Source organism: Taudactylus pleione, unplaced genomic scaffold (assembly GCF_031769625.1).
Source record: "Taudactylus pleione unplaced genomic scaffold, aTauple2 ptg000205l, whole genome shotgun sequence".
NCBI lineage: Eukaryota > Metazoa > Chordata > Amphibia > Anura > Myobatrachidae > Taudactylus > Taudactylus pleione.
The window spans coordinates 1853689-1994644 of record NW_028284607.1 but is presented as its reverse complement, the minus strand read 5'-3'; the positions used below and the strand labels follow the sequence as shown (position 1 = coordinate 1994644).

The window sequence follows — 140956 nt, the reverse complement described above, 5'->3', positions numbered from 1 at the left end:
ATGGGACTATCAACTCAAAAGCTATTTCATGGACAGGTGTGGGCTATTCCCTCATTATTTCATTATCAATTAAGCAGGTAAAAGGTCTGGAGTTGATTCTAGGTGTGACATTTGCATTTGAAATCAGTTGCTGTCGACTCTCAATATGAGATCCAAAGAGTTGTCACTATCAGTGAAGCAAGCCATCATTAGGCTGAAAATCAAAACAAACCCATCAGAGAGATAGCAAAAACATTAGGTGTGGCTAAATCAACTGTTTGGAACATTCTTAAAAAGAAAGAACGCACCGGAGAGCTCAGCAACACCAAAAGACCCGGAAGACCACGGAAAACAACTGTGGTGGATGACAGAAGAATTATTTCCCTGGTGAAGAAAAACCCCTTCACAACAGTTGGCTAAATCAAGAACACTCTTCAGGAGGTAGGTGTATATGTGTCAAAGTCAACATTCAAGAGAAGACTTCACAAGAGTGAATATAGAGGGTTCACCACAAGATGTAAACCATTGGTGAGCCTCAAAAACAGGAAGACCAGATTAGAGTTTGCCAAACAACATCTAAAAAAGCCATTACAGTTCTGGAACAACATCCTATGGACAGATGGAGAAGGAAAGGAACTGCTCATGATCCAAAACACACCACCTCATCAGTGAAGCATGGTGGTGGTAGTGTCATGGCGTGGGCATGTATGGCTGCCAATGGAACTGGTTCACTTGTATTTATTGATGATGAGACTGCTGACAAAAGCAGCAGAATGAATTCTGAAGTGTTTCGGGCAATATTATATGCTCATATTCAGTCAAATGCTTCAGAACTCATTGGACGGCGCTTCACAGTGCAGATGGACAATGACCCGATGCATACTGCAAAAGCAACCAAAGAGTTTTTTAAGGCTAAAAAGTGGAATGTTATGCAATGGCCAAGTCAATCCCCTGACCTGAATCCGATTGAGCATGCATTTCACTTGATGAAGACAAAACTGAAGGGAAAATGCCCCAAGAACAAGCAGGAACTGACGACATTTGCAGTAGAGGCCTGGCAGAGCATCACCAGGGATGAAACCCAGCTTCTTCAGGCTGTAATTGCCTGCACAGGATTTGCAACAAAGTATTAAAAAGTGAAAGTTAGATTTAGGATTGTTTAGTTTGTCCCATTACTTTTGGCCCCTTAAAAAGTGGGAGGCACATATAGAAACCGTTGTAATTCCTACACCGAAATTCCTACACTGAAAGTCTGCAGTTAAAGCACATCTTGTTTGTTTCATTTCAAAGCCATTGTGGTGGTGAATAGAGGCCAAAATATGAAAATTCTGTCAATGTCCCAATATTTATGCACCTGACTGTATATGCACACACACACACTATATATATATATATATATATATATATATATATATATATACAATCGTATATAAAAATATATTTTAGAGATATGTACTGGATATATAAAACACACACACACAGGATTCCCCCCAATGTGGGCTACACACAGCCTAATGCATTAATTTATATAGGTGAAGCAGGTGCCTTACCTGCAGCTGGAGACAGAGTGCAGTGGCTGACCGAGCACTCAAACAACCCATGACCCACGTAAACTGCTTGGGAGGAGATGTGTGCCGCCGCATCAGACCTCCCCTTCATTTTGCCATCTCTGTGGCTACTAGGATGAGGAGCTGCCGCTCATGCGCAGCAGCTCCCTTCACTGACAGCCTGTTAGGAACTCCAGTGACATGGAGACAAGAATCTCCGTCTCACAAAAAAAAATACACATGTTTAGCGGCGGCAATCCTGGCACTCCCCCCCTGGACCTAGATGCCAAACGATAAACATTTGGAATAACATATTTTGTCAAAATCAGTAAGAAATATCAACCCTTAGATTCACTAGTTAACAGATTCTAATCTTTAAAATATTGAGATTGAACTGAGGAGGGTCATAATGCCCTGAAAACACAAAAAGTGTCAGGATCCGGCCTGGGATTGGCCTTTACCGCTGGACTGGTGTATTTAGGCTCCGATGCATTCGGATGTCAGTGGCAGTCGTGGGTTATGGCTGAGGATTCTCCCCAGGGTCCGGTAGGACTTTAATCCGTGCCTCCTGACTCCTATGTTAGCAGGCATGGGCGCAGCCATGTTGGTTCATCTCACATGACCAGTTTCCTCCAATGGCAGTCCTGCTAGTGTCCCAGCTGATCTCAGGATCCAATGACCAGCTGCCTGAGGGTATTTAGGACCGACTCCTGCAACAGGAAGTTGCTGTTCAAAATCGCTGCATGACTGCACGTACTACAGTCATTCCCTGTGACAACCGTCCCCTGTTCCAGTGGCCGTTACTCGGTGTTCCTGGCTTCCTGTGTTCCTTCTGTGTCCTTCGTGTATCCAGTCTCTGAGTTCTGTACTAATCCATTCCTGTGTGTCTCCAGTCGCACCTTTGTGCATTTAGTCCCTGTGTTCTGTACTACCTCCAAGTTCATCCCATGGAGTCTCAAGTTGCATTTCTGTGTACCTTCCACATTATCTGCCAATGCGTCCGGAGCCGCATCTTAGTGTACAAAATACACATCCTTGTGTACAATTTCCAAGTCACCTGCCAGTGTGTCCGAAGCCGCATCTTAGTGTACAAAATACACATCCTTGTGTACAATTTCCAAGTCACCTGCCAGTGTGTCCGAAGCCGCATCTTAGTGTACAAATACTCATCCTTGTGAACCATATCCCTGTGCTTCAGTGCAAGTCCTGTCTACACCTCTGGTACATTCTACACAAGCACCCCAGTGTACTCAGGGCCTGATTCAGACCCGGACGCTAAGCTGTGTTCGCTCGCTATGGGTGATTGTCGCCCGTCTGCGCATGCGTATGCATCGCAGTGCACTTGCACGAGCCAGTAACTGCGATCGGGAATTATGCGCTCGTAGCACAAAGACTAAGCGCTACTTTGAGTAACAGATAGTGCCCTTTGTGGTTGGTAACAGGGGAAGATGCTTGTGAACGGGGGAGTGGTGCTGCGAACGCAGGTGTGTCTGGGTGTCAAAACGAAGTTTATGGGTGTGCATAATTAGCATGGAAGCGTCATTGTACACGTCACTTGGTTGAATTTCAGCCTACAGTGATCACAGTGCTTGCGGTGGGGTAGGGGCTACCTCAAGCTCTGCATGCAGCCTCGATGGCTCTCAATGCTACCCATTAATCATACACTTCCTGGAGATGACGTGTGTTAAGAAAGAAAAGTGGGCGTTCGCTCACTGCCGTCACTCTTTAAGACATAGAGAGCGTCCTTATGCCACACAGTGCGATCGCGGAATTTGCATACCCGGACCCTATTGGCCGCGAGGTCTGAATCAGGCCCTCAGTCCCTGTGTCTCAGCTCAGGCCATTCCCTTGTGCTACTCCCAGTGTTCCCTGTATAGTTCTTTTCAGTATATATTTCCTAGTCTTCCGTCTCTCTCAGGTACCTGCCCAGAGGGCCGCGACCTGCTCACTTGGTGCGGCGAAAACCATATCCCAATTGGAGGGGTAACTGGAGAAAACCACCAAATGGGTTAGACTCCGCACCTCTGGGCAGGTCTCGCCAAATCTGGGTTTGACCGCAATTGGAAGATTTAGCCTGTCACCCCCGTCATATCAATTCCACTATTCTAAAACCCCCCGGTTCTTAACCTCTTCAGAGGTAGTTCCTGTGCCGGTTGTGACAAAAACCTTCCAAAGTACCTGGCGATAACTGACTACCAATCTCCTACTATAAAACCTTCCAAGTTTCCTTAATCCCGCATCTAACTAGATGTTTAATCAAGTTCTTGATGGTGAAACCTTTCACCCATCTACTACCAAAGCCACTATCACGGTCATTCCTAAACCAAATAAGGATCCTCTCATTGCTTCTAATTATCAACCTATCTCACTTCTCCTTGAAAATTTTCGCTAAGATCCTTGCAACTAGGCTGAACCCCCTATTACCCAACCTTATTCACACTGATCAGGTCGGCTTTGTCCCATCTAGGCAGGCACTTGATAATATCAGACGTACAGTGGACGTTATACACTTTATAAATACTCACCAACTCCCTTCTCTTGTGCTTGCTCTTGATGCGGAGAAGGCCTTTGATAGGGTCTCCTGGCCATTTATGATGCAAACGCTTACTACATTTGGTTTTAGAGGTACATTTTTACAGGCCATTGAGACCCTTTACTTTAATCATGCTGCTGTTGTTGCTGGGGGATTACTCTCAGATCCCTTTCATATAACCAACAGGACGTGACAAGGATGCCCTTTATCGCCCCTTATCTTTGCACCTATTATTGAACCACTGGCTAGGAGAATATGTATCAACCCCGATATTGCTGGTGTGATTGTTGGAGACTCTCAATACACCCTTACCCTATTCGCCGAATATGTTCTTATTACCTTGACTAAACCGCTCACCTCTCTTCCTAACTTATTTTGTGAACTATCTATATATGGAGATTTTTCGGGCTATAAAATCAATCATAGCAAATCTGAAGCTCTCCCTCTTTGAATTCACTTGGAGGAAAGACTCCTTGAAATATCTTGGGGTCAATATCACCAAAACCTATGACCATCTATACAAAGCTAATTATCCTCCCTTGTTTAAGTCAATTGAACGTGATCTTATACAATGCAGAGCTTTTTTTTTTTTTTGTGGGTTGGCGTATAACTGCTATTAAGATAAACGTTCTACCTAAATTGCTGTACTTGTTTCAAACGCTCCCGATTGTGGTACCAATTTGAGTTCTTAACCTACTCCAATCCTCGTATTGTAAATTTATCTGGAAGTATAAAAAGTCCCACATACTCCGAGATATTATAGGTAGACAATCATCTGACAGAGGTCTGGAGTTACCAATGCACCTACGGTACTATAATGCTTCTCGCTTAAGTCAAATGGTTGCTTGGCGCTCTCCTAATTTTACTAAATGCTGGGTTCATCTTGAAAGTGCTATGGTAGATGTGGACCCAATCTCCCATCTGCCTTGGCTGCAAGCAAGCACAGACCCCGGGCCGCCCTCTCAACCCCAGTAGTAGCTCTGACACTCTCCGTATGGGACAATCTTAATAAGAAATTTGCTCTATCCTGCTATTGCATACGATGGCAGACTGGATAGCAACAGGAAGTCTAGCAGATTGTGAAGTATTGTAGGGTCAGGTCAACCACATCTGTGCAAAAGGTTCCGATGTTACCGATGTTTTTACTGACTTGCAGATGGGAAGTGGACGGCTTTATACAGTGATGGGTGTCTTGGTATAGTGCTGCGGTTGCCATGCGATTGCATTCATTAGCATATTTTCGCAGCTAGCGGTGCGTGCGAATGCAGCCGTGCGATCCAAGCTGAATATGGCCCTTAGTCCCCTGAGCACCTTCATCGAATGTATCTTATCACTTCTGACCTGTGTTGAAGGCAATGCAGCCAAGTTGGCTAATTTTTTCCTACCTGGTTGTCCTGCCCAAAAATTATTCCATTCTGGAACATGGGGCCTGATTCAGAGCCGCTCGTAAGCAGCCGCTCGTTCGCTCCGAGCGATGTTCGCACAACTGCGCATGCGTATGGGTCGTAATGCGCATGCACCAACCAGTCAGTGCGATCGGAAATCGAGCGCTCGCCAAATAGCGAGTGCCTGCTAATTTGAGTGACAGGATGAGGCGTTTGTGGGTGGTAACAGGGGAAGGTGCTTGAAAACGGGGAGTGGAGATCCGAACGCAGGCGTGCCAAACGGTCAAAACGGGCGTTTTAAGGGTGTGCATAATTAACAAAGCAGCGTCATCGACCACGTCACTTGGTTGTCTTTTAGCCTGAACTGTTCGCATGATTGCGGTAAGATAAACCTACCACAAGCACTGCGAGCAGTTCAGATGCCTTTCGATGTACTCGATTAATCTAATAAATAGCGGAGATTACGTAGGATGCGAGCGGCCAGGGGGCATCTTTACAAAATAGCGAGCGCATGTATCGTTCGCTCGCTCAGACATAGAGGCGTCAACAGACCGCTAAGAGCGAGCGCTCAATTTAAATAGCCGGCCCCTTTTTCTGACCGAGGGAGCGCAAATAGTGTCCGGCTCTGAATCAGGCCCATGGTCCGCTCCCTTATATCAACAGCTGTAGCTCTACCTCTCCCCCTCTCCCCTGCCAACCTTCTGCTGTGTGCCCCAGTCTTTCAATTCAACCCGGTAATTTGATGATCAACACGGATATTTCTTCTGTCTGAAAGGGTCAACCCGAGTCAGAAATCCCAGGACTTCGACCCAGGAATTTACCAGGGTCGAAGACCCAGGAATTTAGACCCAGATTGACCCTTTCAGACAGAAGAAATGCCTGTGTTGATCAGCGAATTACCAGTTATACCCCTTTTACACCAAAATCCTGAATCCGACCCTGGAATTTGAACACTGGTCAATCCCGGGTCGAACTCGGCTTCAGACCCCGTTTACACTGCAACTCGACCTGGGTTATTCCCGGGTTTGCCCCGTTTACACTGAACCCGGGTAATCCCTGCTTTTCTCTATAGAAGTCATTAAAATGGTCTGTTTTAAGTCTGGTCTGACAAAGATGGTCACAAAAGGCAACAAAAGAGAGGGGTGGGGACTGTTTACAGCATTGCTACAGGTTGCTGTTCTGGCTGTGGCAGGCTGTGTATCAGCCTGCGTTTGTGGCTGCTGGTCAGGCTGTGGTACAGGTTGCTGTTCTGGCTGTGGCAGGCTGTGTGTCTTGCCTGCTTTTGTGACTGCTGGTCAGGCTGCTGTGGTGCAGGAGGTTAGGCAGGCAAGCGATGGCTTCATGTGCGTCTCTCTCTGCAGGGCACTGACAAATTACATCATCTGCCGGTGCCCCAGAAGCTCCAATCGGCATCTTTCGGAGCTAGCCGGGTCAAGTAAGCAGGGTAGTACCCGTTTACACTGCCTCATGACCCGGGAACAACCTGTTTTCAACCCTGCTCTCAACCCGAGTAAGATTGCCCGGTAAATCGACCCGGGTTATTTTTTTGGGAGCCGTTCACACAGAGCCTCAACCCGGATCGACCTGGCAATAACCCGGGTTATTTGTTTGGTGTAAAAGGGGTATTAGATATGTATGACCCGGTAATTTGCTCTTCCGTTAAAAGGGGGGTACAGGCAGAGAATGGCAAAACAACCTGACACGCAAATGCCAGGTAAAAGTCTGTTTTTTTGCCATTTTCTGTCTGAAAGTGGTATTTCTGACACGATAAACAGATAAAAGTCGGCAAATCTTGTTAATGCCTTCTCCGGTGGTAACACTATTCTGTATTGGGTAATAAAATAACAAGCCTTTTACCTACTGATAAATATGCCCCCTAAAACGAAAAGCAGATATGTTCTCTGTCAGTAGACAGCAGGAAAACTGACCATAAAATTATATTATTGCACTTGCCAAACGGGAACTAATTATACAAAATAGGAGAAATACTAGTTCCTGTTTATAACATGATCATAGTCTGAGGTACATATACAGCAGGGACGTGCAGTCAGGAGAGGCAGAGCCTCCCCTGTCGTACTCCTTAGATTTGATAATACAATTATTAGAATAATACAAAGAAGATATTTAGAATTTATAAACGGGATGTAGTCATGTGAGGTCACAATCCCAACAGCGGAATGCCAGCTAGGGATTTATGATAAGTGTAGAAATACCAACGCCTATCATAATTCCAACGCCGGAACGCAGAGGACGACATCCCGAATGAAGGTAAGTCCGGGGCGCCCGTAGCGTTAGCCACGGGGGAGGGGGCGGGGGTTAGGATTAGGGAGTCTAGCGGAGGTTAGGTTTGGGGAGGATTAGGGGTAGGCACCCCTAGGGAGTGGTTAGGGTTAGGCACCCCCTCGTGAGGGTTAGGTTTAAGGAACGCTATGGGGGGGTTAGAGTTAGGCACCCCCGGGGGTAGGTTAGGGTTAGGCACTAGGAGGGGAGGTTAGGGTTAGGCACCACTAAGGGAGGGTTAGGGGGAGGACAGGGTAGGTTAGGGTACTTACCTGCCTCTGTCGGGATCTTGATCCTGTCGGGCATCCGCTGTCGGGATTTCAATCCCTTTCCTTATAAACATCTTCTTTGTATATTGTAATAATTTCTATAGTTACCATTCACCAGTTTTGTGGAGCTCTTTGGGATTGCAGGGAGAAGAGAGATGAGGCAGCAACAGCTCAGCCTTGCTTCTGTATAGTCAGACACTACTTGCAGAGCTGGGGGCGGGGCCACACCACGGGTAGTAAGTTGCACAGAGAGAGAGCTAATAGAGGCATGCCTCTGAGTATGAGGGGCGTGCCTTGAGCACTGATAGACACCTTGGATGTGTCTTGTGACCAAGAGGTGCACTGCAGTGTTTAGAGATCGGCGCTTAGTCAGCAGCAGCAAGAGAAAACACAGTGATGCAGGTAGGAGAATCAATGTACACTAAAGCTTAGCATTGTGAGGGGAGTTACAGTGAGTATGGGATGAGACAGGCTCCCAGCACTCGGAACCATCTCCATGTGTGCCTCCCAAGCCATCGACAGTGCACGTCACTGATATACAGCACATCCTATCTGCATTTTATGCCCATGATACCATGTGTAAATGCTCCTATTACACTGTATGTAAATGCCCATGCTACTTTATGTGTAAATATGCCAGTAAATCTGTATATATGGTTACCACTTTTCTATTTTAAGATACCCAGATGACGTAAGGCCAGGGGTGTTATTGATACCGTTTAAACAGTATCGATATTAGAGAGAGATTTGATTGCACAGACCAGATTGCCCATACCTCCCATCCCAATATAAAATAACTTTGTCACACAGAAACAGTTTGCGGTTCCAACACAAACAAAGGTATTATATTGTAAAAAGGGTATAATCAGCCTTAGTCTATACAATGCAGCTATATACAGGATAAAGACAAAGATACAATTACCAATACTTCGCCATGCGGTCTGGATCCTAGACTAATAGCTGTCCATCAGGATTGCTGCATGTTTCTTTAGGGTCAAGCAGAGAAAGAGGAAGGAAGGGGGTTGGGATCCAGACTGCATAGGAATTTATAGGTGTACAATTTCCTTTGAACATAAGCTGAATACTCAGAGGGGCTCCCTATTGGCCCTTTATTACTGAGTCACAATGGTTGTTGCTATTCATTTGTTAGTAGATGGTTGACGTCACTGGAGGTTGAACTGTGTTAGAAAATCCCTTTGTACTACCCTTGGCATGCAAATCTACAGGGGAGGTGTACAGTGATTTTTACAGTATAGAGTGTAATTCTTGGCAGGTCTTCATAACTCGATAGTGGTCCCTTCCATATTCATTCTGTTGGTTTCATATTCCTGTTGAGACAGAGGGAAATCGGTAGATACTACTCATGACCCATTTATCTTATTCCTAAGCCCAGATATCATATAACTGCTATTTAACATGTAACATTCACTGTATATCTTTAAAACACATAAACTTCTATGTTTGGAACATTTATTGTGTAAGTGGGTGAATATTTGTATTAGAGGAAAGAGGTGTTTATGTACTAAATAGCATTGTGCGTATCTCAGTCAGTTTAGGGTTAAATGGGATATAAGTTTATTGTAAGGAAAGGCTGCTGTCCGTCGGGGTAAGGTTTCCGACAATAATACTTAAAAGCTGGCTATGCGATAGAAACGCAAAACAGTATTTAAACAGTATTGCTGTACTAACTTTGTTATGTGTTTATGTAATGTAAAATGGCGCTTAACCGTTGTGAGCACAGAAGCATGGCTCGCCATTCACAATATGGCGAGTTGCGGGGGCATGGGATGCGTGTGCATGTATAGCGAGCATGTGCAATTGCGCGTGCGTGAATGCTGCGGGAGCGTGTGTTCGCATAAAATGGCCGTGGACGATCAAATCGTCCAATGGATGTCGTGTTGCGATTCGTGCGCAATTAAGCGATCACAACCAATTTATACGGTTTCGACAGTGTGTACAAAAAATGCAGTAGGGTTACAACCATTGCATTGTCAGAATTCTAACCATAATCTTACCAGAGTACTATCATGCCCCTTTAAATGTGTCAGAGAACCACCATGCAAGAAAACAAGGTAAAGTATTGCACAAAGATGTTTGACCCACATTGCCCCGCCATCTGAGCTGTTTCCATTCAACTGCAAATGCAGCTCAAACATAACAAAAATATATAATTAGTTGCTGTGAGGATTACAAGGTTTATTCACACTGCCATTCTGAGCAACATAGGGAGAACAACAGAGCCGGGTACACACTAAACGATATGTCGTCCGTTCCGGTACACTCCCGCGCGTCGTTAGCGACATCGCCTGTCGGACCTGGACGACATCGTGCTGGGTACACATTGTTAAGTGTGTACCCAGCAATAGATTGAAATAAATTCTGCATATAGCCTTAACCTTGTGTCACTGAACAGTCACTGTGTGACCCCAAATGGCTGTGTGAGTGGCCCTTGCAATCCTTTTTTTGATTAATGATAGCCTTTTACAGCAGTTTTAGCTGTACTGTACTAGGTTCTGTTTAGAGCCAAGTAGATGGGGAAAGTGAGCTGTTCTCCTATGTGCATGTGTCCTTACTCTTACAATAGTACACTTGCCCCTTTGTACTCAATCAATTCCCTCACTGTAACAAGAAATGCACTTCATGTATGCATGCACCCCAACTTATAATCCCAGAATAAAGATATTTTTATTTACAGTTTACTCTCTGTAGCAGTGGGCTAATAAAGAAAATATACTCTGTATTTTGCGTCAAAGCGCCTCATAGTTGCTGACAATCTGACTGCTCCCTCCAGGTGGAGGCATCCAGGTTTGTATAGTGGGAGGGCGTGGTGAGGGGTGTGACGTACGTTTGGGGGCATCACGTCTCCGGTTGCATTACGTATATGAGCTGCGTTGTCCAACGCAGCATCAGATACTTTGTGGGACATCTGCCGACTAAGGTGACCCATGGGATCACTCAGCCGGCTTCCGCAGTTGAGATGAAGAGCCCAGAAATCTCCGTCAGCCGACGCCCTCCCCCCCAATGGCAGTGACACGCCTCCGTTTCAGGAAATGTAAGGCATCGCCGTCCCCTCCCTGCCCACAAACGGCAGCAGACTGTCAATCACTGACAGTCTGCAAGCGGGGTCGCAGAACGGGTCATGCGCCTGCGCAGATTCCTGAACATTGGGAATCTGTGTGCACTGCTGAATGGGGCCCAATGAGCATAGAGAATTCTACCGCATCCGCAATTGGATAAAGTGGTAAGCTCCGCATTTCTTTTTCTTTTTTTACATATTTTATCTTTTCCTTCCCAATGAACTGTCTCTTTGTGATTCATGTTGCTGCCTGTTAGACACTCATTTTGATATTGCAACACTGACTGCTGCTTTTGCTGATTCATTGCTATATATGACACGGCTTACTTTGAGGCTGCTGGTGATATATAATGGTTGATAGTTGAAAGTATACAACCCGCCTTATTTCCAAATCTAAATAAATGATGGCCTCTATGCAGAGAATGTTGATTACCTATGGAAGCCAGAAGCCCGTCAAATTAGCGTTAGCCGTATTGTACACTTTTCCGGTAATAGGGTTAGGGTATTGTTTAAACTGTTGGTAAGCATTTATCAAAGCTTGTTGTGTGTGTTTAAATGTAGAGGAAAACTCTTTTTCCTATGAGCAACATATTCAATAACACAACCTTGTATCCCAGCCTTAGAGGCTTGCCAGAACACCAAGGGATCATCTTGAGCGTGCTGTATATTATCAAGTCTGAACTCCTCCCAAAATGTTTTTTGTTTACTCCGAAGGCCCAAGGAAGAACACAGAGGTGGGAAATCTCCATTGTTTAAAAGGACCCACATTCTACGTGGTGGAGAAAGAGACCCAGATTAATGAGTGATCTGATATACACATAGGTTCAATGTTCGTCTCAACAACATTAGGAAATGTACTGTCAGAGAACAATTTATAATCCATCCCAGATAGGGTGCCGTGTGCACCACACACCCTGCACCCATTAGCACACCCTGAACCCATTATAGTTATGCCCCTGCTGCTTGGTTTCACAGAATAAATATGGATATGGAAGAATTATCTCTATCCAGCCAAGACAGAAGGAGTATACCACAACATGGTTTGTCTGGCTGGAACATAAAGAATCTGCTGAGTATCGGGATCATCTGTCCAAGTATAATAGGTGAATAAGGGTACACTACTTTTTTCTTTATCTTTGTGCTGCATTTTGTGTCTAAAGGTGCCTATCCACTAGAAGACAGGCAAAAGACTGCACGATTACGACATTGTAATCATGCAGTCGTTTGTCACTCTGTGATGTGCCTAAGCACAAGTGTAAGCCTAAGTGTAAGCACAATCAATCATCTGCAAACATGCCAAACCTGACGTTGTCGTCAGGTTGACCAGCATGTTTACACGATGATAGATGTCTAAAAGACCAATTTTTGAAACAATCTGCAAATGATTTTCAAACTATTATGGAACGATTAACGATCGATCGAACGATATCGTTATTGTTCAATCACTCATTTTAATCGTCTAGTGGATAGGCACCTTAACTGTTTATGGGGTCTATTTACTAAGCAGTGTTAGGAGACAGAGTGAAAAGTGATGTTAGTGATAAGGTGCCAACCAATCAGCTCCCAACTGCCATCTCACAGGCTGTGTTTGAAAAATTACAGTTGGGAGCTGATTGGCTGGCACCTTATCACTTTCTTATCACTTTTCACTCTGTCTCCTAACACTGCATAGTAAATAGACCCCTATATCTTTTATTTGTTTTTTTTGTGATCTGTCCTTTCTCCCTTTCCTCCCCTTGACCCTCCCTCCCCTTGGTGTGTTTTCCTTACAATCCCTGGTGTGTCCCCCTTTTTTTCCCTCTTGACTTTTGTTTTATTCTTGTTTTTCTTTTTGATGTTATAGTTGAAACACACATTTATATTGTGCCCAGCGCCGTCCTGTGTTGCCACCCCTTCTCTCCTCCGCTCCCTCCCCCTGAGCTTACAGTATCAGCCTAGCATCGGGAGGGAGGGTGGGCGTTTCCTGTGCCCGCCGAATACAATGGCGCTCTGGGCGACGGACCGGCTTGCCTGTGCCTGGAGCAGCCACTGATTGTGACTGTATCTAATCAGTTTTTTATTGTAGTCATTGTTTTTCTGTACTTGCGATTGCTAATAAATATTGATTATACAAAAAAAGAACAATAACACAATGGAACATGTCCAGCTCAGTCAACTAATGCATAAGAAAGTGATTTTCTCACAATAGACACATTTGCATTAATGCGCAATACAGGTTCAATCAACAGGGAAGATATCAAGGTGGGTACACACCTGACAGATATATCTGCAGATCAAGTGACCTGCAGATGATGGTCGTTCATACACACTGAACGACCATCATCTGCTGCTGCAGCGGGTCGAGACGGACTGGGGGCGGGTAGGGGCATGGCCTAATTGCGGGAGGTGTAGTCACGCCCCCTTCGGGGAAAAAATATTTCCAACGCGGCGCTGCGCGCTGGGGAGGGGGGCTCTGTGTGCACAGCCAAAGGGGGGCGCGATCAACATCCTTTGGCATAGGAGACTGCTCGGGCTGCTGCTTTAGCAGCCTCGGACAGTCTCCCAGTGCAGCCCAGTACACAGCAGCGTGTGCTGGGCTGCTGTGGATGGGGAGCTGTGCCGGACCCAGGTAAGTAGTACCTGCTCGCAGCTCCCCCCCCTCTCTGCACCCCAGTGTACGGGCGATCGGCTGATCGCCCGTACACACTTGCCGATGGACAGATATGTCTGCAGACATATCTGTTCATTGGCTGTGAAGCATAGCCAATGCGATATGTCTGTGAATGACGTCGTTCACAGACATATCGTCTGTACACACTGGCCGACGGGGGCACGATATATTGGCTGATCAATTGATCAGCCAATATATCGGCCAGTGTGTACCCAGCATCAGAGATCAGAGTTACTGGTCGTTGGACTTCGATAGACTGCTGGAGGGGCCTGTCAGTGCTGAACTTAATAGTGTAAGAATCATTAACAGTTAAATATGCAAATGTGGGTGCCAGGTGGAGGTAGCCAATAGATAGAATTACTAGTCAGCAGGGGTGTATCTAGGGGTCCGAGTGCCCCCAAACAAAATAAGGGACTAGCGCCCCCCTCACAGACAGTTATATTACATTTTTCCTACACAATATAATGTATGAAGTGTCATATAGCCCACAGGGGAAAATAGTGCCTTCATATTGCTATTAATAAATAACACACAATCTAGAGACAGCCAGGGTTACAGAGCATTTTCTGGTATGGAGTTGTGTGGGATTACACACTGCGCAGGACTTGGGACAGGCAGCTCGGAGTCCCGGCGATGTGTGCAATTACGGTGTGCAGCACTCGCTGCTCAGTCATTTCACATTTCCCATTCTGGGATCAACATAATCATTGTTGATGTACCCAACCCCAATAAGTAAATACACCTTCCATCCCATAAAGCCCATAATTAGCATTAATATTTAATAAACAACCATCATTCCCACCTTAAATTACTAGACATTGCCAAGATGCCACTATTAAATATCCCTCATTATAGTTCCCACCCACTGTTAAATGATTTACCCCATCACACCAATAAGTCAATAGCCCAGCCCCCATTACATTAAATTATTAACCCTCACCACACTAATACATAGCCAAGTCCTCGTCCAGTTACATTGACTTACTAACCCTCAAAATAATAATAAAATTAATAGCTCAGGCTCCTCCCCTATTACATTAAATGGTTCACCCCCACTACAATAATAAATCAACAGAGAGCTGGGGGCGGAGTCACTCTGTGTGGCTCCCTATGAGGGGAGGAGCAGCAGCATGCCAGTGTCTGTCCTGTCTGTCCCAAACAATGGCCCTCATTCAGACCCACTCGCAAGCGGGCGCACGTACGTTAGGCGTACGTACAAAAATATTTAAATTCAATGGCTCGCTCGTATTTTCGTTCGCATCTAAAATTCCTCCCTAAACTCAGGCGACCCCTCCTCTAACTAACGAGCGTGCGAAATAGCGAGCGTACATCCCCGAAATGGCTTGAAGGGAACGCACGCACAAGTGAAACCGGAAGTGGCCTTGTCAGATGTCGATTACCTGCTCCTTTATTCTGCCTACCTCCCTCAATCGTATCATGCCAATCAATGTATCAATTAGCTTAATTGTTTTTTTTTTTTCAACACAATGCAAGAAACTTTACTCTTGTCCGTGTTTGTGTTTACCCGCAGAATACGTACGGATGGAACATTCGCTTTTATTGTTCAAAAAACATGTGAACCACAATTAAACAATTGTTCTATTGCTGTGGATCCCCGCATATTTTCCGGGGTTAATTTCTTTATTTAAATTTGCAAACGCATGTCACTGCATCAAGCCTATCATAACTCTCCAGAGATTTCTGGCCCTGTTGAACACATGACTCATACACTAACCAATAAAATTGCTCCTGTTAATTTCCAAAATACATTAGCCAATCAGAAATTTTGGCCACACTTTATCAAAAATGTTTTGTATGAAAAACTCAATTGCCATCATGAGAGCCTCCGCATTCACCAGGCGCGAGCTGCTGGTGCTTACGGAGGTGATGGATAGGCGGATCACCAGCCAGCCTCCACCCATCACCAACCGGCAGAAGCGCTCCGCGTATGCGGAGGCACGGTCCCGCCTGCGGTCGTTGGGTTCACGCCGCAACATCGGGCAGCTTGAGCGCAGGTGGTCAGACCTGCAACGGCGAATGCCCCGCTTGCTGGCATGCTTTCGCATGCAGATCGTTGAAAGTAAGTGTTATGTATTGTGGTTTTCATGTTTGTGTTTGTGGGGCAAACTGCGTGTGCATGTTTTCCTGTCTGTCCTATTAATTATTTGTCCTCATATCTGCGTGTGCATGTTTTCCTGTCTGTCCTATTAATTATTTGTCCTCATATCTGCGTGTGCATGTTTTCCTGTCTGTCCTATTAATTATTTGTCCTCATATCAGCGTGTGCTTGTTTTCCTGTCTGTCCTATTAATTATTTGTCCTCATATCAGCGTGTGCTTGTTTTCCCTCTATTTCTGTTTTTTTCATTCTACTCCTTTTTGCATGTTTTTTGTTGCTGGTTTTTTTTTTTTTATTTGGGCCCGGATTTGCCCAGAAACTAACCTCAATTTGTTTGACATATTTTAGGAGGACAGCCAAGACTACGCCGTCACCGTCCGGCCAGACGGCGTTCCCGGCCACTATCCCCAACCCCCAGCCAACACTCCACCCCAAATATTTCCCCTATACCCCACTCCTCCCCAGCCTTCCCAGACCCTCTCCCGGAACTGTCGGGCCTCCTTCCCCTCCGTCCCACTTCCCCCTCTCCTCCACCCACCCCTCTTCCAATTACCCCCTCCCCGGAGTCCATCATTACCCCTCCCCGTTCTTTGGGGAATGAAGGCTCCTCCGAGGAGAAACATGGAGGGACTTCCGGAGCTCCCGTTTTGGCTCCCGGTATGTTTTTCTTTCTCATTTTTTTTAACCACAAACTGTTTGTATGTAATCATGTGTCGTGCCTTTATTCGTGCTTGTTTGGTTTACTTTTGGTGATTTAGCAGTTTGCCTTTACCTCTTCCTGCTGATTTCAACATACACATATCACACCTGTGTGAATTTGTACATAGGCCTTGTATTTTTGCCAGCACCCCCTTTTTGTTTTGATTTTTCTTTTTTCGGTTTAGGAGTGATTTCGTTGTGTTTTTGTTTTTTTAATGTGGATTCCCTATTGTTTTATTAATCCACACACTTTTCTCACCCACAGAGGAACAGAGGCGTCGACAAGAGGTGGAGGATTGTGTTGGCCAGATGCGCCAACATGTCATTGGCCTTCTTGTGGCCCTTGACCGGCTGTCTGGCATCCTTCGCCAGTAGTTTTTTTTGTTTTTTTTCGTTTTGTAAATAAATTTTGTAGTTCTAATATACGTTCTGGCTCATTCTTTTTTTCAAAAACACAAATAGTTTTCCCTGACATAAGTAGACTGTTCCTGCAAGGATTTCCCTTTTTTAAAAGTTAGATTGTATTTTGTATTTGTATGTTAAACAGCCACAAGAAACACATAACAGTAACAATGTCATTTCCCTTTTTGGGTGTAGTGTCAATTAGATATTTCGCCATTTTACAGGTTCCTAGTTGGTGTGCAAGCTGCTTAGGCCAATCTTCAAAATCCAAAGGTTTGGACAGGCTTCCTTTTGGTGTGGGTTGGGAACCTGCAAACATATTTCAGTTTACATCAACTGGTGTCAGTACTGGATTACCCCTTAGTCAATTGTAAGGTGTGTTAACCTGGTTACACTTGCTGTTAACGTCCAAAAAAAGGAAGACCATTTCACTCTCCAAACATTTATTCACAAAATAAATGAGAAATCAAAGTGGTCAGTCCCAAAACAAAAAAACAGTGATAATCTCAAATACAACACATACAAATAAAATATTTAATTAAAAAAAACAATCAAGAACTGGTTGACGAAGGACCATGCCAACATGATTCCACAAACATGGCGTTGCGATATGGGTTCCAGAATATATGGACAAAATCACCAGATCCAGGTTTGGTAAGGGTAGCAGGAAGTAGTGAGCGTTGGAGTGGCAAAGATTATGTGAACAAACAGAAGATGGTGAAAAAAAAAAAAAAAATTAGATGTTCGCAAACAAACACAAACACATTAGGTATAAACACTGTAGTTTGGGTCAAACTTACCTAAAAAATCTGGCCACCACATCATCGCGTATGGCCCCCCCACATACTGACCTCCGACCAACCTCGGGGGGGCCATCCTCAGGTAAGGCATCCTCTGGCTGCATTGGGACACCACTCCTTATGGCGATGTTGTGAAATATCCCACACAGGACCACAATTTTCGACACCATATCCGGCAAATACATGAGCTCGCCACCAGAGCGGTGGAGGCATCTGAATCGGCCTTTTAAAAGGCCGATACAGTGCTCCACCACTTGCCTGGTGGCTGTAAGTGCGGAATTATACTCACTTTGTGGGCCTGGTGTGGGAGCCAAATAAGGAGTGAGCAGCCAGGACATGCAAGGGTATCCACTGTCTCCTGTGAAAAATAAGAGACAACATCAGGAACACTGTGTATCAAGCTTAACATTGTTATGTACTAAAGGTCTCCACTTACCCAGAAGCCACGCATCACCAGCTTGTAGGTTGGTTAATTTCTGCCATATCCCTGATTGCCGGATGACGAAGGAGTCATGTGCACTTCCTGGTAACTTAGCATTCAGGGACAGGATCTGGAGGGAGGCATCACATACCACCATTACATTCAGGGAGTGATAGTGTTTCCTGTTTCTAAATATTGCCTCCAGCCGTGCTGGAGGCTGAAGTGGTATGTGAGTACCATCCACAACCCCTATGATGTGTGGGAAGCCAGCTATTTGGTAAAAATTGGCCTTGGCCACACTAAGGGCACCCATATCCAAAGGCATTTGAATAAAATGATGGAGGTGCTTGAAAAGTGCCTCCATCACTGCCCTCAGGATCCGGGAAAAGGAGGATTGGGAGATGCCCGCCACTATTCCCACCATTGTTTGAAACGATCCTGAGGCACAGAAATGTAACACCGCCATAAATTGCGTCAGTGGTGGTATTGCTGTTGGACTGTCAATTTGCCGCTCAAGATCACTTTCTATTAATGAGAGAGTGTCTATGATGATTTTGGGAGGTAGACGGTAGCGTCTTAAAACCTCATCATCGGGCATTCCAAAAAGGGTGACACGTGTTTGAAATATCTGGGGCCTTGCATGCCTACGATGCCTACGCCTGGGATGAGATTGAGGTTGGTCGGCTTCCGGGAGCATGGCCAGAACAATCCTCCCCAGATCAACCTGAAATTCAAAAATTTCAAAGTAAGGCTTTTGACCCACCCCAAAACTATATTAAAACAACTTAGCTTGATGATACCATCCATTGCTGCTTACATGCCGGGGTATTGTCATGATACGTCCAAACTGAAAATAAACAACAAAATTACTTGACACATTTCACTCTGTGCATTTTTGTGGATACATTTTGTGCTAGACCAAAGTTCAAATATGCCAAACACCCATTTAGCAAAACCGCAAAGCGACATTTAACACAGTACATCAAAACGGGTCGAAATGTTGGCTCAAAAAGCGAAAGCTAAACCATCAAAAAGTTAGAATGATTATTAAGCTGTTTAAAATGCGCTAATTAGTTCGCTAATACAAGTCACAAGAGTAACTACTAAAAATGTGCTAATTAGTTCGCTAATACAAGTCACAAGAGTAACTACTAAAAATGTGCTAATTAGTTCGCTAATACAAGTCACAAGAGTAACTACTAAAAATGTGCTAATTAGTTCGCTAATACAAGTCACAAGAGTAACTACTAAAAATGTGCTAATTAGTTCGCTAATACAAGTCACAAGAGTAACTACTAAAAATGCGCTAATTAGTTCGCTAATACAAGATAAAAAATGGACTTACCAAGAGCAAATATCTAAGATGCAAAATCAAAAGGTCTTTGGGGTCGAAAATAAACAAAATCTAAAATAGAATAAATTAGGTATCCAAAAATTACAAAATATACGAAACACAATGAAACAACAATTGAACAAAAGTTAGACTTCACAAAACTTACCAAATCAACAAACGAGGTCCCAAAAATATAAACCAACAAAGATAACGGAAAAAAAAACGCAAATCTAACCAACAAACGATTCTCCAACCTCCAACTCCTTTCTACGCAATCAATAAACTCCAGCCAAGATAACCTCCAACAATCCAAAAACGCCACCTCGACTTGAGACACACCAAGCCATAAATAGTGTTTCGTTTCCCGCACAAATTAAGGAGGGATCATAGGGCCGCACAATCAATGATGCGGCCGCAAAATAAGGACGCATGTATAAATACGTCACGAAAACACATTCAAATTCTGGTGTATTTCTTGTTTGGACCTCAGACATGGCGACAGACCAGGGAAAAAATGCCCAAGAGTCAGGCGGTAAGTCTTTCATGCATTTTCTATCAACGATTAATTTGAAACATAAGATGAGGCAAGTTGTGATTTTGTGAATTCTGTAAATTTACACAAATAGGTGAGGAGGATGACATGGAAGAGGCTGCTGGGCCCAGTATTCCGGCCAAAGCGGGCAAAAAAAAAAGACAGCCACATTTCACAAGAAAGGAGATGGAGGTTTTGATCCAGAAGTGTGTGGACATCCTGCCACAGGCAGACAGGAATATGAGTCTAAGCCAGAAGTGGAGAATGTGGGAAGAGGTAGCCGTTGCTGTCAATAGAGTGGGTGATTATGTCCGTCTAGCCCGGGATGTCAAACGGCGGTAAGTAAACCCTTGCCCCCCCTAAAAACAAACCCCATTTTAAACCAAAGGATAATGGCTTCCATTTTTCCCCACAGATGGGGCGACTTCAAATATCGCCTAAAGCAAAAACTCGCGGACAGGGCTAGGCATGCAAGGGGGACAGGTGGGGGTCCCACCCCTGTGTCATTGGAGTTGACGGATTTAGAAGAGCTGGCACAGGGGTGTGTGCAGCCTGTGGAGGTGTTTGGCGTGTCCAACATGGATACGGACATGCCAGACTTTGCGGCTCCTCATGTTGGCCCAGGTAAGTATTGTGATGTCACCAACTCTGAAATGCTATTGTGCCAATATGTAGATTCTAATGTGAGTCTTTTCTCATTTTTCCAACAGAGACACAGGCGGATGAGTCTGCTCCAGAGGGAAGCCTTGGCCGCAGAATTTCTGCTGGCTCTGCAGGGGAGGAACCAGTACATCCGGCTGAGGACCCTGCAGAAGCCAGTCCAGGGCGTGCCCCCTCGCAGGCAGTGGGCCTCCTCACAGAACTCAATTTCAAATCGGATTTCCATACGGAGATTCTGCAGAGGATGGACGCCAGTCTGATACGGGTGGCTTAGGCCCTGGAGCAAAATGCTGCGGCCAACGTGACCATTGGTCAGGCCCTGGCGGAAAATACCAGGGCCAACATCCGCATCGCCGATGCCCTGGAGCAGCTCATTCGCCAGCACATGGTGGAGCCGACCTCCCTTCCTGCCGGAACATCAGGATCCTCCACCTCTGGCACAACATCAGCCAATCCTCCAAATGTGCCTAGCCCTGTGCCTAGTCCAGAGGCCACAACATCTGCCTCTGGACAGGCCAGCCCGATGGCATCCCAGACCCGGTCTGGCGCCCACCCTCCCCCATCCAAACGGGCGAAAAAACGGTGACAGCAATGGCGACTTTTCCCACACTTCTTCTGTGCTTGGCTCATATTCCTTTCTGGTCAAAACTTCCCTCTCCTTTCTTGTGAAATGTTTTTAAGTTATTTTTGTACGTTTATGTTATCAGTTATTGATTATTTATTTTGGATAAAAAGTATCTTTGGCAGAAAAACTAAAAAAAAATATTATGCCAATTGGTTTGTGTTTAAACAATAAATTTATGAAAAAAATCTGACATTGTATTGTGACATTATTGTACAAATGGGTTACATTTAATCCTGGCCCTAAAGGCAAAAAAGGACACCAAAAACCATTTCATTTGTATAAAAAAAAGGCCTCTTGAAGGAACGTTTAAAAAAACACATAACGATGCAAATTGCACATTAAAAAAAAAAGGGGAGCTAATTAAAACATGATGACATTATTGTCACAATAGGCCATAAACAACAAATTGAGGCCAAAAAAACCCCCCAAAAATGTACGCCAATTGATTGTGTAATCCTGACATTAGCAGGTATGATTTCCACCTGCGTACGGTTTTGTGCTATCCCAAAAAACTGCTTTCCAAACACATACCAAGCCGGTTTTCAATACAACACTAATTGCTTTTGTGACCACCCGCGAGTGGAGTCCCGGGACGGAGGAGAAGGCCATCGCCAATGTGGTCGAGTAATCCAGACCCTAAACTGTGCGAGCATTTTGAAGGGAAAGAGGATGTTCCAGTGACGTATGTGACGGTCCGAACACATTTGACGTTCGCATCTGCTAATGTATGTATGCCCCAAAAACGCCTCGCCACGCCTGCGTTTTTCCATCTCCACCCCCGTCAACACCCAAAAACGCCCTGTTCTGTCAATCACATTTGACATGTCACTTCCTGTACGCTATTTTAGGAACGACAGAAAAAAAGCTCGCAATCTGCCGTACGCACATGTGCAGTGTAACACCGACGCATGCGTGGTTAGTCAACATCGGAACGCAACGAGCGTACTGCTGTTTGCGAGTGGCTCTGAATGAGGGCCAATGACAGCTAAGGATGGCTGGCTGCTGGAAGGGATGACTGATTTGACTATGTTTAAACTCTGTGGCCGCCGATTGCCGCCCAAAACACCGAATGCAGGTCCGTCCCGAGGGGCATATGGCTCCTTCAACCTGATCCCTGGGGAGCCCTCACAACACCTCCCGCTGCAGCAGCTGGGTGCCGTGTCGACTCTCTGACACTGTAGCCCCTCACAGACTCACCATCCTCTCGTCATTCGCTTTTTCCTGGTCCTGTCAACCCACGCAGTCGGGCATGCACTGTGTGAGTGGGGAGCACCTCATGTGCAGTCAGGGGAGTAACTACTCCCTGGCCGTGGGTGCGGCACCCCCCTCGGCCAGAGCCCCTTCCGTTGGCCATCCTGGCCAAGGGGTAGATATGCCACTGCTAGTCAGCTTGTACTTTCATACACTGCTGTAGAGACCTATCGGGGCTGTACCTAAAGGTGCCTACACACTTGGCGATTTTTTTACACGATTTGCTCGATTCCGACGAATCGTAAGACTATTCATGAAAGATATGCCTAAATCGTGATGCCTGCTGAAGGTAATCAGGGTTTTTTTAAATAGCCGCGGTAGGTGCATAAATGCGCCTGTGAAGAAGGGGTGAAGAATAGCACTTCGATTTTTTTTGCAAAAAAAAATACTTCCATCAAATTTGGAGTACATGAAAATAGGTGCAAGCATATTTTTAAGTCCCTAAAGTGAATTTTGAAAATTCTTCAAAAATGCACCTGCCGCTACTACTCGCATTCTTGAAAACACCTACAGCATATTCAGAATAAATTTTGCTGGTTTAAAACTTTGTTCCCTTATATATTTTTTTTCACCCCAAAATAAAAGTACATTTTTTGGGATGTCCTGGGGATTCTTTTAAAACATTTTCGACATAGACGTCTTTTAGGAGATGCTCCCAGGGCTGCAGGCTATTTTTTTAAGCATGCACCCTTAAACCCCAATTCTGCACTATTTTTCGCAATGTATAACATAGTGAAAAGTTATCCCCATTTTTTAACAGACTTTTCGCACCAGCAAAAAGTCTTTGAAATTGAATACAGGGATAATTGAAACAGGCGACTTTTCGCCCCAAATTGAATATGGCCCCAAATCGTGCCACACCTCGTCGGATCGTGAGCACATCGGCAAGTGTGTAGGCACCTTTAGTGTTATATCGGTACAGTACAATGGATAGTTAATCAATTAGTTCTGCTGTTTAGTATATTCCTTATGATTTTGGAAACCCCAACATAGATTTTATGAATTGTCATATTATCATGTATAAAGTAATGTATGGGGAGAAAAAAGTCTAAATAGGAATGTATGACTAATAGTGAATGATGAAATTGTAAAGAGGTACATATATATCCAAATGTGCACATCCATATACAGTATATATATATATATATATATATATATATATATATACACACACACATGTGGGTTCTACACTTGTGCACATGTTAACTTATAAATATACAGTATGTGTGTGTGCATTTATAAGTTAACGTGCACATATGTGTAGAACCCACTTGTGTATAAATGAGCGCGCATAGGTGTTGGTGCCATTATACGGTGTAAGCAATCATATGTGCATAAGTACAATTGTAATTACAATTATAATATATAATCTAAAATGTCTATAAATAAAATTAAAGTACATATAAAAGTAGCTATAGATGGATTTTACATATCCATCTAAGGGGGTGATTCAGCATAGGATGGAATTGGCAGCTTTGCAACTCCATCCTTGCTAATATGCAAATGCAGCAGTAGATGTATGACACCCCTGCTGCAGTTCCAATCCCAGCACTGCGGCCGAGGTTGAGATCAACATCGCGATGGTAGGCGGCTCTGGGCCACCGGTCAGTACTCAGGCTGGTCGGGTTGTAATGCCAGGAAACTGCATCCGTGAACGCAGCCCCTTGCCTTGCCACTCTCCAGCACCGCCCCTTAAATGCTTCTACATGTCAATCAGGCAGAGGCATAGCAGAGGCATAGCAGGGGCTGTGTGTGATCACGCAGGACTTGTTCTGCACATTCGCAGAACAGGTTCTGTGCACGTGCATATTTCCTATTATCGGGAATCTGCAGTCGGCATTGCAAACAAAGGCAATGCTGAATCAGCCCCTATATCCATAATTTTATCGCAGATTATAAGAGCTATGTTTTAAATGTAGAGTGGTAGTGTGCCCCTATTACTAGGTTCTGTGATCTCTCTTAACATTTATACAAGGTAAATTTAACAAGGGGTGCAGCTGCTATGGGACCCAGAGCTGTTACATGTGTTATATTACATACATTTTTCACCATTGAGTGGTACATAGGGGCCTTTATAAACTTTTGCTACCCTGGGGCCTTCACATACCTAGTTACGCCCAGGGGTGGATTGGCCAAAGACTCTCCCCGGTGGGCCGGACCATGTTGGGGCCACTAAAATAATTTTTTTCAGTTTTTAAAAAATGTTTTATATTTAAAAGCATGTTTTGCCCAGCGCTGATTGAGAGGCGGCCCGGCCTCAGCTCATGTTCACTGAGCTGGAGAGAGGCCCCTCCTCCAATCAGTTCAGCAGCCTCTTTTCAGGCGGCTGCCTGAGACTGGCGGCCTGGCAGCCCACCCAACCAGGCCGCACCATGCCGCACTGCATCGCACCGCACCACGCCACTCTCAACCCGGCTTCTGGATTTCAGCTCCTGCCGCCCAGATCCCAGCTGCAGCTGTCGCTGAGGTGCTGCTCTGGAAGCTCCTGTGGCTTTGGACACTAGCACATCAACAATCCCTGTGTCTCCCTCTTCTTCAGCCCCCACCATCTCATGATGCCCTCCCCCATCCCAGTGTCTCCCCCTTCCCTCCACAACCAGCCCCCTTATCATTGCCCAACCTCTTAAAAAACCCAGCCAGTCCAGTAACAGCGCCCACCCCATTCAGCCCAGTGTTCCCCTTCCCATCCCCAATCTCACTGCATTCCCTTCCCATCCAGCCCAGTGCACTCCCATCTCACTGTACCTTCATCTAGCCCAGTGTCCCTCTCATATATCACTCTTTCCCCAGCTCCCCCCCATCCAGCCCATTGTCCTCCCTCCCTAGGAACAATGCAGCCACCACTTTTAAAATCCCGACACCGGCATCCCGACTAGATTAGGATACTGACACCTGTCGGTCGGTATCCTAACCCCCCCCCTTTCCCTACCCCTAACCCTCCATTCCTGGTACCTAAACCTTACCTCCCCTAGTGCCTAAACCAAACCCCTAACCCCACTACTTACCTTGGGATTTCGGTGCCCGGGATTCTGACAGGTGTCGGGATCCCGGCGCCGGCATTCTGACCGCCAGAATCCCTGCGGTCGATATTATGACCGCATCCCAGACGACTGGTAGAATTAGAAGAAAAGGCTGGGGGGCAGTAATCTTCAGTAAAACACCAATTCTAGAAACCATATTATTGATACAAATGGTACCAAATTAGTAAATATATGTTATTAATATAAAATTGTTAGATCAGAGAAACTCACATTTTGCCCTGCCCAAAACTTCTGTTACTATGGGCTCTATTTACTACAATCCGCATATTGAATGCGGATTGTAGTGTGATATTACCGAGTGAATTCGCATTGCGAATTCAGGCAATATCACAGGGATTTACTATAAATCCCTTGCAGGGACAGAGCTTGCGATAAAGCTCTGTCCCTGCGGATCCCATCCGCACTCTAGTCGCGGTATTTTCGGAAAAAATACTGCGACTAAGAGCCCGCGCATGCGCCGACCGACCACCGCTACTACCCCCCACTGATGCTAAGCCCCGCCCCCCGGTGCTAAGCCCCGCCCACCGCAATCGCGGACCCCCGTGAGCCCCCCTCCCCCCCCACGACCCCCCCTCCCTTCATTACACTTACCTGCATCCTCCTGGCCTCCGGTGATCTTCTCCGGGCTTCCCGATCAGGTGATCTCCCATACTGCACTGGGACCCGATTACCTGATGACCGGGCCCCAGTGCGCTGTGGGAGACCAGCTGTCCGGAGAGGAGCCATCACCGGAGGCCCGATCACCGGTCCCTGGATTCAGGTAAGTAAAAAAAAAATGTTTAATTTTTTTTTTCTTTTTTTTTACAGCAATCAGCTTGCGGTCTGCTTAGACCACATAGCTGATTACTGGTACCGGCTCCCGCCTCTGCTCTCCCCGTTAGAGCAGAGTGGGAGCCCGGTAACCGGGGGAGACCCTGGATAACGCCACCTCCAGGTGGCGTTATTATCGCAGGGCTTCCCCCGGTATTTTTTTACAATTTATTTTTAGTAACTTAGGTCGGATCACATTTCCCATTACAATTATGGGAAATGCGATCTGCTTTACTAAAAATAAGTGATACTGGGGGTTGGAGTAGAATTTTACTAATTCTACTCCAATTGCCCTATAGTAACTACAGGTGAAACTAAAATAATGTGAAAAGGGTGTGAAAACACCCTTTTTCACTTTATTTTAGTAAAAATAATGTTAATAAATAGAGCCCTATGTATTATTTGGTTCAACCTCTATTGCATTATGTTGAGGCTTTATTCCTAGGCAATCAGACGGCTTCTGGACCATGTGATCGCCTGAATGAATAGTGAATGCCGACACTGCCTGTCCAGGGAGTGCAGAGAAACCACAATAAAAAAATAGTATAGATTTTTTTTCTAGACATTTCACCTTCGGCTCTACTTGGTCTAGACCCATCCCTGCAAATAGTGACACACTTTCATGACAGGCAGCGTACTGACGTCTGTCATAATAAGCAGAGTGGCCCACAAAGGATCTCTTAACATCACAAGATTAGACCACCCTCGTCTTGTGAGACTGAGCTCCCCTTGCAGTGGGGGTGGGGGGGAAGAGGTTGGGAAGCCCCCTCTAACCCACTGAAAAGATACTGTGCACATGCGCAGGGTGTCTGTTCACTGGAGAGAGAGACTGGGGAAATGCCCAGCAGCTCCTGGAGACCTGGGCATGTCCCAAGTGTGACGAAAACAAGGGGTATGGCTTGCAGCCATGTTATTTATGACACGCCCCTTCTCATAAGGACACGCCCCTTTATTGGCTGCAAAAGTCTGTGAGTTGCTCTTTCAGTTACCCAATGTTGGACCACTTTCTGAAATTATTCCAGGGCCACTTTAAATTCCCAATCTGCCCCTGGTTATGCCCCTAAGAAGGTTGCAACTACTATTACTTATTACACTATTAACAACAATCATTGTAGTAGTTGTATTCATTTTTGCTATAAATCAAGCAATTCAGTGCAGGAGTCCATCTCTGATCTGTATGGCATATATGCATAGATACATTAGAGGACTCTGATGCATATGGGGTGCATATCAAGGAGCATGGAGGTAGGGAGGGTTATTTATTAGAGCGGTTGGTTAATGGCCTGAAATCTGACAAATAAAATGGTTGTAACCCTTACTGCGGTTTTGTCCATGCCACCTGTCCGGAAGTCTGAACTACAAAATATTAGGGGTGAGCGGGTTCAGATTTCTGAAATCCGAACCCCCCCGAGCCCCCCCGATCCGAGGCAGATCCGAGTCAGGCTCGACTTTTCCCGCCTGACTCGGATCTGAAATCGAGGCAAAACGTCATCATCCCGCCTTCCGGGTCTCGCGGGTTTTGGATCCTATATAAGGTACCCGCGTCAGCGCCATTTTCTCACTCGGCTGTGGACAGTGAAGAGGGAGGGTGGGAGTTAGGGCTGGCTGGGCTGTGTAGTGTAGTGTAGTGCAGAGTAGTGTTGTGCTGTGCTGTGCTGCGCTGTGCTGTGCTGCTGTTGTCCATAGGGGCTGTGTCCACTACTTCAAAGTCCATAGGGGCTGGCTGTGTTGTGCTGTGCTGCTGTTGTTAATAGGGGCTGTGTCCACTACTTCAAAGTCCATAGGGGCTGGCTGGACTGTGTTGTGCAGTCAGTTCTCCATAGGGGCTGTGTCCACTCCAAAGTCCTGTGCAGTGTCCCAGTCCTAAAGGGGTGCTGTAGTGTTGTCCAGGGGGTGCTCTGTCCATCAGGGGTGCTTCCCCCAAGTGCTAAAAAAATAATATTTTTTCTGTGTTTGTGAATTGTGTGCGCAGTAGCCGCACGTGCATCAACAAAGTAGTGCCAAGCGTGCGCCTGTGTCATAAGTAAAGGGCCGGCTGGCTTGACCGTTAAAGGGTGCTGTAACCCCCAAAGTACACTCCAAACCAAATAACAAAATATTTTCTGTTTGTGAATTGTGTGCGCAGTAGCCGCACGTGCATCAACAAAGTAGTGCCAAGCGTGCGCCTGTGTCATAAGTAAAGGGCCGGCTGGCTTGACCATTAAAGGGTGCTGTAACCCCCAAAGTACACTCCAGTCCAAAGCAAAAAAAAAACTATTTTCTGTGTTTGTGAATTGTGTGCGCAGTAGCCGCACGTGCATCAACAAAGTAGTGCCAAGCGTGCGCCTGTGTCATAAGTAAAGGGCTGGCTGGCTTGACCGTTAAAGGGTGCTGTAACCCCCAAAGTACACTCTAGTCCAAACCAAAAAAAAATATATTTTCTGTTTGTGAATTGTGTGCGCAGTAGCCGCAAGTGCATCAACAAAGTAGTGCCAAGCGTGCGCCTGTGTCATAAGTAAAGGGCCGGCTGGCTTGACCGTTAAAGGGTGCTGTAACCCCCAAAGTACACTCCAAACCAAAAAAAAAATATTTTCTGTGTTTGTGAATTGTGTGCGCAGTAGCCGCACGTGCATCAACAAAGTAGTGCCAAGCGTGCGCCTGTGTCATAAGTAAAGGGCCGGCTGGCTTGACCATTAAAGGGTGCTGTAACCCCCAAAGTACACTCCAGTCCAAACCAAAAAAAAAACTATTTTCTGTGTTTGTGAATTGTGTGCGCAGTAGCCGCACGTGCATCAACAAAGTAGTGCCAAGCGTGCGCCTGTGTCATAAGTAAAGGGCCGGCTGGCTTGACCGTTAAAGGGTGCTGTAACCCCCAAAGTACACTCCAGTCCAAACCAAAAAAAAAAATATTTTCTGTGTTTGTGAATTGTGTGCGCAGTAGCCGCACGTGCATCAACAAAGTAGTGCCAAGCGTGCGCCTGTGTCATAAGTAAAGGGCTGGCTGGCTTGACCGTTAAAGGGTGCTGTAACCGCCAAAGTACACTCTAGTCCAAACCAAAAAAAAAAATATTTTCTGTTTGTGAATTGTGTGCGCAGTAGCCGCACGTGCATCAACAAAGTAGTGCCAAGCGTACGCCTGTGTCATAAGTAAAGGGCCGGTTGGCTTGACCATTAAAGGGTGCTGTAACCCCCAAAGTACACTCCAAACCAAATAAAAAAATATTTTCTGTGTTTGTGAATTGTGTGCACTGTGGCTGCACGTGCATCAACAAAGGAGCAGCGCCAAGCGTGCGCCTGTGTCCCATAAGTAAAGAGCCGGCTGGCTCATTTCTTAAAGGGTGGTGTTACCCACAAAGTGCACTACTCTCCAGCAAAAATAAAAAAATATTTTCTGTGTTTGTGTGCGCTTTAGCCGCACGTATATATCAGTATAACATAAATGGAGGACCAAACTTTCTCTGATAAAAATAAAATAGGGAAAGATCAAGAACCACTTCCTCCTAGTGCTGTTGCTGCTGCTGGGAGTTGTTCATCATCCCAGAGAGGAAGTAGGAACACCACTACTTTTACTAAACAATTGACCCTCCAACAGTCCCTAGCGATGAGGATGAAGTACGACAGCAGTCATCCTGAAGCAAAACGTATAACTGAGGCCTTGACTGCTATGTTGGTGTTAGACGTGCGTCCGGTATCCGCCATTAGTGCAGTGGGATTTAGACAATTGATGGAGGTAGTGTGTCCCCGGTTCCAAATCCCGTCTAGATTCCACCTGCATCCTCAAAGCAGCAGCGACAAGCGTGCGCCTGTCTGTTAAAGGGTGGTGTAACCCTCAAAGTGCGCTCCATAAACAATAAAACAATTCCTATTTTTTTTTCTGTCTTTGTGAAATGTGTGGGCTGTAGCCGCACCTGCATCCTTAAAGCAGCAGCGACAAGCGTGCGTCTGTCTGTTAAAGGGTGGTGTAACCCTCAAAGTGCGCTCCACAAACAATAAAACAATTCCTTTTTTTTTCTGTCTTTATGAAATGTGTGGGCTGTAGCCGCACCTGCATCCTTAAACCAGCAGTGACAAGCATGCGTCTGTCTGTTAAAGGGTGGTGTAACCCTCAAAGTGCGCTCCACAAACAATAAAAAATTTCTTATTTTTTTTTCTGTCTTTGTGAAATGTGTGGGCTGTAGCCGCACCTGCATCCTTAAAGCAGCAGCGACAAGCGTGCGACTGTCTGTTAAAGGGTGGTGTAACCCTCAAAGTGCGCTCCACGAACAATAAAAAAAATCTTATTTTTTTTTCTGTGTTTGTGAAATGTGTGGGCTGTAGCCGCACTTGCATCCTCAAAGCAGCAGCGACAAGCGTGCGTCTGTCTGTTAAAGGGTGGTGTAACCCTCAAAGTGCTCCAAAAAATAAAAAACTATTTTTTTTATGTGTTTGTGACTTGTGTGCGATGTAGCCGCACGTGCATCAACACAGTAGCAGCGCCAAGCGTGCGCCTGTGTCATAAGTCAAGGGCTGATTTGGACATCTGGTCCGGACTGAAGGACGTGCCAACAATTTCTGACAAGTCTACTATCACTGCATATGATACTGTCCTCAAAGCAGCAGCGACAAGCATGCGTCTGTCTGTTAAAGGGTGGTGACACCCTCAAAGTGTGCTCCACAAACAATAAAAATATTCTTCTTTTTTTTTCTGTCTTTGTGAATTGTGTGGCCTGTAGCCGCACTTGCATCCTCAAAGCAGCAGCGACAAGCGTGCGTCTGTCTGTTAAAGGGTGGTGTAACCCCCAAAGTGCTCCAAAAAATAAAAAACTATTCTTTTTATGTGTTTGTGACTTGTGTGCGATGTAGCCGCACGTGCATCCTTAAAGCAGCAGCGACAAGCGTGCGTCTGTCTGTGAAAGGATTACATCGGTGACAGCATCCAAGTAGGCATGTCAGACAGTCCGTACCTGTACTGGCAGGAAAAAGAAGCAATTTGGAGGTCCCTGTACAAACTGGCTCTATTTTATCTGAGTTGAACCCCCTCCAGTGTGTACTCCGAAAGAGTGTTTAGTGCAGCCGGGAACCTTGTCAGCGAAAGGCGTAGGAGGTTGCTTCCACAAAATGTGGAGAAGATTATGTTCATAAAATGAATTATCAACTCTTCCAGGGAGACCAGCCTCCAGAACGTACAGAGGGACCTGTGGTTGTGGATTCCAGCAGGGACGAATTAATACTCTGTGAGGATGAGGATGTACACAACACTGAAGAGGGTGAGGAATCGGTGGATGAGGAGGATGAGGACGACATCTTGCCTCCGTAGAGCCAGTTTGTGCAGGGACAGATTAATTGCCAGCTTGTTTTGTGGGGGCCCAAACGAACCAATCATTTCAGCCACAGTTGTGTGGCAGACCCCTGGCGCTGAAATGATTGGTTTGTTAAAGTGTGCATGTCCTGTTTATACAACATAAGGGTGGGTGGGAGGGCCCAAGGACAATTCCATCTTGCACCTCTTTTTTTTCTTTGCATTATGTACAGTTTGGGGCCTAGTTTTTCAAACTGCCATCCTGTCTGCCACTGCAGTATCACGCCTAGATGGGTCACGTGTTTGTGCCGCCCACTCGTGTCGCTTAGCATAGTCATCCAGCTACCTCGGTGCAACCTTTTGGACATAAAAACACTATTGTGAGGTGTGAGGTGTTCAGAATAGACTGGAAATGAGTGGTAATTAAGGTTATTGAGGTTAATAATAGCATAGGAGCAGAAAAACCTACAAATTCTGTGATTTTAGCTGTTTTTATGCTTTTTTTTCAAAAAAATACAGATCCAAAACACAAAACCCAGAACCCAAAACATGGAAGGGTGGTTTTGGCAAAACCAATCCAGATCCAAAACACGAAGAAAGATCCAGATCCAAAACACGAAAAGTGGCCGGTGCACAGCCCTACAAAATATAAGTATGAACTATAGATTGTGAGCAGGGCCATCTTATATCTTTGTCTGTCTGTTATTGCCCATCTTGTTTTATTAACATTTGTTCCCAATTGTAAAGTGCAACAGAATATTCTGGTGCTTTATAAATATGGAGGAGATTCATCAAAACTTGAAGAAAGATAAAGTGGAGAGAGAGAGAGAGAATTCCAGCCAATCAGCTACTAATTGTAATTTTTCAAATACAACCTGTAAAATGAACCTTCCCCAATATGTTAATAATAATAATGAATCAGTGAATGACAGTTCTCCCACGTGGTCTGGCTCTTAGCCAATCAGAGCTAAGGTGCAGGAAACCTCATGTGTTCTGTCATTCTCCAGGAAGTACATACAGTGCTTGCTTGTCCATGGGATCGGGATTTCGGTTTGTTGTTTTCTCATGCTTCCTGAATAGCTGCCTTGAGAAGGGGACCGACCAGTGCCATAGAGTAGTTAAAGTATGACTGTGCGGGAGTGTGTAATAAAGGGTTAACATATTCGGTGTGTATCTTTTTAAAAAATATTTTCTGGGGCTACAGGTGTCACTAGGCCCTTACTGTCCGTGCATGGTGGCACTTATGGTTCTCCAAGTGCCGCCATGCTGGGGTAGGCTTGCTGGAACCTGTAGTCCCACTGCAGTTAAAGTTAATTGCTATTTATTACCCATTAACCCATGACCACCAGGGATGCAGGGAATAGCCCCAGGCTTCACCCAGCCCTGGGGCATTCTCAGGTGGGGGAACCCACTTTCCGAGGAATCCCAGTACTGGGATGACCAGTTTGGGGCTGTATAATGTTTTGGCAAGAGGGACCCTGTGATTTGTGTCCCCCTGTTATGGCATTACTCCACAGATGGTTGAGCCTGGTGCTGGTTACTGGAAATACAGGGGAACCCTACACACCAGTTTTCCACCAAATTTCCAGCACCAGAACGTCTCAGAGGTCTGGGGCTAGTTATGCTTTTGGGAAGGGCGATGGTCCTTACACCAATATTTTTCTATATGTTAACACTTTACACTACACACAGTGCTTCAGCAGAGTCTATTGAGAATGTGGCAAATACGACTGAACTCATGATACAACACGACCAGTATCCAAAGTAAATCATTGAATCAAAATAGACAGGCATACACAATTCTTAGTAAATCCATGATTTTGGTCGCAAAAAACTCATGCAAATCTCAGAGTTTCCCTGTGTATGTAAACACGGCCAGACACGGTTCTTAGTAAATTTACCCCTCTGAGTCAGGAAAATAAATTAAATCCCATACTCTAGCAGTATTGATAAAATTAAAAAAAAATGAAAATATGAAAAAAACACATTTAAGGGTTATAAGTAAAATGATCGCTAAGGTGACCACTTCACTTCTGCGATGGGACCCCGCGGTTCTACTGTGCATACACGGTCTGTTGACCACCAATGTGCAAGCGACCATTGTGGGGGGGGATCCTATGGATACCTCTCTTGGTAAATACCGCCGAGTGTAACCCATGGGCTACAATAGGATTAGCTATTGGGGCTACGTTCCTGAATGCTTTGCATTCCAAGTTTGTTAAATTCTGCAATTAAGCAGCCACCATACAAAGCTCTGGGTGCTGCTTTTGTGGTTCAAACCAGGGGATCACAGCAGATATTGTAGATTTGTGCTGTGGTCATCTTTACACTCGTTTGGGGGATAAAAATTAATTGATAAAAAGGCCCCTTTACAATTGCTACAATTGTTGACGTTATTGAATCTTCAGATCTTGCCTGTATTACAGAGACTTGGCAAGATGAAAATGCAGCACCTCTCTTGACTGGGGCGGTATACCTGTCAAACCGTAACGCAGGTGTCCTAAGGCGAGCCCAGGGAGGACAGAAACATCACGTGGAGCTGCCCCCCTGGAGATGGAAATATATTTCTACAAGAATTTTCAGATATTGTTGCTGTACTAGTTTTGGAGCAAAGATGGCTGATCCTTGGGGGTTTCAATGCATGGGTTGATGATGAGCTCTCACACCTTGGTCAAGACCTCCTGTGCACAATGAATGCTCTGTGCTTCACTGAAGTAATTCCTTCTGCCACACGTAAAAGTGGTCACACTCTTGATCTTGTCTTCCAGATTGGATTAGAAGTCTCTGACCTAAAAATAAACCGAGTCACATGGTAATACCCATGGAGTTGACTAGGTATCATTCAAGAAGGGATATGACTCCCCGGGCTCTTGCAGCAAACCTGAATCTCTCTGCAGTAACGGAGGGCTGTGAAGATCCTAGATCCCTAGTCCGTTACTATAACAGGGATGTGACAGCTGCAATGGGTATAATCGCCCCACATCACCATCAAGCCCCTTGGTTTGACAACAGTGTTGATGAACTGAAGAAAAGGGTTTGTAGACTTGAAAGGTGATGGAGGAAGATGAACCTGGTAGAGGATAAGTTAAAACTAATCAAACATATCGGAGAATATCAGTCAATCAACCGTTAGAAAACAGAGTTCCTTTCAAATGAGTTCATGAGAGCAAGCAATAGGCCAGCTCAGCTTTTCCGTACAGTGGAGATGCTTTGCAAACCAGCATGCCTGCAGCCTGATGAATATTTGTCCCAGGCAAGATGCAATGAGTTTGTAAAATTCTTTGCAGATAATCTATCTTCCATCCAGACTGGAATCCCTAAAGCGCCATTAAAGGGGTGCCAAATTACCAAGCCTGCCAAGGTAAGCCACCTGTCTCCATGGAACAGCTTTGACATAATGGATGTAAACCAAGCTTCTAATAGGGTGTATGGACACAATTGGCCCTGTAATTGCAAAAAATTGTTCATTGCTCTTTGCAGACAGGCATTTTTCCTGAACCAATGATAGAAGCAACTGTTAGATCACTCCTTAAAGAACCTAATTTAGACCCCGACTGCATGACCAACTAAAGACCGGTATTAAACCTTCCTTTTCTAGGAAAAGTTATTGAGAAAGTGGTGGCAAATCAACTAGAAACTCGCCTGTCAACCCATGATATTTATGATCCATTCCAGTCAGGATTCAGGAGAAGACATAGCACTGAAACAGCTCTGGTATGTGTGTTTAATGATCTTCTGATGGCAAGAGACAGAGGTGACTGTTCAAATTTAATCCTTCTGGATCTCTCTGCAGCATTTGATACCGTGGACCACAGGATACTAATTGAGCGCCTGAAAAATCTATGTGGACTCGATGGCAAAGTTGTTAGCTGGTTCAAATCATTTGTCACCGGCAGGTCACAGAGAGTTTCTACTGGAGTATACTCATCACCACCAGTGCCACTACCATGTGGTGTCCCACAGGGTTGTATTCTATCTACCATGCTTTTTATAGTATACATGCTACCAGTAGGTAAAATAATCAGACATCAAGGCCTTGTATACCACTGTTATGCAGATAATACACAACTGTATCTGACCTTTGCTCCATTAACCCATTAACAACCCTTAATGGCTAACCAAAAATATCAGTTAGGCGCTAATAAAGCTAAAAATAAATAATATAGCACAGCAGCAGCCACCTATGGGTCTGTGTAAACCCAATTAAAGATCACCTACCGATGATCACAGACAAAAACTACAATGATGGTGTTGCGCTAATTAATAATGTAATTAATCACAAGCAAATACTTAACGTGGCAGAAAATAAATTCAAGACACCAAATAAATATATCTGACATTAATTTTATAATTGATATATATACACAGCAAACAAGTCAATGAAAATAACAAATATAACGTAAAAAATAAAAATACAACCTATGTAATTAAGAAGTCTGTACAAACTAATCTACATACATGACAAAAGAACCTACTAATTCCTAATAAACCTGCAAATGCAGATTCACTAAAGATTGAACGATCATGTGTAATATGATCAAACTTAAAATTGACAGTTCTCACCAGACCAAAATCCACATGAGAGTCCTAAAACCTCCTTAATTCTGACCTCCGGGTCTTAATGTGGGATAGCGCTGAAATGATCTCCAGATGTATAAAGGGAGAAATTTAGAACAACAGTCTCTGCGCTAATTGAAGCGCACTTGTAATCCAACCTGTATTTCCAGCAGGTATAGCAATTGAAGGTGTCTCTCAACCAACAGGCTGATGGATACAGTTATCCTCAAGCAGGGAAATCTTAAGGCTATAATATAGTCAGCATGTGACCGCCTGTTACCTTCCTCCGTCTTTATTCCAACCAGCGAGCGCCGCCACAGCCTGCTTGAATAGCGCTCGTGGCTCTCCGTGTAAATAAGATAATATCCAAAGTCTATAGAGCAACTGTAAAGCTGGCCACACACTAGACCAACTTACATCCAACTTGTTGATTGGTTGGAATGAAAATCTGGTAACGATGATATGGGAGTAAATAATGATCAGCAATTTGCTCCTAAATGCCAGAAAACAGATGAAAATGGTAATTCAAACAAGTTTGTTAAATGTTTGATCTAAACTATTTGTTCAAACAACAGTTTTGGTCCATTTTCCAGTGTTTGGGAGCAAATTGCTGATTGTATTCCTTACCAGATTTTCATTCCAACCAATCAACTAGTTGGCTAGTTGGACAGATAATCTTTAGATGTGTGGCCAGCTTTACACTAGTAGTGGCCCACTAACGCGTTTCGCTTCTGCAACATGAAGCTTTATCAAAGAGTATGAATGAGGTAGAGCATAGTTTCGCCCTTTATATTCAGCTTCCTTTTTCCTGATAGGATGTATTATTATTCTCCACATGATACCCTCAATGTTCTAATTGCTATTCTTTACACATGTGAACCAATTTTAAAATTGCTTCACATGTGTAAAGAATGGCAATTAGAACATTGAGGATATCATATGGAAAATAATTAAATAATAATTAACTGTGCGGGGAAGCGAGCTTCACAGAGTCAGAGCCACAAAGCTGAAAGTTTGACCACCAAATGAATTCCAGGAGATTCTTGGTACTGTTAATAGTGTACACAATAAAACAGAAGACACTGAGCGCAAAAAGGATTAATGTGGTATGAAGTGGGAAATGTCAGACGTTGGTGTATAGACCTATTAACACTGAATCCTAACACCATTAAATAGTGTAATACTGTTCCAAATAATAGGAATCAAATGTGTCCACATCCTAGAAAAGTCCTCTTGCAGTTTTTATTCAAGGCAGAAGAGCTTCTTATAATCCCAAAATGGAACGATGGAAGAAATGATGAACGCTTCAGGCTCCCGTTAAGGAATCACATGAAAAAGAAATAATGGAACTCCCATAGTGTATTACCACCTTTTAATATATCAACATATAAAAACACAGATGAATAAAAATAAATGAATAAAATCCATTCAAATTACGTTACACACTGTCTCACACTTTGACGTGAGGTGTGTGTTATACACCGTAGGAGCCAATTGTTAACATTATTGGAGGTGCTCACATTAAATCATCCATAAGGGGTATATTTACTAAAATGCGCTTTATTTAAAGAAGTGGCGTTGTTGCCCATAGCAACCAATAAGAAGGTGCTAGATAAATGATAAGTAAAATCTGATTGGTTGCTGTGGGCAACAACCCCACTTCTTAATACCCGCACTTTAGTAAATATACCCCTAAAAAACTAAAAAAATGCTCTGCACAGACATTGCTGCAAGCAGCACAAATATTTGGGGTGCTCGGGCACCCACAGAGCCGGCTCCAATGTTTATAGTTTAATTAGCAGTTATATCAATATGATTAAAATAGTAATAGGGCTGTATAACCCCAAATGTTAACTCACTTGCCATCACCTTAGTGTCTGTTGAATGAGATATGAGAACCTTTTCCTGAGGCTGAGGAGGAAGCAACATCCACATTAAAATGATGAACTACGCTCCCAAGTATATTATATTAGCTGGATGCTGAGGGAAATCAATAAGCACAAGCAAAGATCCCACACTGCAAACTTATGCAACAGATACTAATTTATTGTTGGTAGAGTCATATAATGCTGTGAGTGGCTTACCCGCCCTTATCACAATGATATCTGGTGTGTTGGAACATGGCTTATATTAGTAAGCGGGAAGCTGGATCACTCCCCATATCAACTCCTCTACTCTCTATATGTATAGTTATGGCAAGACAAATAAAAAAAAACAGCCTATGGTATTATGCTGAAAAATGTATATGATTAAATATATGCATAACCTACATACCTAGTGCATAATAAAACGTATATGTAAAGGTGGACTGAAAAATGTGTTTATAAAATCATGATATAATGCAAAATAAGCAACTAATCAAAGAAATAAGCAATAATTTGTTAATTGTTTTCAATAAAGAAGGTGAAATGAATAACTAGTTCTGATTCATATGAAAACAAATTCATCTAAAACTAAAAATATAGTGCATACATTTTAGGTAAATCAATGTATCTAAACGAATGGAAAAGGATCACGCTGTGGTCACTGTGTAGAATACTATTATGCAAACAAACTACAGAGCAGAAACGGTGATGGCATGTAATACAAAAAGCAGAGAACATATAGTGCTCTCTGTTGTCCTCTAAATGTTGACAGGTAAAAATGTCAACATTGACACAATGTCAACATTAGGGTTAGGCTGCGGGTCTGAAGGTTTAGGCACTAAAAGGAGGGTTAGGGATAGGAGAGACATGCCTGAACGCCGGAGGATCGGAGCTCTGACCTGGATGTCACAGTCACATGAGCCCCAGGACCCGGAAGATGTCGTTGGGAGCAAGTAAGTTGCCGCCAGGGACTAACATTCTAACATGTTGAAATGTATCACTGTCTATATTATGACTGTCGACATACATTCTCTCAGGCTGTCGTTTGGTAGTGTCATTTTGTGGTGAATCTTTACTAGACCAATTACCACAGGAAGAAAACAGAGTCCATTATAAACAGAAAGTTGTATTTCCTAAGAATAAAGACGACCATAGTGTAGTATTTTATTAAGACTATAATCTAACGGGGGGTTGGGTGCGGGATCCCGACGGTCAGAATGCCGACAGTCAGAATCCTGTCAGATTTCTGTAAGTATTGTAACCTTAACCCACCCCTCCCAAATTTTAAAAAGTTTAATCTGACTTATAAGAACATTTCCAATTCCTAAAAAAAACCCTAAAGAAATAAAAAAAGCGCGTACGGAGTGTGAAAAATGCATGCACAATACCTACACATGTTAAGGACCATAGGTATCAGCAGATAACAAGGCCGACCAGAGAGGGCTATATAACGGAGACGTGACTACAATTAAAATGAAGGACGTCCTAAGGATATAGTAGTCTCTAAATTATACCAGGTGTTAGAGAGACTACACATGGAAGTGAGCCCTGCACAGGGGGGATAAGGGTATGTATACAGGGCAGCCAAACTTCAAAAAAGTGTTCTACTTTACTCTCATTATTAGTCGACATTTCTAACCAATCCATGGGAAATATGTAGGAAACCCGGGGCAATAAGAGGGTCAAAGTAAGAATATCTGATGACATATAAACAGTGGGTGTTGGAGGAGGCCCCCATGATCAAATGCAGTTTTGGTGTGAGATATGAGCGGTAAAGTAGCTTCTAATACATTTCAGCATACAGTATACAGTATGATGCTGAATAAAAAGACTTCTAATATACAGATCCAATAACCCCCACTCCTCCTCCCTCTTTAATCTAATATGCCCCACTCTGCTCATTTTTAAAGTACTTCCTAAAATACAGTATGTACTAATGTGTTTGTCTATATGGGAAAAAATTTTCTGTATTGTGGATTTTAACGATATTAAAGTCATACCTACATATTGCAGTTCACAAGGACACAAACAGATAAATTATAAAACTGGTATAACTTGGTTAACATTTTTACACATTTTATCAATGAAGTAAAGCTGGATACACAGACAATATATTGACAGATTTATCGTTTTGCGTCGAATTGAAACGACATTGTTCAAATTGTCTAGTGTGTATGCACTTTTGTGTGCTCCCATGCGTCGTTCCTCGCATCTGCTCATCTGCTGTACTTTGATGATTTTGAGTTAATCGTGAAGTGTGTATGCCCAACCAGATGACCAGGCGATATGTCATTCCGATCTGGGCTCTGAAGACGTCACCTCAACCACTCCCATATCCTCCATTATCTCTTCCTACATTCAGCAATCATTAAGATGGTTGTATGGTGTTTAAAAAGCAAACAATATATTGTTAACGATCTAACGACCAAATGATGCAAGATATATTGTTCCGTCTTATGGAGGATTGCATATTGTGGTGCATACTATGGGTCTGATTTAGCTAGGATCGCAACTGCGATTATGCATGCAATCAGCCGATTCTTGTGTTCTGCGTCTGCATTGTAGTGCGCATGCACGAACCAGACACTGCGATCGGGACTGAGATCGCAGGGACTACGCAGACCCATCTTAGAGTGATTGACAGTAAGTGTCATTTGAGGTGACGGGTGCGGGGGGGTCATCGAAACGCAGGCCAGTGTGTTCGAATGCCGTTGCAATGCCATACGCAGCTTGAGTACTCATAGCGTGCGATGAGGTTAGCAATTGCTGAATAAGGTCAGAGCTTGTGCAAGTGTGCGTGAGACTGCAATGGTACCGATGGTTTCAGAGTCTAGCTAAACATTACGGATGTGTGCAAGTAAGGTGGGCATCCTTATGTAGTGCTGCAACAGCATAGTGATCACAATGGATCAGCATATCTTTGCTGAATCAGGTCCTATATTGGTTGTTCTGGGGATGAAGGAAAATTGCAACGACCATCGTATAGTTTGCCCATCTTCTAGTGTGCACCCAGCTTAACTAAAAATATTGTCTGCTCTGCCACGTTTGCTGGCAGACAAAAAAAACAAACTTTATTATCAGTTCACACTTTGAACATTTAACTGAATTCTGTTTTGAAATTGTTGGTGCAACATAACCTGTGCTGTTGACCACTTGCCTGATACTAAAGGTGGGTACACATTAGCCAATATTTTGCCCAATCCCACGGATCAAGCCCACATATCGTCCACATCGGCAAATGTGTACCATGTCAGATCATGTGCGCTCCTGCAGGTCGTCCATCGGGGTCGTTCCGTCAGCCTGCATGTTGGGCCGATGGCACGGCCATGCTGCCGACATCAGACAGATGAATGGAGCCGGTGCCCAACCTTTCGGGCAGTTGAGCACCAGATTGTGAGATATGTACTGGCCACTTGATATTTTAGCCTGACGCATCGCTGTGTATACCCAGTTTAATGCATGAGATGCAACAGCAGCCAGGAGAGCTTTACTTGACCAGGTCGCATCTAATGCTCCCATCTAATGCACCATCCTCCTCCTCGTCGTCTTCTCCACTTGCTGTTCCTCCTTTTTTCTCTAATCAGTCTGCTTTCCAACCCTCTGCTTCTTTCCCCCACCATTCCTGTTCCTCCACTCTCAACCACCTCCCTCCCTCCATGGCCTTGCTACCCCACCACTAAGCCTCATTCCCTCCTGGTTTTGCCTGTCACCTCCAGGGCTGCCAAGAGAAATTCTGGGACTGGATACAGCAACATGTGGGACCACAGCATGTTGGGTATGGCTGCACCCGTTTGTGGGTGGGTCTAGCATGTGAGATGCACCCACTCACAGGAGCATGGCATAGCACCCAGCAGCTGGGACTAAAGTATTCACTACTGTACTAGGATGGCAGGAGCTGCGTTTTTAGAAGGATGTATTTAGATGCTAGAACACACAAAAATTAAAGAGCTACAACTTTATTTTGTACATCTCTCAAGTAAATAACACAAACTAAAGCTATTTTCTGTCATAGAGATAGATAAATGAAGGACTTAAGTTTGACATAACATCAGGTCATCTTAAACAAAGACATTTCACAGCACATATCCTAACCCACTGCTCCATGCTCCTTCCTCACTATCTACCCTATCTGTCTCACCCGTCTATCTGCCCCTCCCCTTTAGAATGTAAGCTTTCACGAGCGAGGCCCTCGTCCCTCACGTGCTTCTCCTATCCCTACTTATAGTATAATTTACTCCTAACTCCCCAATTGGCAACCAACATTTGGTTGCTGAGGCCCTGCTGCTTGGTTTATGCAGCAAAGCTATGTGTATAAACCATGTCCTTGTCCTGCATTGTTTTGTATTACTATTAACTTTTTCTTGTGTGCTCATTTATGTACTGTGTAAGATGCTGCTGAAACTTTGTGGCGCCATATAAAGGATAATAATTATAATGCGTTAATGCCACCCCTCTGCTTCCCCCATCTGTAATGGAGGAAATTCATTCTGCACATGTTCTACTGCTCCAGATTCCAGGGAGTAATGTTGCAGTTGGGAAGCCGGCGGACCTAACCCCAAGCGTCTAAAGACAGGCGTCGATACGCCGATGCCTGTCATTAGACATACGCCGGGAGACCAACGCCCGGCATGCGGATCGAAGGGACACTGAGCGTGGACAGCCGTGGGGGCTGGGGTTCCTAGGGGGGGGCTTAGGGTTAGGCACCCCCCCCGGGAGGTTAGGTTTAGGCTAGGGGAAGGGGGGGTTAGGGTTAGGCACCCCCTGAGGGGGGTGTTAGTGTTAGGCGGCGGGGAAGGGGGGGTTTAGATTTAGGCACTTAGAGGGGGGATTAGGGTTAGGCACTGGTGGGAAGGTTAGGGTTAGGCACTCCTAAGGGAGGAATAGGGGAGGGAATTAGGTAAGTCAATACTTACCTTAGGGACAATCAGGATTTTCACCAATGTCAGGCAGCCGCTATCGGCATGTCCGGGGGTAAATCATACTGATTCCGTTGCAGTCTGTGACCACCAAAATCGCACCCCAGAATGCTGTGCGAATGGCACTCTAGTGCGCTTGTACTTATACTAAATGTTTGCTGAATCAGGCCTTAAAACATTTACTATCAGACATTTTTTTTTATATGCATTTCAAGCATTAGTAAATATGTGATTTAGCTCCTGAAACAACATTAAGGTAGATCGATTTTGAATAGATTAAAATCTACCTTCAGTAAATGTACCCCTAGAAGTCACATTCCAGACCACCTATCCAACACAATTTCTTAAAATAATTAGATTTTCCACTTTCATTTATGGTTATGAATTATGGACAAAACATAAAACCTAGACATGAATAAACAGAATCAAAGACAATGGAAGCGTAGCAGAAGCCAGTTGCAGCTTTCCTTGAATTTAATTGGTGCACATGTGAAGAATCCAGGATAGAGCATTGCAGACACAAAACATTGTCGTCACTTCAACATCCAATGATATAAACAAGCTGGCAGCATACACACAGCTATACAAGGCATATTGAAGGTGTGATTCCTGGTGGGCAGTATAAAAAATGGAAGAAATATGGTGCACACTGTTAAATAAGTGAAATATATACATGAAAAGTAAAATAATATGTATAATATCCTACACTAGAGACAATGGAAGCTGTATTAGTATACATAAGGGCAACAGGAAAGCCTATGAGGACTGCCAACTAGTCAGCTCTGCAATGTTTTTGCTGTAGTACAATTATGTTATTTCCACTTGTTTCACAATTCCATAGATTCTCCTTTACACCCGCATATGTATTATTACTATGTAAGGGGTAAATCGGACAGCTGGAAGTGCAGCATTTTATAGTGGAAGCAGCAATAAAGCGCCCAACACAAGCATGCCTGGGTAATCACAGATTTCTGCTGTCTTCTTGGCTGTTTGGCACCCTTCTATGCTTCTATGTTCTTCTGTAACCACACAACAGATCTTCTGATGAACCACAGCACTCCTTGGGTATGCAGTCGCGATGCCAAAGGTCTAAATGCCAACCATTGGCATCCTGACTGTCTAATCCCAGCAAGGGTCTAATGACAGGCGTCGAAATCCCGACGTCTGTCATTTTACCTACACCGGGAGCCCGACGCCTGGCATCCCGATCGAAGGCAAGCTGGGCGCAGATAGCCGCGGTGGGGGGAGGGATAGGATAGGGGGCCGACTTAGGGTCTAGGCACCCCCCCGGGAGGGTTAGGCTAGAGGAAGGGGGGGAGGGGGGGGTTAGGCACTCCCGGGGGGAAGTTAGAGTTAGGCTCCCTCCCAGGAGATTTAGGTTTAGGCTGCGGGGAAGGGGGGGTTAGGGTTAGGCACTTACAGGGGGGAGATTAGGGTTAGGCACCCCTAAGGGAGGGTTAGGGGGGTTAGGTTAGTTAGTACTACCCTTAGCTGCTGCCGGGATCTTCCGGCGTCGGGATTTGAACGTCCGGCGGTATTTCATACAGATCCCCACTCCTTGTCTGGTTTATTATGCTTACCAAGATAGATAATTTAATAGAAAAATATACACTTTGAATCCAACAGTGCATTTTAATAAACTTGTAGAACAATCTGTTTCAGGAGTGCACAACCTTTTCTAGCCCAAGCAAGGGCACATTGGGAGATAGTACTCATTGTTTAAATATGTAAAATACGTACAATTTACAACACATTCTCTTCTACCTTCATAGGATTAATAAGAAACTAGACACTTTGATTCAGACCCAGCGCTCGCTGGGTCTGTGGGCGTTTTTGTTTTTTGTCTTCAGGCCGCTCGCAAAGCTGTGGGTGTAGGTATATAAGGTTATACATGGGAGATATAGTTGTCACAGAGTTCTGACCTATACTAAAAACAGACTTGATAAGACGTTTGGGCTTTAGTAAAAGCTGGTTAAGGGTTCCTGGGGTTATGGCTGGAGAGTGAGGATGGGCTCCATCTATTTGGCCCATTTCGGGTCTTCAGCCTAAGAACAGGCTAATTAGTACTTGCACCTGTAAGAGGCTGATAAAACAGGCAACAGGCTTGTTAAGAGACACTGTGATTTACTGACCTTGAGTACTGTGCATATGCCGATGTTTGTGGTAGGGGCATTAGGTCCTACCATGGTTGAGAGAGAAAGAACCTGCTTATTTATTTAGAGCCGCCCAGACAGGCTAGAATTTAGTTTTCTGTTTTTCTTTCACTGTACAATAAACTAGCTTCTGCAAATTACACTAAAACCCATGACTGGTGTGTTGTTTCCTGGCTGCTGTGTGTTTTGAAGTGCCCATCTCCCCCAGGAGAGAGCATCCCTACCTTCATCGCCTCACAATCAATCAATATAATACAATATATAAGAATTGGGCAACTTATTTGGTCTATTGTTTTACACCTTTCTTGCACAGTGAGCGGAAAGGGCAGAGTCTCACTAGATAATTATTGCAATATCCATTCAATAGCCCATCTATTGCACAACTAAACCAACATAAAAAGATGTATGGACTCAGGGCCTGATTCAGACCCGGTCGCAAGCGCTGAGCGCTCGCAATCGGGTCGATGGTGGCCCAGAGCGCATGCTCGAGACCCGGATAGCGACGGGCAATGTGTCGCTCCGGGTCTCGCATCAAAGGGGGCGTGCTGTCGATGTTTAGTTACAGCACGCCCCCTTTGGTGGGCGGGCCAGGGGGGGTGGCTGCCCAAACGGTCAGTGGAGAGATTCCGGCTCTGTTAGAGCCGAAATCTCTCTGGGGCTTGCGGCAACGAGACCCTACCACAAGGGTCTCGTTGCAAGCCCGATGGTCGTGATCTCGACCATCTTCTTGGCCGCTCGCTATAGCCGTGGGTGGTCACCCACAGCTATGCGAGTGGCCAGGAGGCCGTTCTTAAAAAAAAAAAAAAGACCGGCCCTGATTCAGAGGGAGTGCTCTGTCAGAGCGACCGGCTCTGAATCAGGCCCTCAATTCCATATAAGAAAGATGTGCAACACCCTAAACTTCAGCATCAATTTTATAGCAGGCTCACACCACTACACTCACCCTGTCACACCAACCTGCACTCACAACACAAAGCGGAAACAGGTCACTTTCGCTATATACAATATCAGTATACACTTTTATGATTATCATCTACAGGTTGTTCTAATACTGCCCACTATAAAGCAGCCATGAGAACCAGGCGGTATATTTACTGAGCATCAGGTTTTTAAAATGGCATGACTATTGAATGCATATATTGTATTCAACATGTTTGCAGTTTTGAAAACCGAGGCGCTGTAAACACACCCTGGTGTTGACAATTGGATACAATAAAAGGTGCTCTACACATAATCAAATGTACCTTAAAAACCAAAAGAAAAAAAAAAGGGCAAACAGAAAAAAACCCTCATACACTACCATATTGTAATGAACCTTCTTACACTGTGAAATCTACTTGTACCTGCATCAGTCATATAGTACGGCATGCATGGAACAAAAGCCCTTTTCCATGACTAAACCCTTGCTTCCAATTCTAGTAAGCTGCTGAGGCAGTCACACATACTGTACCATGTTAACCACTTAAATGGCAGCTTAGAATTCGATGCACCTACACTAAGCTAGACTTTCCCTGACATGGTCACATCTGATGCGACAGTGTCAGAAACACCAACTGGTGGCTGCTGATATTCTTCCTTTAGCTACCGGGCTCATAGTTCTGCCAGCCCCTCCGATCCCGCGGCTCAGCCCCAGTTTCGTCCCGCCCAGCTACAATAAAGGCTGATCCTAATAGAATTGCCCACACAGGGGCCTCAGGGCAGCTGCGGCTTACCACAAGTTTTTGCCAGGGCCACACAGACTGTAATCGGCAAACCTAACAGTATCATCCACCAGTCCGGGCTCACTGTCACCCCCTCTCCCACGCAGCAATACAGGGTGGTCCTCGGGAACACTCACCCTCTGCAGCTGGCCTGTCCTCTTGCTGGACTGTGAAGTCCTTGGACAAGCATAAAGTATAACCCTAAAGCAATTTTTAAATGTAAAAACTATTTTTGCCATAAATTATTTTTTTTAAATCAAATTATGTAAAGAATAGCTATATAAACCTGATGCAGTACAACTTTATTAAACACCTGCACATTACTTATTTATTATATGGAATCAGGTTTAAATAGCTATTTTGCACTATTAGAAAAAACAACAACAAAACAACCTGTATTTTAGTATCACTGTAGAGAGGTGCAATGATGTCATTCATCTTTTAACCCTTACCCCAGTGATTCCCAAACTGGGTGCCGTGGCACCCTGGGGTGCCATGGGGCACTCGCAGGGGTGCGACTGGATGGTAATCTAGGACCAAATTAAATTATTTATGGTCAACGTGTGAATTTCTCAATAATAAAATTTGGCCTAGGGGTGCCGTGAAAACAATGATGATAATCTAGGGCACCGTGATTTAAAAAAAGTTTGGTAAGTACTGCCTTACCCCATAAAATAAAGGAAAAACAAAAAGCAAACACCTTAAATAGAAATGTCAATGTCCAATAAATTAGCACTTTTTCCTCCTTCTGCTGGCCTACACTATTTTTTCAACTTTTCTTTAAACTGTTAATAAGAAATATTGCCTTCTTAGAATGCACATACATGATTTAATATTTATCATTTATTCAAATAGAGGTCAGAAAATACTGAACAATTCTCATTGTCATTTTGAATAGCCCATTTGTCGGTACATTTTTTGTGATGTTCCAGTTTTGACCATTAAATTAACAGGCAGAGTACATGTAAATCAGCAGCCATGGCATTTTGTGCACAAAATACAGCAGAGACAGCACTTCTCGGCTTAAACACTTATAATTGAATGTCTGGTTCATAATATTCATGAATAGCACAATATTCATAGCGATAACTTAGAGAGAACATTCTAAATTCATTACATACGATGCTATTAAGAGTATGATTTGATAGACATGGCACAAAGAAAACATGGAAACATTGTAATATTGCAGAAAACAAAAAACATTGAGGTGGTGTGCAACTGAGCACGTAGAAATAAGTCCCAATTTTAAAATGAGAGAGAGGTGAGGAAGCTACTGTAATTAAGACGCGTTGTCTCAAGAAGCATATCTGTACTACTTAAAACTATGGTATCCAGCACATGTCAAAACCTGACTGAGCTTCTCCAGTCTGGCTCAGAAAGACATTGTTCTAATGGTCCAACTTGCAATACAGGGATAATATGAAGGGAGCAAGTAGATTTTTGGACCCTTTCCACAAGCAATGGAGCAGTATTCCTAACCGCACTCTTGGATTCTAAACAAAGTGCATTATTCTGGAACATACTGTAACATGGAAACTTAGGGGTTACATTAAGAAAGCTACACATAGCCTGGTTTTGCTTCTCTGTTTTTCAACAAGACATTGCATAAATTGTAAACCTTTGACTATCCCTTTACCGCAGAGTGCCATGATCTGAACAAAAATAATAGTGTATTACCCGGTGTTTTTACTTCCATAAAACAAGCCATCTAAAAACAGAAAAAGTTATAGATATTACTTCCTGACACCCCCCCCCCCTCCCCCTTTTCCCCCCAAAAGACATGCACCACCCAAAACAGTACATGGAGAATATACGAGCATGTATGGCAAAGTAATAGGTGGGACTGTCTCTCCTGATGTGATCTAGTAGGCTCTTTGTGCAATACATTTAATAAAACATTTCTTTTTACACAAAAATAATAGTAAACCACAACACAAAAAACTAATTTAGGATGCATCAAGAACATGCGTTGTCTCTGACGCAGGTTTTAAACAAATGACCAACTTGAAAAGTTAACACACACATGAAAACTCTATGTACTGCTGAGGAGGAGCCGTGTTAGTAAGTGGGGAAGGTAAAACATTTCTCAGCACCCAATTCATGAGACGTAACAATTCTGGACTATTACCAGTGATTTATCAGCATTTTTACACATTGGCTCTGTGATCTGATCCTGTTGTGTCAGTGTTTGTTCACAATTTTAATATAATTGGAGTAAACATTATCCCTGAATGGCTATAATGAACTGCTGGTATGTTATTTAACCCTATAGATACTATAGGAGCCCCCAACACAGACAGGAGGGTGCAGTGAATCAATACACCGTGCAAAAAAAAGCAGCACAAAAAAAAGAAAAAATATAAATTCTTGTCGAATCTGTTTAAAAAGAATAAAAAATAGTAAGAGAAAATGAGGAATTCAGGATACTATCATGCAGTATTGCTGGAGAGAAGGAGCTAATAAGATAATATGTAAACTTTCCTCAGTAAACCAGTCTGATCAAACACACAACAAGTTCAAATTGTTTAAATAGGTTTATACATTTACTGTATTTAATATTAATATGTATTGTAGCAGGCCAAATTTGCAATACAAGCAATGCCGGTGTAACACAAGGCCAACTATACAAGCTTTAAACATACTGGAGCATGTTTGCTAAACAGTGCTTCATTTTTTCTCAAGCACCCCCTCACTAACACAACATACAACAGAGGTGGCAAATAGGAGGTGATAATGAGGAGAGTAGGGGTTTTGTGGGAAAAAGAGATGGTTACACCAGATGTGATGTCTGCTGCGTATCTGGGGGAATGAAAGAAAATAGGGATATACACCTGGCATGGCTGTCCATGTTGACATCCTAAGGTGAGTTAGATGCAGCGATTGGTAAGGGCTTGTGTGTGGGAATGGAGCTGCCATGTTGAGTTCCTCAGTATACAGTACAGGATGATGCCTTTGTAAGCAAGGGTAAGATTCATCAAATCAATAAAGACAGCAGCTCTAGGCCCTTCCTCTCCATACAAAGAAATAAAACATTGTAATGAAAATATGGTAGTGAATGGCCAAAAAGCTGCCGTTCCTAGATAAGTCTGTAAGAGAAAATGTAATAAATAAAGGTGTCCAACATGAGATACAGTCAGCTCCTGAAGTGTAGGCTAAAAGCACCCCCTCCTGGTGCATTCCAAGTGAGAAGGAAGGACACTGTAGAGTTTACATGTTGAATCCGTAACCAGGAGAAACAGAAGGAGGAGGCTGGGTGAATGTTGATGGTGGGGTGTATCCATAAGCGAAGGCTGGTTGAGGTGGCACCACTCCGCTTGGACCTGCTGTAAGCATCAGCTGTTGACCTGCAAGTAAGAATTTCATTGAAACGTCATTATTATGAGACAGACAACTCTCACTCCAATAACTTGTTCCCATTTTCTTTAAAACGCCAGGCAAACATTTTATATGTTTTTTCTAGAGGTGGTGGTGGTAGGGGTAATAAATGACAGAATGTTTGGGTTTTATATCTGGTTGCAGAGCAAGGACCCAAGATTGTACTGAAGAATCCCAACAATATGCAAATGTGTCCATATAAACCAAGCCGAAATACGCCATGTGGTGTGAGACGCCTGGTGCGAGCCTCTTTTTCGCCAATGGGATGTGACAAATCACTTTATGAGACTGCACTGATTAATTTGATATGCGACACTTGAATATCTTGGTGTGGTAGTCTGTACACAATGGAATTTGGCATGAAAAAAGGTGCTTAGCACTTCGTATACGGATTCAGACTCAGTCGCACACATGTACAAGTGTTGCATTATCAAATTAATCAGTGCAATCTCGTGAAGCGGTTTGTCACATTAGATTGCGACGAAGACACATTTTCGGATGAAAATGACGGTCGGCACAAGCTGAGCTGCTCAAGGCCCGACGCGCCGAGAACCTTTTTTGATGCGACAGCAGTAATACTGTAGGAGGACACATCGGTACTCCAGAGAGTTTGTTGTACTTCTGCTGCTATTTATCTGATGGAGCCAGGGGCATATCCAGAGGTATGGGGGCCCCATAGCAAAAATTCCATGGGGCCCCCATAGGTCTAGCTATGCCCCCCCTCCAGCCCCGCGCTACTCACCTGAGCTCGGCGTGCCACTCCATCTCTCCTCCTCACTGAAGCTGGGAGGAGGCACGGATGTGGTCAGCACAGCCACACCTCCTCCCAGCATCTCTTAGTGAGAGACGTGTCAGAGGAGGGGGGCCCGCAGCGCCGATGATCCGTGCAGCCAACTGCTCCCTAGTCACAGGCTGAAGTGTGCCTGTGACTAAAAAGCAGTTTGGAGGAGGGATCATAAGCGGCTTTTTGCCTTGTAAAGCCACTGAGGTGAGCTGGGTGCAGGGGAGGCGGGCCCCAGAGCAACCACACCCATGGTAGTTACGCGCCTGGATGGAGCCTTTACCGCCACCCTTTCTTAAGTCATCTTCAGATGACACTAACGCAGCTGATTGTATGGAACGGATAGACATTTATGTCTCTAGAAACTTTCAAATTGTTATATGATATGGTGTCATTATGATTACAGCCTGGGCCCTTAAGGCGAAGGGTCTATTTTATCTCCTTTCGCCATGTACATAATTTACTTACTTAGATCACACTCTCTTTGTATTACTAATACACAACGGCTATTGTCTGAAATACTTGTTGCTTTACTCTGGAGGGCACCAGCTGGCGTTGATCCCTTGTGTGGTTTTACCTTCCTGGGAGTGGATTATGTAATCTGATTTTCAGGTCTGCAAGCATATTAACACCTCTGTTTTGGAGGAATTAGAGGATTTGTATTTCATCTACAAGCGATACAGTAAAGGGGGGCTGCAGTTCCATAGGGAGGGTCAGCTTTACAAAGGAAAAAGACTGTTAAAGGGCCGGATGAGATTTTAAAACCATGAAATTAAGTGGTTGTAAAAAAAATCAGAGATATGGTATAACATACCTTAGATAACTCCTTTTCTTCGAGGTCTATAGGGTCCACAGAATCTACCTTGCATCAAACAGCTCTAGCTTTGTAGCTCCCAGAGTGCACTGGTCCTCCTCCCTATATACCCCGCCCCTAGCCACAGGCATTCAGTTTGTAAACAAGCCTAACGGCGAGAGACGGAAAGAGGAGAAGGAAGTACATGGCACACAAGAAACACTCAACATACAAAGAGGAATTCAGTGATACGAAAAAAGTAAAAGAACAGATCCCAACTGAGGCCAGGTGCATCAGGGAGGGTGCTCTGTGGACCCTATGAAAAGGAGTTATCTAAGGTATGTTATAGAATAACTGATTTTTTTCTTCAGGGTCCATAGGGTCCACAGAATCTACCTTGGGGACGTCCTAAAGCAGTTCCCTTAAGGGTAAGGATGCTCCTGCGCAGAGCAGGAGAATCCGCCGCCGAAAGGAAGCATCCTGGGAGGCAAAAGTAGCAAATGCATAGAATTTGATAAAACTATTGATTGAAGACCAAGTGGCTGCCTTGCAGAGCTGTTCAGCCGAGGCACCATGTCCTACAGACCAAGTAGAAGGTGCTGTCACCTTGTTTGGGACAGGGAGACCAGCCTGTGTATAGACCTGAGAAACAGTTGTACGCAGCCAGTGAGCTAAAGTCTGCTTATTTGCTGGCCAGCCTTGTTTGTGAAACCCATATAACACAAAGAGCAAATCTGATTTCCTGATTGAGCTGGTACGATCCTAGTAGATACGAAGGGCTCGAACCACATCCAGGGAAGCTTCACCTGTAGACAGGTCTGAAGACTGAAAGGCCGGAACTACATTCTCCTCATTCATATGGAAACGGGAAACCACCTTAGTACGGAAGACAGCTCTATTTTGATGGAAAATGAAATATGGAGAGCAACATGACAGAGCTGCCATAGCGATAGCGAGGAGAATAAGCGTCTTCGCTGTCAACCATCTTAAGTCCACCGTATCCAAACGTTCAAAGGTAGCCGTCTGCATTGCCCTGAGAACCAAAGTCAAATCCCATGATGCCACCGAAGGGACAAATGGAGGTTGCAGCAAGAGAACCCCCTGCAAAAATGTTCTAACATCCGGCAGAGGGGCAATTCTGTATTGGAACAAAGCTGACAATACAGAAACCTGAACTCTCAAGGAAGCCAGACGAAGACGTAAGTCTAATCCCGCTTGAAGAAAAGCAAGTATTCTTGCAACCTTGAAAATCTTAGGGACATATTTTCTGTGAGAACACTAAAGAAAAATTTAATGCCAAATTCTGTAAAAGATGCGGGCGGAAGCAGGCTTCCTTGCCCTCAGCATTGTCTTAATCAGAGAGGCCGAAAAACCTTTGGCCTTGAGGACGGCAGACTCAACAGCCATGCAGTCAAAGCCAGTCGTGGTAAATTCATATATAGGCAGGGACCCTGCACTAGCAGATCCGGCCGTAGAGACAGTGGAAGTGGACCATCTATGGATAGACAAGTCAGGTCGGAGAACCAATGCCTCCTGGGCCAGGCAGGGGCTATTAGTATTATCTGCCGCCTTCCTGCTTGAACTTTCTGACGACCCTTGGGAGGAGGGAGATTGGAGAAAACCGGTATGCCGATCTGAAATCTCATCTCACCGCCAGAGTGTCCATGAAGGTGGCTGAGGGGTCCCTTGTTCTGGACTCGTACCTGGGGACTTTGTGATTGTGACGTGACGCCATGAGGTCTACGTCCGGTACTCCCCACTTGTCCACCAGGAGTTGAAAGACATCTGGATGAAGTGTCCATTCTTCGGCATGTATGTCCTGGTGACTTAGGAAGTCCGTTTCCCAATTGAGAACACCTGGGATGAATATTGCCGAGATTGCTGGTAGATGGCATTCTGCCCACAGCAGAATTGCCGCCACTTCCTTCATGGCTGCCAGACTTAGTGTGCCTCCCTGAATGTTGAGGTAGGCCACTGCTGTCGCATTGTTGGACTGAATCTGGACAAGCCTGCCTTGTAGGAGGTCCTGCGCCAGTATAAGCGCTCTGTGCACTTAAGGCAAAGTGATCTCCAGGCTGCAACTGAAGTTGCGGAGACCCTTGAAGCCAGAATACCTGCGTCAATGACCGCTTCCCCCATATACACAGCTGCTTCTCGCATCTGCTAGAAAAAAAGACTGCTGTTCTCTGGTAGCATCAGTACCTTCCAGAGCAGTCATCCGTTCTTCCATAGCTTTCGCTACCCAGGCTACAGCCATAGCTGGTCTGGTTATAGCTCCAGATGAAAACTTTGATTTCAAATAATTGTCAAGTTTTTTTATCTGTAACCTCTTTTTAAAGGTATATTAATTGGTAGGAGACTTTCCTGAACCGTCCATGTTCCCTGGAAGATGTGGTGACCGGTCACCGCTCCCGGTCCTCGCAAACTTGCGTCGTGGTGAGGAGTACCCAATCTGGGACCAATAACGGACGACCCATGTTTAAATGAGTCATCTACAGCCACCAAGCGAGGGAGAGCCGATCCTCTGGTGAGATGCAGATCATCTGAGACTTTATCCGATGATACTGACCATCCCAATCAGCCAGAATCCAGTTCTGCAGGGACCTAGAGTGGAACTGGGCATAAGCTACCATGTCGAATGTGGATAGCATGGAGCCCAGCACCTGCAATGCCAAGTGTATGGACACACTGTGCTTGCAAAGAGACTGCGCATACGAGACTGTAGTGCCACAATCTTGTCCTCTAGTAGAAGAATCCTCTGTCCCAGAGAATCCAGCAGCGCCCCCATGTGCACCATCTGATGGGTTGGAGAAAGAGAGGACTTTTTCCAATTTATTATCCAGCCGTGCTCTTGTAGGAAGACAATGGTCATCTGGAGATGACATTGTAATATCTCCTGAGATTGTGCTACTATCAGGACTCCTTGTTGTCTGAGATGAGCAGTCATGACTGTCATTATATTGGTAAATACCCGGGGAGCTGTGGCCAGCCCGAAGGGTAGAGCCTGAAATTGGTAATGTTGCTGATCTACCACCAATCTCAAAAGTCTTTGGTGGGATCGTGCAATCGGAACATGCAGATATGCATCCTGTATGTCCAAGGAGACCATAAAATCCCCAGGCTCCATCGCCAGCATAATTGACCGTAGGGTTTCATACGTAATTTTGGCACATGGATGAACCTGTTGAGAGACTTCAGATTCGGGATAGGGCGATGTGACCCATTTGGGTTTTGAATAAAAAAAAAAATTTGAAAAATAACCCTTTCCCTGTTGCGTCACAGGAACGAGGACTATAACTCCTGCTTCCAGGAGGGCCCCAATAGACTCCCTGACAGGGTCTAGAGGAAGGTTTGTATTCACAAACCTCTGAGGGGGATGCCTCAGGAACGTGATGGCATAACCCTGAGAAACCAGCTCTCGAACCCAGGCATCCGTAGTTGTCTGATACCAGGCCTGGGAGAATTGTAAAAGTCGGCCTCCAATCCTGAGACCCCAAAGGGGGAGGCCCGGCCTATCAGACAGTAGACTTACTATCTGGTTTGGAGGCAGGACATTTGCTTGACCAAGATTTCTTGGGTTGACGTGTCCTGCGGGCATGACTGTCTAGAGGAGGACTGACCCTTCGTCTTACTCTGTGGGCGAAAGGACAAAGTTGCCGACTGCCTAAATTTAGGGGTAGTCGCGGATGGCAATACAGCCGACTTCGGTGTTGCCAGAGAAGTCATCAGTGCTGGTCCAAACAGTATCTTCCCTGCAAAAGGCAAAAATCCAAGAGCCTTCTTGGACCCTGCATCCGCCTTCCAGGTCTTAAGGCAAAGGGATCTCCGGGCTGCAACTGAAGTTGCGGAGACCCTTGAAGCCAGAATACCTGCGTCAATGACCGCTTCCCCCATATACACAACTGCTTCTTGCATCTGCTAGAAAAAAAAGACTGCTGTTCTCTGGTAGCATCAGATAGAGTACCTTCCATAGCGGTCACCCATTCTTCCATAGCTTTCGCTACCCAGGCTACAGCCATAGCTGGTCTGGTAATAGCTCCAGATGAAAACTTTGATTTCAAATGATTGTCAAGTTTTTTATCTGTAACCTCTTTTAAAGAGGATGCTGCAGGAATGGGTAACGTAGCACTCCTAATCAACCTTGTGACATGAGCGTCAATCGTTGGTGGAACTTCCCAATTGTTACAATCACCAAGTGCAAATGGTTATCGAGAGGTTATATTCCTTGTAGCACGAAAATGCTTCTCAGGAGTACTCCATGCCTCAGATATAAGATTCGTCAGTTGCGCAGACAAAGGAAAATAATCTTTAGTCACATTCTGATGCCTAAAGACCACCTTGGCTGTCTGTGGGACCTCCTCTTCCTCTATACTGAGGATAGATCTAACCGCTCTCACCAGAGAGGGGACATCCACAGAAAATGATAGTCTTCTTCCTCCGAGTAAGACCCAGAACTCTAAGTTTCAGTCTGAAGAGGAGCCCAGGTCATCATGAGGCAATTGATAGGAACCTCTCTTATGCCCCTGCTTTGCCACCACCTGTCTGTCTATCTGGCTGCTGAGGAGCTATAGACGGCATCATACTCCGACTAGAATGAGCAGTAGAATCAACCCAACAGGGATTCATGGGGGGCATATACATAGAAGAATGCCACTGCCGTGAATACCCCATAGCATGGGGAAATACCGCAGCCAGAGCCCACGCTTCTGCGACTTTGTCCACTAAGGGCGACAAAACCTGATACCACCCGGGTGGTTCTAGCGCTGGAGCTCTAGATGTACTCTAGATGTACTGTTTACAACAGAGGCTACACAATCAATCCAGGTTAACATCCTGCTCAGATAGGCTTGCCAAACAAGATACACATGATCTGAGTACTGGCATATCATTCTCACCTACACCTTTAGACATGACAAATGTATAAATGGTATAAGGTGTACCAGTATAAATGCAGTGCGACTCCCTTATCAATGAAACCCCCCACACCTTTCAGTGGGATGAGGAGAATCACAGTGATAGGTACAACTGACAGTTTGAAACAAAACAGCAGTACAATACAGAAGCTAGCATTAAAGTCACATACAATGCATAAATACGCACAATTGCTATTGCAAATGGTACTCTGAATCAACTAGCCAGACCTGGAGGGGTAATGGTAGGATATAGAGTGCTGTATACCAGGCCCAAGGGAGAGATATACAGGGAGACAGACTCTTCCTAGTCAAATATAGCAAACCAGCCGCTGAACTTCGTACCGGAAGTTGCGTCTGATTTGGGGGAGCAGCAGCCGGGGGATCGCCTTATCTCCACTAAGCTGCGATTTTGACGGCACGGGTACGTTGGCCTCATAGTAGTAGACGCTAACTAGTGTGCTCTAGTGCGCCCACTACCCATCCCCAGCGAAAGACGATAATGACCCGGCCGCCTTAGCGAGAACACATCACAAGAGGCCTTCACCCGCAGCTGCACCCGAGGCGTCTCCTACACCGGATGCTAGGACTGCCGCGCACTTACCTATCATCTCCGTGTCAGAACTGCAGTCCGGGCCTCAGCACAGGTGCTAGCTAAGCCACGCTGAGGCCTGCCGAGAACCTCAGGGCATATAGCGGTGCTGGTGTTTTCGGCCCGGGCGGAGGTAGGAGTCGCCGCAGTACCTGCGTCTTTAGCGGCGTCTGGTACTGATAAACTCGGTAGTTCAAAAAACTAAGTAAATCAAAAAATAAAAAAGCCTGGGACTGCCTAGACAGTCCCGCTGTATAACAGGTGCGTCTGGATACTTGCCGCGCATCACACAAAAAAATTGAATGCATGTGGCTGGGGGTGGGATATATAGGGAGGAGGATCGATGCATGCTGGAGCTAGAGCTGTTTGGTGCAATGGATCGTTTCCACTAATACCCAAGGTAGATTCTGTGGACCCTATGGACCCTGAAGAAGAAAATACTGTATACAGTGCATCCGGAAAGTATTCACAACACGTCACTTTTTCCACATTTTGTTATGTTACAGCCTTATTCCAAAATGGAGTAAATTAATTTTTGTCCTCAAAATTCTACACACAATACCCCATCATGACAACGTGTAAAGTTTTTTTTTTTTTTTGAGAGATTTTTTGCAAATTTAATTTAAAAAACATCAATGGTCTTCAGGGATGGGATTACGAACTGGGGGTGTATTGTCACTCTCATAAGCTTTGGCGTTTACGTTGCAAAACATTTGAAATCTATACATATGGAAGATAGCACACGGCCTTTTCCATGAAGCTCAAAATTGAGCTCAGGTGCATCTTGTTTCCACTGACCATCCTTGAGTTGTTGCTACAGCTTAATTGGAGTCCATCTGTGGTAAATTCAGCTGTTTGGACAAGATTTTGAAAGGCATACACCTGTCCGTGTAAGGTCCCACACTTGACAGTGCATGTCAGAGCACAAACCAAGCATGAAGTCCAAGGAATTGTCTGTAGACCTTCGAGACAGGATTGTCTCGAGGCACAAATCTGGGGAAAGGTACAGAAAAATATCTGCTGCTTTGAAGGTCCCAATGAGCACAGTGGCCTCCATCATCTGTAAATGGAAGAAGTTCGGAACCACCAGGACTCCTTCCTAGAGTTGGCCGGCCGTCTAAACTGAGCGATCGGGGGAGAAGGGCACTAGTCAGGGAGGTGACCAAGAACCCGATGGTCACTCTGACAGAACTACAGCATTCCTCTGTTGAGAGAGGAGAACCTCCCAGAAGGACCACCATCTCTGCAGCAATCCACCAATCAGGCCTGTATGGTAGAGTGGCCAGACGGAAGCCACTCCTTAGTAAAAAGCACAAGGGAACCCGCCTGGAGTTTGCCAAAATGCACCTAAAGGACTTTCAGACCATGAGAAACAAAATTCTCTGGTATGATGAAAGATTGAACTCTTTGGCGTGAATGCCAGACGTTATGTTTGGCGGAAACCAGGCACCGCTCATCACCAGGCCAATACCATCCCTACAGTGAAGCATGGTGGTGGCAGCATCATGCTGTGGGGATATTTTTCAGCGGCAGGAACTGGGAGACTAGTCAGGATAGAGGGAAAGATGAATGCAGCAATGTACAGAGACATCCTGGATGAAAACCTGCTCCAGAGCGCTCTTGACCTCAGACTGGGGCGACTGTTCCTCTTTCAGCAGGACAACGACCCTAAGCACACAGCCAAGATATCAAAGGTGCAGCATCAGGACAACTCTGAGAATGTCCTTGAGTGGCCCAGCCAGAGCCCAGACTTGAATCCGATTGAACATCTCTGGAGAGATCTGAATATGGCTGTGCACTAACGCTTCCCATCCAACCTGATGGAGCTTGAGAGGTGCTGCAAAGAGGAATGGGCGAAACTGCCCAAAGACAGGTGTGCGAAGCTTGTGGCATCATATTCAAAAAGACTTGAGGCTGTAATTGCTGCCAAAAGGTGCATCAACAAAGTATTGAGCAAAGGCTATGAATACTTCTTATATACATGTGATTTCTTAGATTTTTATTTTTTTTTATTAAATATGCAAAAATCTCAAAAAAACTTTTTACACGTCGTCATTATTGGGTATTGTGTGTAGAATTTTGAGGAGAAAAATTAATTTATTCCATTCTGGAATAAGGCTGTAACATAACAAAAAGTGGAAAAAGTGAAGCGCTGTGAATAATTTCCAGATGCACTGTAGTTTAGCAAGTGTAATGTACAGAATACATTATACTGTAAAAAAGTATTTCACCAAGAAAGGGAACCTGGGCTGTGCATAATAGCATACCTACACCCATAGTCCCATATAACTAGTCTTTCTACATGACATCACTTCAATAACTCTTGATTCTCACCAGGGCACTTCCCCTCCCCTCTTTTTCCTCTTCCTGTTGCCCCCCTCCATTACTAAATAACCTCGTTAACAAACTCTCCAACTCTTTTCACTCCGAGTCACACTTTTTTATATGCTTGTTGTGTAAATACTATCATAGGTTGTGCATCTATCTATCTCCTTTTAAGATTGGCGCCAACTGTGACTGCTGGCCCCCAGATTATCAGATGCTAGTGCCTGGATGACTGAGATGGGACACTGTTAATGGTACAGAGGTCCGCAATAGTGACTGTCCTCTGCTCATAATAAGACAGATGCAGGGTGAGAGACCGGGGAGTGGTCATTTATAATTGGTAAAAATAATCTTAAGGAAAAAAAAAAAAAAACTACACATCCATGCCAGTATGTTACTTACAAATTAAATGCAATAAACACACACTAGTCGACAGAAAGGAGAGCCAGGCAGCGGCTGCAAAAGGATGTGAAAGGGCCACATTACAAAGGATGATAGAAAAACTAGGTTTACTTTCAGAAGCAAAGATGTATAGAGGTGACCAATTTATTCTTCAGAAATATACTGAAGGCCATTACAAAGATTTGCTTAATAAATGTTTTGTACCATGCTTCATAAAGAGGAGAAAGGGTCATCAACTGAAAGAAGAACTGCCTCACCATCAGCACAGAGAGGTGTCCTCATACACCTATAGCATTTGGCCATATGGTGTGAGATGCCTGTGCTGTATACTCTCCCTTATTTGTACAACCTGTACCTCAATTTTGCCTCTTAGTTTGCAAATAGTGTATTATGTACTCCGCATTCGTTTTTTTTGTTGCATAGAAATTGGTGTAAAGTCAAAGATTGAGCATAACAAAGCATGGCACATGGGTCACTTATCAACCCTGTAGTTTGCCTTCACACAGACTGCATACTTTTCCTCAATTTTGCATCTTAGTTCGCATATAATGTACTATGGGCCTGATTCAGAGAAGTACGCCGATGACACTGCAGCTGCGTCTGTGTATGCAGCTAATATGCGAAAATATGCAAATGTCATAGCAGCTGAGAGTTGTGACAACCACCTGTGGCTTTGCAAATCCAGGCATCTGCATACACAGATGCAGCAACGGTCGCAGATCATTTGACTGTGACTTTCCTAAGTCTATGGTCCCGCAGAATGGCCGTAGGAAGTGAGACGCTGGGGCTGTGTTCGGGATCACAGAGACAGAGTGACACGCCTGCATTTTTGCCGCCACTCTGTTACCTCCCCCCAAACGCTGCTGGCCTGTCAATCACAGTGCGAGTAAAAAGTTGCAGTGAGCAACTACGGTAAAGTATTTTGACAAGTATTGCTCAACTGTGAAAACTCAGGCCCTACGTACTTAGGTTTAGGGTTTTTTTATCAAAGGAGATGGTATAAAGATGCAGATTAAGCATAACAATGCCTGGCGTGGGTCACTTGTAGTGCACCTGTCTCTCGCCTGTTTAACATGCATTGTGTACTTTTTCTTCAACTTTGCTACTTTTTTCCTTGATTGTGACACTTTTTCCTTAGTTGGTGGCTTAGTCTTCTTATAGTGTACTATGCACTTAGGATTAGTATTTTGGCACTGCTAAGTAGCAAAGTCTGTGGTGCGCTATTCAGCACGATTTGAGGATAGGTGTATGTGGGTACATCTGTAGTAAGTGAGTAAGCTGTGGAATTCCCTACTATATGAATTGGTCATGGCAAATTCTCAAACAAGATACAAGATATGTAGTGTTCCCGCTAGGATGTTTTAGCAGGGCGCCACACCCAGCCCGATTTTAAAAGGGCAAAATGCGCCCCTGCCCTTCTAGCTGCGCACAACTAAAACAGCATGCTCAGAGCCTTCCCAACCGGCGGGCCGCAGTGTTCTGCGGGTGGGAAAAGACGAGGTGAATGATCACCGCCGGGTGAACAGACGTCATGTGCATGCGCAGGGCATCTATTCACCGTGAAGGGAGAGGTTGGGGGAAGCCCAGCACCTCCGTAAGTGCTGGGCATGCCCCAAGTGTGACAAATTAGAGGCGTGTCACAAGGCCACAGCCCCTCGCTAGCCACACACCCTTTTCGGGATCGGGCGCACAGGCTCCCTACCTGCTACCCCAGCGCCCTGCCCAGCCTGCAGTCTAGCGGAATACCCCTTTCACACAGAGATTTGGACCTGGGATATTGCTGGGGCAAGCCGGGTCTTGTCTGTGTGAAAGGGTCTAGCTGGGTCTAAATTGCTAGGGTCTCGACCCTGGTCATTACCAGGATTATTCCTGGACTGACCCAGCTAGCCTGCGGCTGGGGAGCAGTCACCACCCTCTTCTCATTACAATAACTTTGTGTGCCCAAAAGAGTAAATTTATTATGACGCACACAGTTTTGCGGGGCTGACACAGATTGTGTGAAAGGGGTCGACCTAGGAATAACCCGGGACCAAAGTGCAGTGTGAAAGGGGTGTGTTCAATAACCGGGGAAAAAGCAGGGTGAAGTCCAGGCTTTGGTCTGAAAGTGGTATAATATGTAACTATAATAAATATAGAACTTATCGGGCTGATTGATTCATGGACTTTATCCAATTATCATTTGCTATTCATAAGGCTAAACTGGCAACTGACTGGGGGTGGTTTGTTTGGTCTTCTTTCAGAACAACACAATTAGAATTTATGAAGTGTAGATCTGGATAGATCTTTGTCCTTTTTCAACCTTAATAACTACGGCTTTTGTTTACTCACCAAATACTATAGGAGTTGGCTCTGTAACTTGCTCCTCCTCCTTTCTCAAACTCTCTGCAGCATGTAGCTTATCCACCTGTTGAAAGATCATATAACAATGAAAGACCATGTCCTCAATCAGCAGGGTATCTCACTGCTCTGTACAGAACTAACTGATGTCTGGCTGTTGGAGGCTGGCGGTCATGTAGACATCATGATGTTTTACACATATATTTGACAGCTGTATGCAGTTTTCCGAAGCCAAGAAAATACCCCACAAAAATATAGAATACTCACTTTGCTCAAGTACTCTCTCATGACCTGGATAAAATAAGGCATGGCAAACTCCATGATGTTGTGTCTCCAAGCCAACTCTAATACAATGTCTGGGTGCAGCAGGTCATAGCAAGTGAAGAGAGTTGCAGCAAAACACTCGCGTTTCTCCTCCTCTAGAAACCACTGAAGCAGCTTCTCCGCCAGCTCTGTATCTTTTGACTCTGCGGCATACAGCATTGCGTCCTGTGAAGGTGCAGGATTGTAGGAATGATGAGCCTCGGGCAGTTATGTCAGATCAGTAAGTACAGTTGAGTTTAGTATATTTTGAGAAGTAAAATAACTTGTACAGACAGTAGCAACACAGATCATGCATTAAAATAAAGCAGGAATGACAATATATGCAGGGTATTATATATAGGATGTGGTGTAAGAACTATGTATCAATAATCTTGTGTATATAATGAAGCCTGTTCTAGGTAGGATTGCAATCTTACAAAGCCAACAAAGGGAATCTCTATGCCAATGTATGAATCCATATACAGTATATATATTTGTATGATAGCTACAAGAAAAGATTTCTCAAAAAAGTTATTTTAATATATGTATAAAGAAGTATAGAAAAAACACGTCAGTATCTCTGTGCATGTGTGTTTTATGTTAGAGGTTTGTTTCCCCCCACCTTGTACAATCGGTCCTTCTTGCACAGCTCGACACTCTGCTTCCAGCGGTTGTTGCCCTTGTACAGATAGGCTGCAATCCTTCGGAACTCAATCAACTCATGTTTCTCCAGCCGCTGTGCCAGGATGATGTTATCAAAGTTGTCATATGCATCAATGGATGCTCTCAAGCCCTGTGAAAAGATAACAAGAGATATGGTAAGAACTTACCTTTGTTATCTCTGTTTCTACGAAGTCCATAGGGTCCACAGGGTTGACCTTGGGGTTATAGCTGGAACAGGATCCATGGGCACCACACAGTTAAGCTTTTAGCTCCCAGGATGCACTTGGGTCCTCCTCTATACCCCGCCCCCGAGCCACAGGCACCTCAGTTGGTAAGCAGCCTAGGCCAGAGGAGAATATGGAACAGAGAGAAGGAAGACTGGAACACACAAGAAACCATACTCACAGCAATAGGAGACGGAAAACCGGTGACCAGCCACACAGCCCATTTGAAGCCAGGTGCGTCAGGGCGGGCGCCCTGTGGACCCTATGGACTTCGTAGAAACAGAGATAACAAAGGTAAGTTCTTACCATATCTCTTGTTTTCTACTTCAGGGTCCATAGGGGGTCCACAGGGTTGACCTTGGGGATGTCCCAAAGCAGTACAACTAAGGGCGGGGACGCTCCTGTGCTGAAAGGAGTACCCGGCGCCCAAAGGATGCATCCTGAGAGGCAAAGGTGTCAAACGCATAGAACCTCAAAAACGTTTGAATTGAAGACCAAGTGGCCGCCTTACACAGCTGAACAGCAGAAGCGCCACGTCTAGCAGCCCAAGAGGGACCCACAGAACGAGTGGAATGAGCCTTAACAGAGGCTGGCACAGGTAAGCCCTCCTGTGCATAAGCCTCACAAATAACGGAACGAAGCCAACGGGCTAACGTTTGTTTGTTGGCAGGCCAATCCCTCTTGTGAAAACCAAAGAGGATAAACAAGGAATCAGACTTCCTAACCGAAGCCGTCCGGTCTACATAAATTCTAAGCGCCCGGACCACATCTAAGGAAGTCTCACCAGCTGAAAGATCAGGGGACTGAAAAACTGGCACAACAAGTTCCTGATTAATATGGAACTTCGAGACCACTTTGGGCAAAAACTCAGGACGAGTGCGGAGCACCGCTCTGTCCTGGTGAAAAATCAGGAAAGGAGGGCGACATTAAAGCGCCCCCAATTCAGACACCCTCCTGGCCGAAGCAATTGCCAGGAGAAAAACCGTCTTAAATGTCAGCCACTTGAGCTCCACCGCCTCAAGAGGCTCAAACGGAGGACCCTGCAGGACCCGTAACACCACCGCCAAGTCCCAAGGAGCCACAGGAGGCACAAAGGGAGGCTGGATCCTGAGAACACCTTGGAAAAAGGTGTGAACGTCTGGTAGTATTGCAATCCGCCGTTGAAACCACACGGACAAGGCGGACACATGAACCTTCAGAGATGCAAGGCGTAAGCCGAGATCCAATCCTGACTGAAGAAATTCCTAGAAACTCGGAACACCTGAGGATCATAAAGTCTGGACTCACACCACTGAAAGTAAGTGTGCCACACTCTGTGATAAATCCGTGCTGAAGCAGGCTTGCGTGCCCTGAGCATCGTACCAATAACCGAACTGGAGAAGCCCCGAGACCTCAAGACGGCTGTCTCAAGAGCCACGCCGTCAAAGACAGCCGACCCAGATCCGGGTTAAGGCAGGGCCCCTGAGACAACAGGTCCCGACGTTGAGGAAGAAGGTACGGAGCGTCGATGGAGAGGCTCCTCAGATCGGAGTACCAAGGACGTCTGGGCCACGCCGGAGCTACCAGCACGAGCATGCCGCCGTCCTGCTTGAATTTCCGCAGAACCCGAGGAAGCAGGGATATCGGAGGAAACAGATACGCCAGGTGAAACGTCCATGTCACCGACAGCGCGTCCACCAGACTTGCACCTGCGTCTCTTGTCCTTGACCCGTAAACGGGCAACTTTTGATTGTGACGGGAGGCCATCAAGTCCAGCTCCGGCAGTCCCCACCTGTCCACGAGTAGCTGAAACACCTCTGGGTGAAGCGACCATTCCCCGGGATGCACGTCGTGACGGCTGAGGAAGTCCGCCTCCCAATTGAGGACTCCGGGGATGAAGACCGCCGAGATCGCTGGAATGTGACCCTCCGCCCAAGACAGGATACGAGACACCTCCGACATCGCTGCCTGACTGCGAGTTCCGCCTTGGTGATTGATATACGCCACCGTGGTGGCGTTGTCGGACTGCACCTGTACCGCCCTTCCGTGAAGAGCGGGGCCGGACGACTGCAGGGCCTTGTATACTGCCCGCAGTTCCAGGATGTTGATGGGGAGAAGTGCTTCTTCCGCTGACCAACGACCCTGAAGCGACAAAGAGCCGGTCACTGCCCCCCAACCCCGGAGACTGGCATCCGTCGTGAGCAGGACCCAGTCCGGGATCCAAAATGGGCGCCCCTCCACCAGATGAGCTGTCTGAAGCCACCAAGCCAAAGATAGCCGAACGTCCGGAGACAACACCAGCACCTGAGAGCGGATCCGGTGAGGTAACCCGTTCCATTCTGATAGAATCAGCCCCTGCAGGGGCCGGGAATGGAACTGGGCAAATTCCACCATGTCGAATGTCGACACCATGGACCCCAGAACTCTCATAGCCGAATGGACCGACAGGCGGCAACGGCTCAGGCAACTGCGTATCCGCAGCTGTAGTGAGGCGACCTTCTCCGGAGTCAGGAAGATCCTTTGCTGACGCGAATCCAGCAGGGCTCCCAAATGAACCATCCGCTGTGATGGAATCAGAGAGGACTTTTTCCAATTTATCAACCACCCGTGCGCTTGCAGGCAAGCGATCGTCAGGTGGAGATGTTGAAGCAGTACCTCCGGGGAGCTCGCCAGCAACAGGAGGTCGTCCAGGTACGGCAGCAGCCGTACATTCTGGTTCCGAAGATGTGCGGCCATGACCGCCATAATCTTCGTGAACACCCTCGGTGCCGTGGAGAGACCAAAGGGTAGCGCCTGGAACTGATAGTGGTGTTGAAGGATAGCGAACCTCAGATACCGCTGGTGTGAAGATGCTATCGGAACATGGAGGTAGGCGTCCTGGATGTCCAGGGACACCATGTAATCCCCCGGTTCCATCGCCAGAATGATGGAACGTAACGTTTCCATCCTGAACTTGGGAACTCTGAGGAATTTGTTCAGAGACTTCAAGTTGAGGATAGGGCGATGAGAACCATTGGGTTTCTGCACCAGAAACAGAGACGAATAATACCCCGTCCCTCGTTGTGATAGAGGAACGGGAACAATGACCCCTGCTTTCAGCAAGGACTCTATAGCCTCCTGAACCTGTAACGCCTTGGTCTTGTTCTGAGAAGGACTTGTGCAGAAAAACTGGTGGGGTGGTCTGTGCCGAAAAGACAGGGCGTACCCCTGGGAGACCACTTCTCGAACCCAGGCATCCGTGGTGGTATTGTGCCAGCACTGGGCAAATAGAAGAAGTCGGCCTCCCACTCTGAGGTCCCCCAGAGGGAGGCCCGTCCCATCAGGCCGCAGGTTTATCTTCCTGCTTGGAAGAAGGGCGCCGAGCACTCCAGGCTTGCTTCTTGGGTTTAGAGGCCGTCTTACTCGCAGACTGTCTCGGGAAGGACTGACCTTTCGCCTTACCCTGAACCCGTAAGGAACGAAAAGCCGAACTCCGAACCTTAGCAGGCAGTGCCGCCGAAGGGAGGAAGGCCGACTTGGATTTAGCCAGGGTGTCCACTATTTTGTCCAAGTCCGGACCAAATAGTAATTCCCCATTGAAAGGTAAGGCCTCCAGACCTTTCTTTGAATCAGAGTCCGCTCTCCAGGACCGCAACCATAAGGATCGGCGGGCAGACACCGCTGCAGCCGATACCCGCGAGGTCAGCAGACTAGCATCTAAAGAAGCTTCTCCAATGTAAGAAGCGGCGTCCCTCATTTGTCCCAACAACGCCCGCTGGACATCCGGAGCGTCGTCCGGGAAGGTATCTTCCAATGCATTGGCCCACCCCTCAATGGCCTTGGCCACCCAGGAAATGGCCATGGACGGTCGGGCCACCGCCCCGGAGAGGGAGTAAATAGACTTTAAGCAAGTCTCAACTTTCCTGTCCGTGGGATCCTTCAGCGAGGATATCGACGGTAATGGTAAGGTGGCGCCCCGAGTTAAACGGGTGACATGGGAATCCACCGCCGGTGGAGTTTCCCATTTTTTACAATGTGCCTCAGGGAAGGGGTAATTAGAAGCCAACCGCTTCTGAGGAAGGAATCTCTTACTGGGCGCCTGCCAAGCTACCGCCATATGATCCGTCAACTGATCCGACAGGGGAAACACCGCAGAAGCCACCTTAGTTTTTTTGAAACTAGGAAACTTCGACCTAGGAACCGGTGCCTCATCCTCTATAAGAAGAATAGCTCGCACCGCCCTAACTAGTGCTCGCACATTAATGGACGACTTGGTATCCATTTCCTGGACCGAGGCGTCCGAGTCAGTGTCATCAGGGACCTCCCCATCATCTGAGGAACCCTCTGAGTCCGATACCTGAGCAGCCCGTGTCATGAGTGGGCGTTTAGAAATCCTAGAAGGCATGTCAGTCTGCAACATTGACTGAAAAGCCGAGGAAGCGGCCGCCAAATTTTGCACGGAGTTGGAGAGCACATCCACCCATGGTGGAGGCGTCGCCATAGGGGCCTGAAAAGGTACCACAGGCTGCTGCGGCACAGGGGAAGCCTGTATATACATAGGCAACCCCGCATAGGGACCAACTGATTGAGACCCAGGAGGACTCCGCAATAACTTCGGGACACCCGGGGAATGGGGGATGGTCGGCTGGGGCACCGCCCTAGTAGGGAGAGCAGTCGGGACCGACAGACGGTCCGCAATAGACACCAGCACTTGAGAAAACATCGCCCACGGTGGTTCCTGCACCAGAGAAGGTCTGGATGGGCCAGGAGCCACCTGGCATCGACTACACAGGCCATCCTGTGACAGCGTCCGCAGGAGGCCAACACCGGAGCCACTGAGCGCTCAACCTCCTCGTCTGACATGACAGAATATATTATATATCTGGCACCAGGGTAGAAGTGAAACGCACTCACCGGTGTGCTGAACAACAGCCCACAATATGGCACTGAGTAGCACACTACTGTATGTGACGGACCTCACAAATACGTGATCTATATAAGTGAGGTCAGTAGAAACGCCCCTCCCCCACACACCTGCAGGGCTTGTAGGAGAAGTAAAGGGATAGGTATAAGCTGACAGTAAGTAGAAAATAAGCACAGACAGGCAGCACTAGCAAAAAGTCACATACCATGCAGGAAGATATACTCACTGCACCTTTACACTACAATCAACCTGCCCAGATTCAGTGTCTGGGAGGGCTATAGTGCTGTGTACGCTGTCCTTAATCAGGGGAGAGGTACACAGGGGGACCGGTCCGCGTGCTCCCTGAGATCTGCGCTGCCACTGTGGGAAAATGGCCGCTGGAGACCTCAGAGGAGGAGTGGCCGAGGAATCTGCAGCTCAGCGACGCCAGACTGCGTGCTGAAAGGCGCGCTGAGCTGAGGGGAGGAGCCGCTGACAGGGAAGGCTTCCTCCCCTGGCTGGCCATAACCCCAGGGATGCTGGCTTCCCGCTTGCCGGTTATCCCTGGTGGTCTAGTGGTCCCACGGGTTATGGGGGGGGGCCCGCCGCCACTGCCAGCAGCCTCCGGTCTGTCCCCAGGACCGGAGGCTAAAGGACTGCATTTAAGGCATTCCGCGCGCCGCCGCTAGCCAGCGACGCGCGGCTTACCTGCATCCCCGGCGACTCCGGCAGCAGTCCTGGGAGGTAGACAGAGTCCGGCTAGTACGGACTCTGTCCTCCCGCCGCGATCCCCAGATCAGTACTGGCGTCGCGGCGCCAGTCGGGGATCAGAGCGGCAGCGTGGGCGTCTGTACAGACAGCCCTTCGCTGCCGTCTGTAGTAAAAATAGATTAAAAATAAATAAAATTTAACTTAAAATAAAAAGCTTCTGGGGGCTGCTCCTGCAGCCCCCCTGCGCGGTGACCGACTCCGGCCGGGCACCAGCTTACACTGAGGTGCCTGTGGCTCGGGGGCGGGGTATAGAGGAGGACCCAAGTGCATCCTGGGAGCTAAAAGCTTAACTGTGTGGTGCCCATGGATCCTGTTCCAGCTATAACCCCAAGGTCAACCCTGTGGACCCCCTATGGACCCTGAAGTAGAAATGAGCTTACTATCTGGCACTCTAAGTATTATATACACCTTGAGTGGATTAAGGCAGGGAGTGTAGTGATATATGCCATAGTATATTGAACTGGAGGTAATTTCTGCTCACTAAGCACAAAGAGCATTCAGAGCTCTTCACAAACATATCTGGTCCAAATACTACTATAATTTTTTTTCCTGAACTATATGGCAGTGAACATTTTGTCTTGTTCAACTGTCCTAAAAGGCTTCTTTATAACATTAGTGAAGATTTATTTTCCTACCTAGTCATTACTAGTATAAACCGGTATTTATTAGGGATGTGCAGGCTCGGATAGGTTCGAGTTTGCACGTGGAGTTCGGATTTTCCCCTCCAAAAAAACGGAACTCAGAACGAGGCAAAACGTCATCTTACATGGACGAACATCATCATTCCTGGTCTTTTGTCCAGGAATGATGATGTTCGTCCATGTAAGATGACGTTTTGCCTCGTTCTGAGTTCCGTTTTTTTGGAGGGAAAAATCCGAACTCCACGTGCAAACTCGAACCTATCCGAGCCTGCACATCCCTAGTATTTATGTACTTATGTTAAATCCATTTCTGAAAATCCAATGGGGAATACCAGAACTAACAAAGCTGTCCCCCTAAGGGAAGGTACGCTCAAAACTGGCGTCAATGGAGATGCTGTAGAAACCTGTGAATGGGTAATCTAAAGACCAAGTTGACCACTTGAAACAGCAAGTCAACTGAGGTCACACACTGCGCCACCCAAGAAGTAGCCACCAATCGGTGAATGGTCAACCTCCCAAATACATGAACTGGCTATCCTGCCTCAATATACACACCACAAATTATCGAAAGTAAAGCTGGGCACACATTTAATGATCGTGCAACGGGACCCGGTGGTGGTCCCGGCATCAGCAAGTGCATACACACCCGTGATGTCAGGAGCGACAGCGCAGCAGCATGGCCCTCACTGACAATGTCGCCCGAAGTCGCTGACTATGAGCGGGAGCTCGCATTGTCAGTGACATTGAGGGTTCACACTAGACACACTAGGGCTGAGACCCAAACCTAGGAAGTTTTAGGGATTAAAATCCCGTTGCAGACACATCCTGTAACAGCAGGTAACCAAAAGAAAGGTAACAAACCAACCATGCTCACACCAGCACTGCCACCCTTACGGAAACACAAAGAGGCTTCTCAGCCCTGGGCATGGCCTTAACCATTCTGTTAGATAATCTATAACTCTAGTACTGTGACAGACACAATTAAAATAAAATAAATAAATAATAAACTATGAGTGCAGAGGGCATCACAGCCACGCCATAACAGTCAACAAGGTAAATGTAGGAGGAGGGGGCCATAATACAAAACAGATCTAATCCTGGACACAGACATGCATGAGAAGATACACGGGGGGTTTATTTACGACACTTCGGGTTGTAAAACCCAGTACTTCTGATTGTGTTAATGCCCGATATTTAAAAAGGCAATGCATCTACTAGCAAGATTCCTACCTAGATGGCTCTAAAATAGCTACCACTAACAGTAAATCCAGGTCCAGCAGACACATTAGAAATAACAAATCTTCTGGCTGTGTTTCATGGTATAGAGGGGGCGGAATTTCAGCTCTATAGAGATACAATTTAAAATTGCCAGGCCAGTGGCGTAACTTCATCCCAATAGCCCGGGGGCAAGATAACTGTTTGTGCCGGGTTCATTCCAAAATCAAATAAACACAATTTTTTTTTTAAATTCTACCTTACAATCACTAATTTCAATAAAATTTGGCACATTATATGCTACCATGGGTGTAAAGAAAAACACAATTTTTAGGCTAGTTTTGAAGTTATATGCCATAAGGACACTGGTATTGAAGTTATATGCCATAAGGACACTGGTATTGAAGTTATATGCCATAAGGAAACTGGTATTGAAGTTAAATGCCATAAGGACACTGGTATTGAAGTTAAATGCCATAAGGACACTGGTATTGAAGTTAAATGCCATAAGGACACTGGTATTGAAGTTATATGCCATAAGGACACTGGTATTGAAGTTAAATGCCATAAGGACACTGGTATTGAAGTTAAATGCCATAAGGACACTGGTATTGAAGTTAAATGCCATAAGGACACTGGTATTGAAGTTATATGCCATAAGGACCCTGGTATTAAAGTTATATGCCATAAGGACACTGGTATTGAAGTTAAATGCCATAAGGACCCTGGTATTGAAGTTATATGCCATAAGGACCCTGGTATTGAAGTTATATGCCATAAGGACCCTGGTATTAAAGTTATATGCCATAAGGACACTGGTATTGAAGTTATATGCCATAAGGACACTGGTATTGAAGTTATATGCCATAAGGACACTGGTATTGAAGTTATATGCCATAAGGACACTGGTATTGAAGTTATATGCCATAAGGACACTGGTATTGAAGTTATATGCCATAAGGACACTGGTATTGAAGTTAAATGCCATAAGGACACTGGTATTGAAGTTAAATGCCATAAGGACACTGGTATTAAAGTTATACGCCATAAGGACACTGGTATTAAAGTTATATGCCATAAGGACACTGGTATTGAAGTTATATGCCATAAGGACACTGGTATTGAAGTTAAATGCCATAAGGACACTGGTATTGAAGTTAAATGCCATAAGGACACTGGTATTGAAGTTAAATGCCATAAGGACACTGGTATTGAAGTTATATGCCATAAGGACACTGGTATTGAAGTTATATGCCATAAGGACACTGGTATTGAAGTTATATACCATAAGGACACTGGTATTGAAGTTATATGCCATAAGGACACTGGTATTGAAGTTATATGCCTTTAAAGCTGCAATTTATTTCAATTTTGCTATTCAAATTTTTTTAAATTGCATTCGTAGCTCACCTAATTGAGCTAGAGAGTTGGGTAAGGTCTCATTTTAAACCTATTTTTTATGGACTTTCATATGATATATGACACAGCAGTATGTTCCAATAAACATGAAAACGCTAAATTTAGATATTCTTAAAAAAACAGGTTTTTAAAATTTTGAAAGAAATCTCAAAAATTGTTTACAGTGATGTTAATAAATCCCCAAAGTTTAATTATGGGATCTTCACTTTGGACTGTTTGTTAAAATAATGAAAATGAGAACTATCTAGGCCAAGCTCTTTAAACACTTAACTACTGACACAGTATCTTAATACTAAAATATTTAAAACTTCAGTCATAATTTTATGTCTTTCACATTCAATTTTAAGAAAGCTTACTACAGATCATTGCTATTTGGTGGGTAAGGGGTCTACTTACTAAGCCTTGGATGGAGATAACGTGAACGGAGATAAGGTACCAGCCAATCAGCTCCTATCTGCCATGTCACAGGCTGTGCTTGAAAAATGACAGTTAGGAGCGGATTGGCTGGTACCTTATCTCTTTTCACTTTGTCTCCTAACACTGCTTAGTAAATAGACCCCTGAGAGAGCAGACGCCTTGCAATTTGGGGATGCTGCTAACAGCCAGTCCTGCTGGGAGCCCTCTCCAGGATGTTGCTGAGCAACGACGATTGTGACTGCACTATGCAAGTTATAGATTCCTGGCCTCTCAGTCTCAGCACTCGCTTTGTTCCTATGAGCACTCCACCCAAGCACATCCATCCACTCGCATCCCGTCAATGAACAAAAGAAAATGGGAAATACATTACAGTGGCGGATAGAAGACGACCACCTGACCCTGTATTGCCTTGTGTGGTTAAATACGGCCCTGGTCGCAGCCAGGAGCACCAAGTCTGTCCGGGACACAGAGCGGAAGTGGCGCACTACTGATGCTGATTTGTGCGCCATTTCTCAGTGTTCGAATGACAAGTTCAGGACACATAGCAGAGACTTCCAGTGGTGGATGTTGGAATAATAGAGAAGAGGTGGCCTCCATTGTCTCCGGCAGTTCCGCCACTGAACCACACTCTACACTCCATGGTAGTTCCAGTAACCTCCATTGGATGAATGAGAAATAACTCTAAATTTACTATGTATTTTATACAGTTTCATTCTGGCGTGGTGGAGTCTCTCCATATTACAAGATAATTATTAGTCTCAAATCTATATTGTGCATGATTTCAGGTTACCTGTTTGGTTTTACTGAAATAAACGGATTTAAAAGAAAAAATGTTACCTGGTAATCCTCCTCTTCTGTCAGCAAGTTATTGAGAGCCTCATTTACAGACTTGTTATTGTGATTTTGAACAGAGCGTAAGTACGGCTTAACAAGGGGCAACTGGTTCATCTAAGGGAAAGTTAAACATCAAAGAATTGTGAACACATGAATTTGCTAGCTTGGTAATTATTTTTGCAAATGAGTAAAGTAAAGCACACAATTTATTAACAGGAATCATGTGAAGCCAATAAGAGCAGCTACTGTCCCCAACCAACAAGGTCAATAATACAGACATTCACATTAAATGAAGTGATGAAATGTTCAGCTGCTTTCACTCTACTAACAGACACAAAGAGGAACTTCTACCAAAATGTAAAATGATGGTGCTGCAGGGACAGAAATATATAGATCTGAAAGAATTCTATTGGAATTTGATAATGCAAAGGTAAGTGTATTGCTCTCACAGAGCGGGTAAAGGGCATTAGTCTCCAACAGGTCTACTAGTCAGAGTGTAGGAATGTATGAGGTGTATTCAAGTAATAAAGAGATCAATTTCTGAAAATATTTTCTATTAAAAGAAGATGAAATTCAATTATACACATATGATGCTAAGGAAAAACTACACAGGTATACTAGAAGGCAATGTATTTAAGTGTCTAGGCCCAACAACTACTACTCACCTTAGAAAAGAAGGTGACCGCTCGTGTGTGGTCCAAACGTGGCGATAAGACCAACAGGAGGTCATTAATTAATAGCGGTTTATACTCTTGGTAGAACTGGAGGGCTTTGTAATACAGCTCCACATTGGCTACCTGTAAGCATAAAGGATGGTCACTGAGGACTTGTGCATGGCTGCAACACTGGAAAGCAAAAAATGTGTCATATTTAAGGCTGTACCTTGGTGACAATATCCTTAAACTGTCCTTCTTTCCAAGCGGTGGTGGGATGGCTCATCATGGTGATAATTGCATTATCAAACTCCTCATACTTATCATACAGGAAGACTAGTTCACCCCATAGATGGGCCTGCTCTGCTGCACGTAGGACCTAAAAGCATAAAAAAAGGATGTAACAACTGCTACGACTGACTCTGTAGATGTAAATAGAACTTGTGTGTGTTACTTTGTGGATTTATTATATTAAATGTAAAAAAGTAAAAAACAGACCTATCATAAAATAAAAATAACAAGTTTGCTTTTTGACTCACCTTTGGGATGTTGACTCTGGACCAGAATAGCTCTAAGTGTTCACGCATTTTCTGAGGTTTGAACTTAGAGTAAAGAATGGCAAGTTCAGTGAACATGCCCATGTGTGCCCGTTCCAAGCCCAGAGCCGCCTCCAGAAGTGCAATGAGCTCCTCAAAATAGCCCCGATCCTAGTGAGAATGAAAAAGATTGTGGTGAAAAGTATACATGCATGAAGCGATCCAGCTAATAACCACAAACTTCAAAACGAGCAATAACGACTACTCAATTTGAATTCTTTCCCCAATACTAAACATGTATTTACAATGAGACACTGTCTGGATCATATATTTGCTACTTTTTACACCAGCTAACAGGGTGGTTCAATAGGTAATGTAAGAAGACCTCTCATGTGTGTAATGTTCTCTATTTCATTAAAATTTCACATCAGGCCAGAGCAGGTAGACCACTGCTTCCCCTCACAGCTATTAGACTGTGCCTCATTTCAGTCATACTGTCCCAACATCATTTGCTAGATGGTGGGGCGGTGGAAACATGGTCAAACATTGAGGTGCGTAGATAAAATCAGATTTCTGCATCCAAAGGGCACATAAGCAGCTGAAATTTATTGCCAACTTGTCAAGGTGTATGGTGATAATGTCTTGTCACGGAAATAGGTTTGGTGCACTGCCTTTAATAACAGCAGGACAGAAGTTCAAGATGAGCAGCTAACCGTCCACCCAAGAACGTCCACCATAGATGACAATTTGTGCTGGACTGAAGGTCCGATTCAGGAGGATAGACGCATTTGAGTTAGTGATAGTGCTGACAAACTGAACATCTCAGTGGCTACTGTGCACAACACCGTTCATGAGCAACTGGGGTACAGGAAAAAGTGTTCACGCTGGGTACTGAAGCAACCGACAGAAGTTCACAAAGCCAATAGGATGATATTGTCTCTCGTGCACTTGACACTAGGTACCATGAGGAGGGAGTGCAGTTCCTGCAGCGTATTGTTACAGGCGATGAAACGTGGGTGCATCATGTGACACCGGAGACGAGACAAGCATCAATGACATGGAAACATGCATCGTCCCCACCTTCAAAGAAATTCAAAACAACTCCATCAGCAAAGAAAGTCATGTCGACCATGTTTTGGAACCACAAGGGCGTGCTTCTTACTAAATTCCTCATCAACGTAGATACTGCGAATGCGGTCTGCTATTGTGGCACATTGAGCTAGTTGCGGAATGCAATTTGTCAAAACCAACTTGGGTTGCTTTGAACAGGCATCTTATTACTGCATGATAATGCAAGGCCACTTCTCAGCCAACGGCATGCATTAGTGGTTACGGCACTAACATTGGGAGTTACAGGACCATCCTCCCTACAGCCCTGACCTGGCACCATCACTTTGGACCATTGAAGAAGCGCATGGGTAGAAGGCAATTCGCAAAAGACGGTGAAGTTCAGCAAGCAGTCATGTCCTGGTTTGAGGAGCTTGACACAGATTTCTTCTATGCTGGGATAGATGCCTTGGTGTACCGTTGGGAGCAAATGCTTAGACAAGAATGGTGACAATGTGGAAAAGTAATCTGTACCAAGGCCATGCTATAGATTATACATATGTGTACGAGTTTAATAAATTAACGCAATGAGAGGACTTATTACCTTATTTATTTAACCACCTTCGAAATTGCTGCATTTCTTTTACTCCATGTGCACTAAAAACTCTTACGAATCCATAAATATACCAAGTGAGATGCATTTTGCGCTTATGACCACTTTCTCTAAGAAGGACAGGAAGGGTATCTGTGAATGTAGTCAAAGTACAAAAGGGGCATGTTTGTGCATTAGACATTCCATGCTGACCACATGACAGACATATGCGTCTATTTGGAAGTGAGTCACCATGCTGGGCTGATTGATATGGAACTTGGGCACCACCTTCAGCAAGAAGGAGGGTTTTGTATGGACCTCTGCCCTGTCATAATGAAAAATAAAAGTCGAGCAGCAGGATAAGGCTCCCAACTCTGAGACCTTTCTGGCTGAGGCAATCAACAGGAGGAAGATAGTCTTCCAAGTTAGATGCTTGAGGTCCACCGATTCAAGGAGCTCAAAAACATATGACTATAAGAAATGAAGGGCGAAATGCAGGTTTAACGGAGCCGTGGGATCAAGAAACGGAGGTTGCAGATGGAGGACCCCTTCAATAAACGTCTGCAATTAAGGAAGCACGGCAAGGTGACGCGGGAAAAAGTTAAAAGGTGCCGACACCTGTACCTTCAAATGATCCCAGATGCAAACCAGCATCCAGACCCGCCTAGAGGACAAAAGAAGATGGGAAAGACAAGGAGGAAACGCATTCATCTTGCTCCAGGAGACATAAGCCTACAAGAGACCGGCCCACAAGCTTTCAACATCATTGAGATAACAGATTCCGGAATGCCTTTTGCTCTTTGGAGGGCACTCAGTTGTGATGTCAACGCTGATAGCGCAGACACATTGGCAGAACGATAGGCAGAAGACAGGAGTACCATGACTGGTGGCCTATCCGGAGCCACCAGAAGAACCATTTCCCGTTCCCACCTGATGCACTTCTGGACCCAAGGTAGAAGAGGAAACAATGTAAATAGGTACATCAGGCAAAACATCCATGGTAACATTAGTACGTCCACTGCAACAGCTCCCGGGTCTCTTATTCTGGAGCAAAGACCTTGTGGTTTAGACGAGATGCCAGAACACTGATGTTCGGGCAAACCACACCTCAACACCAGATCCTGAAAAAAGTTCAAGTGAAGGAACCACTCATCGGGGTGAAGATCCTGGCGGCTGAGGTAATCTACTTCCCAATTGTCAAACTTGTGAATGAAGACAGCCGATATGGCTGTACCGTGACCCTCTGTCCACTGCATGATGCGTGCCATCTCTCGCATGGCTTTGTGCCTCCCTTTTGATTAATATAGGCCACAGCCATGGTGTTGTCAGACTAGATATGCACCAAACATCCCCGCAGATGCTGCTGAGCTGGCAATAAGGTGTTAAAGATCACCCTGAGTTCCAGGACATTTATGGGCAGTACCGCCTCCTGATAGGACCAAAGTCCTTGAAACCAAAGCACCACAACTTCCAGCCATAGCCACATATGTGGTAGCTAGAGTCCAGTGCCAGATTGTGAATTGGTGACCGGTGCTGATTGGAATCCGGCCACTAGAGGAAAGGCGAATGACCCGAGACAGGTGGAAATGAGAACTGTCACTTTGACAGCAGATCCAATTGAAGATCCATGTAATAGAACCTGCCACGGGACTGTTGGGAAAGCTTGCTTCCTCCTTTGAGGCAGACGCATGTACAAGTGGACCTAAACCACTTGTTTCCTCAGAACTATGTGGACTAGATACTGGATGGCAAGGGTCTTGTCTGACAGAAGAAACACCTTCTGCAAGTATGTTTCGACCAGCATACACAGGAAAAGCAGTCTCTGACACGGGGCAATAACTGTGAAATATAAGAGGCTGAGGTGCCAGAAGGGCATGAGAGTATAGAACCTCCGGGGACAGGGCCTTTTATCAGCAGTTCATCATGATTAGGAATGATAGTCACCACCAACAACTAAAAGGTAAGCCACTATGACTGACACGACCTTCGTAAAGACCCAATGGTCGTCCCGTATTGCGTACCAGAGAAGGGATTGGCGAGCTATTTTTTCCCCTGTACTTAAACAACCAGGACTGGCTTTCAAAATTCCGGGGCTGGTTGTGTTTTGGCGGGGTACCTCACGTAATTTGTTTTTAACATTTAACTCTTTATTTACTTTTTACAGTCAGATACATGCAGGCATCTCACTGATGTCTGCATGTAACTGTGTGAAAAAGAACTGCTCATGTTGAAAGTGAAAACATGAAGCAGTTCTATGCTGTCGGGGATTTGCAGTTCGTTTTGAACATGTCCAATCGAACAGCAAATCACTGTTCAAAACCGAACCAAATCGAATTCAATTTGAGAAATACTTCTCAAATCGAATCTTCGTAAATTAGGTGATTTAAGGTTTTCAAAATTCGATTTTGAGGTGAGCTATATCGCACTTCAAAGCTAAACTCAAATCGACCTTTGATAAATTTACCCTCATTTCTAAACCATCCACTACAGAGCGGAGAGGCTTTTTTTTTTTTTTTTTTCTTTTTTGTTTGAAAAAAATGATGGTCTCTTGGGAGAATATTAATTTGTACCAATGTGATATAAAGCCTATGCAGGAAATGATCAGTTTTTTTTCAAGACACCAAGCATTGTGGGATTTCAGTGAAGTATACCACTCCTGCCTGTTTTTAAAGAATTACATTCCCTACATATTGGGCAGTTGTAAGCAGGAAAGGTCCAGGTTCACGGTCATCCATACAGCCCCCCAATGGAGAGGAGTGGTCTGGACCTCCCTGACTGTATCAATTATATTCACTCTCAACTTACTACTTCATTATGGTACTTTCCACCCCAGTTTGTGCAGACTGCTGTGGTGGGCTCATTATAAGGTCTTAATAACATACTTTTCCCTAAGCACAACATTTAAGGCTAGAGCTTTGTGCAAGATGTCTGCAGCTTGTTGGCCTTTTATAGCCAGATCACAAACCCATGTCTTGGTTACGTTTGTGTTTTTACATCTTGCCCACATAAAATGTGAACACTGCTGTGCCTACTGACACTTTTAAATGACCACACTGGACCCCAAAAGCATGTTTTTATATTTCTTTAACCATGGCTTTTCCAGCTCTTACTGTTTGGTAATTAAGTTCTTGTACAAAGTTCGGCCTACCATTATCTTTAGCAATATACTATGCAATGCTCCAAAGTAGTGATCATAAGTCTATAGATGGCATGCAAATTATCCTTCACTAAATAAAAAACTTTATTACATCTATTTTATGTATAAATCAATAGATTTAACTACAATCCATACTTAGATGCCAATGATCCCACTTCTCCCTTGTCATCATGTAGAATATGGGGCCTTGGGTAACATTTTGAGCCATAACTACTACTATTCCTGGTGTCCCTTAGTTTTATACCCTATCACATCAAGCACTGTCTGCAAACTCCTAAAGTTTTTCTTCTAGTAAGAAGGAAATTATACAGAAAGCTGCTTCCTAGATGGCATTTGTGTGTGATGTAGCAACAATATTTTAAATCCACGGCACAGGGTTCGCTTAAACATCTACTGGGGTACTATCCTGCAAAGCATTGGGTCACACACTTCAGAACAGCAAATAATGAGCATGTAATGTATGTACCCACCTGGTAATAACTGATAAGCTCCTCCAGCTCATCTGCATGAATCACAATGTGCAAACCACACATTTGAGCCAGACGGTACTCTGCACCATCCACACAAGCAAAACAGACCTTGGGAATAGAAACACAAATGGATTAAAAATGGATCATGTAAACTCAGATAGGAGATTATAGTGCACTCACAACACTACCATGCTCTGTGAACTTTTCCCTACCTCTTTCCAGGTGCGTGTGCTGTTGGCTTTCCGTGCACTGTCAACAGCAGCCTGATACTCCCCAAGATGTACTAGAGTGGATGCCAAACGGGCAAAATTTGATACATTGTTGTAAAGAAGTTTGGCAGCATCATACATGCCCTCCTCATAACAACGATCGCCCACCTGAAAGTCGCAAGAGATTGGAGAGTGAAGCTTACAAGCCTCAGTTTGTACAGCGAATGGCCTAGGCGCAGTAGACACTGAAATACCTGCTGAATGTGAGCATTGTTAGGACCGCTGATAAATTCCTCCAGTTCTGACAAACGATTTGTTTTTGCCAAAGCAAATATGAGCTCAGTCTCCACATAGGATTCCCTGGCCTTCTTTCTTGCCATCTGTAAGAATTTGACCAGATCTTCCCAGTTTCCTGTGTAATGAGCAAAGATTACGTGATGAGAGTGTAGAATTAAAGTCTGTGACAAAATAAAGTTCAGGTTGCAAACAGATACCGTTATCGAAGTACTAGCCAATCGATTTGGAAGAATAGACTGAGGAAATAACTTACCATTCCTGCTTGCTGCCTGTTCTACTTCCATGTAAGCAGAGGGGTCGTCAGCTTTAATGTAGGAGTCTATAGCTTCTTTCACCAAGTCTTTCTGTAGCTGAGCTCTGCCCAGCTGGCTCCATACAGCAGGTTCATTGCACTTCTCTGCAAATTCATAGGCACGATCCAGATTCCCAATATGTTCAATCAGGACCTATAAGAAGTGGTGTAGGACAGAAGAAAATATCATTACTGCACACACACCAGTCGCCACTCTCAATATAAGTAGCACTTGCTGTTATATTGAATAGTAGTTTATTGGACCTGGCATATGCCGTGTCACCTCAGTCTCCGCCCCCGCTCTGCCCCATCCTCCACTCTGTCGGGCCCACACCCTCTCATCTGTTCTGACCCCTGGTCACTCCAGCCAAACTTCCTGCCCCGCTCCGTCTCGACACCCCCCCCCCCTTGGGGCGCATGTCAGGCATCCACTGCACGCACACTGAGAAGACGGGACAGCTCGCCAGCAATTATTATATAGATGTGTTATGGCATGGTTGCCATATTTTACCAGTATTCAGAAGGAATACAGATTTCATACAGTATTTACACCGATACTACACAGCTACACTTTTGGCATCATGGATTTATGCGCGGCAGTGCCAATTCTTACTCAAAGCATGTCCAATAAAGACAATATATATGCACAAAGACGTTAGAGACAGAGGACAGCAATGACTAGTGTACAGGGTGCTGTCGATGTTCACAAGAAGAATATAATACCAATCTTCTTCTCTCACTTGTATGGCAGATGTATTAACATCAAATTTCCTAAAGATCGCAAAGGCCTCTTCAAAAAGCTGGTTGCTTATAGCAATGTTAGCAATGTCTGGTGCATCATAGTTATCCAATCGGTTAATATATTCCATAACTCGCGTACGGTCTGCTTTAATAGCCGTCAGTATCAGCAAGTTTTGCAGGTTTCTGAAAGCAAATCGAAACGTCACAGTTACAGATTATAACCATGCCACAGTAGGATTCTCACCAACACATTCGTTAGCCCATTCCCATAGTTCTTTTTCCCACTCTAACCTGTGCTCACTAAACACGGAGTTATCCAGAACTATTTTCTCCAGGAGTTCAATGAGCTCATTCGGAAGATCAGCGGTCATAAATGCTTTCACAGTAACTGACACTTCCTCAGGATCCTGGGTTTCTGATAGAGCAGTCTGCACCACCTTTGGAATGACGAAATAAAGACTACTAATAAAACATATCTTAGCCAACATTAGAATATTCGTTATAAAGATAACCAAGCGCAAAGGGGTTGTTTATGCAGCCGTATCATTGCTTAGCACAGGTCCTTGAGGTTCTTCAGATGTCTAAAAAGAGGCAAAGCCAACAGGGTGAGCAATACCAGCCTTCTAGCTTAAAACTACTGCAGGGTTCTCTAAACTATTTACAAACGTTTCCTAGATTAAAACCAAACTCAAGTGGAAAATTATGATATATTAAACTTACTGTTCAATAAACAGGACACTTTTAGGAAAGTATGGTGTCCCTGTCTTACACACTGTCCTGCATTTCTATCGTTTTTCTCTATACAAACTCCAGCCCACATACTCCTGAGGTAACATGCGTCTGTTAATAGACATTCATTCCCTCCTCCGCTAATTCCACTAAAGCTTTATTTCTACTCTCTAAGAAACATTAATAGATCAATAAATATGTAAAGGACAAAATTCATTCTTAATTCACCTGATCTATCAGCTGTCTCCTGAATGGGCTGTGTTCCTCAAGGACATTGGCCCACAGATCCGCATCTTTCCTCCGTACAAGGTACCGGGCTTCACTCTTGAACAAAGAATTTTCATTGCACACCTAAAGTATAAAATTGGGACTAAATAAATGCATACACTTTTCAGGAATGAAGAGAATTGCATTGCTGCTGTTCGAGCTGGCGTAAAATATAGTAGGGCCAAGACACCTGCCTTGATCAGCTCCAGGTCACACTGGCCCCTCTCATAGGCTACACATGCCAGGTGTGGGTCCCTCTTTTCACAGTACTTGCCCACGACACAGCTGTCGTAGAAAGGGTTCTCCCGTAGGAAGCGCTCAGGATTATTGTTGCTGTCAATGTAGATCTTGGCCAAAGCATTGTGTGTTGCAGGCTCCTCACAGCCCTCGTGAATTCTAGATTCCAGCCACGGTAAAAGCAGTTTAAGCCTGATATAAAATAATAATAAATGAATGGAAAGATTTTGTCAGATAGCACCAGGTTCAATAGCAGAGTACTGATTCAGGATGGTAGTGCAGTCATTATGCAGCAAAGTACAGTAAAATCTAAAAGCATGTTTATGCAAAGATATTCTTGGGATTGATTAAAGGATAAAATACAAGAGATGGGGCATAGGATCTTCCTTTTAAATGTACTAAACTGTGCTGTATCACCTGTTTCTTTTCTCCACTTCGGCCACTAGTTCATCAGTGGAAAATTGCCCATGTACAACCATGATGAGATTCTTAATGACATCCTCCGAACAGTCAACATCCAATAACCCTCCAACTACAGCAGGTATACGGCTGGGGTTCACCTAGGCATGGAAGACCGTCCAAAATATTACAATTATACTGCAGGGGATACGAGTGCTGTATTTTACAGTAAAGCTGGCCACACATCTAAAGATTATCTGTCCAACCAGTCAACTAGTTGATTGGTTGGAATGGAAATCTGGTAAGGAATACAATCAGCAATTTGCTCCCAAATGCTGGAAAATGGACCAAAACTGTTGTTTGAACAAATAGTTTAGATTAAACATTTAACAAACTTGTCTAAACGACCATTTTCATCTGTTTTCTGGCATTTAGGAGCAAATTGCTGATCATCATTTACTCCCATCCGTTACCAGATTTTCATTCCAACCAATCAACAAGTTGGCTGGTTGGATGTAAGTTGGTCTAGTGTGTGGCCAGCTTAAGATGATAAGTAATTCACTGTTAGCTGGCGAACAATGCTCAAACCTACATCTACTCAAAAGATGCATAATTACAGTCATATTACTTCATTAGGGAAAAGGCTGCCAACTAAACTTCCATGATCCTTTTAATGCTGATGAGGGGGTCTTTGTAACTGCTCTTGGGCAAATTCAGTGATTACTACATCACTTTTCATTATATGGCATATCAAGGGAGAAAGAAAGATGTCTATACCTGGCACACAAAACAGTTAGCTAAAATGTTACCTTTATTATATTGTCTAAAATCACATATTTAATATTATATGGCATACCTACAGGCAATAATCTCAGCAAAACTATTTCATACAAGCAATATAGAAGTATTTATAGTAGCAGTTTGTAGTGTGTAAGGGAATATCAGAATTAAGTTTGGTAAAGACTGCACTGATCAGCCTCCAGAATGAATGCTTCCGACAATAAAGAAAGGAAATGGAAGGACTCACCTTTTGTACATAGATTTCAATGTATTTCTGGAGGTTGTTGCGGTAGAGATACAACACAAGATCATGTACAAAGTCAAAGCGGTCACATACAATTATCAGTGGAAGCTGGTCTGTGAGTTTGGCCTCCTATACATAGAAATGGAGCAAACAAGAGAATTATTAAATATTTCATTACACAGACACCACCAAACTAGTCTTCATTAACCACAGGATAAGCACAAAATGATAAGCTTAACAGGAAAACTGTCTTTGTCTGCGGGCATGCTATTCAGTTACTGGCTTATACAACTGACCCTTTCAAACACAAATGTACAAAGGAAAGATATAAATGAACATTGGACAGAAATAGTGCTGCAAGACAGGTTTACAATGCACCTAAATGTGTGGCCAATAGGATATCAGGACAAATTCAGCAACTACTACTCCAATTCCCATTTGTGGTGAGTTCCCTGTCCATGGTGGTCTAGAAGAGGGAGCACCGCAGCAGTGACCCCTGTATAAAACAAGGGCTGCACCCTGACGAGGCGGTTTTATCAGCCAGGGTTCAAGTGCAGATCTACTGCATTTTTCAAAGGCTGCTATTGTTGCAGCATCACTGGACCATGAGGGTAGGACAGCCTTCATCAAAAAGAGGAAATATAACTGAGGTAATCGCATAGTTATCGCTGACCAGGTCTCGTTTTAGGGAGGCAGGGTGGTGGACAAACAGGAGTGAGAAAAAGCAACAAGAGTGGTGCTGGGTTTCCGCTGACTCCCTGATCCTTGAGAATGCTACACACCAGCAAAGTAAACTTTTGGCATGGTAAACAGACAGCTGGTATTCCACAGAAAAAAAACTCTGAAAATTAAAATTTTACTCTGTTAAGGTAGGTACACAATACAGCAATATATATCTGCAGATGATGGTCGTTCATACACACTGACGACCATCATCTGCATGCTGCAGCGGGTCGGGCTGGGGGCGGGTAGTGGCGTGGCCTAATCGTGGGAGGTGTGGCCACACCCCCTTCGAAAAATAAAAAAACATTTGCGACATGGCGCGCTGGGGAGGGGGGCGCTGTGTGCCCCTCAGCCCGGCGCACAACCAATGGGGGCGCGATCAGCATGATCTCTCCCCCCCTTTGGCATAGGAGACTGCTCGGCCTGCTGCTTTAGCAGCCTCGGACAGTCTCCCAGTGCAGCCCAGCACACAGCAGCATGTGCTGGGCTGCTGTGGATGGGGAGCTGTGCCGGACCGGGTAAGTAGTACCCACTCGCGCCTCCCCCCTCTCGGCACTCCTGTGTACGGGTGATCGGCTGATCGCTCCGTACACACTTGCCAATGGACAGATATGTCTGCAGACATATCTGTTCATTGGTTGTGCAGCACAGCCAATGCGATATGTCTGTGAACGACGTTGTTCACAGACATATAGTCTGTACACACTGGCCGACGGGAGCACAATATATTGGCAGATCAATTGATCGGCCAATATATCGGCCAGTGTTTACCCCCCTTTACACCATACCAATATCACGCTTCCTTGTGTTGTCTGAAACCATCAGGTGAGGAGAAATCTAATAGTGGCCATTATAAGTTCCTGAGCTCAATTCTCCACAGTTTTTACCACAAAGGAAATGGCAAAACAGGATTTTGGTAATTACCGGTAAATCCATTTCTGCGATTCCACAGGGGAGACTGGAACTCAAGACACTGGGGTATAGACGGTGGTTGAGTAGAGGCTGGCACTTCAAATAGTATAAAAGTCTGATTGGCTCCTCCCCCTCTATGTTCCATCAGCCACAATTAAGAAACTGAGCCGAGAGGAGACAAAGAGCGAACAGGAAAAAAAGAAGGAGAACAACACTGTGCAGGTAACGCAGGCAGTCACACCAGCAAACAGACAACATACAAAACTGCAACAGAACTGGAGCAGAATATTCCAACAGAAAATATTGAAGAAGGTAAGCAGCTCTGGGCAGGCGTCCAGTGGCCCCTGTGGAATCAGAGAAATGGATTTACCAGTAAATACAAAAATCCTGTTTTCTCATTCATTCACTAGGGGACACTGGAGCTCAAGACACTAGGGATGTCCCACAGCTTCCCTCCCAGGGGGGAAAGTGCTAAGAAACCTGCAACAACCTGGGGCCAAAACTAGAATCAGAAGCCGCAAAAGGTATCAAACCTGTAAAAACAAACAAAAGTGTACAGAGAAGTGCATGTAGCAGCGCTGCAAAGCTGCAATGCAGAAGCACTCCTGCACGCAGCCCAAGTAGTACTCACAGAGCGCGTAGAATGCATCAAAATGGATACAGGCAGAGGCCAATCATTGGTAACATAAGCCTGCCAAATAGCCAGACAGATCCACCTGTTTTGACACACACGAGCCCGCCGGGCTGCATCATAGAGTACGAAAAGAGCATCAGATTTGCGTAAACTCGCTGTACGGGCCACATAGACACGGAGAGTCCTCACCACATCCAAGGGTGTGAAGCTCCCGATAAATCCAGCTGAGCTGGAACAACTATCAGCTGATTGATGTGGAAAAGCAATACCACTTTCAGCAAAAAGGAAGGGCGAGAAACTTTAAACCCACCTCATCCAAGGGTTTAAACACTGCAGACTGAAGAAAGGAGAGGGGAGGTTGAGATCCCATGGAGAAATAGGCGGCACATAGGGAGGCTGGGCCAAGCGATGCTGAAAGAATAGAGAAGGCCGAAACCTGCACCTTCAGCGAGCCCAAGTGAAGTCCAGCATCTAGACCCTTTGAAGGAAAAGGAGGAGAGGAGGTGTAAGAACCACGCCCCTCACGCCAGACCACTAGGATTTCCAAATCCGATGGTAATGGGCAGAGGTAACTGGCTTCTGAGCCCTGAGCATAGTAGGAATCACGGTCCGCGGAATACCAGGTCTTATTAATATATTGGTCTCAACAACTACGCTGTCAAACGTAGCCGATGTAAGTCTGGGTAAATAAACGGACTTTGCTGAAGATGATCCAATCGGCGTGGAAGTGGCCATAAATCGTCTGCCAGAAGGAGGAGGAGATCAGAGTACCAGGCCCGACGGGGCCAGTCTGGCGCAACCAGGATGACTGTCGTGGACTCGCGTTTAATGCGCTTGAGTACTCGAGGAAGGAGTGGAAACAGTTACACAAGGTTGTACATCGAAGGGATTGTCAACGCATCTGACCAGACTGCCCCTGGGTCCCTGGTCCTTAAGCAGTAGAGAGGCAGTTGACGATTGTTCCTGGAGGCCATGAGATCTATCTGCGGCCTGCCCCAATGATGGATCAACTGCAGGAAGATTTCCTGATGTAGAGCCCATTCCCCGGGATGAAGGTCCTCACGGCTGAGATAATCCACTTCTCAGTTATCCACCCCTGGGATGAAGACTGCGGAGATGGCCTTGACGTGTCTTTCTGCCCACTGTAGTATGCGGCTGGCCACACGCATTGCAATGCAGTGGCATTGTCGGATTGCACGCAAATGGGCAACCACCAATGTGCCCTAGTGGATTGAAGAGAAATATAGAATTATAAAAAAAAAAATTGTGGGGGGATGATTGACAACCTAGATGCTACAAACCAGCTACTGATGGAGACATAGGTCAGGTAAAGATATCCTCCAGAGTTCAGTAAAAAGGGATTTAAGATCCTGAAATACCTATTGACTTGCATCTATCTGGAGATTCTCACTCCACCGAAATTAGGATGAACAAATCACTACAATAATATTTAAAAAAACAAAAAGAATCAAATGAGCGTCTATGAGAAAACAAGGATGGTAGTGCCGAAAAGGGAGTGTGGAGTCCTGTAGTTTCAGTAAGCACCACTCTTGGCCTACTCTTTTACCAACAACCAATCTGATTCTTGCTCCAATGCTGCCACCTATGTGTACTTACTTGGCTTGCACAAAAGTCACTAATTGTATAAAAAGGGCTAGAAACCTTGACAAAGATTTTGTTCACTTTGCTACCAGTGAAGAAGCCTAAAATGTGCCCTCAATTCAGTCAATATGTGTGGTAAGAATGTGGTTAAGGAAGCTAGTGCCTGAACAAGAAAATGGGTCCAGTCCTACAGGCCACAAAGGGGCCTTTACTGATTGGACACTACAAGTTCATTTACCTCTGCCAAATAAACAGCCATTAGCTAAAACATTATTAGGTAGCAAGTGGACTTCAATTTTAGAAGTTGATATGTTAAAGCAGGAAAAATGGTCAAGCGTAAAGATTTTAGTGACTTTGACAAGGGTCAAATTGTGAAGGCTAGATGACTGGGTCAGAGCATCTCCAAAACAGCAGGTCTTGCAGTATGCAGTGGTTTGTACCTACCAAAAGTGGTCCAAAGGAGGACAACCAGTGAACCAGAGAAAGGGTCATGGGCACCCAAGGCTCACTGATGTGTGTGGGGAATGAAGGTTAGCCTGTCTGGTCCGATACCACAGAAGAGCTACTGTAGCACAAATTGCTAAAATAGTTAATGCTGGCTATGATGGAAATGTGTCAGAACATCACAGCTTGCTGCATATGGGGCTGTGTATATGCAGAGTGCCCCTATCTGACCTATGTCCATTTCCGAAATTACCTACAATGGCCATGTGAGCTTCAGAACTTTACCATGGAGCAATGGAAGTAGGTGGCCTGGTCTGATGAGTCACATGTTTGCTTACATCATATAGACGGCCAGATGCGTGTGCGTCGTTAACATGTGAAAGAGATGGCACCAGGGTGCACTACGTAGGCAAGCCAGTGGAGGCTGTGTGATGCTCTGGGCAATGTTTGGCTGGGAAACCTTGGGTCCTGCCATTCATGTGGATGTTACTTTCACACGTACCACCTATCTAAACCTTTTTGCAAACCAAGTACACCCCTTCATGGCAATGGTATTCCCTTATGTCAGTGGCCTCTTTCATTAGGATAATGTGCACTGCTACACTACAAAAACTGTTCAGGAATGGTATGAGGAACATGACAAAGAGTTCAAGGTGTTGACTTGGCCTCCAATTTGCCTGATTCGCCTATGATAAAGTATCAGTGGGATGTGGTAGAAAAACAAGTCTGAGCCATGGAGTCCCCACCTCGCAACTTACAGGACTTAAAGGATCTGCTGCTAACGTCTTGGGGCCAGATACCACAGGACACCTTCAGTGATCTTGCGGAGTCCATAACTCGATGGGTTACAGCTGTTTTGGCGACACGAGGGGGGCCTACACAATATTAGGCAGGTGGTTTTAATGTTATGGTTGATAGGTGTATTAATAATAATTGCTACTGAAATCAGCAGTCAGGAGGAGCCAAAGCAGTGTGTGGTTCTTTTAGAGAGAGGGAGAGAGGGCGAGAGAGAGGGAGAGAGAGAGGGCGAGAGAGAGGGCGAGAGAGAGAGGGCGAGAGAGAGAGAGGGCGAGAGGGCGAGAGAGAGGGCGAGCGAGAGGGCGAGCGAGAGGGCGAGCGAGAGGGCGAGAGAGAGGGCGAGAGAGAGAGGGCGAGAGAGAGAGGGCGAGAGAGAGAGGGCGAGAGAGAGAGGGCGAGAGAGAGAGAGGGCGAGAGAGAGAGAGGGCGAGAGAGCGAGAGAGCGAGCGAGAGAGAGAGCGCGAGAGAGAGGGCGAGAGAGAGAGGGCGAGAGAGAGAGGGCGAGAGAGAGAGGGCGAGAGGGCGAGAGAGAGGGCGAGAGGGCGAGAGAGAGAGGGCGAGAGAGAGAGGGCGAGAGAGAGAGGGCGAGAGGGCGAGAGAGAGGGCGAGAGGGCGAGAGAGAGGGCGAGAGAGAGAGGGCGAGAGAGAGAGGGCGAGAGAGAGAGGGCGAGAGGGCGAGAGAGAGAGAGAGGGCGAGAGAGAGAGAGGGCGAGAGAGCGAGAGAGAGAGCGAGAGAGCGAGAGAGAGAGCGAGAGAGAGAGCGAGAGAGAGAGCGAGAGAGAGAGCGAGAGAGAGAGCGAGAGCGAGAGAGCGAGAGCGAGAGAGAGAGAGTCCAAATCCCTCAAAATATACAGTTTGTCCCCTGGAGCTGCCAATCTGTAAACTTTCCTGAAAGGGTAATTAATAGAGAAGGTGAACTGCACAGGGGAAGTTGAGCTTCCTCACGTTGCTACAGTCCTGGCCTTTGAAATAAGCCAAAATACACTCTTGGGAAATGATGGTCTGGAAATTGGTCCAATTACCTCATCCAGAATGAGGGGCCTGGATATAAACTGCCGCACAGGGGACACTACAGTCACCCCAAATTCTCTACCACCATCTAATTTAGTGACTGCACTGGACAAGCAGGAGGCCTCACAAAGATGCAAGATTTCTGCCTCTGTCATATATCACCACACTCTCAGCTTAATTGAAATGGTCATTCAGACAAGTTGGCCAAATCAAACGGATTTATCTAAAGCTGGCCATCCACTACACAATTTTCTGTCAGATATCTGTCCAATCTGGCTGATTGAAATGAAAACCTGGTAATGTATGGGAGCAAATGACAATCATCCATTTGCTCACAAACAGTGGAAAATAGCCAAAAATGGTTGTTCAGACAAATTGGTTAAAACACACAAATTTAACCAATTTGAACAATTGTTTTTTTGTCCGTTTTCCAGTGTTTAAAACCATATGATCGACTGTTATTTGCTCCCATACATTACCAGGTTTTCATTCCAACCAGCCAGATTGGACAGATATGAGAGAAAATTATATAGTGGATGCCCAGCTTAACTTTTCTGAAAGACCGATTTCGTCTGCTTACCAGCATTTGGGAGAAAACTGGTGATCATGGTTTACAACTAGCTGGCTGGTAAGAAGGATAATCTTTAGATATCAGTTTTAGTAACAAAGGGCTAAAAATCTGAAAGGAAATACAATAAGGATGCTGAGGTAAAGACCACAATCTCCCCTGCCACTCTTTTTTTGCTAAAGATAACCTGACTGATAATCATGGCCTAAATAACAACATGCCAACATGGGATGTATGGCATTCCAAAGTGCGATCGCAAGCCCCCCTCACCCCGCGTATCAGATGCAGGCAGAGGAGACTGCTGCTGAGCTCAGTGGCAGCTGTCTCTCTGGACCCACCGCAGCCCAACAGAGAGCATGTGCTGGACTGGGGAGCGGCTGCTGCCGCTGATAGGTAGGAGTGGGACGAACCCAGGGCCTTCCAACAAGCCTGTGCCATTAGTAACCCCCACCCCCCTCCTCTCAAAAAAAACCCTGCTAAATGGTCACATGAGCGAGAGAAAAGTTTTCCAAACTCTGCCATTACAGTCCAGGTTTGCAATGGCAGAGATTGGGAAACTGAGCTACGGAGTAACAAGAACTTCTGCCCACATCAATGTCTCTCAAACGCAGTCTTCAAAGTCCCCTAAAAGTCTAGGCTTGAAGGAAATCTATGCTTGAGCACAGATGGTTACATCAAATGGACTAAGACACTAATTAAACTACCTGTGCTCAGGCATGCATATCCTTAAAACCAGGACTGTTAGGGGGGCTTTGAGGACTGTTTGAGAAACACTGGCCTATTTCAACAGTTCATTTCAATAATACTAAGGCATCTGTGACACAGAAAGGGTGGGACACATTATAATAACTTCATGACAGATACACTTCAAAGATAATAGCAAGACTTAATGAGCACTCCTCTGCCTAGCCCACCACCTGCTACTAGTTATACCAGTTTAAAATATGACAATACTCCGTTGTTACAAATGGACGTTAGACTTGCCTTTAAGAAGTTTTTGACACGTTCTGGGTTGTAACAATTGCTCTCTCTACATATTCGCTCCACTTCTTTAATCTGCCCAGTCTTACAGGCCGCCTGGATGTATTTGAAATGCACGTCAGGGTCTTGGCTGAAATTGACAATAGACCCCAGAAAGTAGAAAAGCCCTTTTAAAAAAAAAAAAAGGAAATTGACAGTTATTTCCAATGATCCCTACTGTAGTTTGTCCCTCATATTTATTACGCACAAATCTTTATGGGATGGTATTTAACTTTAACGTGGGAGAAAACGGGCTTGTTTAACTCATTACATTAGGGGACGTGTCCTGATTGCTCATGGAGGCAAGAATATTGTAAGTGAGCTCCACTCTTCAATTGAGTATTTTTATTGAGGCTTTGTTTTTAAAGATACAAAAACAAAAGTTAGCAGACAAAAATATTGAAAAAAATTAACATAACAAGGAATGCAAAAGTCAAAGGCACAACAGAGCATATAGGTAAAGGACAAATGGACGATAACCATTCATTTGAATAAGTGATGACAATAGAAAACATACATTACAAAATACAGTATAAACAGTATGGGTTGAGCAATAAGAAAAAATCTACAGAAAAGAATAAAATATCACATAGAAAGTAAATAGGAAGCCAGGGAGTTTAGAGAGCAGAAGGCTCCAGGTCTTAAGACAAATAGGGATAACTGCCAGAGAGACCACACTTTAATAAATCTATCAGGGCATTTGAGCTTAACATACATAAAGTGTTCATGAGAAGAAGTAGAGTTCACCAACCCAATCTAAGTAGCGAGGGTTGGAGCCTGTGGAGCCATCCAACCCCTAGCAATACGCACCTTAGCTAATGTTAGGAGAGCAGTAACAGAGTTGAAAATACGAATTTAAAGAGTCTGAAAGGCTAAAGATATAGATACGAGGATCGAAAACGGGGATTCCGACATATCAAAGCAAATTTTATTTAAAACCGTTCAAAATAATGCCTGCGCCAGCCACGTGCGATGTTTAAAACAGTTGCCACATCCTTATGGCCCCCTGAAATACCAGACCTAATACGTTAATCGCATTTCGCACTATTTTTTTTTTTTTTTCTTCAACCAAAATTTCAGCGGTCGTTTTTCCCCAAAGTACACAACTAACGAAAAATTAGGGGGGCTGTCCAAAGAGTTCTGAAAAAAATCACCACATTTTTAGCCAAAAATAGTGATTTTGCTATTTTTTCGGCATGTCTCAGATGGAGAAAAGTGTTCTTTATTTTTTTCTCCAAAAATCGGCGATAAATTATCGCGTGTGCGATATCACCGAAAAATTAATATCGCCGGTAATTGAATACGGCCCATAGAGGGAGACACAGCAGAGGCTAGAAATCAGTGTCAGGAGCATTGCATTTAGGGCAGGAGGTAGAGGTCAACCAGCCAAACGCATTGGAGTCTAGTAGACACTGTCTTATTTAAAGTCGTATCTGCTGAAAACAGGCATAGGCCGAAGCGAAACTGGGGGGGGGGGAGCAAACTACCGCTGGCCAGTCATCTTCCATCAGGGGGCCTAAGTTGCATTCAGATCATATTCTCAATGACTAATTCCCCATCTCTAAAAATGCTAAAAATGTATTAGAATGGAACAAACATAGGAGATACACTTCTTAGAAGCAAGGGTGCGGAGTAAAGTGTGTACATGCAACTCAGACATTCGGAAGACCAAAGTCAATGCTGATATGAGAAAAGGAGCAAAGCACACCATCCTGACACAGCTGACCTTAAGTTACCACTGGAAGAGACAATCAGTGGGGCCCACACTCAAGAGCAAACAGTTAAATAAAAAAAAAAAAAAGGGGGTTAACCCAAAGAAGACAACAAGGATCAGTAACCAAATCAGACTTTGTGAGTCTGCACCAAAATAGGAGAACAATGCTTTAGGGTACCAAGTAAAAGCTAGAGCAGATTAAGCGGACTATCAGCCTAGTGAACAAGGTTAACAACCCATTCCCGGAAATGGACCAACTGAGCAGCCAAATAAGATCTCATATCAGGAAGCGCAAGGCCCGCCCGCCCCCGCACGTCAAGGTTTTATATACAAAATGAGCTTGCCTAGTGCCCCAAATTAAAGACATTACATATCAGACGATCAAGGAGAATAAGGAAACTGGAACCAGAGAATGTTGCAAAACACATAATTTTGGCTGTATGACCCATATTCACCAGGTTTACCCTACCCGGAACGGACAGAGGAAGCCACCGCCACATGTAGGGCTGAGCCTTAAAATAATCTAAATGAGGTTGGATGTTAAGGCAAACATATTCATTAGGAGAGTGAGTATACCTAGGTATTTAAATTGTAAACACCAGTAGAAAGGGAAATTATAAGACTGTAGGCCGGACAGACAAAACCAAACACATATCCCAGATCATTTGTACACCTGAAAAAACCCAAAAGTATCCACCACTGCCAATAAAGTAGTCAGTGAGCGTTGCATATCAGACAACAACAATAACACATGATCTGCATACAGTGTAAGGTTTTCCTCACAACCTGAGCCCATAAGTCCACAGATAAGTGATCTCCAGTCCGGTGTTATCCAGTACACAAATCCTCTTAGGAAATCCAGTCAGTCTGCATCAACTAAGCCTAACTAACATAGGCCACGTAATGGCAGAACTTCAGGAGGCAAATCAACAATCTTAGGAAGCTGGAGAAGTTCCAATGGGCGGAGCAAGATACCTGTTCATGCAACTGGTATCATCTGATGAATGTACCAGCATAGTATGTTACAGCAAAAGGTTACAAAAGGTAAAATGATGATCAGGAAACAGGCTACAGAAGAGTAACGTCCATTTAGTATGGTATATAGAATGAGCAGAGCATAGTCTTGAGGAATGGCTGGTATCAGTTAGATAGGGAAGTAATTTAGGGTCTCCCTTAAACCACTCCACATGGCAGGGGAGTAGAGATAATGAATGTTGAAGCAAACATGTACCCAACGGTAATTACAGATTTCCAGTTCACTTTTTGTCTACCATTCTGTGGGCTGGCACTCTTTTTGTAAATTTGTAGTATCATAAAAGAAAAGCTATAAGTGAGACAAAATTAATAAAGGAGATTATTTGACCTGAAAAAAATTATGCAGCTAAATGAAGAATGACATGAATATTCAGTAGAAGAGTTATGAAAGTTTAATTCATCTCTAAACAAGGACAGAATAAGATAGTCTCAACTCCATCTGTCTACGCAGTTTTCATCCAAGTGGAAAATGTATGAAAAGAGAGGAGTGCACACAATATTTTTAGTCTCTCAAGGACACATTCCAATGGACTGGAAACACATTGTCACCAGTATCTCATAGGGTCTGCAGGCTGATACTAAGAGTGCATCCCCTATGTGAGTTATGCAGCCTTTTTTCTCTCTTTTGTTACGGAGTTTTATGTAGTAACCATTAGTACCAGGAAATCCCAATCTACACTGGAATTAATGCTTAAGGAACGGTCATTGCTTTACCCTACACAAAGGATGGATTTTATTTGAACACAGAACCATGAGTACTGGAACAAGTGCATTGTTTTAAATATGTCCTTTTAAACGAGGGTGTTCAACTTGTACATTGGATATCTATTAATGCCATTTACTGTGTAGCAACTAAACCCTGATTGGTATAAAAAGGAGACAATAATGCTGCACATTAACACAATACAGCCAACCAGAATGCTCGTGAAAGGTTGAAGTTTAATTTCATACAGCTCATTCAACTTTTCTATGGCCGTTAAATTGTCATCATGTAACAAGTGGAATGCGAGGGGATGAAAATAAGGTTTAAACGGTTATTAGTGCAATACTTTATTAGTAAACAATCTTCAGATATTGTATATCTTGAGGGGACACAATATTGGCAGTAAAGCTATTACATTAAGGCTTTCCATGTCCCTTCTATACTAAGAGAAATGTTTAGTTTGAGTTATCACTGGACCCTGAGAGCAAATATACAATTAGGATTTGTAAAGAGGATGCCTTCAAATTTTGGTGTAAGCGTGTTACAGCTCACCAAACACAAAACATAACATACACTTCTGATTTATAAAAGTGCAGTATCTCAGTATTTGGCTATCCCATTGCTTAGGGTACTTTAATAATTACTTCTTTAAGTCTATTAGAACTTATTCCCCCACTATGGGTAGTTGTAGAAATCCATAACCCAATTCTGATGTCAGGATTGGGGCAAGCAGGTGTATATAATAATTTACCACTTTATTCCCTGCTTTTCTATTGTCTTGTATCTTCTACCCCTAACTGACTGTGAAGTTTCTTTTCAGCTTGATGTGACTCTTCCATTTTTCTTCTTGCAGGAGGCTAAACAAAGCAAGTGCTGTCGAAACAAGACAATAATAGAATATGGATGGGGGGGTCTGCTTGGCTGCTGGAGATTTTGACCACTGAGTGGTGCCTCCTCCAGTCAAACATCTATCTGTCCTATGTGCAAGTTACCAACGCAGATTACCTCTACAACGATAAGTTCTCAGATGGATTTGAAAGATAACCTGGCAAGCATCCCTGCCATGCTAAATTGGCCAATATGCAGGATGCCTTGTTTACTTTGAAAGTGATTTAATTTGGCTGTGTCCTCCTTTTCAAATAAGAAGTCCACTGGTCTCAAAATACTCCCATCTGAACCTTATATTAAATATTTGGAATGACTGTGTCCCCGTTATCCCCACCCAATTATAGAAGCCTTTATTATTGTGCACCCATAAAAGTGGTTAAGTTATTAAAAAAATGTGTCTCACATGGGCCTCTATCTGACAGCTGACAAATATTTTGACAAATAACTCAGGTGATCTCATGCCTGTGACACCTAGATCCTTGAACATCAGAAGGGTGTGTGAGAACATTCAATTCTCCCATATAAGGCTGGATCAGTGGTGTTCATCTTGTTAAAAACTGCTAAATAATAGGGCATGAGTGGCCATACCTGAAAGCTGCTCTGAAACTGCCTTTGGATGAGGAGAGGGATTCAATGTTGTAGAGAAGGCCTGGCCAACCTGTGGCTCTCCAGCTGTTGTGAAATGACAAGTCCCAACATACCCTCCCACCGATCAACTGATAAAGCATGCTGGAGAGCCACAGGTTGTCCAGGCCTTTTGTAGAAGAACACTAGAGCTAGAATGTGTAGCAAGGGAATCATTTCATACTACTTTCTTGCAGTGAGAGGAACCAGGTATGTCTACCCTCCATTACATGCAATTGTTATAGAATGATTGGCAGGATATGTTAGAAGTAGGCATACACATTGCAGATGAGAGCTGGAGAAGAACATTTAGGTATATTCCAATTATGTGATACTATACCTGGGGGAACCTTCTACAGCTCTATAGAGGAGCTTAGATATCGTCAAGGCAGGAAAATACTGAAGGCTCAGTAGATTGGGACAAGTATATGAGTTTATCACAGGCAGCAGTTTATCTCTTACATCAACAGCAATTTACTATTCAAAAGTTAAATAGGATAAAAATATATATATATAGTAACAGCTATTCCACTCAGTGCCTGCATGAATTGCCTTGATAAAACTGCTTTTGCTCCAGAAGGTCGAATTATCCGTCAACCCAATTTTTTTTTAAATAACATAGCTCATTTCTTAGCTTTGTTTGAGGAAAGAAAAAGCAACCAACTATTTTCTGTTTCCTGACATTGTGGTTTTATTTGTATGCACAGTAGAATGCCAGTTAACTGAACATAGCGGTGAACTTAGTTTCCATATGCATTACAAAGCTTCAGAAACCCTAAAGGCTGGTACACACTAGACAGTAGGTACGGGACTTGCGGTGTGCCGGCATCAGACCAATGCAGCATGGCTCCTGCTGCCGATATTGCCCGTCGGACATGCATGCAGGTCTGACGGACAAAGTCGCTGACGATGAGCGGGAGCTGGTACACACTGGCCGATGACGACATATCATCCAGTGTGTACCCGGCTTAACCTTTCCCCTAACCCACCTTTCCCACATCCTAACCTTGACCCTCCCCTCACGCAGCCTAACCCTACCCCCTAACCCACAACACATGCAGCTCATTAACCTTATGGTTGACTTTAGAAATCCAGGACAGCATTGGGAAAATCAAACTGTAGACCAGATGTTCCCCAACGCAGTATTCAAGTTACCCCAACAGTTCAGGTTTTAGATATATCCATGGTTGAGAACAGGTGGTTAAATCAAATTGACTGAGGTACTAATAAAGTCACCTGTGGTCAAGCATGGATATCTTTAAAACCTGGACTGTTAGGGTGCCTTGAGGACCCAAGTTGGGAACCTCTGCTGTAGATTGATTAGCGTAATGAAACACTAGATATAGTAGTAAAAGAGCAGCCAAGCTGAAAACCATTCTATTTGAAATAATTGTGAAAAATAATCCACAATCTTGGACAGTAGAGACAGAAAACCTCACGTAACAATAGGACAACAGACAATTACCTTCTTCTCGATATCAAATCTCCTAAACCAAGACCATATAATCTCCTTATATTAACAGGATCAGATATGCAAGTACCCCATCATGTATAGGTGAAGCTTAACGCCATTAGTGATTCCCTTTTATGCTTAAATAGAATAGGGCAAACAATGTCCTTTCTGGTGCAAGTTTGCCCAATTGAGGGGTCGGTACCATTTTTTCTAAATAAATAGTTTCGTAGTATGGAATTAATACAAACGTGTTTTGATCATCTGGTACGGCATGTGATAAACTGCATAAATTTTGCAGTTTATCACATGCCGTACCGGACTATCAAGACACGTTTGTATTAATGCCATATTACGGAACTTCAATAAACTATTTATCCTTTTCCACTAAACAGAATACGGACTATATTTTATTAAACATGTGTGAACCAAACACTATGCAAATATTCTGAGATACACTGAAAATAAATTGAGGTAGAACAGGCACACAGAAAGACTGGAGGGAAAAATTACTATTTCCACGGTCCAGCATCCTGTATACGGATTAGACCATCGCTGTCCCCATACTAACTATGGACAAAGATGACTTTCTGACTGCTTTAAAGTACTGTACTACAAAATAGACAGAATGCACATACCTTCGTAACTCTTGAAAGACTCAAAGAGCTCAACCAAAGACTGTGTGCCCAACTGTTCATGGTATTTAGATGCCACCTGGACACAGAGTTGCAGGTTCTGCCGGATGTTAGCAGATAGCATAGCTCGCAAACACTCCACTGAATCATCCACCGATAATGAGCCAAAAAAATTCACCAGCCACTAAATTTAGAGGAAAGAAATCTGCTGTAAGAGGACAAGACAGCACATTCAGTCGACTGGTCATGACTATGTACTGTTGTGCCTGGTTAATATGCAGCAAGAGAACAGCATTTCTATATTAGAAGAATGATCTACACAAAATAAGAATTCACCTCTGGATTTAGAAGGTGTGTGTGTACGACAGCACGTTTGATGTCATACAAGTCTGTATAATGCTCCAACGCTCTTTGCAGCAGTCCAGCTTTCTCACACAGCTGGGCAATGTGGGCCCGGTCATAGTGCGTGAACATCTGGTTCCCAAGGATGGCATCTGCGACCTAAGAAGATTGGAGAAATGAAATCAGGAAACAATTAAAAGCACACCATATACAAGAAAATAAGAGTTATGGTATAACATACCTTTGTTAACTCTTTTTCTTCGAGGTCCATGGGATCCCATCAAATTTGGGGTACATGACAATTTGTACTAGCATATTTTTAAGGCCCCAAAATGCATTTTTTTTTTTGGGTATGAATCTCGGTCACCAAACAGTTAACACAAACGAGCTCTCTGCTCCCAGGATGCACCGGATCCCTCCTTATATACCCCACCCCCTGCCTCAGGTAGCCAGTTCGTTACAAAGCTCAAGCAGGCAGAGACAAAACAAAGGGTATGAAAGAAAAAACCCATATTCATGAGCCCAGACTCTCCAGAGAAGACATTTTCCCGGAATGTGCAGTTACTGAATCCGGCACCCGCATGCCAGCCTGTGTATAAGCCAATGAAATTGCCATGCGAATCCACCTGGCCAGTGTCTGTTTATTGGCTGGCCAGCCATGCTTATTACTTCCATAAAGCACAAAAAGTGAATCAGACTTTCTCCATTTGCTCGTGCGTCTCACATAAATTCTCAACGCACGGACCACATCCAGGGAAGCTTCACCTGGCGAGAGACTAGTGCCCTGAAATGCTGGAACTACTATTTCTTCATTAATATGAAATTTAGACACTACTTTCGGAAGGTAACCCTCCCTAGTACGTAGTACTGCTCTATCTTGATGAAATACCAAAAACGGCGCACGGAAGGAAAGCGCAGATAAATCCAACACTCTGCGTGCAGATGCCATAGCTTGAACGGAGGAGCCTGTAAAACCTTCAGAACTAGAGTCAAGTCCCACGGAACAACTGGGGAAACGAAGGGAGGCTGAATCCTCACCCCCTGAAAAAAGGTCTTTATATCTGGTCTCAGAGCAATTTTATGTTGGAACCAGACTGATAGAGCAGACACCTGTACACTCAAAGAGGCCAGGCGGAGCCCTTTTTCCAGACCGCTTTGAAGAAAATCAAGCACTCTGGATATCAGAAATTTCTGTGGGTCATACCCTTTCAGTTCACACCACTGAAAGAAAGTATGCCAAATTCTATAGTATATACGGGCTGAGGATGGTTTCCGTGCCTTCAGCATCGTCCGTATAACAGACTCGGAAAACCCCTTCTTCCTCAAGACGGAGGCCTCAAGAGCCATGCCGTCAAAGATAGCCGATGAAGATCCGGGTACCAGCAGGGACCCTGTAGCAACAGATCCGGTCTCAATGGCAGGGGCCATGGAGTGTCTATGGAGAGAGACCGTAGATCTGTGAACCAGTGACGTCTCGGCCATGCCGGAGCTTTTAATATCATGGTGCTGCCCTCTTGTTTGATCTTCTGACAACTCTGGGAAGAAGAGCAAACGGGGGGGAACAGATATACAAGCTTGTAACGCCACTTTACTGTCAGTGCGTCTACACACTCGGCTCTCGGATCTCTTGTCCAGGATCCGTACCTGGGAACCTTGTTGTTCCTTCTTGAAGCCATCAGATCTATTTCTGGTAGACCCCACCTGTCCACAAGGTTCCGAAAAACCTGTGGATGTAGGGCCCACTCTCCTGCATTTATCTCCTGCCGACTGAGAAAGTCGGCCTCCCATTTCAGGATACCCGGAATGAACACGGCAGATATCGTGGGAAGATGAGACTCTGCCCAGACCAAGATTTTTGATACCTCTGCCAAGGCAGCCCAACTCCTTGTGCCCCCTTGATTAGGTAGGCAACCGCGGTGCGATTGTCCGACTGTATCAGCCTGCCCTTTAAGATTTCCTGAGCCTGCACTAAAGCTTTGAATATAGCTCTTAGTTCCAGGATGTTTATCGGTAGCCGGCTTTCCGTCACTGACCACTTTCCTTGGAAAGTGTGTGACCCCGTCATCGCCCCCCAACCTTGAAGAATGGCGTCGGTTTTGAGCAATGTCCAATCCGACACCCAAAAGGCAACCCTGCCTGAGATGCTTTGTCTGCAACCACCAGGACAGGGACAACCGAACCTCTGGAGAGAGACGCAGCAACTGAGACCTGATCGTGCAATGATCCTTGTCCCAGCGAGACAGAATTAATTGCTGCAGTGGCCTGGAGCGGAAATGAGCGTATTCCTCCATCCTGAAGGTGGCCACCATCGACCCCAAGACTTGCATGGCCACTAGAACGGATATCTGCCTGTTGCGAAGCAACCTGCGTATTCGTGATTGTAAGGCAAGAATCTTCTCCTCTGGCAGATATATTTTCTGCACCACGGAGTCCAATCTTGCTCCCAAATGACACATCTGTTGTACCGGACAGGGCGACTACTTTTGCCAATTTATGATCCAGCCATGACTGTACAGACATGATACTGTCAGCCTCAAATGATCCTGTAACTGCTGCGGGGACTGCCCTAGCAACAGGAGATCGTCCAAGTAAGGCAAAATCCTGACGCCTTGGCGTCTGAGGCATGCCTTCATCACCGCCATAACCTTGGTGAATACCCGAGGGGCTGTGGACAGGCCAAAAGGTACGGCCTGGAACTGAAAATGTTCCCCTCCTACTGCAAATCGAAGACATTTTTGATGAGCCTGTGTGATTGGTATGTGGAGGTAGGCATCTTGTATATCTAAGGATACCATATAGTCCCCCTGCTCCATTGCCAACACAATCGATCACAATGTTTCCATCCTGAACCCGGGGGCTCGAACAAATTTGTTGAGCTCTCTCAGATTCAGAATAGGCCGGTACAACCCGTTCGGTTTTTGAACCAAGAACAGATTGGAGTAAAACCCCTCTCGGAAATGATTCTCTGGCACCGGAATCACTACCTCCGATGCTAGTAAGGAAAGAATTGCTTTCTGAAGGGCCAAAGCTCTTTCTGAATCCTACGTGCCACCACGGACTCCGCTGAAACCCTGGAGGAAAGGATCCCTGCATCCAAGACGGCATCTCCCAAATAAGAGGCCCCTTCTCTAATAAAGGAGATCATATCCAGTTGCTCCTTAGAGGCATCTGGTAAAGACTCCACTAAAGTTTTGGCCCACTCCTCAATAGCTCTTGCTACCCAGGCAGTGGCCATAGCTGGACGGGTGGCCGTTCCTGCAGCGAGAAGATTGATTTGAGGCAACTCTCCAGTCTCCTATCCGTGGCTACCTTCAGCGAAGCCGCTGGGATTAGCAGAGTGGTACGTTTAATCAGCTGCGCCACATGTGCATCAACTGACGGTGGATTCTCCCACCTGGCACAGTCCTCTGCTGGAAAAAGATATAGAAGCGCCATTCTTTTAGAAGGATGGCTTTTCTTATCCGGACAGACCCACGCTTCCTCCATAAGTTCTGATATAGTTCAGACTTTGGGAATTCTGCCTTAACCACCTGGCGCTTGAACAAGGGGGCCTTCCTAAGCAGAGGATCCCCTTCCTCGATATTTAACACCGATTTCACAGCCCTTATCAGAAAGGGGACATCGGCTACTGGGAAATGATCATCACCCTCCTCGGAGCTAGACTCCTGTGAAGAGTCCTGTGCCTATTCCTCCTCGGATGAGGCACTGGAGTAGTCACCCATGTGAGTAGGTAAATGGCGCCTAGATTTAGGCTGCTTTGATTTGACAGCCTGAGGAGGCTGAAAAACCCCCGAGGATGATGCCATAACCTTACCCGCGGTCCATCCAAGGCGGCCACATCATGGGCATAAGATGCATCTGCTGAGGCAAACCCCAAACCGGTGGTACTGTAGCAGCCAGCCGCTACGCCACATGATCCATAACTTGAGAAAATTATGCCCAAGGGGGCTCAGGGCCTGTAACAGGCAGACTTAATTGGTGTGGTGGCTGTCTAAAGCAGTTCCCACAAAGCCCATTTTGTAGAAAGTCCTGTGGGGACAAGCCTGCCTTCCAGGCTATACAGGATATCAGCAACGGGGCTCCCGCCTGACCCTCAGACTCCTTAGACATGTCAACTATGCCACTGGTTCTGAGTGTATATGTGCTGCTTTCTACTCTCAACCCACACACCTATAGTAAGGGCGGGGGAGAGACAGTGACAGTATACAGGAATTACAGTTCTTTTACAGAAGAAACAGTATCCATAGACAACAATCACATGTCATGCATAAACACTTCTATGAGTCATACACATATAAGCTCTCACTACCACAATCGGCCTAGGCTTAGGTAGGATAGAGCCCTGTAAAACCTGAACCAGCAGTAGGAAAGGTATACAGGGAGACTGCCCAGCGTCCTGCAGCAGCAGTGATCAGAGAGCAACTGACATACACGCTGGCTGCCTTATATGGAGGCTGGGAGGAGCAACCCACAATCACTGCGCCAGAGTACTGAACTAGCATGTGGATTGGGGGAGGGGCCGCCGGGGAAGCGTACCTCCCCTATGCTGCTTGGACCTGCCCGGTAAACTGACCTGACCGCCGCCACAAGCCCCGGCTGGTCAGGAACATCATATCCCGGCGGTCTAGTGTAGGAAACAAGCTGTATGCCTCCCGACTGCAGCGCGCCTCCGGCCAGTCTCACTGCCGGAGGCCGGACCGCCACGTGGTCCCGGCGTCAGCGGGCGCCGCAACCACCCGCTGACCTGCCATCCCCATGATCCAGGTGCGGTCCAGGGCATGAGAGCCCCTGCTGAAGCCCTAGCCATGGCCTGCCAAGGCTAGCGGTGCGGTGCTGGAGGAGGTAGTTACAGCGCGTGGCCGGTGCGTCTCCGATCAGGCACGAGGCTGCTTCTAAGACAGCTCAGACCACCCGCTGAGATAGAGAGTAAACTCTCTCTTTTTTTTTTTTTTTTTAGTTACTCGTCTGCAGGACTGCTCCTGCAGTCCCACTGTCTATGTGGTGTACACACCAAACAGGAAGAACTGGCTGCCTGAGGCAGGGGGTGAGGTATATGAGGAGGGACCCCGTGCATCCTGGGAGCAGAGAGCTCATTTGTATTAACTGTTTGGTGACCGGGATTCATACCCAAAGTAATGGCTGTGGACCCTATGGACCCCGAAGAAGAAATAAAAGATCACTAGTCGCGGTGGGAGAAATGGGCGGATGGAATTTTAAATTGTGGTGACACATTAATAGGTTTCCAATTATTTATCACATCTGAAGAGGAATTTGTCTTTTGGGGAAGTGGAGACATTAAAAGAAGAATGCAAGTTACTGAGGAGTAGAGGTACCTGTGGGGCATGGATCAGGTTCATCTCCAGAAGGCGAGTCTGCAGGTGGCCCTCAGCAGGCTGATTATTCTTCAGAGCATCAAGCAGGAATGACGTGCACTGTTGTACCAGGCTGTTCTCCATAAAGACATCCACAATCTAGGAACAGAGAGCCAGTGTATCACACTTAAATCTGCCTTACATTACATATCCTTATGGTGTTACATATGGTACATTCCCTTACAATAAGGGTCAGTTTATAAAACAGAGTTTTGTTGTATTCCTGTCCTCTCTTCTTTGGTAGCTTGGTACATTACACACTCATAATACTAATAGCATCTTTCTCCTACAGTATACTGCTCCATTTCTCCAGCACTATGTCACTACAATTATCTAGCCAATATGCTCCCATGCCTTCCAAAACATCCTAAATATTATTTTTCTTTGTAAAGCACTTAAATAGGGATTTGTTAGTACAGACATTCCTCACTTAACGACCGAGTTCCGTTCCTACGACTAGGTCATTAAACAAATTGGTCACTAAACGAGGAACCAGGAGGTAATCATTTTTATGTATTCTGAATAAAGAAAAGGTTTACAGGAAATTCAAACTTGCTACTGTAACTGTTTTACTTTGCATAACTCTTACATACTGTACAGTACAATTAAAGTTATAAAAAAACATTTTAGTCATTGTACTATGGGTTCCAGCTGGTCAAAGTGCTGGTCGTAAGTACAAACGATTGTTAAACGAGTAGGTTGTTAAGTGAGGAATGTCTGTCCTTACAAATAAATCCTATTCTTATTCTGCAGTAGGACAATAGAGATGATTGTCTATGCTTAAGCGAAACTGAGGAAGAGAAAAGGAGCAGATGGCTTATAGTACATTGCCACCTAGTGGATGAACCATAGACCATATCCTGTGGATCTAGTAGACAATATGAAATCATATTTGTCCAAATATCTTTGGACAATTACATTTTCTGTGTTGTCCAGTGCATCATAATGCAACTTGTCCTGTACACCCCTTGTATTGCACCTTTAATCATTTTGTAATGGACAATATTGTATAAATATAACATATTTATAAGGTATATTGAAAAGTGCATGGATAAGTCACACACTAAAGTCTTCACAGCTCTTAGAAAGCTCTCACGTTATATGACCATGCCAGGTTTAATTTAAATTGTTCCTAACCCAGGGAATAAACATATTTGAATTCATTAGAATAAATAAAATCTATGTATTACTTGTTTGAGATAGATTTCCATTAATAAAATAAAATCTGCCCCTAAATTCATGTTGAACTTTCCTGCATAATGCCATTGACTTTTGTAAACAAGTAAGTAGACTTATTCATCGTTTCATTACTGTAAGGTGAGCCTGTCATTGGGGCTGATTCTATAGACTCCGCCTGCGGCATGTAAGTAATTGCTGGATGGTACTGCACAGCTGCTTCCTTGCGGCTGAGCAATACCGCACACATCTAAAACAGGCCCATTGTACTGTTGAGGAAAGGAAATTACAATACTCTAATACAGCGATAAACAGTTTAGGTTTATACCGAGATCACAGGTCCACGTTTATTTATACAGATAAACATGATTACTAAAAAGCAAGAAAAGGGATTATTTTAAAAACACACAGTTTACATAGCACATATTAAAAGTATTTCTGCCCTGTAAACCAAATGCAAGTCTATTCTGGATGTGAATACATGCAATACATTTGACTCATAATTACACTGTGTGGGCCTCATGATCTATAATCCGTTTATACTAGACTTTACAACAGAGATGTAATTACAGTTTATTTACGTGTGGGCAAATAATTGATCAATTAAAAGTAAAAATAGATTTTAAAAAACAACAAAGGTTACAGCTGGATAGTTTTTCTCTAGGCTCCTTATGTTCTGCAATGCGATTTGAAAATGAGATAAGAACACAGTGAGTGTACATGCCTGCATCTCTGACACTGAACCACCAGTGCTAACTTTACCTGGTTGATGTTGGCCAAGGGCTCCTCATCCTGTACTAGCATCTGGGAGAACTGTAGACCCTGATCTGGGCTGATTCGCATAACACTCCGAAGTAAGAAGATCCAGTCTGGAGTGTATCCCACCTAGTACAAAAATAATAACTTTACTGGCACGTTGACTGCAAAGAGAAGAAAGCCAGTGGGCACTGGGCGCATCTTACTTTTTTGGCATAGAGAACTATTTTCTGGAACTGCCCAGTCTCGGCAAAGCACTGGATCACTTTGTTTGGCACACTAGCACGTAGGTAAACACTAAGCGCAAGAGTAGGGTCCACAGCTTTTACCAAGTCTCCAAGCTCCTCAGAGCACTCCAACTAAATAAAACAGATGAGGAAAAGCTTTATAGAATGAGTGAGAACACTGTGGCAGTCCGAGAAGATAAAATCATTACCATATAGTGCGACTCCTACCTTATCTTCCTTCAGCCACTTTTCCAAGAGTTGCTTACGCCCCTGCTGCAGGACCGGCCTGCAGAGCTCTAGTGACTCCAGCTTGTTCAGCTGCCCCTGATCTAGCAGAATCCCAAAGTACTGGAGCAGAGGTGATGCTTGTCCAGGTTGAGCTGGTACAGTCTGAAACTTTCTGATAGTGTCTGCAGTGCGAAGAATTCCCTGGAGAGACAGAATAAGTATGCTATGCAGAAGAGAAAACATTTCATGTATAAGTTTAGCAAACATTCATTTACCAAGATACCTTTGGAGCAGATGCAGCAACCTTGGCAGCTTCAGAATAATTGCCTTGAGCAAACATGGTGTTAAACTTCCGCGCAAAAAGCTCTTCAGCACCTGCCAAGTTACTTCGGACAGCCATGCGCAGTCCCAGATCAGGGTTCTGTAGCACATTTGTGGCATAGTTCACAATGTTGTCTTCTTCCACACATACTGAAAGCACCTGAGCAGAGAAGGGGAAAAGCGATAAGTAAACACTTCACTGCATAAGGACGATAGTATACTTGTCTGTAGAAGATGTTTTGTAAAATCCTTTAAATAAACATTTACTGAACAAAAACAAAAAGTTGTCCAGATTTTTGAGGGATACTCCCAACTTCCAGTGTCATGGCCACATCTCTATAGATTCAGTGGATCACATATAACCTAACTTTTCCCAGACAGGAATGTTCTGAGGTTAGTAAACATATATGCAAACCGGTACTTTAATAAATATTTTGCACAAATATTTAAAACCTGGGGGGAATTCACAACATTAGGACCACACAGAGTACAAAGATGCATTGGAATGTAATTGGAAACACTTTATTTTTGCCTAAGCTAAACAAGCACATTTTATACTTGTTTTCAGGACAGATATGCCTTCACTTAAATATTTGTTTTCTAGGAATTGGATAGCAACAAATACTTTATGTACCTGCAACATATTTTTCTTAATTCTTAATACATTTAGTGCAATGTGAAATATCTTTCTCAAATATCTATAAAGTAAGGTATTCCCAAATAACACAATTATAAATATGTATAAATATGTATAGCATAGTATAACATACACAAAATGCATCATTCTTACACAGAGTAAGTGCTAGGATGTGTGCGCTAGGGAGAAGGCTGGGGAAGTACTAAGTGCTAGGATGTGTGTGCTAGAGAGAGAAGGCTGGGGAAGTACTAAGTGCTAGGATGTATGCGGTAGAGAGAAGGCTGGGGAAGTACTAAGTGCTAGGATGTGTGTGCTATGGAGAGAAGGCTGGGGAAGTACTAAGTACTAGGATGTGTGCGGTAGGGAGAAGGCTGGGGAAGTACTAAGTGCTAGGATGTCTGTGCTAGAGAGAAGGCTGGGGAAGTACTAAGTGCTAGGATGTGTGTGCTAGAGAGAGAAGGCTGGGGAAGTACTAAGTGCTAGGATGTATGCGGTAGAGAGAAGGCTGGGGAAGTACTAAGTGCTAGGATGTGTGTGCTAGGGAGAGAAGGCTGGGGAAGTACTAAGTACTAGGATGTGTGCGGTAGGGAGAAGGTTGGGGAAGTACTAAGTGCTAGGATGTGTGCGGTAGGGAGAAGGCTGGGGAAGTACTAAGTGCTAGGATGTGTGTGCTAGAGAGAAGGCTGGGGAAGTACTAAGTGCTAGGATGTGTGTGCTAGAGAGAGAAGGCTGGGGAAGTACTAAGTGCTAGGATGTGTGCGGTAGGGAGAAGGTTGGGGAAGTACTAAGTGCTAGGATGTCTGTGCTAGAGAGAAGGCTGGGGAAGTACTAAGTACTAGGATGTGCTCTAGAGAGAAGGCTGGGGAAGTACTAAGTGCTAGGAGGTGTGTGCTAGGGAGAAGGCTGGGGAAGTACTAAGTGCTAGGATGTCTGTGCTAGAGAGAAGGCTGGGGAAGTACTAAGTGCTAGGATGTGTGCGGTAGGGAGAAGGCTGGGGAAGTACTAAGTACTAGGATGTGTGCTAGAGAGAGAAGGCTGGGGAAGTACTAAGTGCTAGGATGTGTGCGGTAGGGAGAAGCATGGGGAAGTACTAAGTACTATGATGTGTGTGCTCGAGAGAAAGCTAGGGAAGTACTAAGTACTAGGCTGTGTGTGCTAGGTAGAAGGCTGGGGAACACAGACACCATGTGTTTTCTACAGATACTACTGGCAAGACCAGCATTGCTCCCTCCCTGCTCTATTATGGCCAGCCACAGACTGCACTCCTTGATGATGTCGCAAAGACATCAATAGATTTCGGTGACTAATGATAAGACGGCTTCATAGGAAAAGCAAGTGTTTACAATGATTGCCTAATTTGTAAAATCTGGTGAGCAAAGCAGATATGAAACTGGAAGCTATCACAAATAATTAGGAAATATAATGAATGGTTGCTTCATTTTCTTAAGAACCCCTATTAGAATAAGCAATAGACTAAAGCATTAGTGCACTGCAATCAGCAGTTCTTGTGTGTAATTCCTCATGACATGGCAAATCACCCCAAAAAATATGTTTCTAAAGAAATGGAAGATTTGTCCGTGTTCGGCACAGGAGATTTTGCATTTTTTTTAATAGGTTGACATTTAGGGGGAGATGTATCAAGCCTTCTAAAGAGGACAAGCAGAGTTGTTGCCATATGCAAATTCTCCACCTGCCCTCTATAGAAGGTTTGATACACCTTCCCCTTACTTTTCTTAACACTGGCTAGTTGTGTAACGGTGACAGTCTCTGTAGTTCTTTGCTGATAACCAAGAGAAGAAAGCTACAGATATCAGCAGGGGATGCAGTCATAATACCGACAGCGGGGATTCCGGCGTTCAGAATGCCAGTACCAGAATCCCGACACCGGGCAGAATCCCGGCGCTGGCATCACGAACGCTAGCATCCTGAAGGTAAGTAGCGGGGCTAGGCACTAGGGAGAGGGTTGGGGTCAGGCACTAAGGAGGGAGGGTTACGTTTAGGGTGCGGGGAGGTTAGATTAGGCACTAGGGGGTGAGGTTAGGTTTAGGCACCGGTGAGGGAGGAAAGGTTAGGGTTAGAGAGAGGGGTAGGGTAACGACTGTCTGTATCCTAACCCTGTCAGGATGGCAGCGTCGGGATTCTGACCGCTGGGATCCCGTACCCAACCCATCAGCAGAGTACAGTATCTTAAATACATAGGAATATATTACTGAAGTACTACTATGCCTACCTGGCCTTTCTTATTCACGCCAATGATTCCCGTGGTAGGTTCATGAGGGGCGGTAACAAAGATGGTGTCGGCACTGATGCGGTTCATATAAATACATGCTCCAGACTCTAGGTCATACATGTGGATGTACCCATACTTTGTAATTAGATAGATTACTCCATGTTTGGTGCCGATCTGTACATGAAAAAAAAAGGTAGCGAGATAAGAGGCAAGAGAAATAGTAAAATAGATACTTTTCCAGTAAAACAACAATAAAGCATAACAATCTAAAATTAAAATGATCATAATAAATCTAGTTACATTTCAACAGTGGAAGATACATGAAGGAGATACACTGGCTTCACTTTCAACAGAAATAGTGAGACAGAATTGTGGGTGTAGAATAGCCAAACTATATGCAAGGATGGCCCATAATGCACTTTACCTGCATAGCCACAGGGAAGTCTGTCTGAGCTTCAGGAGGAAAGAAGACATCCACAGCCTTCTTGGTAAAAGGCTGGTTTCCATTAGCAGGCTGTCCAACCTCTATGATATGTAGCTAGAGAGAGTGATGGAAAAACCTGGTTATATAGACTGCCAGCTAATACTATGCATTTTCTGTACTTGGAATACAACCAGGCAAAAACATATTCGAGTAATTCAAGTCGTACAGCAGACAGACAACAAAACTGCATAAGTTATAAATATTGAGATCCATTAAGTGTGAAAAACTGAGCAATTAAAAGTCATTGAGATACAAAGTTAGAAATGATGCCAGCCATCTGTCCCAAAGACTGCTCTCTGATATAAGAAATTAGCTCAATGGAGAAGTATTCTATAAGAAGAAGAATGCACTTCAGCCTATTCCCCTTATAGTTTGACTCATTTCATAGCTATTGTTAGGAGTAAAACACTCAGAAGCACAATACAGGGGTGTCATTATGTAAAAATATACTTTTGTCTTTAGTGAACATTCTGAAAAACTCAACTGCGTCCTTTCATAACGTTCAGGCTCCTTTGGCCTCCCTTCCTCAACCAGCCTCTGCTCATCTTCTATGGCTCAGACCTCTAGCTTGTGTTTTGCCATTCCAGCTACCTACCAACATATGCTTGTACATACCCATTGCTTTGTTTTACTCATAATGCTAGTCTCCAGGTAACCACACTACTGTATTAACTTGTTATACCACTGATAAACATTTGTTAAAAAAAAAAAAGAAAAAACACTTGAACCAATTATCTATAACTGCAGTAATACTAGACCGTGCAAAGCTATGACCCACACCCTCCCCCACTGTCATCATAGTACAGGATGACTGCAACAATGACGGAGACATACACATTTGGCTTATGGTATCATTACTAAAAATGAGAATATACAGAATGAGCTACTCTAGTTGATAATACTGGTACCCGTACAGTACCACTGAGCATCAACCATCAGAGAAACAAAGCAGAGTATCCCATAGGTGTAAGCCTTGCAGATATCACACATTTCACTCATGTTTCAGGAGACAAGGCACACATATTTACAATAAGGAGTATATAAAGAAAGGGTCTGTTGGTGGACGAGCCTTGATACCAGAATAATTATGCTAATTGCATGCAGAGTAGCACTGCTGGTCACTTACTTTGCCACCAGCCTGACCACGCACAGCAAAGCAGAAGAGAGTTGAAGGTTTTGAATTTCTTTCAATCTTAAATTCGGCAAAAGCTGCGGCATGTCCCTCTATCGGCTGAGAGACTTTCCTATCCACAGAATACAGCTGCATTGCGCCAACCACACGGCTTTGCTAGAAGAGGAACGTAAAGAAGTGGGAAGGAAAACACAAAAGTAAACACTGAAAACAACTTTTTCCTATAGAATTCAGATATTAGACAGAAAGAATTGTCAAATATGGCTAAAAACAACGGCATCTAACAGGCAAAGCCAATCAAGAACTTTCCCACTTGGGTCAAGTGGCTGTGGTTGCGGGCAACCGTGAAAGTCAGATTTACTTATTTATGCGAGATTCCTAGGGCTAATGCGGGGATCCACGTGGCTGCAAGCAAAAAGCCATGCTGCCCGTTCATTTGACACCAACCACCACAAACATCATCATTATTAACGGTACTTGCGCAAGAGACGTCTGATACAGGCTTCTCCTCCCCATACGCATGACTCAGAATGACACAGAGCTTTACATACACACCCACATGTCAGGCCAGTTCCATGCAATGGCATTAGGGTTAGGGTTAGAGTTGCATTTTATGGAAAGATAGATCTGGCCAAGTTCCTTCAGACTCAGAACAGGGCAGACAAACCCAAAAATGTGCATCTACACATGCGCTGTATGCAACAACTCTGTGCACAGAGATCCATCCGAGTCTGATAGCGGTCATCTTCCAAAGCATTTACTAAGATGCCTACTAATGACCCTGTTGATTTCAAAATCAACTTCAGGCATCGACGTCATTTTGGGACCACAAACGCATATATTTATATTTTCTACTATTCCACTTTTCAAGCAGATGTGTGATGAGCTGGTAAACTGTCCAGACACAAAATTTCGATCTGATCAGTAACATGACTGTCAATTAGGTCATTTGGAAATATATTTTTAAAAAAAATGAAAATCCTAGAGAAAATTCTGTATTTCCCTAGGACAATTGATTATTGTTGTCAATTTAAAGAAAAAGATCAACCACTAATGCATAAAGCACATGGTAAAATACTGACGGAAAAGCCATATATATATTATGCAGTCCAATTTGTGTGGTCATCATTATACTTATACATATATTAATTATCATTGGTGTAATTATTTGTTATCAGAAAACACCTAAAAACGCAATTTAAAAAATTCCTTTTTTTCCTCCATACCCAACTGTGTAACTAAAAAACTTCATATTACCGTCATGTCAAAACAATACAAGACAATGTGCATCCAATATTTATTGTTGCCCTACCGTTGTCTAAATATTTTTTTTCCCCAAGCAAAACATGTAAAACCATCCATACAGGACACCTCTGAATACCTGTGCAGAGATGCCAATTAGAAGAAGCCACTTCTGTTGCTCATCTGTCCTGTAATTGATGATTTGGCAGCCAGCAAGACTTGCATGGCGATCAAACATTTTCTGTGGCTGGGAGTCCCCCTCCATGCTCCAATGGTAAACCGCTGTCTCCGTCACCAGAGCAACAGTATTGACTGATATCCATTTCCAAAAGAGGACTTCCTCTGACATTGTGTGAGCCTTCATCTTGCTCTTCATTTCAATGTTAAAGATCTGAAGAGTTTTTCCAGCTAGAATATGAGAAAATGCACCATGAAAGCTTTAAGATCCAATTTTTTATTTTTTGAGATGGTCTAAACTCAGTCACACAGCGAGCATGAGAATGGTCCATGAAGATGACAGAATCACATGTCTTAGAATGCCAGCAGTCAGTACCACTGGCTGCAGAAGACCAATTCACAGTAATAACACAGGTTAAGGTGTGCTTTCTGTAATATAAATATATTTACATTTCACATCCAGGATGACTTCTAAAAAAAACATTTCTTTTTTTTTTTTTACATACCAGCGTGCTTTCTACAGTGGAACGCATGTCAGATATTACCAGAATTTACCATCTAAAACAGTGGGGTTTCTATTTAACAAGGTACCTATCATGGACGTTGCTCAGTTATGGGTACTTAAATATGATATTCAGCCATGCGGGGTACGCAACAATGATTTTATTTAATTGAAACAGGATAGAATGGTTATGTCATCAGGGGGTATATAAACCAGTGCTGGTTTGGTGCACAGGTCATTCTACGTTCTACTGGACACTTGTGAGGTCAACATTACTGTAACGTCTTGCCTGTGACTTACACCGTCTTAGACTCCCTCTGTCTTCACTAAAAGACTGGCAAGTGCTCGCTTTTGAATTTAATTGCAATTGTGCCTGCTGTTACCTATTTGGAGGATTTGCGCTCCAGTGGATGATTTATGCATATGATGGTGACTTTGGACTGAGATATTTATAGATCACACACATACAGATGTAAGTTACGCACACACACATTATATATATATATATATATATACATACATATACACACACACATATACAAACACACATACACGTACATATATAAAATAAATATTTGAATCTAAATATTCAGACACGTTTATAAACATATACACATTATATATACACACACACACAAATACATATATACACATACATACACACGTTTATTATATACACTATTTTTCAAATAAAAAGGTTACCACTGAACATATCTCAGGGATAGTTAATATACCTGATAGTAGAGTGAATAACCACCAGGATGCTGTCTGTCAAAACCCTATGCTGTCAGTTGTTTTCATGTTCAGGACTGAAAGAGGGTGGAATATGTGAGGTAAAGAGGCTAACTTGCAGTCTCCTTAGAAACAGGAAATGTTAGTAGAATGGCTTTTTGCTATGAGAAAGGTTCAGACATGCTGCATATTATACATTTCTCTGCTATAACAGCAGGCTTGTGGGCATTGCCCGACAGCTGTCTGATTGGGGAGACTCCCAGAAAACATTGGAATGTTAAGAGTAAAACTAAAAACACCACATTAACACATTCTACGCCTGCAAAATGTGCATTTTGAGTTCAGTTGTCCTCTAAAGTTCATTCAATTTCAGTAAATGCCTGTTCTTAATGCTTATTGCATATTTTGACTTCACTATACACTGAATGCCTTTTGGCACTAAGCTACATCACATGAAGCTGTAGGTTGCATAAAGAATTAATCCAAGCAGCACTTCCCTGCAGGTCTTCTAAACTTGAAAAGACTTTCAACTAAGAGTACTCCATGGAATGTGGCTCGGTCCCAACAAACAGCAGGCACAAGAGAGACCCTGCATTTCAAGCAGTGCAGCAACAGGTCCCAGCCAAACTTCACCTGCTGAGTGACTCCATACTACAAACTAGACATCCCCCACAACTCAGGACAGGGCAATTAATTCCAACTCTTAGTAAGCACAAAGCTGACTATTTAAAAACTGCTGAAAAATGTAAAACTGCTAAGGCATTTTAACAATGCTACAGCAACAACATAAAAAGAAGTACAAAAACGGGGGTTTCTAAAGGAAATATATTAAAATTGGGCAGTGAATGGCAATTTTCCTTAATGAGTTCAGCAACTTTGTATTTTTGGCACCCCAAGAGCAAGGTCATACCGTCAGACAAATATAAGTATGTGTGTATATGTTAATACGTTATATGCAAACAGAAATCACTTGTACTAAATAATTTGTACTAAACAGTTAAGACCAGTTCAGTACATGAAACATATTAGCTATACACCCATACCCAGAGGAGATGTGTTATTGGAAAATAGCAATGAGCTCATGCTGTGCATGAAACATATTTGGTGGACCTGCAAAACCAATGACAGTTATAGATAACATATGCTTGATAGGGTATAAACATTTAAAGAGCGATTCATTTGTTTTTGGTGCCCGTAGCTAAAGTCTAAAGTGACAGGAGCTATTCAATTGTTTGGGGTGAGCAGCCCCATGCGGTATGCGACATTAGCATTCTTGCACCCAAATGCACAGGTTTAGCCATGTAACGCTGCTTCTCCAGTGATAAGGGCTACAGTTAATGCGCACCTGGCACTTGCGATCTCAACCCCATAGCCCTACTTAAGGCAGATCTCTGCTCGCACCTCAGGAGGGTGTGAGCAGAAATTTGTGGTAAGTGCAACCTCGCGGCTGGGCGGCTAAAACAATTGAATAGCTCAGGATTACTTTAGACAGGAGCTACAGGCGCTCAAAATAATTGAATTATCCCCTCAGTGTCTTGAGTTGCTATAGCACCAGGGTTCACCCCAGAAAATTTTGCCAGCCGGGTAGCATTAAGAAGTAGCTAGGTGGGGGGTAGTATCAGTGGCAAACGCAGGATTTCCAGATGGGGGTTTACAAATGCTTGATATTAGAGTGAGTGTGGCCAGTCCATGAAGAAGGCATAATTAGCACTTATCCAGCTTTAATAATATGCATCATAAATAGTGTGTTGTAAATTTGTGTGTAATAATTCCAGCATATTCAAGACCAGTGATCACAGTAAGCCATTAGATGCGTCAGTAGGCCATCCTGCCTGAGCTGAACGTATTTATTTTAGATGTGGGCACCATTCCAGACTATTGGAGCAAGTCCGGGAGCCTGGAGGAGCAGCAGAAGAACCTAGCACTGCCCTGGACATACTGTATATGTACATATTGGGCTCTATAGCAGTGCAACTCTAACAGTGTATGTTTTCCAGATCTCCTAGTTGGTGCACAGGTTATTTATTACTGGCTGATACATGTGAAAAGATCCACAGTTGGTGCTAATCATTTCATTTGTGATACTGAGAAGAACATGCAGCACTAGTAGCAATTATATTACTATTTCAATTGTGGTCATGGTGTGGGCTGGGGAGGGGGGTTTCCAGCCAGTCATGTCACAAGACTTTCAGAAATAACAAAAACACAAAACATACCTTAATATACACTGCCACAAACACCACAAAACTGAAAAAATGTGTCATAATATACATGGTGGATTATATTAAAATACACAACTAAATTTAGCATATGTATATACGGGACGTATTTAAATTGCCGAAATACCGGCACCGCAATCCTGCCGCACAGCAAAATGCCAATGCCGATATCCTGGAGGAGATCAGGATACCGGTGTCGGCATCCCGAACGTCCGGACCTCGGTAAGTATTGCAGTTTCCCCGGTATTTGGGGGGGGGGGTGGGTTTAGGCACCCCTGGGGGGAGATTAGGGTTAGGCACCCCCCCAGGGAAAGATAGGGTCAGGCTACGTGGATGGGGGTTAAGGTAAGGTACCCCCCGGGGGTGTTACGTTAAGGGTTGTGGTAAGGGGGGGTTAGGGTTAGGCACCACCAGGGGGGGGGGAACTTAGGGTTAGATACTAGGGGGGGTTAGGGTTAGGCACCAAAGAGTGAAGAATAGCGTTGGTTGGGACAGAATGGTAGGGAAACTATAATTACCACCCCTGTCGGGACCTTCATCGTTCAAGCTTCCGGCATCGGGATTTGTACAGAAGGCTATTCAGCCGCAGTTATTTCATACAGATTCTGTATGTACTAATGTAAAATAATTTCTATAAACAGTGAGTTACAATATTTGTACTCATGGGTAAATCCCTTTGCCAATGCTGTAAGTGTGTTCTACCAGACATACAATTGTGGGTTATATTTGAATCCTAGAAGGTAGGGCACAGTACAACTAAGACTCTCCAGCCTTCCTAAAACCTCCCTGCTAATCTTCAATTTACAACTAGTCTAGTAAGGAGACAAGGAAAGCAACAGATTAGAAGTAGAAGAGAACACATTTCTGGGTGGGTCTGTATGGTTTTGCTAAATTTTTAATAAACAATTATGCAGGGAAGACCAAGTGGTCGCTCTACAAACCTGGTCTATTGTCACCACGTACCTTCCAAGAAAGGCCTACCCACCCTTGTTGAGTGTGCCAACAGTTCAGCCACAGAATAGAGCAGCCAGATTACTAACCTGACCCAGTATGAGATCATCTGTGAAGAGGCTCTATAACCCTCCCTATGGGTCCTTGTAAAAAGAAATACTGGGTTTCCAAATGCCAGAACTCATTTACTCACAGATAAAGCACCACATCCAAGGAGTTCTTGGACTTACAAGGGGGAGGTCACAAGGAACAGCAGTGTGCATTGCAGAATGCTAACCTCCCTACTCATGGCCTGAGGACTGAAAGTATCTGCCGTATATTGAAGATAAATCACCACTGTGACACAGTTTGAGTGAACCTTTAGTTCAAGACAAGCTATGCTTATACTCTGAACCAACACTACCTCTACTTTGCTTTCCAGTACCCTCACTTTCCATTTTTGTTCTGTAATTCACTCCACAAGTCTTCACCGAAACCACAGCTTCTATGGCAGAAATACGGTGTTCTATATCTGAATGATATTGCTGTAAAGGCCAGCTCCCGGGGGCTGGCAATTTACATGTCCACCTTACTATGCAGCTCACTTTGCTGGATTATGAACAGGCACAAATTGATGCTGACCCTGTTGACTTCCATGGTGTTTCTAGAACTCCATTTGATATAGTGGTTCAGAGAGTATTGCTTTCACAGGACAAGGTTTGCTCCCTTCAGATTACCCATTTCGGACTATCACAAGGACTACCATTCAATACTAAATGAAGGTGGTGGAGAATATGGTTTCAACCCTGGAAGCAGTGCAATATCTGCAATTTCACCATGCACATAAGGAACACATGGTGTCTGCTTAATTTCAAATGCGCTTTTCCATTCATGGAAAAGGATCCAAGCACCATGAAATTCACCTTCTATTAACAGACAGGGTGATTTCCACTATGAGGTGGTGGATGGGTCATTTCCACCTGACAGCTGGAAAACTCTTCTAACTTATAGCATGGCAGGTGGTCTCTATAAACAATGGTCTTCTGAGATAGAACATGGCCTCTTCTGCAGTCCACTTTACCAACCAATGTTCATTTTTGTTTTGGGAAATACTATGGGCCCAATTCAGAGATGTATGCAAACCCGATGGTTTGCGTGAATCTCCAATGGCAGGAAGACTGCGCAGGCACATGACCCATTCTGCGCATGTGCACGACAGGTCCTGCGATGCCGCCAGAAACGATCTCAAGTCGCAGTATGACTGACAAGCTGCTGCCATTTGTGGGTAAGGACAGGGCGGTGCTGTCTGTATTTAGAGAAAACGGGGCGTGTGGGCACCATTTTCTGGGAGTGCTGAGGTCAGTGTCTGCATATTCTGAGGCAGATTTACTGGCCTCACAAGCGGGCAGGAGGTGGCCATTCTGAATAAGCTAATGCTGGCCATACACTAGCATGATTTCGGGCCGATTGCCCGATTTTCAACACGTTGCAAGATGAATCGTGTAGAAATCATGTATTTTTTTAAGTAGGATACGATCCGATGCGCGCTCCCGCAGCTCCTAAAACGTGTTGTATGATCAGATGTGCAGCCCATATGATCCGTCGCATTCATATGCTGATAGTGCCGTATTTTTCACCATGCTATGCATCGTGCATCTGACCACTGTCATTTCAGTGACATTTTGAAGAATGATGATCAGTTTTCGAGCAGGCACACGATCGATCGTAACGTGATATCGTATGTACATCGTGTGTCCAAAGTGCGTTAGGGACTGCAAGGGAGTCGTATGATGAATCTTATCTTATGCTGGTCGTACTAGTGTATTAGGCTTACTCTGAATGCCGATCTTGATCCAATCCTGCTTCTTCGGACGCAGGCATGGGAAATGAGATGCCGGAGTTTTTTTCCTTCAGATGCCTCCTTCAAGAAAGCCACTTATCTGTGAATCAGGCCCTATATTACATTTTAGAAACAAGTGGAGTATAGACTGATGGCCAAAATAAACTTCTCCAGTTCTCCCATAAGAGAATTTATAAAAAACACCAACATGGCACAAACCAAAGCTGTACAGTGCTCTGTACACCCACTCGTCCAACTGAAAGGAGTGGGTAGGTTCACATGGTGCAAGCTCCATGCTATTCTCAGCATGAATAGCAAATGTATAAAGCCTTCAAGAATTGTGCTGAGACAATGATCACTTGTAAAAAGTCTTTTTTTTTGTATGCAGAGTGGTGAGGGTGGCTGGGCACATCAATACCTAGCTCAGATATTATGGTAAGGTGTGGATTTCTAACTGAACCACCTCATAGGAAAATGGTGGTAGAGAGAATTTATGGGGGAAAGAGAAAGCAAGCGAGAAAGAGAAAGCAAGCGAGAAAGAGAAAGCAAGCGAGAAAGAGAAAGCAAGCGAGAAAGAAAGTAAGCGAGAAAGAAAGCAAGCAAGAGTAAAAGAGAAAGAAAGCACGCAAGAGCAAAAGAGAAAGAAAGCAAGCGAGAGCGAAAGAGAAAGAAAGCAAGCGAGAGTGAAAGAGAAAGAAAGCAAGCGAGAGCGAGACACGCATAGACAAACAAAGAGAGGAGAGATTTATTTGTGACCCACTTTCTTTATTTTCAAAAGATGTACCAACCTATTTTCCTCAAAACACTTGACAAAAAAACATAACAAAACAAAAAATCTTGCAAATATTTTAGTTTGTTTTGTTTTTTTCCTTCGTTCAGGAACATTAAATGAATGTGCAATTTATACAGTTCTCTGTAGGAGAGACCAGCCAACTGCCTGGGCTTTCAAAACCAGCTACATAGACTAATACATTACAACAAACCATGGCAGACAGAGTTGGAATGATGCGGCCAGCCAATACAAATAATACATTTTTTGTCTGGGAGAACTGGCATCATTAGGACATAACTGGTAAAAAGGCGGCTTCACATGAAAATGTGCAACACTCACATGATCATGTACTCTCGTCAGTCAACTATGACAAGCTTATGTATACAAACCCCTTTAATTGAAATAACTTACTGTGAATTGTTAGCTTTTAGAACTACAGTCAGAGCAAAGTGAATGATGATAATAAAGAAAAAACTAATTACACCGCTTGCAACATACATGCTAGCTTCACACAAGCTAGTCCTAATACTCAGCCTAAGGGCCTGATTCAGTGAGGTACGCAACTGCGATTGCAATAGCGATTACGCACGCAGTCTAATCGCGAAAGTATGCTAATCTATTGCGAAAGCTATGCCGTCACAGCACAAGATAAGGTACAATCTAGTACCACCACAGCCTCACACACACTTGCACAAGCTCTTACCTTGCTCAGGAATTGCAAACTTCATCGTACGCTATGTGTCTTCAGGCTGCGTACGGCATCGCAGTGGATAATATAAGCACGCCCCTGCAATGGAGTTCAAAAGCACTGGCACGTCTGCGTTTCGCTGACCACCTCCCCGACACCACCCACAAACGGCATTTCCTGTCACTCTGCAATGGGTCTGCATAGTCACTGCGGTCGCAGTCCCGACTGCAGTGGCCGCAGAATGCAACAATCGTGAGTTTGCGTGCGTAATCCCAGTTGTGATTGGTAATGAATCAGGCCCTAAATTCAAAGTGACATGACTGGCAGAAGATTGCATACACATGGAGGTCATTGGTTGACGAGATCTGTGGGCATGGCCAAATATTATCCAATAAAATAATGCACAGGCATGCCAATTGTTTTGGTGTCAGTCATGAACATGGATAGTAGGCAGCCATGGTTTTCAGTAATTGGCACTAAGAACAGTTTTATTTAGTCCCTTTGAAAACATTACTCAATGTGAAAATACTGGTGTGTTTGCCTTTTTAAAAAGGTGGTTTCTGATGACATCTGGGCCTCCAATACAGTAGGCAAAACCATATAATGAAAGACTTGAATCTGACACTTTCTATTTTCCGCTGCTACTTATGACATCTTAATATGAGATTATGATCCTTGGTACTGATAGAAGTTTCCTACAGTTAAACAAATCTTCAGGTAATATTGCTGAGGATGGACATTTAGTTGCCAGACTGACATACAGTGCTTAGAAGACTAATGCCAGGTACACACTAGACTATATGTTGCTCCGATCCGGCAGATCCGAGCAACATATAGGGCACATCGTCTAGTGTTGCTGATGATGCATGCTCCCTCAGTAACATCGCCTGTTGGACCTGCATGCAGGTCAGGTGATATCATTAGCGGGAGCCATGCTGCCGAATGCAGCATGGCCCACGCTGTCGCTCCCGGCATCGGCAAGTGTGTATGCACTTCCAGATGCCGGCTCCCATCGCTGACGATGTCGGTACATACTAGACATAGTCTAGTGTGTAACGGCCTTAAGGGTCGCATTTATCAACGAGTTTTATCATTTACATCGAGTGATAAAACTCATTGCGTACGATAATTGGTGCTCCAGCCAATCAGCTGCCAACTGTCATTTTTCAAACAGGTGACAGTTGGGAGCTGATTTGCTGGAGCACCATTTATCGTACGCAACGAGTTATCACTTGTTGTGAATGATAAAACTCGTTGATATGGGCCCTAAGGGACAGATTGTTTTAGCGGCGAGGTGCTGAAGCATGCCACTATAATTGAATCTGCCACTAAAGAAGAAAGCAGCCTACGGCACAGGGCAGCAAATAATGCTCAAACTTAGCAGACTGGATGAACCTAGGCTTTTTTTTTTTATAACTTAAACAATGAAAGCAAAAAACACGGTAAAAAAAAAAAAAAAAAAAAAAAAGGGGGCTACTTTACATCAATTCCAGTAACACTCATATGAATGAAGAAAAATTTAGGAAACAGATGTGGATTTATAGCAGTTGAATAATATTTTTGGTAGAGAAACCATGGGTAAAATTACATATACATCGAGCCAAGTACGAAATGTCAAGTTAGTAGTGCTGTACAAAGTAACAGACGTGAACAAAGACAAATGATCACAGTAACAAGTACACATAAGCATACACGTCTGTAGGTCTCATTTGTGGTCATGAATTTCCCATGAAGCAGATTCCCACATAAGTCCTATCATAATGACAATTTGTTACACATGCCTCAGGTGCTTGATTATTGGCCATGGCTATGAAAGTTGGGAAAATGTCACATCACAATGCTGGAAAGGCCTACTTACTGACAGCAGTTTAGGAGTTAATCAAAGTGAACTAGGAAACACACAAGTGGGTGGTTGTGAATATTATTTGGGTGGAGTTGGTACAGTCAGAAGAAATGTATGCAACACTTGGCTGTTTGTGTGAGAAGATTCCCAGAACTTTGCTTATATTGCGGAATACATCAGCAGGGTAACACTGGGCACATTCTATTGCCAGAAGAATTCAATACTACATCTAAAACATACCTCCATTAAGGACTTTCTGGTATACGTCGAGATTTGGGAGGGGTTCGGCTGAAACGCCTGTTGACAGCCTATAGGTAGACTGTTGGGGACTTGCCCTGCTGTTACACATTTACTATACTGTACAGATATTGGTTTAAGATTAGCAATGTCGATAGGGTCTCTGTAATTATGTTCTACTTACAACACTTGCGATTTGTATAACTTGTTAAGCTGGGTACACATTAGACGATATTTTGGACAATTTGTCAATTTCCGATGGATCGGAACAACAATTCGCCCACATTGTCCAGTGTGTATGCACTATTGTGTGCAGCCGCTCGTCGCATTTTCAGATCTGGCAGCAGTGCGGCCAATCTGTAGATTTGAGGAACGACACCATGGTTGTGGATGCGGCGGGGGAACAACATATCGGGCGGTCGTACCCTAGATTGTGGAGTGTGTACGCCATATATTGTTCTGTCGCATCTGCGGTCGCTGGGTACACACATTGTTTAATGTGTACCCGGCTTTGGGTCTGGTTTGTCTCACTGCTGCATTGTATTGCCTTCTGTTTTTATATGTTTCTTTCCTGTACATTACCTATAAAAGTCAGTAAAAAATAATTTAATAAAAGAAAAAAAACATACACATTCTTCCATTCTCTGTGCATTGGTTAGGATGCTATTAGGGAGGATGGACTCTGCCAGAGAGGATCCCCTTGGAGAGGTAGCGGCACTAACGCATAATGGATTTAGGCAAGTAAGTGTGGAGACGGGAAAACAAGCAATTATTTTAGAATAAATAGCTAGAATGATGATTAGTAGGTAGTTTACTAGACTATTAAGCCACAAAATGTTAATACGGTCCCTTTATCTTTCCTGAAAGTATGACCTTATTTCATTACTAGACAGAGTGCATAATAAATTGAGAAGATTCAGTTCTGTATGCTAAATTCCAGAGTGCTGGCTATTCAGGATAAATACAATGAAACAAAAAAAATAATAATTTTTAAAAGCGTAACCTGTATAAAGACAAGTCAAGAGAGACAGGACAAAGTATCAACTCACCGTCTGTTGGGAAGAGAAAGCAGGAAGAAAAACAAAAGAAAGCATAAGTAAAAAAAATGTAATAGAAGGCAAAAAAGGATAAGCACAAAGTTATATATTGAGAAGCAGAAGGATGAGCAATGCACAGCCAGAATTACAGTGTACCCATCACCGAACACACTGGAGAGAGTTATCTTGTGGCCTGATCCAACATACAGCAAAATGGGGGAAATTTAATTGTTTTATCAAACTCCCGTTTGGGTGCCCAAAGTGCCGGTTTATTGCCCATTTATGCTCGCCTGCCCGGGGGGCTGCGAGCATGAAACTTGTACTCCCGTGGCTGTACGCGCCCGAATATAACAACAATTTGCTCTGTCGGGTGCACAGCACTATCAGCAGTGGGCGAAAACAATTGACTTCCCCCTATTAATTCACTTGGGACTAGCTTACTGAGGCACGAGGCACAAAGAAATACCACTAGTTCCTAGTGGATCAATAGCAAGCGTGCAGTCTTGTAAATATAAGATCAGTCAATGGAATGAGCTCTTCCACTGTCAGCAGGTGACAAGTGCACTTTGCAAACCTGTGAATTAGTAAAACAAAAGCAGATTAAAACTAGGTGGGGAGGCTTCAGGAGATGGATCAATAACTACTACCCCGATAATAAATATTAAACTCTTTATTGTACATAAAATGTTTCCTTTATTTACATAGTTACTAATCAGCAATCATGGTGATAGTTTGGTTTAGATACACTTACTAAGAGTGAATACATTATACAGGAAAACACACAGCACACTAACAAATAGCTGAAACCTTTTTAGGAGAGAGCATCATTGAAGAGAATGGGATTCCAACATTCCACATGAGCATAGTCAGTGAAACATCTGACCTAGTGTCCCGGATGAAATAATGCTCCTTCCAGTCATTACAAAACCTCAAATCTATGTCCCAGCACCCTCGGAAACCTTAACCCTAGCAGCTATAGAAACATTAATAAAAGGCCTTTCACATGGTCTAACAAAAACAAGAAGAGAAAAGTTTTGTTTTCTAAGAAATCCCTTACAATGATCATGTAATTTGGGGCTGTATAAAGTCACCATAGAATACTCGTAATTACATTGTCAGTTTATTATACTTATGTTCAAGGTACAAAAGACACAACTTGACAGCATGTTAAAATCAAATAAAACAAAATATTACCAATGGCTATTTTGTGCTGTGATCGCTTACACACAGTTTTCAGTGTCTTGTGCCAGACAATCTTTATATGAGTTACAACATGGTTATAAATCAGAATATTAAATTACATAAAAAGTAATGAGCAAAGCTTAAAAAAAACAAACAAACAAACAAACAAAAAAACACAATATAACCTCTTTCATACCATAAATTAAATGTAAGGCTTTTAAAACAGAAGAAATTAGCAAGAAACTAGAAAAATTGCAATAGAAAAAAAAAGAAAAAAGACTGTCAACATTTATTTGGGTAATTTGTAAACTCTCCACACGTGTATCTTCCATGATATCTGTATAACACGTAATTTGAAGCATTTGTCTCACCTTTGCTTAATAACATTGAAGCAGTATACAATGTTTATATATACAAGGTTCCTCTAACCTATACAGTACATTAATACTGTAAGAAGTCACTGAAGCGTTCCATGACATTATACATTTCTGCAGCACATAGAATTTCAGAGGTGACTGAAGGTCAAAACTGAAACAGTACAGGACGCTCTATAATACTATCATTTTATTTCTAAAATAATGGAATAAATAAAACAAAAAAAAAAATGTATATATATATATTTATTTAGGTGGAAATAAAGTTATTTATATTTGTGAAGTCTGCCAGATGTTAAATGCGCATAGGAAGATGTTTATTCCTCACATATTACCAGCAGCCAAATGGACTATATCTAAAATAATTATGTTACAGTCAATTATAAAGTAATCAGTATGCTTTAAGTAAGCCTTTGAGGCAACATGGAGACTTGGAAGCCTCCAACCGATTAATATGTGCCCCTATAAAATAAAGTGATGAGTTAAATAAGGAGGAATGAGTGCAGTATGTAGTATGCCTATGTATCAACAATCTTTAAGTGTTTTTTACCAAAATGAATACTCATCATTTGCACACCCATAATCTGGTCCTTTTGCCGAACCAGAAACTTCCTTAAGCCCAAAACAAGGTCTGATAATTCTCAGTCTTTCCCTGGTCAAGCTCCCATATATTATTTGCAATCAGAGATTCAACTAAAATCATGATAGCTGGATTATTTATTAGGCCAGCAATTTGTACAGCGGCTCAGGTACTGGAAAGCTGGGTTCCTATTCACTGGAAGGCTAAAGGCCGGTACACACTATACGATATGTGATGTGTCCTGACCTAGTTAGCGGCGGGACCTAGCGGAGTGTAGGCATCGGCCAGTGCATACACACTTGACAATGCCGGCAGCGACAGAGCAACGGCGGGGGCCATGCTGCATTCAGCAGCATGGCCCTCGCTAATGATGCCACCGTTGGTTCTGCGTGCAGGTCCGACGGGCGGTGACGCTGAAGACGCGCAGAAGCACGCATAGTCAGTGATATAGTGGGTACACAGTGGCCGATGTGCCCGAAATGTTGCTTCGATTAGCTGGAACAGGCGACATATCGTTTACCCAGCATAAGAAATAGGAACTAGAGGCCTACGCAATGCAGGGGGAGGGGGGGATGGCTAGACAAATGCAGGGTGTTTAAACACTGTTTAATGGCCGAGCATAAATTAGCTACTGCGATCTCCTACGCAGCATTGTCATGAGAGCTGCAGTGTTTGCGGCTGGTCAGACTTGCTACATGGCTGCCCGATCTCGCACAGATGTTACTGATGTTTACACTGTTGTACGTTATTGGGCGGATATGAGAAGGCAGCAGTGGGCGTCCCTATGCTTGGCAAACTTTGGAAACATTAGCATAATGTTCTGGCGAAAACCGTAGATGCGATTGCATTAGCGTACATCTCTGAAACGGGCCACTCTGGAGCAGGAAGCTCACTAAAGTTAGAACCAGTAGGTTATGGAGAGTGACAGTGGCTTACAGTATGTCATCACTAGTTCTAGATCTTTCTTAACCATCAAAAACATAAATCAATAGTATCACCATCAGCTGCAAATAATAACAGCAAGTGGGGCCTTCTACAGAAATCCTGGACTAAAGAAGGACAATAGGACAACAATTTGGGGAAAGTGCATTGGTAAAGTCCTAAAACAGCTTTTCCTAATAAAATTCATTGTTCAGTAATTACACATTTCCTTTTACAATAAATGGACTCGAAAACCTAAATATATGGGTTCCCTGAGCCACCATAGGTACAGCCATGAGGGGAACCCTGGTCTTATATACGGTACTACATTAGACACATGAAGTGGCAAGAAAAATGCCAGTCTGCGTTATTACTGCAATATTTCCAATATTACTCTTAATTTCTAATTCTACTATCATTTTATTTAAAGGGTTTGTATTTCATCGCTATTATTTTTTAAAGAAAGTGAATTAACAACTACAAAATATATATGACAAGTAGTTAGACAGTACAGGGACATATTTTGTACTGGCTACTCCTTTTGTCTTATACACTGAAAGTCACTGTGTGGCGCCACATAATCCAAGACATAACCCATGCGATGCTACCTACGTCGCACATAGAATATTACCTCATATTTACTTAAAGGCAAAGTGACTTAAGTGGTCTTGCATAGCCACCAAAACAAAGATAAAGTAAATATTAAGTCAGCACTGAATAAACTATTTACATAAATGTCACAAGTGTAAATGCCAAAGATTTCATTCTAAGTGGTGTCTTCCTTAAATGTATCCTACTTTCCCCAACTTAGCATCTATCCTGCACCAATGTCTCTCAGACACTCTGCAGACAGGAGTCTAAAGGCCAAGAGCTTGATGTACTTGGAGGGTACAATGTAGAAGAGTCTAACAGAGCAAAATAAAATGATTGCAGGAAGACAGTTAGCAAAACCAATACACTGGCTACTGAAAGTTTTAAAGCAATATGTAACAAGAAAAACTATTGCAATGTTTCAATTATTTATATTGCATTCTGCAACTATATTTTATAAAACGTGTGTGTTTACAGATAGCTCAGGGAGTGACATCCTATCTGCTCATCACCAAGCATTTTGCTGAATTTCTGACTTAAACTGGGTATACAATAGACAGTATACTTCCATAATCGCCTAATGTGTATGCTCTATATCAGGCCATGCGCGCTCGCGTTTGGTTGTCAGTCGCATCGTCAGGTCGGCCCTACATGCAGCTCAATCTGACAATGCAACTGACGACCCCATGCAGCGGGATGCAGCTGGTGCCGACACATCGGGCGGTCGGGCACTTGATCGTCTAATGTGTACCGGCCGCCCGGTATGTCGGCCCGTCGCCTGTGCGGTCGCTAGCTTTATTGAACAAAATAAACATAGATAAATACTGTGCCCCATATAACAATACTTTCTAAATTCTTAGGAAACTCACCCTTCAGAGCAATGACTTTGGAGGCCGGATTCATAATGGCGCTCTCAGCAGATATTGGACGTCTCAGTGGAGTGTTTGGATCTGCCATGTCTATGATAACCACCTGAGCCTGTTCTCCGACCTTCTCCCGAATGCAGATAAACTTATCAGACTCCATGGTCAGAGTGCTGAAGCCAATGTTGGCAGGATTAATTCCCAGATTCTGAAGCTGTAATTTAAGAGAAAACAAATCACTGGTTATGTGATGACACTAAAATATCAATTCACTAGTCAAAAAGATCAGATTCACTACTATACTCCAACAGATGGCCTCCCAGATAAACTAAATGTACAGAAATAGAAATAAAAGCTCCAAAAATAAATACTTTTACATGGCTGAGCAATTAAAATATTACTTTCAAGGGAAAACTAATTTAGGTCTACTGTTCACTTAACCGTTCTGTCAACACGGATTATAATTATTTATTTTTGCAGTGCTCTACGATATTTAACAAAAAAAATAATTAAGATCTGGACTAAATCTCGAAAGCAAAACAGCTTTATACGTATAGGGAATTCAGTGCAGAAAGTGAGAACTGGGACAGCTTCCAATGTGAATCACGCTTTGAATAAACTACTAACCTGAGGCTACATTTACAGGGACAAAATGCTAGAAATGGCAAGTGAAGCTGAAACAGACAGGTTGTTTCCCCAGACAGAATGCCGCAGCTAATACTCCAGGGGATGTTCTTTGCATTTGGCCCATATTAAATAAAAAAGAGACGCTACTACATATGCAGTACAGGTTCCTATAAAACGGTCCCGCGTGTGAATTATTTCCACATGCTTCATATGCATAATAAAAAACAAATGTCAACTACAATCCACCTAAACTACTTACACAACAGCACTGATTTCAAACCTTCTGGAGGCTTGTCAGATACTGGGAGGGTGATAAATCAGAGTGTACATAGCACTGATCAGTCCAGCAGCTTCTTTCATAGCCATGGGGGGCATTTAGTGAATAACCTGGCTATGGCCAACCCTTGATCAAGGAGTATGAATTATGTTTCTCATAGTACACCCCCCGCTGCCCCACTTTCCCAAAGATGGCAGGAAGTCCAAGACGGGCAAGCACACCATTATCATGGAGTGCGAATAACAAATTTTTATGCTGGGTCCACACTGGCCGACATATCGGCTGTTCAATTGAAAGGCCGATATATTGTGGGCACGTCGGCCAGCTGTCGCGTTGGCTGTGCAGCACATCTAATGGCAGATATATCTGCTCATCAGGCTGTGTGTATGGGCGGTCAGCCGACTGCCCGTACACTTGCTGAGAGAATGGTGGGGAGAATGGTGGGGAGAGACTTGCGACCAGAGGCAGTGATGGTTGTTCAGTTTGTATGAACAACCATCATCTGCTGATATATGTGCAGATCAGTCGATCTACAGATATATCTTTCCAGTGTGTACCCAGAAATAAACATAACATTTGACTGGAGATAAGAGCCATTCAGCCTATTTAGATGGCCCTTCTTTTTATCACTGATAACCTTTGACCCTATGTCAATCCCATGCATGGCCCTACTGTATTAGCCTCTACTACCTCTGTTAGGATGGATAGGTAGAAGAACCTCCCAACGTAATTTTTTCTTCTCAAACTTCAACCACCACAGGTTTGGGTAGGCACTACAGAGTATTATGCAAAGATAGAAAGTATAAAAATAAATATATTTTCATGCTATAGAAAAAAACGCACAACACTAAATCCACTGATCCTGGTGCAAGGTCAAAAACGTAGATATAAAGAGATCTATAGAGCAGGCTCAAGAAACCCCAGTACAGATGAGACCAGCACTCCTTCTTCCAATGATAATCAAAATTTAATATGCATATCTCATAACTTCATGGTAGCACATCGATAAGCAGCAGAACATAAAGTATTGTCAGCATATCATACTGTACTTGTAGGAGAGTAGCAGCTTCACTGGGATCCGCAAAAATTCCCAGCATGAGTGTATATGTGTGTGTATATATATATATATATATATATATATATATATATATGTCCCAGCATGAGTTCATATATATATATATATGTTCATATATATATGTCCCAGCATATATATGAGTTCATATATATATATATATATATATATATATATATATATATGTCCCAGCATGAGTTCATATATATATGGTGAGTTCATATATTCTATGTTGTGGTTGCAGTGCGTATGCTTTTATTAGCATATTCTCTCGGCGGCCGAGTGCGTGCGTTCTCTCACTTGCGTCCCTTACTGAATGAGGCCCTAAATGCAATGCCAGTCTGCCTATTCCAGAGCCAGCAAGGTATTGCCACCTTTTTTTTAAATAGATAGTTGGCACCAATTCACAGTAAAATGTTCTGGAAATGGATTGAGTGAAGAGGGCAATCCATTACCTAATACATGGAGGATCTTATTTATGAGTACTGACCACTCTAGTCAGATTTATTTACAGTAGAGAAAAGTTAAAGGGAGATTTGATTCCTGTGTATCCTTAAGGGGCACATCCACTAGCAAAGAGTGGTACAACAGTACGATTAAAACATTGTAATCGTACAGTCGCTCCTCTTCCCCTGCAGTGCCTACACTGAACGATATGTCGTTCAGTGTAGGCACCCTCCCTCATCCCTGAACACGGTCAATCTGTTGTTATCGGCAGATTGACCAGCATGTTCAGGTGATGATTGAGGTCGGAAACGACCAGATGGAGCGCGAATCACTGGTCGTTTCCGACATTATAGTGCACAATTTGTGCACGATTAATGAGCGATTGAACAATAATATCGTTATCATTCAATCGCTCATAAATATCGCCTAGTGGATGTGCGCCTTTAGACACTACACCAAATCAACAGCCAATTTTCACTACCACCCACTATTTACAATCTCTCCTGTGGAAGAGGCCAAATACTAATGAGGAATCAATATGTAAATAACAGCAACCTGCTCAATAGAATACATTTTACAAACACCCGTCCTCCCCGTTAACATAGTGAACACTTTCCCTAGATTAAAAACTAGGGTAAAGTGTATCATGTTTTCTGGTTTAGCCATTCTATAATCTATAGCCGTCAAGAAACCTATCAGAGGAAACAGGTACACTGCAACATCTTATGACTAGTGAACTGAAAACATTTTTTTGAAGCCAAAAGGTAAGCTTTGAATTAATCCCAAATTTAATTGTAATTACTGTACTAAAGGCTACATGCTCAAATATTATTTGTGTACTAAGCTATACCTACAATTTTAGTACTTGAAATTCTATAAGATCACTAATACGTAATTAGACAACATTGTGTGTCACCATTCAGGGCCATGAGACTGGCAGTTACCATCATTGCTCCTTAGAAGCAATGTCATGCAGCAATATTTAAACATTACAGTTTCATACAGTTTGTGTTCGGTTTCTTTGTTGTATACATTTTGCTTTGTATGTCAAGGCATTGTGACATTCTATTTTTAACACCAGAACTACTGTAACAATTACATGATTGGAATCACTAACAAGAGTCCATGTCAGAAAGCGAGTTCTTCTCAGGAGCACAGAAGTAATTACAAGATATATACATCAGTGAGAAGCCTAAAACACACATTGATGCAGGGTCCAAAAAAAAAAACTGCCTGCCAGCTCTCAAAGGCAGGTCAATTACTTTACTCTGCAGGCCAAAATCTTTCAGTGCCTCCCAAGAATGTTCAGATGGAAAGAAATATTTTCTGCAGGACAGCCAACGCTACACTCCCTCATATACAAGCAGAGAATATAGGGGATGGCTCTGGGTGTCACCCCATTGGCTGAGAGCAGAGCGCTCTGGTGATGTCATCACTGCACTTGGCACAATCATAGCCTATGAATGACATGGATAAGCAGAATGGTGTGTGATACCAGGGACATCTACCCACTACATGGATAGGAATTCAGTAGTAGTATAGGAGTGGTGAACAAATGTATAGAAAGGAGAGCATAAATTACATGGCAGGATGGTTGGTAGTGAATAACAAGGAAGAGTAATGGGTAGGATTAGTTTACAGGCTGGTGAAGGAAAAATGAATCACATGAGAAGGTGGTGGGGTAAAGAGAGTTACACCATTACAGTCTATAGGGTTTTGGGCTACGGCCAGAGGAAAATGTTGACATTATCAGTGCAACATCACAACAGCTGCTTACATTACTAAAATCTTTTATTTATAAAGCATTGCCATATTACACTGTACTGTATATTGAGGGTATCACAACACAAATGATGGAAGGCAATAAGATGCATTGGCAGCCAAGTAATAAGGCCGCCACTGGTGACTGGCATTTTTGTGGAGCTACTGTTGATGTGGTGCATTTAAATGAGGAGGCACATGTGGAAGCATCAAAACATGAAGTAGATATCTTACAACAGCCAGTATATACACGCACATTAATACGAATGTTTTATAAAACCACAGGGAAACTTAATGGAAATAGAATATAGTTACATTTTGTCAAACTGAAAAAAATAATAATAATAATTTGGGAAACCAAAACATAAACCTGCCTGACATAACCGGGAGGGCACTGGAGACGGATTTCATGCCTTGCTGCTGGCGAGTCTGCAGACCATTGCAATACTGTCTTTTACAGGTCAGAGCAGCGGGTTCCGTCTATGTTAAATTCTTCTATCTTCTAAGTAAGGGGTTTTCTGCCGAGGGCCATTTTGATAAATATAAAATTTTTCGCGTGCCCGGTTTAGACCACGCCGCTCTGTGTGATATCACACGGGGTGGGGCCACAATCGCCTGTGATTACAGCAATACCCAGAGCATCCTGAGGATGCTCTGGGGAGCTGTAAGGGCAGCGGTGTGACCGTCTGAAGCGTCCTAAGGATGCTCCAGGTGACACTGCTGTATAGATTCTGGCTGCAGGGTGCCATTCTAGGCACCATGCTAGCCAGATGAGGCAAACAGAAATAAGCTCCGAGGGCCAGACCAAATGATCCTGCTGGCCTTATACGGCCCCTGGGCCTGAGGTTCCCCATCCCTGTTCTAAGCCCACAAAAATGAAAACTAAGAGGCACTGCAGCTTGTCTGTTTTCTTCAAACCGTATATGCTGGTATGTACAGAAAATATGCATTACTGCAGTGGTTATCAAACTCGGTCCTCAGGACCCCACACAGTTCACATTGTGCAGGTCACCCAGCAGGTGCACAGGTGTATTCATTACTCACTAACACATTTTAAAAGATCCACAGGTAGAGCTAATTATTTCACTTGTAACTCTGTGAGGAGACCTGGAAAACATGCACTGTTTGGGATCCTGAGGACCGAGTTTGAGAACCTGTACATTACTGTAACAATGACTGAGATCATTAATGGTTTACAGAGATTTAATCTTTGCCTTTGTGGTTTCAAGAAGCATGAGTGACCTGTGTTTTATTAGCCGTAGTACTTTAATCTCTAATTAAAAACAGGGATTAAAAAGGTGAGCAATTTAAATGTTGACTGTTTAGAGACAGATGAAACAGTGCAGTAAGTGGAGAGAAGTATAGTAATCTCCAGCTCTTGCATTGATCGTTCAACACTTTTTGCCAATATAGTGCGTCTTAAAATTTGATCTCATGCTGAGTGCACAAATGTGCAGACAGTCGTGTCTTGGAGCGCAAGCTGCAAACAGATACCTCCTGACGCTCCCTACAGTCTCTCCAACCCATCTCCATTGGTTCAATCAGGCTGCTACATGACAAACACCATCTGCCTTGCTAGCAACCTTCCCTCAGATGATGGGTTCTTCACCTCCACATCAGGGAACTCCATTTCCAGCCACCATATTTCCTGCAGACCCAGCTGACATACTGTAGTCAGGGTGATAACAAAACCCGGATAATGCTTCAGAGAGCATGGTGGACGGTCCGGACAAGATCTTTCCCTGACAACAGCAGGTACTTGGAACAAATAAACTTGTATTCAATTTTTTCATAGGGGAAATTCATTATCACTTAGCACTGTTTTGCTGAGCATTTGGCTTTTCAGGAACTAATTAATACTGCTAAGCGAAGATTGCTGCAAGGACAGGAGGGAAAGGGTATCAATCCCTATGCTACTATAAAATCACCAACTATACCTAAACAATAGCTTCCCATATCTACAAAATCAAGAGCGGATGTCATTTCCAAAAGCCAGATATGGACCTTAAGTAAAAGTCCAGGCTATACTTAGTTTTTATTGCCAAATAAAGTTATTAAGAACCTATAAGGAATGGGAGTTGTCTGAGTGGCGCCCAATATGATACCCTAACTTCTGCAACCTAAGGAGAGAAAGGGATTAACATAAAACCCCCATAGAGTAGCAGGAAATAAGAGAAATATGTTCGGCGCTGAAGGAAGGTATAGAAACAATCCTGGTTATAACCTAATGAAATGTGTCTGTGATACAGTGTTGTGACTAGACTGTCCCTTACTCTCCTAAAAGGAGAAATATATAGTGGACAGGGCAGTCCTAGAAGGGATGTATGTGGTCGGCATAATCCCGGTGCCGGAATCCCGACAGCAGTCAAAATCCAGGCTCCAGAATCCCAACGGTGAGTATTAGGGTTATGTTTAGGGATTAAAGTTAGGCACGAAGGGGAGGGTTAGGCTGCGAGAAAAGGTAGGTTAGAGGTAGACTACTTACCTACATGCATCAAGATTTCCACCACCGCCATCATCAGTGCCAGGATCACGTACCCAACCCTCCTTTTAGAAACCTAAGGAACAGTCTAGTCACAGACACATTTTATCAGGTTGTAACCAAGATAGTTGCTATTCCCTTCTCCAGTGCTGGAGATATTGCAAATTTTTTCCAATTAAGAACCTATAACCGCATATCCTGTAAATTTGGGTGCATTGGAAACTTGCTCTTTTTTTAAAGTACCGTAGCTATGAATACTAGGGGGTGAGGTAGGGTTGAAGTAAATTGGGTGCATAATACTTAATAGAAAGGTTAAAAAAAAAAAAAAAAGCTTAAACATCATGCTGTGGTGATCATGGGTAGAATATGCACCGGATTTACTACTAGTCATCATTACCACCAGCATGCACTTGCCCTATACTAGTTGCAAAAGTTAAGCATAGTAGCAGGCATATTTTCGCTTACATCCTGGTCTGCTTCGCCATATTTGCAAGAACACGCCTTCACCTATCTGAAAAGGTCAGTTCCGACCCTTCGATCATAATGGACGATCCGCCCATACTGCTAGACAACATAGCAGTATTTACGTGCGCTCATTTTGTTATCATGTGTATAGTAAATTCACAAAATTTCCAGGCAGATGTTCAACCTGCTTGCATCCAAGAAAACGATTACAAAAATCACAAATTTACCAACAGATATTTTAATGGTATGAAACTGAAAAACTTAAGAACATCGAGATTTTTAGGTGTAAAGTCACTTTAATTTCTAAGCAAATTCCTGCAACTTTGTAATATAGCTTAATAATAATCACAGTAATTTCACCAGCTAAATGCATTTAATTTTGCCAATCGTCGTGTCCACAGTGAAGATAGAAGATGTATACACACAAGTTGTACAGTTTGGATTAACACCGCTGGTTATTATAAGCATACATCTAATCCTGTGCAGATAAAGAATACGTCAAATCTGTGGTTCTGGCCTTTGGTTTTTTTTTGTCACTTTACAGACTCCTAGTGTGTGCCCATCTGACCTGGCAATATAAAAGTTTCTTTCATCGGTAGAACAAGTAAATCAGTTAAAATGGGCATTAACGTGACATATTTACAGCTTCTCACTCATCTGCTGCATCAATGCATTAAACATCTTAAAATGAAGACATAAAGGAACGGCCTTATTCACAAAACATTTAAGCTGTGTAAATTAAAATTTGTTTATTAGCAGAAACAGCACAATTTTTAAAAACAAACAAACACCACTGATCACTACAGGTATGCAGTGTGCCAGCAAGCATAGACATTAACACAGCAGAAAACAAAAATGGAAGTCAGTTATACAGCGACTGCCATATCCTTATGACCTTGGGTAAGTTGTTCACAATTACCCAAACCGTTACTTGAACAGTTATGCAGCAGGAGACTGTCTGGATAATTACAAACATATGCATTGTCAGAGATCTTCAAGGATGGGCAAGTGTTAAGACACGGTGAAGCCTGCCTCCAAACACACAGCAGCTATTTAGATGTTATTTGTGTCTACTAGATAATTCATATCTTACAAATTTGAAAAAGGGAGGAAGCTAGACTGGTTGTCCTGACACTCCCAGCCCCTCTATGGGTAGGTGGAGGAGAGACCTCAGTCAGCACTTCCTGTTCTCTATTCATTTTAACACATTCTTTTAATTTTTAAGTTAACCTCTTCAATGCTGAAAGTGGATAAAATGTGGGCAGTGAGCAGTGTGCAGACAGGACGACTGAAGTAGATACAGTTCATTTTCCCTTATGATCTCTTTGATTAATGTACTGCACTATTACAGACAACTGGCTATTTGTCAATGTTGCTAAACTGTAATGAACAAGTCACCCTCTATATGAACCACCTTCCTCAACCTTGTATGCACTGGTTTGTCTTTCATGTATGATTTGTTGTTTATACATTTGTTATACCTAATGTCCAGAGCTGCAATTTTTAGGCTCCTTACAAATAAGAGATGATAATGATGCATTGGTCGTCTGCCTACAATATGGATGGAAGAAATAACAGCATGGAGGACAGACAGAAGACAGATGTTTGGTATGGCTGGAAAGTGTGCTTGTGACGGATTACAATGCATCCTGTAGTCCCATAATGCAGCCAGAAAACATTTGAGTCATTATGCCAGATGATGATGATGATAAATACAAAATTTGTGTATAGGTCGTCTACACTGGTACCCAGAGATGGTAGCAAGGGCCGCCCCTGCACACAGCAACCCCTCCTTCCTTCTCACTGCTGGAAATCAATAACCAAGACAGGAGGGGGAAGGGAGGCAAAACTGAACATCTGCATTACCCACAGTTCCCACACAACGTGTGTGTGTACACCACCGCATAGACCTAAGGTAACAGCGAATGGTGCAAAATACAGCATTAAAGTAGTGTAGAGAATCAAAATGGACAAAATGTGGTCTCTTAGAGAATCTGCAGCATGGATTACAAACAGCCACATACCAATATGATCAATAGCCTGCTAATACCCAAAGATGCTGTCATCACTGGCACCCATAACAACATGAATTATTCTACTACATACTACAGGAAGACAGACACTACTTCACACTGCTTGGTCAAACCGTAATACACAGAGGGGGATAAGAACCTCTAAACCCCTCCCCTAAAATAATATACCATTTAACTCTAAAATGCCCAAGCTCTAAGCGCCCCAAGGACATTTGCTGATTCACTTCTCACTACAGATCCGGCCAATCGGCCCAGCGACACAATCTTGCCTGCGCTGTGCTGCAGCTACGTATGTGCTCACATTGTACTATGCTCCTGAATACAGACGCGCAAGTGCGATATTCATCGTCGCAGCTTCCATACAGTAAACATCACCCTCCTCCCCCAGAAATCCGCTATTCCGCCTGGGTGCAGCTGTACTGACCCGGCTCGCTTCATCCTAATGCCCCTTGCTCCTCAGGCTCTGATGGGTTGCCCCTTACCTGGAAGTGCTCCTGGAAGCGGATAGGCAGGATCTGCGCCATGGTTGTAGGTCCGGCCTTGGGCTCCAAGCACAGCACAAACCGTGTCCTAAGGAGACTCCGCCGGCGGCACCCGGGACACACGGTATGACTGACGCTTCACCCGCGCAGGCGCACCAACAAGCCGGCTGCGCAGACTCAAAGATGGGCGCACGATCGGGTGGGGAGGTTACCAAGGAAACGGGGAGTGAGAGCAGGGGTCTAGATGTGCTTTCAGATAATGGCTCCCCCTGTTGGATATATGAAGGGATCTCATTTCTGCTAGTACAAACTGCTATGATGCGTGATGTTGCAGCTCTCTTGCAATAGAAATCTAGTGGCTCACTACCAGTTCAGTTCCTGCATTATAAGAAATATGCAATGGAAGCTTTTGAAGATATTTTATACTGGATACCAGTTATTTTTATTTTCCATTAAGAAACGGTTCTGGATAATAACGTATAAATAAAACCGGTGTATTGCTGTGCTAAGTAATATACACTGTAAATGAAATAACTGATAAGTTTATACTTAGCACATGGGTGCCAATGGCCGTCATTGCTCTCTGCGGCCCTGACAGCACAGAAGTGGCGCACGGCTCTAGTGGCCAGTGCATTGAGGCCACATTGTTGGTCCCCCTCACCTCTGGGCCACTGACTTTGCACACTGCCTATTATAGAGACCACATAGTGGTGTCTCTCTATTACCTCTTTTCCACCAAAAACCCAGGTCCGACCTGGGTTTTTGGACATGGTTCCAACCCTGGTCAGACCCATTTACACTGCACCTTTCATCTGGGTTACTCCCAGGTCAGCCCTGTTCACACTGAACTCAGGTCTGCCCTGCTAAACCTGTGAGGTCATTAAAAGTGGGAGGTGACTGCTCCACAGCCACCAATCAGCTCATTTTAGGCATGATCCAGGTCAGATAACTCAGGTTGCACCGTTTACACTGCACCATTACCCGGGTCCATCCTGGGTCCAACCCTGGTAGCTACCTGGGTTGGATTGCAGGGTCACTTGACCCAGGTTATTTTTCAGGGACCCATTTACACTGAGCTGCGACCTGGGTAGACCCAGCAAAAACCCAGGTTTTTGCTCTGGTGTAAAAGGGGTATAACTGTCATCACTCTGCAGCTGTCCAGTGCTAGAGTTTGAGTGTGCAATGTGTAGTCTCAAAGGTAAAATATAGGCTCTGTACAGACAACTGTATATTTGGATTGTCTGAGATGTCACAGCATGTATATCTGACATGCTATTATTCACATTTGTAACCTATTGTTATTCTTTATCTTTAACGTTATAATACTTTCCATGTCTTGAAGAGATGTGCAAAATGTTTCAAATTGATCTGGGCTATTCACCTCATTCTATATTTGGCAACAAAATATATATATATATTTTTATGTAAACACTTATCTTTAATTAGAGCACAACAAGATACAAGAACAGTGAACAATCAGTCTAAAACAGAAGATAAACATTTTACATTATATGTATGTTTTGTAACATAATGTAACATAATATCAAACTATGAAAACCTTAAGACCCACACTTGGCCATTTCTAACTGCAAATCTAAATACTAAAATAAGTTTGCATGCCACATTGAAAGGAAGGGAAGACTATTATAAGCTATAATAGTTTTCCTTCGTACAAACCACCATCTTAAAATTAATTTGGCTGGTCCTTAAAAAGTATTCTCATTTGCCACTGCCTGGAATAGTATACTTCAGGTATGGATTCAGAGCTTCCCTCTATCACACAGGTTCTCAAACTTGGTCCTGGAAAGCAGTGCATGTTTTCCGGGTCTCCTCCACAGAATCACAAGTAAAATAATTAGCTCCATCTGTGGATCTTTTAAAATGTGTCAGTGAGTAATGAATAGACCTGTGCACCTGCTGGTTGACCTGGAAAACGTGACCTGCGTGGGGTCCTGAGGACCGAGTTTGAGAACCACTGCACTATTACTTCATCTATTCCAGGAAAAACTTATTTTTAACCTTTCACATGGTTTGGATGATAGTGTTTCTCCAATGGGAGTCTCATACTAGAAGTTTTTTTTCTGTTTGGGAGAGTTTTATTGACACCCTTCCTCGTCTTCTAAGGAGCTCCTACGATACTGTTTTGGTACTAAAAACGTATTTAAGTGACCCATCCATCTCTTTTGACCCACTGTGTACTCTGGTTATCCTCTTTCCTTGACTATCCCACACCTCGGAGGAGCTGGGGGATGGTGATGATTCAGCTCTAATTACCTATATTATGTTCTATTTTTTGTCTTATGATTCATTTCATTGCACTATGATTCCATGGTTGACATACCTCACCGATGTTGGCGATTTGCGCATGAGCAGGGTCTGTACTGCGCATGTGCAGATCTGTGTCTGCGATGTCTGTCGCAGTGCTCCCTAAGCCGCAGCTTGTTTGACTTGTTGTAGTCATTTGGGAACAGGGAAAGGGGTTGTGACAGCCATCGTCACAGAAAACAGGGGCCCCTCTTTGGCCCCATTTTCTGGACATGTT

The 140956-nt window shown here is 44.0% G+C and overlaps 1 protein-coding gene across 1 annotated transcript; it reads right to left on the bottom strand.

The window, feature by feature from the left end:
* Nucleotides 1–47682: 47682 nt before the first annotated feature.
* Nucleotides 47683–138593, bottom strand: LOC148517944 (clathrin heavy chain 1-like). The gene is made up of 32 exons (XM_088477835.1): nt 138415–138593; nt 128775–128982; nt 113420–113688; nt 112033–112194; nt 110847–110960; nt 110423–110596; nt 107518–107715; nt 107235–107435; nt 106986–107138; nt 106786–106908; nt 104809–104946; nt 99470–99634; nt 99137–99317; nt 92049–92212; nt 84376–84501; nt 83367–83509; nt 82907–83141; nt 82674–82796; nt 82008–82153; nt 81716–81899; nt 80937–81129; nt 80641–80798; nt 80390–80554; nt 80178–80285; nt 74915–75082; nt 74605–74754; nt 74388–74519; nt 73726–73836; nt 63300–63470; nt 62642–62863; nt 62366–62441; nt 47683–50203 (listed from the first exon to the last, which is right to left on the bottom strand). The coding sequence occupies exons 1-32, from the start codon at nt 138454–138456 to the stop codon at nt 50067–50069; spliced, it is 5040 nt and encodes a 1679-aa protein (XP_088333961.1). The 5' UTR covers nt 138457–138593; the 3' UTR covers nt 47683–50066.
* Nucleotides 138594–140956: the final 2363 nt, after the last annotated feature.

What these genes read in the sequence shown, in the direction of transcription:
- LOC148517944 (XM_088477835.1), bottom strand. Translation starts at nt 138,456, where the DNA reads ATGGCGCAGATCCTGCCTATCCGCTTCCAGGAGCACTTCCAG. An exon ending in TAGTTCTCTATGCCAAAAAA is followed by an intron (nt 106,909 to 106,985) that starts GTAAGATGCGCC and finishes TTTTTGTACTAG; the next exon opens with GTGGGATACACTCCAGACTG. An exon ending in CGGTCACCTTCTTTTCTAAG is followed by an intron (nt 73,837 to 74,387) that starts GTGAGTAGTAGT and finishes ACTTTCCCTTAG; the next exon opens with ATGAACCAGTTGCCCCTTGT.